Source organism: Equus asinus, unplaced genomic scaffold, assembly GCF_041296235.1.
Source record: "Equus asinus isolate D_3611 breed Donkey unplaced genomic scaffold, EquAss-T2T_v2 contig_193, whole genome shotgun sequence".
NCBI lineage: Eukaryota > Metazoa > Chordata > Mammalia > Perissodactyla > Equidae > Equus > Equus asinus.
Genome location: NW_027224842.1, coordinates 1,649,757 through 1,793,935, shown reverse-complemented (window position 1 = coordinate 1,793,935; position 144,179 = coordinate 1,649,757). Strand labels below are relative to the sequence as shown.

Below are 144,179 nucleotides of genomic sequence, written 5' to 3'. Positions count from 1 at the left end.
CAACAGAAAAAGCTGAACACTTTCTCTCTGAGATTAAGAACAAGACAAGGGCACCACTCTTGCCACTTCTACTTAACATAGGACTAAAATCCTAGCCAAACAATTAGGAAAGAAAAATAAATAAGAGGCATCTGAATAAGAAAGGATGAAGTAAAATTTTTTCTGTTTGTAGTTGACATGATCTTACATATAGTAAACCCTAAAGACTCCACAAAAAACTGTTAAAACCAATAAATGAATTCAATAAACTTGCAGGATATAAAATTAATATGCAAAAATAAGTTACATTTCTATACACTAACAATATACTACCTGAAAAAGAAATTAAGATCTCATTTACAATAGCATCAAAAAGAATAAAATATTTAGGAATAAATTTACTAAAGGAGGTGAAAATCTGTACACTGAAAACTATGAAATATTGATAAAAGAAACTGAAGAAGACTCAAATAAGCTGAAAGATATCTTGTGCTCAAGCATGGAAAGAATCGATGCTGTTATAATGTCCATTATACCCTAAATGGTCTACAGATTCAAAGCAATGCTTATCAACATCCGATGGCATTTTTCCAAGAAAATAGAAAAAAATCTTAAAATTTGCATGGAACCCATAAGACTCCAAATAGCTACAGCAATCTTGATCAAGAAGAACAAAGCCGATTCCAAGCTGGGTTACAAAGATATAGTAATCAAAACCATATGGTAATGGCATAAAAAAGACGTAGGACACTAAAAAAAGAAAAAAAGAGAACAGAAATAAACCTGACTAACATTTTTACAAAGGCACTAAGAAGGGGCTGGCTCCATGGCCGAGTCATTAAGCTTTGCCAGCTCAGGGTTCTGCCAGTTCGGATCCTGGTTGCAGACCTAGCACCACTCCTCAGGCCATGCTGAGGTGGCGGCCCACATAGCACAACCAGGGGACCTACAACTAGAGTACACAACTATGTACTGGGGGCTTTGGGGAGAAGAAAAAGAAGATTGGCCACAGATGTCAGCTCAGGTGCCAATCTTTGAAAAGAAAAAGGCACTAAGAATACACAGTGGGGAAGGGATTGTCACTTCAATAAATGATGTTGAGAAAACACAATATCTGCATGTAAAAGAATGAAATTAGACTCCATATTATACCATGTACAAAAATCAACTCAAAATGGATTAAAGACTTACAAGTAAGACTTGAAGCTAACAACTCTTAGATGAAAACAGAGAAAAACTCCTTGACATTGTTCTTGGCCATGACCTTGTGGTTTCGACACAAAAGTATAAGCAAAAACAGAAAAATATAAACAAATGGAACTACATCAAAGTGAAAAGTTTCTGCATGGCAAAAGAAACAATCAACAAATAAAAAAGTAATCTATTGAATGAGAGAAAATATTTGTGAACCATATATACCATAAGAGATTACTATCCAAAATATATAAGAAGCTCATACAACTCAAAAGTTAAGTAAATAAATAAATAACCTGATTAAAAAACACTCAAAAGACATAAATAGACATTTTTCCAAGGAAGATACACAAAAGGCGAACAGACATGTGAAAAGATGCTCAATTTCACCAATCATAGGGAAAATGAAAGTCCAAACCACAATTAGACATCACCTCAAATCTGCTAAGATGGCTACTATCAAAAAGTCCAAATACATCATATTGGTGAAGATCTAGAGAAACGTGACCACTTGAAGACTGTTGCTGGGGATGTAATTGATCAGCCGTTATGGGAAACACTATGAAGTTTCCTTAAAAAATTAAAAATGCAACTACTAGGGGCCAGCCCAGTGGTGCTGCAGTTAAGTTCACATGTTCTGCTTCAGCGGCTTGCGGTTTGCCAGATAGGATCCCAGTTGCGGACCTATACATTGCTTGTCAAGCCGTGCTGTGGCAGGCGTCCCACATATAAAGTAGAGGAAGATAGGTATGGATGTTAGCTCAGGGCCAGTCTTCCTCAGCAAAAAGAGGAAGATTGGCAGTAGTTAGCTCACGGGTAATATTCCTCAAAAGAAAAAAATCATTAAAACTCAAAAAAGTAGCACAAATCTCCCTGGTAATGGTAAATGTATAGCCATAGTTAAATCTGCAATATGGTAATGGTGGTGTATAACTCACAACTCGAGTTTACAAGGTAAAAAAGTCAACGTGGCAAAAATAACCAAAAATTCAATAATCTGTCATTAGTTACACAATACTAAAAAAATTTCAATTGTAGCAGCAAAAATCTAAAATTTGAGGAGGAGAAGAAACCAAAATATAAAGAATGTAAAATATATTGATGTTAAATTGTTAACAGTTCAAAACAGGATGTTATAAGTTTAAGGTATTTTATGTAAGCCTCATGGTAATCACAAAGAAAAATCTCATAGTAATTCTTCAAAAGAACATGATAAAAAGTCAAAGCATACAGTTACCAAAAACCTGAAAACACAAAAAAAGGACAGCAGGAAAAGGAAGAGAAACAAGGAACAATGGATATATAAAACAGCCAGAGAACAATTAATAAAATAGCAATAGTAAGTCCTACCTATATATAATTACTTAAAATTTAATCAAATTAAACTCTTCAATCAAAAGATAAAGAAAGGGTGAATGGATAAAAACAAGACCCAGTGATATGCTGCCTACAAAACACTCATCATAATTTTAAGGACACACATAGGCTGAGAGTGAAGGGATGAGAAAAGACATTTCAGCAAAAGTTAAACAAAAAAAGAAGTGGTGGCTATACTTATCACAGACAAAATAGACTTTAAACTAAACATGATCAAAAGAGATAAGATTATTACATAATGATAAAGGGATCAACACATCAAGAAGATAGAACAATTGTAAATATTTATGCACCCAAGATCTGAGTAGCTAAATATATAAAACAAAAACTAACAGACCTAAAAAGAGAAAGAAATAGCAATACAATAATTATTGGGGACTCTAATACCACATTCTCAACAGCAGATGGATCATTCAGACAGAATCAATAAGAAAACAGTAAATTTGAGCAACAGTATAGATCAAATGGACCTAACAAACATATAATGAACATTCTGTCCAGCAACAGCAGAATACACATTTTCTCAAGCTCACGTGAAATATTTTTCAACATATCATATGTTAGGCCACAAAATAAGTCATAGTAAATTTAGGAAGATTGCAATCATCCAACTATCTTCTCTGACCACAATGGCAAGAAACCAGCAATCAAAACAAGAGGAAAACTGGAAAATCCAAAATCCCATGGAAGTTAGATAACATTATCCTGAAGAACCAATGGATCAAAAAAGAAATCAAAGAGGAAATAAGAAAAGTTTCTTGAGACAAATGAAAATGGAAACACAACATACCAGAATTTATGGGAAGCAGCAAAAAGAGTTCTAAGAGGGAACTTCAAAGCAATGAGCCCCTACATTAAGAAGCAAGAAAGATCCCAAATAAATGACCTAATTCTACATCTTTAGGAACAAGAAAAAGAACAAATTGAGCCCAAAGTTAGCAGAAAAAAAGAAAATCATAAAGATTAGAGCAGAAATAAATTAAAGAGGACAGAAAAACAATACAAAAGATTAGCCAAACTGAGTTGATTCTTTAAAAAGATAAACAAGCTCTTAGCTAGATTAACCAAGGAGAAAAGAGAAAGAACCCAAATCAAGAAAATTATACATTAGAAAGGAGTTAGCCTAGATTCACCAAGAAAAAAAAGACTCAGATAATGAAAATCAGAATTAAAAGAGAAGACGTTACAACTGATACCACAGACATTCAAAGGATCAAAACAGGCTACTATGAATATCTATATGTCAACAAACTGGACAACCTAGAAGAAATAAAAAAAAATTCTTAGAAACATACAACTTACCAAGAACAAATCAGGAAGAATTAAAAAATATGAATAAACCAATTACTAGTGAGGACATTGAACCAGTAATCAAAAATCTCCCAGCAAAGAAAAGCCCAGGATCAGATAGTTTCACTGGTGAATGGTACCAAACTTTAAAAAAGTCCTTCTCAAATTCTTCCCCAAAACTGAAGAGAAGTAAACACTCTCAAACTCATTTTACAAGGTCAACATTAACCTGATACCAAAACCAGAAATAGATATTACTAGAAAAGAAAATTACAAGCCAATATCCTTGATGAATATCGATGCACGAATTATCAATACAATACTAGTAAACTGAATCCAGCAGCGCATTAAAAAGATCATTCACCGTGTTAAAGTTGGGTTTACCGCTGGGATGCAAGAGCGTTTCAACATATGCAAATCAATCAATGTGGTGCATCACATTAATAGAATGAAAGAAAAGAATCCTGTAATCATCTCAATAGACACAGAAAAAGCATTTGACAAAATTTAGCATCCATTCATAATAAAAACTCAACAATTTAAACATGGAACATATCTCAACATATTAAAGGCCATATATGACAAGTCCACAGCTAACATCATACTCAATAGCAAAAGGGTGAAAGATTTTTCTCTAAGATTAGAAACAGGACCAGAGTGCTCACTCTCACCACTCCTATTCAACAGAGTACTGGAAATCCTAGCTAGAGCAATCAGGCAAGAAGAAGACACAAAAATTATCAGAATTGGAAAGAATGAAATAAAATTGTTCCTAGTAGCAGATGACATGATTTTATATGGAGAATATTTTAAAGATCCAACCAAAAATCTGTTAAATCTAATCAATACATTGAGTAAAGTTATAGGATACAAAGTTAATATACAAAAAGCAGTAGCATTTCTTACACAAACAGTAAAATTTCTGAAAAAGAAACAAAGACATTGATCCAATTCACAATAGCATCAAAAACAATAAAATACTCAAGAACAAATTTAACTAAGGAGGTGAAAGATCTCTGCTGAAAACTACAAAACATTGATGAAGGAAATCAAAGAATGCAAGTGGAAAAGTATTCTGTGTTCATGAATCTGAAGAATTAATATTGTTAAAATGTCAATAGTATCAAAAGCTATCTATAGATTCAGTGGAATCACTATCAAGTTTCTAATGGCGATTTTTACAGAAATAGAAATAATACTCCTAAAGTTTACATGGAATGACCAAAGACCCCAAATAGCCAAAGAAATTCTGAGAAAGAAGAACAAAGCTGGAAGAATCTCAGTTCCAGATTTCAAGATATAGTATAAAGCTATCGTCACCAAAATATTACAATACTGGCATAAAAACAGATGAGTAGAAGAGCTTTGAGAGCCCAGAATACACCCAAGCTTGTGTGGTCAACTAATATCTGACAAGGGAGTTGAGAATGCTCCATGGTGAAAAGACAGTCTCCTCAATCAATGGTGCTGGGATGATTGCATATTCACATTTAAAAGAATGGAACTGAGGTCATGTCTTACACCACTTGCAAAAATTAACTTGAAATGGATTAGGCTTAAATGTAGGACCTGAAACAAGGAGATTCCTAGAAGAAAACTTAGGAATAAAGCTCCTTGACACGGATCTTGCAATAAACTTTTGTATATGGATTTTTTTGACGCATAAAGCACAGGAACAAAATAAAAAATAAACAAGTGGGACTGCATCAAACAAAAAAGCTTTTGCATGGCAAAAGAAACCATCAACCAAGTGAAAAGACAACACTTGGAATTGGAAAAAATATTTGCAAACCATGTATCTGATAAAGCATTAATATCCAAAACATAAAAACTCATACAACTCAGTGGCAACAAACAACGAAATTAAAAAGTGGGCAAGGGATCTGAATAAACATTTGTCCCAAGATATACGAAAGGCCAACGTACATAAAAATATGCTGAACCTCACTTGTTATTAGGAAAATGCAAAGGAAAATCACAAGGAGATATTATCTCATGCCTGTTAGAATGACCATGGTCAAAAAGACAACAGTTAAGAGATACTGACCTGGATGTGGAGAAAAAGGAATGCCTGTGCCCTGTTAGTGAGATTGTAAATTGGTACAGTCGCTGTGAAAAACAGTATGGAGGAGTCTCAAAAATTAAAAATAGAACTACATTATAATTCAGCAATTTCACTTTTGATAATATATCCAGAAGAATAAAAGCATAAACCCAAAGTTAAAATAATACTCCAAAGTAACCCCATTGTTAGCCTCCAATATGGTTCTTTTTGCTTATCATCACCTAGAATATCAATACAGATTACAAGATATCCTGCTAAAACTGTATGCTGCTTAGTTTCATATTTGGAGATGTCTTATAAATGTCATGGCAATAAAGTATTCTTTTATATTTTGATTTTAATACTCAACTTCAAGTCTGTGTTCTTCGTTTAGGTTCATTAATGCTGCTCTGTTTGTGATTATCAATTTTATAGAATATTCCATTGCACGTTTTGCACTATTCCTTGTATTAAACTAAAAAGTCGAATCTAGTACACAGGGCATCAAGTCTTGAGGCACATTTTTCCCCAAAATAGTTCTCTCCAATTTACACAAACTCCAGCAGTGTTAGAATTTTAATTGTTGCCAAAGTAATGTGTGGGCATACTTGAATCCCTCGTTTGTTCAATTTGCATCACCTTGACCTCTAGTGAGCTTGACATGCTTTTAAAATGTCTGGTAACATTTTGATCTTCCTCTTCTGTGAATTGCATGTTGGTATCCATTTCTCTTTTCCTATTTATTTAGGTATTCATCTTTTGCTATTGAATTTTTTGGAGTTTTAAAAGGCTTGTTCTTTATACCAATCCTTTTTCCATCACGTATGTTGTCTATATTTTCTTCTGATATGTCTTTTGTGTTTTGACTTTGAATATGTTGTCTTAGTTGTTATTGCTGCTGATTGCAATAATTATGTTAATATGCACTTAAATATTGAGGGAAAACCTCCTCATCTTCAGCTCTCTGCCGGCACCATGAAGCCCATCATAAACATCACTCGGCCTACCTGGGATGGACACCATGACCTGAAAAAGAGATGGTGGTGGGGAGGGGGTGAGACGGGAAATGGAGTCCAGTTGTGTTACTAAGCCCCGACTTCTGAACCAGTCTTCTCTGTAGGGATTTTAATTCAACTTGGCAGTTTGGGCTCATTCATGCCCCTCTTCTCACTGGTCACACTCTGGCATACTGCCGTATGAGGTTCACTCTGTGGTGGAAGTTCCTTCTTTAGGTTTAGAGTGACACTTCTTCCATCCTGGGAAAAAATGAAGCCTATTAAAGGAAAATGCCACAGATAAAATTATTTTTGTGGCAAAAAGAGGGGAGATCATGCATGCATGTATGAATACCTGCTAATGTACTCCATTCACGTGTGGAGATTCTGCCCAAATCTGAGCCCTTTTGTTGAACTAAGTGCTATGGACAGAATATCTGTATCCCCTCAAATGAATATGTTGAAATCCTAGCTGCCAATATAATACTTTTGTAGATGATTATGTCATAAGGAGGCAACTCTTAAAAGGGATTAATGTTGTTGTAAACGAGATGCCAGAAAGCTCCCTTACCCCTTCCACCATGTGAGGACACAACAAGACTATGGTCATCGATGAACCCTCACCAGACATCAGATCTGCAAGACCTGATCTTGTAGTTTTAGCACCCAAAACTGTGAGAAATAAATTTTTGTTTTTTAAGCCACCCAGTCTGTGAATTCTTGTTATAGCAGCTGAATGGACTTACACCAAGGAAAGTATCCTTTGAGAGGTTGGAAAAGATCACAGCCCCCAGTACAAGGTAGACGTGCAGACAGGGAAACTGCGGAATGCAGAAATTATGCAATGTCGACAATTTGCTGCTTTGGGGCCTACTGTAGAAACAGTTCAGAGCTGGGAATGTCTGGGTCATAAGGAGAAGGTCTCTCTGATCGCTCACCAGGGGAAGCTGGTGATAACGGCCCCAAATATGCCGGGACACTAGACAAGTTCTTTCCTATGCTAAGGAAGGAGAAGTCACCACAAACCTGGAAACTATTCAGTGTATACTCCAGCACAGCTCCAAATCCAAATCTTGTCTATGGTCTTGTTTCACTCTTCCTCAAAGCTTCTCTGAAGAACAAAAGGTTCCCTCAAGTTTTGAGGGGAGGGTGAAAGCAGGGTGGTAAGCATCTTATATAAGCTTCTCTCCCATAATCAACTTAAAAACTAGTCTCAGAAACACACCCAACCAGAGACAGTGGAGAAGGCGGACCCTAACCCCCCACACAGGCTCTCTGACCACACGTAGCAGCTTAACATCTGGTTGTCCTGGCCGCTCTCACATCACAGGACAAAGATAGTATGATAACAAGCAGGAGACACTGCTTCAAAGTCCATTCTGCAGACTGCAACTCGGTCTTCCTTATAATCTGGCTAAGGCATAATGGGAAGTGGGGGAGAAAGGTGATACATAGGTGGGGGGATGTTCCTGTTGTTGGATCTTTGCAAGCCAGCTGTTCCAGTCTGGTTCAAGCTCGCTATAAGCAGAGTATTCAGTCGGCAACCATATCCACCTGCACAATCATCTGGGCCACCCCTTGCCAGACCCCTTCCCTCCCATCCCCCAGGGACTTAGTGGAGGGCTCTCCCTTTTCCATACAAATGTGGCCCTCCTGGTTCAAGAAGTAATTGGCTGTGCCCCTCTTCCATGAAAAAATGAATTGTACACAGCAACTGCTCAGCCTTCTCTTGAAGGGTGTGAAAACACCACAGAGGACAAGTGAAGGAAACAGAGGGAGGCGTGAACTGTATGTGACTCCTTATGACAGGCCTGCTTCCCCTTGGCTGGCGAACTCTCCTATATGTGCTCCATTTAAAAATGATGTGATATGAAACATGGCAAACCACAGATAATCAATGTTAAAACTAATGCCAACAGTTCAAACATCCAATGAGGTAGCAGGATGTCAAACTAACATGCAACAGTCAGTAGCATTCATGTAACAAACAGTAGCCACAGCATATAATAGATGAATAGACCTTATTTACAATAGAAATAAGGAAAGATAAACTGAAAAAGCTACCAAGAAATGACCTGGACCTCTATACACAAAAGTACAAAATAACCTATAAATGCATAACAAACAGAGAGACAGGATGGTCCTCTCTGCTAAGTTCAACCATAAAACCTGGACAACCATAAAAGAAGAAATTTAGTGTGAACTCTGAAAGGTGGTAAGAAGAAGGCAAACTGACTTGGGACTTCAGGACTGGAGGAACAACACAGTGACAGGGTGTCTTACCCCCCAACTTTAGAAGGAGACCCAGATTCAGTAATCTCAGATCCTGATCTGCCAACAGAACTCAGCGCAGGTAGGCTTGTCCTCCTCCAGATGTAATGAGTCTCAGGAATTGTTCCAAATTAGCACAGCAACACTCCCAAGGGGGTCTTTGGAAAGTGTCACTAACAAAGGAAACAAAGAGAAGATTCTCATGCCCTGTCACCCATGAGACTTTCCTCCTTTCCCTGGAGGTACCAAGCCTGCTGGGCAGCAGCAAGAGGCACTTTGCCCACTGGAGGGGACAAAATGACTTGCTCCTAGGTTTTTAGGTTCTGTGGCTGCTCTGCAGATTAAGTTTGCGTGAGACAAATTAACAAAAGAAAATAAATTGATTACACAGTAATTTAACTATGGCTTGAATTTCATAAAATATAACACTCAAGAATGTAGCCAGATGACTCAGATTTTTTTCAATTTTTACCAATTTATTAAAGTAATGTTTCTCTAATAAACACTAACCGCCACTTGAGTGAGATTCATAATCATTCTTGTGATTGTGTTCACAAATTAGAGACAGTTTACTTACCCATACTGCTGTGAATAAAATCAATTTTGTCAGTGCTGTTGGCACGTCATAACTGAAAATTCTGTAAAGTTGAGATTTGGGCCTACAAAACGCTATTTAAGAGAGCAGGTGGGTCTTGACAGTAAAGACAGTACCAAAAGCTGCATTAAGAACTTCATCCAGGCAGTTTGCTGTGACAAAACTTCAATGCTATCATACATTGTCTGGGATTTCTTCAAGGTCCTTTTCATTCCTCTGAGAAATGATGATTCACTTCCATCCTGCTCTGTGTGCTGCCAGCACTTTTTCTTTAATTCACTGGAAGATCAAGACCCCTCTGAAATTTCTCCAGTCATAACTACATTTGAATGTAAAAGCAGCCCACTAAAAGGTGAGGCAAGACAAGTCACTATGATAACTCCAGCATGGGGTCCATCTTTTGTGACAGCTCCAGCTGGAAAGTGCACATGGATGTCTGTGTTGTTAAGATCAAAACTTCCAGAAGCACAGGGCAGATGGTATTTCTCGGCATTGCTGCAGAGCCTACTAATAGCAAGATGGGTGGACTCTTCTCATGATATCCCCTAGCTGAGCAGTTAGAGTTAAATGACCTTCACCATCCATTCAACTTGCCTCCACAAATATGATTTCTCCACCTAAGGGAGTCCAAGCCAAACTTATTGCCATTCCTGGTTGACTCAAATGCCCATTTTATCTATCTGGAGCCCAAAGATGTCTTTTGGAGCATAGAAATCAATCAAAATTGGCATTTCAGGTGGTAGGGCCAAGTAAGTGCTGTCATTGAGAGATTCAGATTTTGCGTCTTCTAAGATGTTTTCTCTGTAAATTTCTTTCTCATTCACATCAAAATGGTCCAACTTGACTTCCTTATATTGTTCTTTTCCCACCTTCACAGCAACAGCTGGGCAAATGGCCCCAAACCAGCTATCCAGAGAATGACCCCCTGCCTCTCTGGTACACCTGGTGAAGATGTGAAGAGGAGTAACCTGAGAGATCTGAATCTGCTGAGGACTCAGCCCATGCTGTTCCAGTTGCTTTGGGATCAAGTGCTTGCTGGCAATCTATGTTCTCTTGTGTATACCCTGGCACCTGAATGTCCTCATTCTGTCCAAGAAGACAGGTGGAGTAGTAGCAGTGGTATTGGCGATAGTCATTAAAATAACTTGGGAGAGGTTAAAGCCCACATTTAGAGAATGATTTGTGAAGCTATGGTTTTGTTCATGATCCAATACCTCAAGCAGAGCTGCTGCAGGATCACCTGGACACAATTTTTTCTAATTTGTGAACCTCATCTAATAGAAACACCAGATTGTTAACCTCAACGGTCTTCAAGTCATTGATTGTATGACCAGGTATACTGCCAACATAGGTGTGCCTGTGTCCTCCAATGTCAGACTATTCACGTTCTCATCCAAATACAATCTTGTGGAAATCTCGATCTAGAGTCTTGGCCACAGACTTTCCAACATTGTTTTACCAGCTCTAGGAGGGTCAGCAAAGCAAAGAGTGGGCCCTTCAGATTGGTTTTCAGCTGTTTGACAGCCTAATATTCCAAAATTCTGTCCTTCAATTTTTCAAGGCAAAATGCTTATTATCCAGAAGAATTTGGGCTTCTTGAATGTCTGGATGGTCGGTTGTACTTTTGTTCCAGAAAGTTCCACCATAAATTCTAAATAATTTCTAATCTGAACATATTCTGGCATTGCTTGAAGCATCTTTTTAGTCTTTTTCTCTTTTTGACACAGACCTAATGGGCTTCTTCTGACATATTGGATGCTCACTTTTTCTTCTAGCATGACAATATCATGATTATCTTCTTCCTCATGTTCATCTTTTAAAGTACCTAGGATGCGGGCCAGCCCGGTGGTGTAGCAGTTAAGTGCTCACGTTCCGCTTCAGCAGCACAGGGTTTGCAGGTTCGGATCCCAGGCATCGCTTGGCAAGCCATGCTGTGGTAGGCATCCCACATGTAAAGTGGAGGAAGATGGGCATGAAGGTTAGCTCAGGGCCAGTCTTCCTCAGCAAAAAGAGGACAATTGGCAGCAGATGTTAGCTCAGGACTCTTCTTCCTCAAAAAATAAAAAAAATAAATAAAGTACCTAGGATGTGTGAAATCCTATTGAGGCATATTCATATAATGCATTTATTATTATCTTTCTTGCTTTTTCTGTTTTATTATTATTATTATTATTATTATTATTTTTAGGAAGATTAGCCCTCATTAACATCTGCCACCAATCCTCCTCTTTTTGCTGAGGAAGACTGGCCCTGTGCTGACATCCATGCCCATCTTCCTCTACGTTATATGTGGGACTCCTGCCACAGCACGGCTTGATGAGCGGTGCATAGGTCTGCACCCAGGATCTGAACTGGTGAACCCCGGGCCACTGAAGGAGAACACGCAAACCTAACCACTGTGCAACCAGGCCGGCCCCAAGTTTTCTGTTTTTTTAAAGCAATTTCAATTCTTGCATTGGTTTCACAAGCAGTGGTATCATCATCTTGGACAGTTCCTCCAGAGTCACAGTATCTTAAATTTGGAGCATCATGAGTTTTACTTCCAGGAACCCTACTAAGTTCTCACAGTGAAGAACCATGAAGAAACTCTGATGTTTCTGGCACGGGAGGGTGGGGGAGAAAGGTTACCATTTTGAAAGGATTTTGAAATATCCCCTGAGTGTGATCCGTAATAGAAGCCTCCACAGCAGGGGAAAAGAGTACCAAGCCTTATCCCACGTGGGTGAAGGGCAATTAACCAACTGCAGCCCCCTTTAGCCTTCCTGTCTCATGTAAAGAGTTCAAAGAAAAGAAAAAAAAAAGCTTAGAAACACTTGTGAAGTTCACAACCCAGGGACACAGGCCCACTAAAAGATTTAATTATATCCCCTCCCTTAACACCTTCCTACCGTGTCCCCAGGGCTGCAGTATAGTGATGGGATCATAGCTGAAAGAGTTGCAAGGCATAGGCTCTGTTTAAGGAGGAGATTTAGGGGAACCTAAAGACACAGGAAACACAAAAACAAGGACACTAGAGGAAATTGAAGCCTCTGACATGCACAGCTACGGTAAATATTAAACACAGCCCAACACCTAGCCAGATGAGCATAAAACTTCACACTAAAGGTTTATTTATTTCAGTTCCTATTTCCTAATACAGCATGTCTGGCTTTCAACCAAAAATTACAAGGCATGCTAAAAGGCAAGAAAAAACAGTCTAAACAGACAAAGCAAGCATCAGATCCACATTCACATTGACACAGGTTTTGGAAGTATCACACATAGAATCCAAAATAACCATGATTAGTATGTTAAGGGCTCTGATGGAAAAAATAGACGGCACACAAGAACAGATGAGGAATGTCAACAGACAGAGGGAAATTCTAAGAAAGAATCAAAAAGGAATGTTAGAAACCAAAAACACTACAAGAAATGGAGAAGGCCTGTGATTGGCTCATCTGTAGATTGCATACGGCCAAGGAAGGAATATGTGAGTTTGAATATATGTCAATAGAAACTTTGCAAACTGAAATGCACAGAGAAAAAGAAAAAAAATTTTAAAGCCCAGACTATCCAAGAACTGTGAGACAGTTTCAAAATATGTCGCATGTGTAATTGGCATACCAGAAGGAGAAAAGAGAAAGAACAGAGTAGAAAAATATTTGAAGTAATAATGGCCAAGGATGTTCCAAAATTAATGACAGGTTAACCATAGATTGTAGAAGCTCAGAAAAGACCCCAACAAGATAAATACTAAAAAAGTCTATACTTGGACATATCGTCTTCAAACTGTAGGAAACCAAAAGATAAATCTTGAAAGAATCCAGAGGAAAATAAACACCCTACATCTAGAGGAACAAGGATGAGAATTGTGGGTTCTCATCATAAACCACGCAAGCAAGAAGAGAGTGGAGTGAAATATTTAAAGTGTTGAAAGAAGAAAAAACACCACCCACCTAGAATTTTATATCTAGTGAGATTATCATTCAAAAGTGAAGGAGAAATAAAACCTTTCTCAGACAAACAAAAACTGAGGGAATTCATCAGCAGCAGACCTGCTCTGCAATAAATATTTTTTAAAAGTTCCTCAGGGAGAAGGAAAATGATAACTTGGATCTTCATTAAAAAGAGGAAGAGAAGGAATAAATTAAGGTAAAATGAAACTTTTATTTTTCTTATTCTCAATTGAGCTAATAATAATAGTGACGATGTATTGGGTGATTATAGTATATGGATAAGTGAAAGGAATGAAAACAATGTTACAGAGGACTTACATTACTTATAAACGTATATTACAAACTCTACAGCAACCACTGAAATTTTTTTTAAAGAACAATTGATATAGTAAGAGATGAGAGAAAATGGAATCATAGAAAATGCTTGTCTAAAACCAGAAAACGCAGAAAAAGAGAAGAAAAAAGAATAGATATAATGAATAGTAAACAGTTATAGACATTGTAGATATGAGTCCTACCGTATTTTAAAAAAATCGCTAAATATAAATCGTGTAAATTCACCAATTAAAAAACAGAGACTGTCAGTGGATAAAAAAACAAGACCCAATTAAATGTTGTATACAAAATGCCCACTTTAAAAATAAAGATACAGATAGATTACAAATAAAGACAGAAAAAAATGTACCCTGCTAACACTAACCAAAAGAAAACAGGAGTAACTATATTAATTTCAGACAAAGCAGACTTCAGAACAAGGAAAACTATCAGGGATAAAGAGGGGTATTACATAACCATAAAGGGTCCATGCTCCAACAAGACACACAGTCCTCAACATGTATACATCGAACAACATAGTGTCAAAATATGAGGCAAAAACTGGTAGAACTGCAAAGAGAAATAGCTGAATCCATTGTTATGTTTGGAGATTTCACCCTCTCTCTCAGAAATGGACAGATTCAGCAGGCAGAAAATCAGTATAGATGCAGTTGACCTGAACAGCACCATCAGTCAACGTGGTCTAATTGACATTTTGTAGAGTACTTCATCCGATAATACTCATTCTTCTCAAACGCTCATGGAACATTCACCAAGATAGACCACGTTCTTGGCCACAAAACACACTTTAACAAAAATAAATAGAGATTGTACAAAGTATGTTTTCAGACCATAATGGAATTAAACTAGGAATCAATTACAGAAGGATAGCTGGAAATCCTAAAATGTTTGGAGATTAAACAACACGCTACTAAACACATTGGTCAAGGAAGAAGTCTCAAAGTATTTTAAACTAAATGAAAATTAAAATAGAACTTATTAAAATTTATAAGGTATAGCAAAAGCAGTACTTAGGGGGAAATTGATAGCATTGAATGCATCTATTTGAAAAGAAAGATTTGATATTTCTGAGGGACCTGATTTACTTACCTGATTGATGTCTCTCTCTTTCCGAAATATTGGGAAACATGGACTCCTCTTTAGGTAGCAGAGTGACAGAAGAAGGAGCCCCACCCCACACAGGAAGGCAGGGATGGGAATACCTAGGAACTCAAGCTGGAGCTCAGCCATGGTGCATTAACATTCCTCAGACAAAGAGGGTGATCTGCATCACCAGAAGTGCACTGCCACCTCAGGCAGCTGGGCGTTAAGAGTGCACATTCTAGACTAGAGTTCCAGGCCCACATCACAGAGCTTTAGCATAGACACCAAAGGTTCTTGAAGGTCGGGGAGGGGAAAACACAGAAGTGATGAACCCACAACCCTTCCCCCACCATCCAGGCCAGCAAATCAGTCCACCCCTCTGAGGCCCTTTAGATCCTTCCAACTTACCTTCCAACTCCACATGTTCACCATAGCATATATTTCACCTTGGTGAAATTTTCTATTTATTCTGTTACCCAGCTGTTACCTAAGAGCCTTTTATTGCTTGGTGATCTCCTTTTGGACCCCCACGTCATCTTTGAAAGTCGGTCCTGTGCCCAGGGATTTACATCCCCAAGATCTACTCGGCCTTCAACTAAAACTTCCCCTCATACATGATGTGTTTTTACCTGTATGAAACCACAAATACACTCAGCAGCAGCCCCACCTCCCGTTATCTCCTCAAAAGAATCCACTATCACCCAAAAGCATGAGAGAACAGAGTAGTCTGTATCAACCAACAGAAAGCATGAGAAAGAGGGCCACAAGGGCGTGGCACATCCGTGGACCCAGGGCAAACAACTTGAAAATGTTTGGTAGTTCTTCTTTTCCCCGAATCCCTCTTAGGCTAGTCAGCCTCTAAAGGTTCTCAAATCTGGCCCCCTCCACCCATACGGTGTCTCACCCTGCTGCTCCCTCTTTTTCTCTGCCAAAGCCCGTCCTCCCAGCAAAATTTTAAACTTTTCCATTATTTTACAGAGCAATTGTGCTGGACCATGACCTGCAGGGTCAAACTCATCTTGATTTAGGGACTAGGCTTCTCTTTAGCATAACTTCTAGTGAGCACAGTTGTAATCGTATTTGACAGTACCTTTAGATTTTTTTTGAATCACACCTATGGTTACTTCTTCCATGAAAGGTTTTATGATTTTTTTCCCCATCTACTTTCTAACTTTTCCCCAAAATTCCCATTGACATCTCTGTAGCTTTTTAAACAATAATGTCCTTTTTGTTGATGGTGTATATATGTTTATTTCATCTCCCCCCACACTAGCTAGTCATTTAATAGTTATAACTTTTACAGCTTCATTGTTCAGTGCTAAACTGCTGGAATGAAGCCCTGTGTCATGTCCTCCCTTTGCCTGCCCGCATTCCCTCGCTGAGTCTGATGAATCTATCTTGGCCGCAGACACCCAATCCTTTCCCTCCCATGTGAGAGGGTTTACCAGTAATGACAGCTCCTTTCTTTCCCTGTCTTCTCCCTCATCCACAGCTTCACCATCATCTCTACCCAAAAGGAAGGTACACTTCAAGCCCACCCCTCTCATGTACCCTCCCTCGACTGCAGGAGGTCTCTGTTCAAACAAATCCCTCTATGTATCTTTGCTTCTCTGGCATTGTTTTTTTTTTTATAGCAAGTCTGGTCCTGACTGCCCCTAAGGTCCCCAGGACTCATGATTGTCAAATCATCCTTTAAAGTCTGAGCAAGATCAGCTCCACCAACAATAGTTTCAGGTGGGGCCAGCCCCATGGTCAAGTGGTTAAGTTTGCACACTCCGCTTTGGTGGCCCAGCGTTTCACCGGTTTGGATCCCGGGCGCGGACATGGCTCATTCATGGACATCCATGTGTGCGTGTGTGTGTGTGTGCTGATATAGAGAGAAAGGGGAGGGAGGGAGCGGAGACAGAGAGAAAGTGGAGAGATATCGAAAATGGGTCAAAATACTAATGGGTACACCTGGATAAAGGGTATATGGTTGTTTACCATCCATGCAACTTTTCCACAAGTTTATCTTTAAATAAATACATTTTATAAATGGACCATTGGCTGTTGTCCCAAATTTTGCCTAACCTTTGAAATTTCTGGCTTTGATTCCCGCACCTGCCATCGCTAGCCTACCCAGACCCCAGAAGTGTGCAGTGGTGACTTTAAAACAGTTGTCGCAGGTTCTGTCCCAGGCAAGAAACCCTGGATCCTCTTTGCACATTTAAAGTGTGCTAACATTTCAACAGGGTTTCACAAAATACTGGAAAAGAGCATCCCCCCCAATTTTTTTTTAAAAAATTATACATAATATAAAACAAGAACCAAAGGAAAGAACAAAATATTCAACATGTGTACAGCATGAAACCCTTAATTTCTTCCTTATCTGGTGCCACTGGGTCGTCCGTCTTCTGGGGTTTTGTGGTGTGAGTTGGTTTGCCGGCACTGCCTCTGCTCTGCTAGTCAGTTACCACTCCTGCACCGGATTTCCGTCTTCAAAAATTGTGTTGACATCTTTTGTCATATCTTCTCCCCTTCTTGTCATCCTCAAGGGCCTTATTCTTTTTAAATCCTTTACTTGTTTTAGCAGCTTTATTGAAATATAGTTCACATACCATACAACTTCCCCATTTAAAGTGTACAATTCCATGATTTTTAGTGTATTCACAGATGGGTAACCATCACCACAGTCAATTTTAAAGCATTTTCATGACTTCAAAAAGAAACTTCATAACCTTTAGCTGTCATTCCCCTGTCCTCTCATCCCCCCAGCCCTAAGCAACCACTAGTCTACTTCCTCTCTCTCTAGATTTCCCTGTTGTGGACATTTCATATGAATGGAATCATATGAGGTTATTTGTGACTGGCCTCTTTCACTTCTGCATAATGTTGTCAGGGTTTGTGCATATTGTAGCATGTATCAGTACTTTTTATTGCCAAAAAATATTACATTGTGTGGATATACCGTAATTTATTTACCCATTCGTCAGTTGATGGACGTTTAGGTTGTTTCCGTCTTTTGACCGTTATGAATAATACTGCTATGGACATTTGTGTACAAGTTCTTGTGTGGACATATGTTTTCATTTCTCTTGAGTGTATAGCTAGAAGTGGAATTTCTAGGTAATATGGTAATTCTGTGTTTAACTTTTGAGGAACTGCCAGATGGTTTTCCAAAACAGCTGCACCATTTTTCATACCCACCAGCAGCATAGAAGGGTTTCAGTTTCTCGGCCTTCAAACACTTGCTATTATCTAACTTTTTGATTCTAGCCATCCTGTGTGTGAAGTGCTATCTCACAGTGGTTTTGATTTGCATTTCCCTGGTGACTAATGATGTGGAGCATCTTTTCATGTAATATTTTACTTTTGGGGAAGGAGAGGAGATAAAAAAGTGTTTGATCTCCTGTGTTTAACTCATCATACAGTAGCTCGTTTTAAATGTATTACAGGAAAGAAACTTTCTTCTAAATCTTTGAAAGCACTTGCATGGTGATGTGAAGTCCTTATCACATGTACAGTTTTCTCCTTCTGTGCTCTCTACGTGCTGCAGTCACTGTGTGACTGAGGGACTGCAACACCGTGCACTGCATTTGCTTAGGAAGATTCCTTTCTGCGTGGGGTGGAGGGAGGAGTTAACTCAGTGACTTCTCAGGCTTGACTACAGGGCTGAGCAGAACTGATGGCCAGAGCATCTGAAGCTCAGTGCGTTTCCTCCCCATGGCTCTGTCCATCTGTTTTGGGTCAGTGAGCTCCACAGGTAGTAAATGTCAAAGAAACGTGAGAGCTGTGACATGGGCACAAAGCATACACCTGAGAGACGGATGGCAGGATGTTCCCATGGGCTTTTTCCCCTTAACCGTACTGTAGGAGACGGGCCGTATCACACGTGCCAGATGATAACTGTGAAAGTGGGGTAAGGGGTACCTGGGAAGTCCCACTGCTCTTGTGCATGTTTAAACATTTCTGTAATAGAAAGCTTAAAATAATGAAAGAAGCTGGGTGTCTCCTAAAGAGAGGGAGGGGACGAGAGGATACCTGGCAAGGGGGCTCAGTCCGTCAAGACGAGGGTTTAGCTCTCTCAATAAGGACATTTCAGGAAGTGTAATCATTGAGGTTAGGAAGGAAACCTCTTTTCATATAACAGGAAAGAAGGAAAGGAGGAACGGGAAAAGGTTTTTGTGAAGGTTTATTGACGGAAAGTTCCTGTCTCCTGACTTCTAGTTCCTCTGTGATCAGTGGTCCAGCACATCTACTGAGCAAATGGAGACAGCCTAAATTTGAGGAAAGTGAAGGAGATTTGAAATAAATTTGAGTGTCCCTGGAGAGAGAATGGAATAAGGAAACAGCGACCTAAGCTCCATTTGTCTTGTTCTCATGTTAGTAAGCATGGGATAATTCTTTGTGGAATGAGTGAGTGATTTCCAGCTAGTGCTGGGGCTGAATTTACTGTGGCATCGGTAGACTCCATTGTGAGATTTAATCCAATAGTGATCAGTTAGTTATAGGAAGGCATTTCTGGGAAAGGCAGAGAGATGGGATTTTGCCAGACAGGCAGGATTAAAAGGGATTGGATGGGGCCCATTAGTAGCGGAGCTTTTTAAATGTTGGTTAGCTGACAGACCATCGAGTCTACCCCGGAGAGGGAGGAAATGTAAACAAGAGCTTGACCGACAGACAAGGAGTAAGTGGAAAAATGAAGGGCCTGGAGTTGAAAAGTTAACAAGGGGCATATGAATCAGAAAAATGAGAGACGAGGCCAAGGGGTGGAATGTCCGACTGTAATAATCTGGATGGCTGAAGTGTTCCTGGTGATAAGCTCTGCAGTGTGGCAGTAACTACACTGGAATGGAAGTAAAGGACCCTAAGATGAGATGATGTAGAAACTGAGAGGCTGGTCTTTGGCTGGTCTATCCACATCGATGGTAGAGCCCTCCATGGCCACCTCACCTCTTCAAGTCTCCTGCCCTGGGCCCCATCCCCCTCCCAGGACCTCCACAGAATCTGCATTCTTTCTTTGACCTCAAGTTTCAGACATTGTGGGTTCAATGGCATAACTCTGGACAAGAAGATACAAGTGTGGAGTGAGAGAGGCTGTAGTGGACACCGGTTTTGTTTTTGGTTTTTGTTTTAACACCTAGCATTCACAAGCCTTTCTGGGAAAACTACCTCCAGTGCCCTCTGGGATACTCACCCCATTTGTGTGGTGTGTGTGTGTGTGCGCGCGTGCGTGTTCAGTTTTGTTACAATAGTTACCATTATACTTGTATCTTTTCTAATGTCCTCAAATTCCTTTCCCTTACTCGGAGTCTTATTTCGTTTGTCACCTATATCTTGACCCCCTCTTATTACTTATAGAACAATCATTTTATTCTATTTTTCCCTTTTTCTCCTCCCTTCCATTTTTAAAATCATGTTGTTTTTAGAAAACAAAATTGGTATTTTATTTTTCCACCCTTGTAGCCATCTTTATTTTACTTAGACGTCTACAACTTAATGTATTTAACGCTCACCATCATAATGCTGTTTGAATTTTGCCCCAGTTGACACTCAGCCAATTTTTGAGTCCCAGTCTGTCTAAGTGGAGTTGCCTTTCCTCCAAACCCCTATTTTAAGGGTGGGTATGTGTGCAGTCCATGGTGAGACCCCCATATATCTGTAACCTGGTGCACAGTCTGGGACTCACCTCTGGTTCATGAGCTGCAGATGTTCTGGGGGAGACCAGCCATGGCTCCACCAAGACCGTGAATATCAGAGGCGGCACTTCCATCCTGATAGGTGAACTGTACACACTAAGGGCAAGATCTTGTATATTCCTATTAAGCATAGATGGAAGGAAGGCAGCAAGATCACCTTCCCCAAAGAGGGGGATGCCATGCCTGATGACCTCCCTGCAGATATTGTTTAGTATTCAAAGAACAGCCCAGTGCCTTTTTGGAATAAGGCATCAGTGTGCTGTGCAGTGCCTGGATCAGCCTCAAGGTGGTGATGCCTGGATCAGATTGAGGAGGGGGCAGGGGGAACAGGACAGGGTCACCATATGGATGATGAGGCATAAAGCTTTGTTCTACCAGCAAGGTCCTCCTTTCCCCTCTTCATTTTTTCTTCCCTCCTCGCTTACTCCAAGTCATCTTTTCCTCACTCTCCGCTTTATTTTATCCTGGGAGGTAGGTGGCTACCTGGTCAACATTGTTACTACTGGCAGCTGAGTGATGCTTTTGCTCTGCAACAAAATATCATTTGGCAGTCTGAAGAAATACCTACAGAGGGGAACCACTTCCCCCAGGTGCCTTTCCAGTAGGGAAACCTCAATGTAAAGTTTAAAGTATTCTTCCCTAACACATTAATATGACTCGCATGACAGATTCTTAAGCCGCGTCTGTGCTGTTCCTAGCCCCTCCCCCACCAGCCCAGGATCCACTGCAGCAATACCCTCCCCCACCCCCCAAATCCCATTCAGGGTTCACCCACCTGTGGGGTCCTCTGGTCACTGACCTCTAAATCATGATGAAGCCACTGTTTTTTCTTCATTGTTGTTTTATGAATTGCATACCTATTCTTGACCCTCTTCGGATAGAGAACACCTGTCTTCCCTACTCTCTGAAGGATGTAAAACATTCAGTGAGCGGAAGGTGTGAGCTGCTCTACACTTTCGTTAAGGCTAAGCGAAGAGGCAGGAGGCAGAGCCCACCTCCTCAAACTTCATCAGGGAGGAAATGGGCTTTTGGGGGCACGTGATATCTCTTTGTCAACAAGAGCTCCAGAGCACTGGTGACCTTTTAGAAGCCAGAGGAAGCAATCAGTAAGAGCTGAACTCACTCCTCCTTTTCCCTAAGCACAAGCCCTGAGTTACCTGAAACCCATGCCCCCAACACAGGACACAGAAAAGACATCACTATTATTAGAGAATCATTTATTGGGGAGAATTAATATTCTCCACAAGAAGGAATTATTTTGCGGTGGGAAATTTTCCGCTCTCGAAACGCTGGAAAAGCGTTTTCTGTTGACATAGAGACGGATCCCTAAACATAGTGCCTTTAGCAGTGGTGAGAACAGCTGGAGGCCCCTGGGCCGGCTTGACGCCTGCAGGTGGAGCTTGGATGGGGCACATGCTCCCTGCGGGGCACAGATAAGGGACGCTTCTGATCCAATAGCTGATCTTTAAACGCCATGACTTTCTGAGGGTGTCTGTTCTGGTCCCTGATCCGTCTAGAACATGTAGGATAATTCTGGCCAGCAAAGACAACTTCTTGGTGGCGGGACTTGGTGCTTGGCACTTTACAGGAGGGAGCCCTGTAGTTGGAAGGATGTCCCTGGACGGGCTCTGCCTGGGCCTGCTCTTCTGCCTTCTGGTCAGTTTTCACAAACTTCCTCAGGGAAGGAAGGGGCTCTTGAGGGCGGGTGACCTCTGCTGCACACCGCTGCCCCAGTTTCTCCACTGGGAACTTCCCAGGGACCGTCCTGGTCTTCTGAGCCGTGGTGGTCCCAGTAACGGCAGCTCTCCCTTTAACCATGCCTCTGCTCTGTGCAGATGATATGGGGCTGCCCTTTTCCTGGGGATGTTCTTGGTTTTTGCCTTTTGTCCCAGGACGAAGCCATTGAAAAATGTGGTTCATCTTTTTTCTGAACAGACTTTCAGGAGGCGGCTGTGCTTTCTGTGATGAGGTCTGGGAAGACTTGCTCCCAAGCGTCTCCTCTGATGCTGTGATCTGAGTAGGGAAACTCTTTCTTGTAGGTTGGGATGTCCCCAACCCTGCATCCCCTCCACCAAGCTCTTCTTTGTTGCTGCCCGGAGGGCTCACTCTCATTGTAGCTGGTGGGAATTTCTTATCCTCGTACCTCTTTCGGTCTTTCTTAGGGACCCAAGGCTCCTGCCGCTGCTGCCTGCTGATCCCAGTGTCCTCCAGATGGACATGCAGCACCTGGGAAGCTCCCATGTCCCCACTGGAGACACCGTGGGCATGAGTCAGTGAGGCCTTGTAAGTCAAGCTCTCTGAGGCAGGGGACCTGTCAGTGTGTTGGCCTTGGACCTGGCTCTGATTCCTCTTCTCTAGTTTCGACTTTAATTCCCTAAACAGATGTTCCTTAAGATCCGATGACTTCGGGTCTTGGGGAGCTTGTCTTTTTGGTGCAGGGCTTTCAATGGTCCCAGTAATTTCTATTTTACTGTGATTCTCACGTATCCTTTGGGAGCTTCCTGGCTTGCTGGTTGTCAACACATTAGCAGTTTTTGACTGCAGAGCGTTGAGCTCCTTGGCCCTGAATATGTCCCTGGCCGTGCTGTGCACGGAAAAGGGTTCCGACTTCATCTTTTTGCCCTGTCGCCCTTCTCTTCTATCACTGGGACTCACTCTCTCATCCTTTGTCTCATGTTTGGCACCAGCTTGCCTTGCAGGCAGCTCTGGGGGGCATCTGTTGCCTAGCTGAGTAAATTTCTGACTCGCTTTGCCTGTGATGCCACACGTGACAGGCAGATGAGTCTGCCTGGCACCCTTACTCCTCTGAACAACCTCTGCAATCTCTTGGTTGATACCAGAGGGTGATTGTCTCGGCACCCCTTGTCCTTGCCTGCCCATAGGTGAAGTAGCAGGGCAAAGACGATCCAGGACCAGGGCTGAATTTGTTGTTTCTGCTTTTTCTTGAAGAACAGATTTAGAGCTTCCTCTATGGGGCTCGAAGCCCTCGGATTTGGAGTCCACTTCCAAAGTTGGGTTATTTGAGGGGGGACAGTAGAAATAGGTCAAGGACTGGGATGCAGCATCTTCCAATTTAAACGCCTGTATGGATTCAAGGACCCTGCAGGGAAGGCCCCACTCCATTCTCATACGAAAGCTTTTAATATGGGTTTCCATCATCTGTTGCGCACTGGAATCAATGAAGCAAAGCTCCTGGAAGGTATTCAGGGAGGAGTCCCCACCCACTGAAGGAGGCAAACTCCTCTGTGTTATTTGGGTGCGGGATTTGTCAGAAAGCAGCAATGTCTGCTTGCTGGCATGCCATGAACTGCGCACCGTCCCAGGGAGCCGAGCCTCACTGATTTCCTCAAACTTCTTGCTCAAATGTGCTTTCAGGACATTTTCAAGTTGTTTCTGATCTAGACTTTCCTCCAAGGCCCTTGAATTTTTCCCTGACAGACTTGCCACGTGACTATTTAGGTCTTTCTCAGAGTCATATGCCGGATCCTTATCTGAAGAGCTCTCTGGGTCACTCAACAGATGAGCTTTTGGGCCGTTCTCTGGGCCATGCCCCTGATCCTTCCCCATCTCCTTCTCTACCTGAAGCAGTTCTGAACCCCTCTCATGGAAGCTTTTGGACTGGCTCAATCCAACATTTAGATCTTTGTTCACCGAGATCCGTGAGAGTCCACGATTGCTCTCTGCCTTAGCTATCTCTGAGAAATCTCTTGGAGGCATCATCAGTGACAGACACTCACAGATCCTGCGGGGCAGGCCCCACCGGTGTTGGATGAGCCTCTTTCGAAGGTGATGTTCCAGTTTCTTCCTCAGCTCATCACTGAGAGGCAACTCTACGGGAAGGATGGAGATGGAGGCATGGGCCTGGGAGGCCCGATGGTAAGGAAAGTTGGGAGCTGAAGAACAAAATTCTTCCTGAGATCTTTGGACTACAGAGGGGGAACCCCACAAACTTTCCTGTTGCTTCTGCAACACTTTCCATTCCAGCTGTTGAATTTCAGATGAGGTGAGAGACTCTGATTCATCCTGGGGTCTATGGTGACACACTCCACAGATCCTTATCTGGGGTAGAGGACCAGATGGTAGGATTGGGAGTGGGGATTTAAGGTGGGCCTGGGACTTGACCTGAGTGAGAGGTAGGGGCTGGGATTGGGGCAGGGTTTGAGGCAAGGGTTGGGGCTGGATCTCAGGCAAGGATGGAGGTGGGCGCTGGAGAGGTACTGGGGATTCTTGGCCCATGGAGGCATTTGAGATGGTATTGAAAAGGAAGATTGTGGTGCAGTCACTTGAGTCACGGATAGCAGAGGGCAAGGACTCGCTGTGCAGAGATGGGAGACCCCAGAAGAGCTGCATACATTTTTCCTGTAAATGGTCCTCCCAGATTTTAGGATATGGGGGCTGCTCATGCATGTGCAGCTCCTTTGGTTTGCCTGCACTGCTCCAAAAAGGAAGGGAGAATGCTGAGTCACACTCATCAGCATTTGACTCTAGCATTTTCCCCGAAGGATTTAGTTGGTAGTCTGGCCTAAGCTTTTTTGGAAAAGAACCCTTCTCCTTCTCCTTTTCCTTCCACATCAGGAAATCCCTCCTCTTTCGGACTTGTCTCTCCAGGAGTGCCAGGACATGAGGGCTGAGAAATGAGAGGTTACCAGGCTCTATAAGGTTAGCTGTAGGGTGTCTCTCCAGAGAGGACTCTGAAGAATGGAGGGCAAGAAACTCTCGATTAAAATCACATGGTGCCAAGGTGGAAGGTGCTAAGAACAAGTCTTTGGCAGAAGCTTGCCACCAGGATAATTCTGAAATTGACAGGCTTGAATGGTCAGTGCCTCTGACTGTTGGGACATAAGTGGACAACCCACCAGGGCTATCTGGAGATGAGTTCTCTGGAACAGACTTCAATAAGATGGAAACCGATTTAGATTGAGTCACAGTTAAAGGGTGGTCTGTCGGTGGTGAGACAGACAGCCTTGGTGGTGTGTGATGACAAGCCAGTGAATCAGTGGGATTGATTATCTGGGACAAATTTGGTAAGGGGTTAATATCTTGGGAAAGGGTGCGGTCAAGAGAGAAGATCGTATTCAGAGACAGAGTGGCCTCTGGTTGGAGAATAGGACCCGTTGCCTGGGTGTCATGTGGTGGCAGAGGGGGAAGGGCAAGGGGTTGGGGTGGGGAACGGTCTGCTGGGAATTTGGACTCCAAGGGAGGAAAAGGCTCTGGTGGCATAGAGTGACCCGGTGGTGAGGGTGAAAGAAAGTCAGCTAAGGGTGTCATTGGGTTAAGTGAGAGGACGGAGGGGGGCGGTGGGGAAGGGTCAGGTGGAGGGGATGGTGTTAGGTCTCCTGGAGGGACTTCTGAGAAGGCAGAGGACAGAGTGAATGATGACTCAGTCCCAGAAGCTGTGGAAGCCAGAGAGGACACAGAGGCGTTATCATCTTCCAGGTCCTCCAGGAGCCGATTGATCTCAGCAGTTGTGCTATTACACACCTCACAGGAGGGGTCTGGGCATAGTAGTTGACGAAAGCGGGTGGTATCGAGAGGCCGGCCTAGGGGCCTGCGGGAGACAGGAAGTAGAAAACTGTAGCCCGGACCAGAACAAGGAAAGGAGGACCTGCTGGCCTGTCAGGGGAGGGGCCACCTGAAGCCTGCTGCCCCTTCACAATGCCCCACGTCTATGACTTCACCATACACTCAGCAGCCCTCACCCCAAGGCCTTCATTCACATACCCACTCCTATGGCAAACCCCTCCCATGACTACTGCAGGCTGTACTGAATCCCTGGAATTGCAGAGAACATGTCAAAGAGGGATCAGGAAAGAAAAGACTAGTCACCTTTTCAGAATAGAAATTAGCCTCCTTTTCTCCTCTGTTTCCCTCTGGTAATTTCTCCAACCTGGGAAACCAGAAGAGTGAATTACATGTAATAAAGGCAGAAGCATAGGTGTTACACAGGAGTCCCTTTAGGGGAGACCCTTGGGATATTAACGGGCTGTTAACTCTGAAAGCCCCAAGAACCAGTAGATGTGGTCAAACGGTCAATGATAATATTAATAAGGTTCACATGTGTTTGTTGCTTCATTTATAAAGTACTGTCACATACATTATCCCATGGGATGTTCAAAACCACCATGTGAGGAGCATAGGTCAATGGTTACCTCGAGGAGTCTGATCATCCAGGAAGTCAACGTAGTTTCTACAAGGTCAGGAGACAGAAGTTCTGACTCTTGACGTCTCCCACGGCCACCCACTGGGCAACACCCATTGTCCAGGCCCATCACTGCTTCATGCCCAGAGCTGGGCAGAGCAGGAATCTGAGAAATGTCTCGGGTTCTGACTACCTTCCCATGAGCCTTTCCTCTGAGGCCTCTATCTTCTGAGAGGGACTCTATCTAGCGACTGACATCCTCAGAGACCATGGACCTGGGACCTCATGGAGAGGACAGGAAGGGTCACCCTTGGAGAGCTCAGGTGGGATAGGTGGAACCTTACCACTTGATGTTCCACCTCTTCTTCTCCTCTTGGCTCTGCCCTGACGCTGAGAACAAAAAGAAAAGAATGAGGAGCGAGGACTTAGTTGGCTTGCTCCTCTCTCTAGGAAACTCAGATATTCATCCAAGATTAATGTCACTCTCCATTTTTATTACTAGCACTTTGTGTTCTTTCCCTTTCTGAATTTCTAAAGGTGATAAGATACTTTCAATTTTTCCTTCTTTGAAAAACTCGAAGGAGGATTTTTGGCTAGAGTCCACACTTGATATTCTCAGTCAGAAGTCCTCTGCTCAAGGAAGGCATAGACTCTGAGGCCCACAGTCACATCTGTGCTTCCTCAGATAGGACCCTGTATCCTGGGACAGAGCTCACACTCCAGTGTCTGCTCAGAGGCTCAGCCCTGCTCTCCTGATCTGCCCAATACAAAGGACAGTTTGGTCAAATGACGCCCGACATGGGAACGTGACTCATGATCCAGTGTTGGGAACAGTGTTCTCCTACACAGATCCCAAACTCTCTAAATAACCTAATGCAGGGCCGTGAAATCAGTGATGGGATTTTATCCAGGAATCCTCCACCACACCCAGATGGTCTGTAGTTTTAAATGGGAAACAGTCCCAGCTGAACCCCTAGTCCTGCCTGGCCTATTCCCCTAGAAGGATGATGTTCTATCCTCTATTCAGACTTGCCATCTTAGGAGTCTCTCTGGACCAACTCATTTAAAAATGTGGGACTAGAAATGGAAACAACAATAAAAAATCCCTGTTGGTGGCTTGCCCAGGGATCCTTACCTTTTGGTAGATTTTGGTTTTCCAGAAGGTTGGTAAAGATGGAATCCCCACCAGGAAGCACAGGAACAGAAGAAGCAACCACAACCCACACACGATGGTGAGGTTGTGGTCACTATCTAAGAATGTTGAGCAGATGCTCAACAACAACTCAATATGGCTATTCAGAAATGAGAGAACATTCCATTGACTGAACTCCATTTTCTGAATCGCAAGACTGCCTGAGGCAACTGAGCTCTGAGAGTGTCCACACTTGCCTATAATCCCAGGCCTGCATCACAGAGCACTGAAGAGTCACAAAGGGTTTCAGAGGGTGGGGGAGGGGACATGAAGAGGGTGTGCCCATGGCCCCTTCCCCCCACCAGCCCAGCTGATCTCTCCATCCATCCTGGGCCCTCCAGGTCCCTCTGCCCTACCCTGCCATCCTATTTTCCAACTCTGTCCGTTCATCATATCATACAATTACATTAATGGAATTTTCTGCCTGTTCCACCTGTACTCCAGATATTACCTGGGCCCCCTTGACTGTTTGGAGAGCTTGACTTTGGTTTCACCAATTCCACTGCCTCGAAAGTCTGAAATGCTCCCTGGAATTTTTGCTAGTACCCAGACATTTACACTCAGAATCATATATGTCCTCAAATCGATCTTTCCTTTAGAATGTTTTTGCCTTACATGAACCCTGATATAGAACTTAAAGTTCTTTACTCATTTGGTTTTGTGAATGTTGAATAACAAATTTTAGTTTTTTGCTTCAGTCAGCCTTTACCGTCTTCAGCCAGTGGGGCTGGCTCAAATAATTGAAATGAATAATTCATTATTCAACATTCACAAGACTAAAATCAGTACGGGCATACCTCACTTAATGAAAGGGACATGTTTTGAGAAATGCATCATTAGGCACTTTCACTGTTGTGTGAACATCACACAGTGTACTTACACAAACCTAAGTGGTAGAGCCTACTACACACCCAGGCTATGTGGTGCTACCCGTATGGGACCACTCTCATGTATGTGGTCCATTAGTGACCGAAACATCGTTAATATTGTTACATGGTGCGTGACTGTGGTGGATGACAATGACAAAATGGAGTACCATTTTCAAGGCTTCTAAAATGGAGCTGGGAGGCCATTAAGGAAGTGGGGCTTATGCTTGTACACCACATCCACCACCAGACGTTAACTGAACTTTTGAGCTTTATCTGACAGCAGAGGTCACATCTTGAAGTATTTCCTCATTCCAAGAAGGGGCAGTCTGCCTAGGACCAACTATGTTCTGGCAAGTCAGCTCACCCCATGCCAGAACCAGTCATTAACTGTTCACTGTAGAGCTTTGTAAGCCTGTGTCCTTTCCTTTTATATACCCCTGCCTCCTTTGTCTTCCTAGGAGCACATTTGAGCTTCTACTCGAATCTACATCTCCTGAATTGCAATTTTTGAGACCCCAAATAAACTTTTTGGTTCTTTTGCAGTTTATGCCTCTTATTTGCTGACTTTACGTGGTGACAGAAGTGGGATCCCTAGCTACTGACCTTCAATTCTGGTGCCACTTCACAGACACAAGCAAGGTGCCTGCAAAGAATCTTTTGTGCTCTGTCGTCTCCTCCTGGTGGCTCTGGTTCCTGGTGGTAAGTCCTCCTGGGCCTGGACCACCCATTTTTGGTAGAGGTCCAGACTCTTTATGTAGGCGTCCTTTGATACTGGTTCTGGCCATCCTTCCATTGTCAGCTTTGTTAGAAACTTCTGTTTCTTTCACTCCTTTTCTGGGCCTTTGATCCTTTGGTAAGTTCATACAAATGAGAAGTCCATTTTCTAAGAGGACCACCGAAGAACAGCCCCACTCTGGGACTCCTGCTGGTTTTGTCTTTAAAGAATACAGACCTTCTACATGTAGATTTCTGTCCCACTGGGCTCAGATTACCCAGGGTGATTTAAAGCTTCGCTGGCCTAAATGGGGCTCCTTTGAAATACCTAAATTGGTTTATCTGTGCACTCAATTGGAAAAAGCCTATCAAACCAAACAAATAAAATGGGAAACTTTTTAAAATTGGTATCTTGAGGCCTCTAAATGAAACACTGAAAAGGACACTTCCTTGCAAGCCATAACAATGTCATAACTAAGAATTTCAAATGATTAAATGTAAATGCCATCGAGAAAAGAATATTAACTCCTCCTGTATTTGTCAGGGTTCTCTGGAGAACCAAGGAGATTATCTATATATATATAATATATATTAACATTGATATATAATAGAATATATAATCCATTGTATCTATATTTAAATTCATTTATTTAGTTCTATAAATTACATATATACACATAAAATTTATATATAAAAGAAACTTTGGCCTCGCCCCTAACTGCCTAAAAGAATTTAAGACAGAAGGCCTGTTCCAGGAAGGAGCTGTCAACGTAGGGAACTCTAGATGTGGTAGAGAAGAAGGTACCTAGCCGGGCCCATTTTACACAAGTTCTCTCTCATTTGTTTAGAGATGGCCCAGCAAACATTTGGTTTCCTGTCTCCTTGTGAATCGGCTTCCTCCTCTTTGAAGTCCCAAACCATGACCCCCAACCCCGCGACTTTGTAAAATATCTAAACCCTAACCATAGACCTGGCAGACACGCTGTAGACTGAGCAGCAGCATGAAGACCAGGGTCAACCTGATGACATTGTGGGTGGGACTACTGGCTGTTTGTCCACATCCTTGTCCTGGGTGCCCAGGAAGGCAGTCACCCAGCAACTTGCAGTGAGGTGTGGCGTGTGACTATGTTTCAGCCAATGCAATGGGAGTGGAAGTGGTGTGTGTCATTTCCAGGTTGGAACTTTTGAAAGCAGGTGTGTCTTCTCCGTGTTCCTTCTTTCTCCTTGTGCAGATTGGTTGCAGACAATGATACAGGCATCAGGAATGGCAGAGCCAAGAGACGGGAATTCATGGGTGACTGACACACCCTGTGGAAGAGAACCACCTGCCCAACACGAAACCCACCTTGGCCTGTAAGGTAATCACACATAAATTTCTACTCTCTGGTTATTCTTTTTCGGGATCTGCTTGTTATTTTCTTAACTATTATGGAAATATTTCAAATATGCAGAAGAGTACATAGTATGACCTCTATCTCCGGCCCCAATACCCAGAAAGAACAGACGTTAAATTCTGCCCTATTTGCTTCCGATGTTGCATTCATTTGCTGGGGCTGCCATGACAAAATACCACACGTAGGGTGGCTTAAACAATAGAAATTTATTTTCTCACGGTTCTGGAGGCTGAAGTTCAAGATCAAGGCGTTGGCCGGTATAGTCTCTTCTGAGGCCTCTCTCCCCGGCCGCTTCTCCCTGTGTCCTCAGACGGTCTTCCCTCTGTGTGTGTCTGAGTTCTAATCTTCTCTTCTTACGTGACTATCAGTCACATTGGATTGGAGCCTACCCATGTGACCTCACTTTACCTTAATTACCTCTTTAGAGGCCCTCTCTCCAAATACAGCCCTATTTTGAGGTCCTGGAGTTAGGACTTCAACATATGAATTTTCAGGGACATGATTCAGCCCACAACGATATCTCTGTTTTTAAGAAGCAAAATGTTGCCGTCACACCTAAAATTCACATTTCCATCCCGTTCTCCTCCCTCCCTCATCATAGGTATCAATATCCTAAAATTAATTACATTCTTTATGATTCCAAGAATATCCATGTGCATGGCTCCATTAACAAAAGATTACATTTTTATGCAGAGTCAAGACATACATGTGTATGTCTCCGTTAACAAATTCTTACATTGTTATGCACTTAAAAAATGTGCAGGAACAGCATCACACTGCACATGTCCTTCTTTGATTGGCTTTGGGCTATAAATGGGGAAGGAAAAACAGCAGCCGAGGGTAAGAGAATAAATAAACGGCTTATGCATAAAAACCCAAAAGGACAGATTTCCAAGAGCATCCAGGTTGGTGACCACGTGCAGGTTCTGGGAGAGTGGTTACCTGGAGAGGGCGTGGAAGCTCAGTGCCCTTTCCCCATGTCTTGCCCTATGCGTCTGTTCCATCGAGCTATTCCCGAGTCATATCCTTTTCTAATAAACAGGTAATCTAGTAAGTAAGAGGTTTCTTCTCTGAGTTCTGTGAGCCACCCTAGCAAATTCGTCGAACCGGAGTAGAGAGTCTTGGGAACCTCCTACTGACAGCCAGTTGCTCAGAAGCATAGGCGACAACCTAGACTTGCTGTTGGCACCTGCAGTGGGGGCAGTCTTGTGGGGCTGAACCCTTAACCTGTGGGGTGTGATGCTGTCTCTGGGTACATAGTGTCAGAATCGAGTTGAGTTGTAGGACACCCAGCTGGTGTCCCAAGAATTGCTTGTTGGTGGGGGGGACTCCCCCGACCCACAACCCCACACACATTGGAATTGGTACCAGAACCTAGGAACAAACTGTGAAAGATAAGCATCTTAGCTTGGGTTCCCATAACAAAATGCCATAGCGTGGGTGACTTAAACAACAGAAATTTATTTTCTCACCATTCTGGGGGCTGGAAGCCTGAGAGCAGGATGCCAGCATGGTCAGGTTCTGGCGAGGGCTCTCTCCTCAGCTTGCATAAGGTCCCCTTCTCACTGAGTCCTCAGATGGTGGGGTGTGTGTATGCGTGTGAAGAAACAGAAAGAGAGATCTCTTCCACTTCTGATGAGGCCGCAGTCCTATCTGATTTAGGTTCCACCATTATGACTTCATTTTCACCATAATTACTTCCTAAAGACCTTGTGTCTGGACATGGTCACAAGGGGGGGTCAGGGCTTCCATATATGAATGGTGGGGAGAGAGAATTCAGTCCATAGCAATAAATAAAGAGCAAATAAATAGAAACAAAGGTTTGGCATTTCTCTTTCTCATTTCCTTTCTTCCTGACTTTACTGTCTTGCTCTTTGTCTAGCTTCTTGAACAAGTAGCTCATTGGTTTCTAATTTTTCTTTTTAGATACATATGTTGAAGGTATCTTTCTTCTAAGTATTGTTTAATTCCATCCACCAGATTTTGTCATGTAGTGCTTTCAGCTATAAATATTTCCTGAGTTCCATATGAGATCCCTTTCAATGCAAGGTTCTATAAGTTCCCAGCCATTATTATTATTTTCTCATCTGTCGCTCCTTTTACAAGTATGAAATGTTCCTCCTTGTCACCATGTTGGTTTTGTCTGGAGCTTTACCTCCAGATTTCTATAGATATGCTTTTTTATTGACAGGTAAAGGACAAAATGAGGAAATATTTTTGCTATATATAAGCATGGTATCTGTCTACACTCCTGGGACAGTGTAGACTTCTAATCTGTCACTTATCCACCTTTGTGAAAAGGAATTCTAATATTGGCTCACTGAAGTCATTTTGGTCAACAGCACAGGAAATTGGTAATATGTATGTGTGGGGACCTGGAAATGGCCACCCCAAGATATGTCTCTTTGGCATCAGGATTATTTGAGGCTGATTGCTTTTGAGAAACTGGGACAGGGAAGGAGGAATGGAACTTGCCCTTTGTTAGGGCACATTTACATTTGTAAGGTAAATCTCTATCTGTAAAAGTTGCCTCCCTCTCTGTACCAGGAAGAAGAAAGGAGATGACCTTCTCTCTAAAAACTCTTAATCAATACCAAAGGCAAGGACTTAAATCTGCATTTTATTGTGCTAGTCTGGTAACCTCCTGTAACTGACTTTCCTCCCCCTCCCAATGTTGGCATTTCTTAAGGATTAAGCATCTTTCCTTAGGCTAGGAACTGATTGCTGAGCTCACCTGTGACCGCCCAGCTCCAGACAATCGACTTGAGTCCTGCTATGCCCACTGAGATAGCAGACCCACTACCTGCTGTGTCCATCAAGTGCCGACAGGGCAATCTTGTGACTATTGTGGGAGGGACATTTCAATCACATGTGAAACACCCCATTTGGCGGTATATAACCACTATGTGCACCCCACTTCTTTGGTGCCCTTTCTTCCTTCGGGAAGAAAGGCACCGGGCCACGGTTCCTCATAAAGCTTTGTCCAATTTTCTCTTGCTTTTCTGTCTCATGTGAATTTAATTCGTTCTCCAGCCAGACGAACCCACATTTGGGAAGAGGAAATGTCTTCCTCCCCTACATATGTTTTCATCAGTCAGATAGTCCATGTTGTGCTGTATTCACAACAAACTCCTAAGTCTCATCTAAAAATAACCAAGGTTTATTTCTCGAACATGCTCCATGTCATCAGGAGCTGGCTCTGTATTATCCTTGCTCAGTCTGGAGGATTGAGTAGATGGCAGCTAAAAGATGCTCGATCCAACTTCTTGCACAACTGCCAGGCAGGAAAAACACACTCCTACTGTTTGCCAAAGGTTTGTCTGGAAGAGACAGCCTCATTTTTGCTCAAGTTTCATTTGCCAAAGGCTCACAAAGTCACATTTGACTTTAAGGGGCCAAGAAGATACATCCCTTCTGTGTGCCAGAGAAGAGCCGACAATATTTGGTGAACGGCAGTAATAATAACTATACACTGTGCTCTATTGTGTCTTCCAAAGCTTATTTTTGCTTTTTGTTTGTTGATTTTTTCAAAAATTCCCTTCAGTTATGTGAGTTACCGTAAATCCTTCTAGTCAATTTCTTTAATAAGAAAACTGAAGTTAGCCAGAGTTAGCTTCTTTTGCTTAAAAAAAAAAACAACGGTCTAACGCATTAGACTTTGCGTTATAAATGTTACTGAGCAGCTTAGGAAAATGAACTTCAGTTTACACCTTGGGCTGGTCTTCAAGAAAGGGTACATACCGATTTTTGAAGGATAAGGTTTTAATAGGAAAAGAAGCAGGGCATGGCATGAGCCAATATTTAGATCCGAATAATTATTGGTGACTGCAGCATGTCAGGCAGGGAGCCAGCTGTTTTTGCATATGCTCTCTAAGTCAATTTTAATTCTTTATAAGAACAATATGAGGTGACTCTTACTATTCATCACTTATATATGCAGAAACTGAGGGTCAGGGAGGTGAAATGACCTGTGCAAAAGTCACTTAACTAGCAAATGATGGCTTTGTTTCAAGTCCATCATCTGATCAGGCAGAGGTGAAAGAGAAGAATGCAATGTGTGTTTTTGGGTAGTGGGTACTGTTCGGTTTGGCAGGACTGTGGGATACATGAAAGGCGGAGGGGCCCTTGAGTGCTAAGGCAGAGAGTTGGAGTCTATCAGGTAGGCAGTGAGAGGAAGGTTTCCGCATCAGAGAGGGCACTGGTGGAGCCATGCCTCAGAAACATTGATCTGCTATTGTCCTCTACGATGAAGAGAAATGAGGCACGCTGGAGGCCTGGAGACCAGTCGGAGGAGCATTGTAAAAACTCACATAGGCCTGAATGGGCATGGGTGTTGGCAATGGAAAAAGAAAAAAGTATTCTATCGAGTCTCCAGACGCCCAGGAAATTGCTGAACGAAGTCTGAGTTCTCCCTATGTAGATAGCTCATACTTTTCATTATCGATTTCTCAAGAACTTGCTCCCAGGAAAAACCCTGGATGGAGAACAAAACAGGTAAGTGCCCAAGTGAGAAATCTACAAAGCTCCTCTCCCCCAAAATCACCTCTTCCCCATCTGGCATGTCTGGTTCTGGCATGTCTTGCAGGTGGTCAGTCATGTCCATCACCTGGTTTCGGTGTGTGCGACACCTGTATCTGGTGTATCCGGCAGGTGTTTCTCACAAGACTTGTAGGTGGTTCAGACGTGTCCAGAAGGTGGTTCTCGCGTGTCGGGCACCTGGTTACAGTGTGCCTGGCATGTGGTTCAGGATTCTCCATCTAGTGGTTCAGGCTGGTCTAACAGGTGGTTCAGGTGTGTCCAGCCACTGTTTCAGCTGTTTCTGGAACCTGGTTCTGGCCTGTGCTGGACCTGTTTCTGGTGTATCCATCATATGGATCTGGCATGTCCAGCACAGTGTTTGGGCGTGTTCAGCAGGTGGCTTCAGCGTACTGGGCGCCTGGTTCCATCGTATCTGACCGTTGGTTCCGTGGTGTCTGGCAGGTAGTTCCTGTGTGTCTGGCATATGGTTCCAGTATGTTCTGAAGGTGGTTCCGGCGTGTCCGACTGGTGGCTACCATGTGTCCGGAACCTGATTCCTTTGTGTGTGGTTGGTGCGTTCACTGTGTCCAGGTGTTGGTTCCGGCGTGTTTGACAGTTGGTTCCCGCATGCCTGGCGGGGGATTCCAGGCTGTCTGGCAGGTTGCTCTGGCCTTTTCTGGAAATTGGTTCTGGCGTATCCAGGACCTGGTTCCGGTTTATCCAGCAGGTGATTTTGGCATGTCCGGCAGGTTGTGCTGGCGTGTTAGGCTGGTGGTTCCGGCTTGTCTGGCAGGTGTTTGTGGCATGGCCAGCACCTGGTTCTGGCGTATTCGGGAGGTGGTTTCAGTGTATCTGGCACATGGTCTCGGCATATCCAACAGGTGGTTGCGAAGTGTGTGACAGGTGGTTCCTGTGTGTCTGGCATGTGGTTCTGGTACGTTCGGAAGATGGTTCCAGCATGTCCTTTGGGTGCTTCTGACATGTCTGCAAGGTGGTTCTGGCGTGTCAGTGTCATGGTTCCAGTGTGTCCGGTGGGTGGTTCCAGGTGGTTCTGGCGTGTCTGGTGGGTGCTTCTGGTGTGTATGGCGGGTCATTCAGGCATGTCTGTATGGTGGTTCCAGAGTGTGCGGCAGGTGCTTCTGGCATGTCTGTTGGCTTTTTCCGGCTTCTAAGGGGCCTGGTTCCAGTGTATCCGGCAGGTGATTTTGGCTTGTCCAGAAGGTGGTTCCAGCGAGTGAAGCAGGTGGTTCAGGCGTGTCCAGCAGGTGGTTCATGTCTGTCAGTGATGTGGTTCCGGCATTTCCAGCACATGGTTCTGGCACTCTGAGAGATGGTTCTTTCATGCCCGTCATGTGATTCTGGAGTGTCCATCAAGTGGTTCTTGTGTATCCGGCAGGTGATTTTGGCGTTTGAGTCAGATGGTTCTGGTGTGTCCTGCAGGTGCTTCTGGCACGTTTTGGACCTGATTCTCACATCTGCGATGGGTGGTTCCACCGTTTCCAGATGATGCTTCTGAAGTGTCCAACAGTTGGTTCCAGCATTTAAGGCAGGTGGGTCACACAAGTCCCGCCCGAATCATTCGGCTGAGGCACGAATGATTGTCCTTCCACATGCTTAGGAGGAGAGAGACAATAGGATTTTAACCAACCACTCTTTGGAAGTTAAGAAAAACTCGCTTTCCACAGTGCTCTTACAGCATACTGGCAACCTCTCATGCCGCCCTTGTGCATGGGTGGAGAGAGTGTTCACAAAGCAGCTATGGAAGAAAGGCCAAGTTTGCTCAGCAGAGTCCTACATTGCCCTAAAATTGCAAGGCACAAAACACTGCCTCCAACCCTCAAGGGGAGATGAGCAATAATCCATCTTGCTTCCAGCTCTTTAGGAAGCTGAGAAAGAACTCACTTGCCACACTGTTCTTATAGTGTACCTTGAACATCTCATACAAAGGCACCTGAAATGCTGTTTATTTGGAGCCCTTAACTCATTGCTTTAGAACTTCTGCTTTTGGGGCATTTCCATCTTGCCAACCCGGCTCAGACAAAATGCCTACATCTTCTCCTTAAGCAAGGAGGCTGAGGCCCGAATGATTGTGCATCCACATGCTTAGGAGGAGAGAGACAATAGGCTTTTAACCAACCGCTTTTGTGCACTGGAGGAGAGAGTGTCAGAAAGCACCTATGGAAGAAAGGCCCCTTTGCTCTCAGCCGTGCCCTACATTGCTCTAGAGGTGGAAGGCACAAAGCACTGCCTCCATCCCTCAAGGGGAGACAAGACACAAACCATCTTGCTTCCAGCTCTTTAGGAAGCTGAGAAAGAAGTCGCCTTCCACAGTGCTCTTATAGCACATTGGGAACCTCTCATACACAGGCAGCTGAACGCCATTTCCTCCCAGCCCTTAACTCGCTGCTTTAGAACTTCTGCTTCTGCCACATTTCCCTCTTGCCAACCCGGCTCAGGGGTAATGGCTACATCTTCCCCTTAAGCAAGGGGGCCAAGGCCCGAATGATTGTGATTCCACAAGCTTAGGAGGATAGAGACAAGAGGCTTTTAACCAACTGTCCTTGTGCATTCATGGAGAGAGTGTCAGAAAGCCCCTATGTCAGAAAGGCCCATTTGCTCTCAACCATGCCCTATATTGCTCGAGAGGTGGATGGCACAAAGCACTGCCTCCATCCCTCAAGCGGAGACAAGCCACAAACTGTCTTGCTTCCAGCTCTTTAGGAAGCTGAGAAAGAACTCACCTGCTGGATATGCTTGAACCAGGCACCTTAGAGGCTGGAAAAACCCGACAGGCATGCCGAAAGCACCCGCCGAACACTCTGGAACCACCACACAGACATCCCATAATGACCCAGCAGACTCACCGGAAGCACCCACCGGACACACCAGATCCACCTGGAACCACCCACTGGACACACTGGAAACATGAGTCTGACACACCAGAACCAACTTCCAGACATGCTGGAAGCACCTAACGGACAGGCCGGAACCATCTTCTGAACCTACCAGAACCACATGCCACACACTTCGGAACCACCTGTTGGATATCCCAGAACCAAGTACCAGATACACTGAAACCACCTCCCAAATATGCCAGAACCAGGTGCCAGACACGCCACAAACACCTGCCACACAAGCTGGAACCACCATCCTAACACGCCAGAACAACCGGCTGGATACGCCAAAATCACCTGCCAGATACACCGGAACCAGGTCCTGGATACGCCAGTACCAATTTCTGGAAAAGGCTGGAAAATCTGCCAGACACGCCAGAATCACCCACCGGACATGTGGGAACTAATTGCAAGACAGGCCGGAACCAAAGCCAGGACACTCTGAAAGCATCAACCGGACAGGATGGAATCAGGTCCCAGACACACTGTTGCAACCTGCTGAACATGCCGGAACCACCTTTCGAATGTACCAGAACCATATGCCAGACACACAGGAACCACCTGCCAGACACCATGGAACCAACTGTGAGATACACCGGAACCAGGCTCCCAGTATGCTGAAGCCACCTACCGAATATGCCAGAACCATGTGCCAGACACGCTGGAACCATGTGACGGATACACCAGAAACAGGTCCAGCACAGGCCAGAACCAGGTGCCGGACACGCCTGAAACAGCTGCTGGACACACCTGAAACACCTGCTAGACCAGCTTGAAACACTTGACAGACAGTCTGGAACCACATGCTGGGCACACCAGAATCAGGTGCCCGACATGCCAGAACCACCTGCTGGACACGCCTGAAGCACCTGCCAGTCTTGTGAGAACCACCTGCCAAGAACTCCAGAAACAGGTGTTGTACACGCCAAAACCAGGTGCTGGACATGAATGAACCACCTTAAAGAAATGCCAGAACCAAGTCCCAGACACGAGTGAGTCACCTGCAAAACATGCCAGAACCAGGTGCCTGACATGCTGGAACCACCTGCCGCTCACGTCGAAATCACCTGCCAGATACGCCGGAACCATGTGCTGCACAGGCGGGAATCACGTACCAGACATGCCGGGACCACCTGTTGGATATGCCAGAACCAGGTGCCTGATTCACTGAAACTACCTGCCGGGCACACAAGAACCAGGTGTCAGACAGGCCTCGACAACCGACAGGGCACGTTGAAATCACCTGCATGATACCCCGTAACCATGTGCCAGAGAGAATGGGACCACCTGCCGGACACACCGGAGCCACCTTTCAGATATGCCAGAACCACATGTTGGACACGCCAGAACCATCTCCCGGACAGACCTGAACCACCTGCTGGACACGCCAAAATCACCTGCCTGATACGCTGGAACCAGGCACCTTGGATGCTGGAAAAACCTGGTAGACATGCCGTAACCACCCGCCACACACTCTGGAACCACCACACAGACATGCCAGAACGACCCGCCAGACACACTGGAAGCACCCACCAGACAAGCCAGAACCACCTGGAACCAAATGACGGACATGCTGGGACCATGACTCTGACACGCCAGAACCAACTCCCGCACATGCCTGAAGCACCCAACGGTCACGCCTGAGCCATCTTCCGAACGTACTAGAACCACATGCTAGACACTTCGGAACCACCTGCCAGACACTTCGGAACCACCTGTTGGATGTGCCGCACCCAGGTACCAGGTACTCTGAAACCACCTGCCATATACGCCAGAATCAGGTGCCAGACATGCCACAAACACCTGCCACGGAGGCCGGAACCATCAGCGTAACACATTGGAACAACCTGCTGGACACGCCAAAATCTCCTGCCGGATACACCAGAACCAGGTCCTGGGTACACCAGAAGCAATTTCTGGAAAAGGCGGGAACAACCTGCCGGACACACCGGAATCACCCCTGGACATGCGGGAACCAACGGCCAGACATGCTGGAACCAACACCTGGACACTCTGAAAGTACCAACCGCACACGATGGAATCAGGTCCTGGACACATGGTAGCCGCCAGACGGACATGCTGGAACCACATTCAGAGCGTACCGGAACCACATGCCAGACACGCAGGAACCACCTGCCAGAAACCATGGAACCCACTGTCAGATACGCCGGAACCAGGCACCCAGTACGCTGAAGCCACCTGCCGAATATGCCAGAACCATGTGCCAGCCACGCTGGAACCATGTGATGGATACACCAGAAACAGGTACAGCAGAGGCCAGAACCAGGTGCCTGAAATGCCAGAACCACCTGCTTGACACAGCTGAACCACCTGTCAGTCTTGTGAGAACCACTTGCCGGATACACCAGACGCAGGTGTCGCACATGCCAAAACCAGGTGCCGACATGACGGAACCACCTGCAAAACATGCCAGAACCAGGTGCTGGACATGCTGGAACCACCTGCCGGACACGTCGAAATCCCCTGCCGGATACGCCGGAACCACATGTCACATGTGCTGGAATCGCCTACCAGACATGCCGGGACCACCTGTTGGATACGCCGGAACCAGGTGCCTGATTCACTGAAACTACCTGCCGGACACGCCAGAATCAGGTGTCGGACACGCATGGAAAACACACAGGATATGTCGAAATCACCTGCATGATATCCCATAACAATGTGCCAGAAAATAAAGTACCTAGGATGTGTGAAATCCTATTGAGGCATATTCATATAATGCATTTATTATCATCTTTCTCACTTTTTCTGTTTTATTGTTATAATTTTTTTTTTGAGGAAGATTAGCCCTGACTAACATCTACCACCAATCCTCCTCTTTTTGCTGAGGAAGACTGGCCCTGTGCTAACATCCATGCCCACCTTCCTCTACATTATATGTGGGACTCCTGCCACAAAATGGCTTGATGAATGGTGCATAGGTCTGCACCCAGGATCTGAACCGGCAAACTCCAGGCCACTGAAGGAGAACACGCAAACCTAACCACTGTGCAACCAGGCCGGCCCCAAGTTTTCTGTTTTTTTAAAGCAATTTCAATTCTTGCATTTGTTTCACCAGCAGTGGTATCATCATCTTGGACAGTTTCCTCCAGAGTCACAGTATCTAAAATTTGGAGCATTTCTGTTGCTTGTTTGGATAAGTGATGTCAGAATGTCTAGTAAATCTTCCCTAGGAGAACTGTCTAAAAGACGTCTCAATTTAGCAACTGCAGGGACATGTATATTCAACATTTCAATCGATAGTAGTTCATTTTTGTAGAACTCTTCTGATAATTCTCCCAGCTTCTCTTTAGTTTTACAGGTGTTGAAAAATCCCTCAAGTCAGTCCAACAGTTCCACTTTAACAGCAGGATATGACTTCTCTTTTAAATCTGTACCATCTGCAAACAGCACAGGCGTGTGGTCAACAAAAGTGAGTGGGAATTGGGCTGGGTACTGCCCACAATCTGAACCATCAGTGCCGCGGCCCCAATCCTGTGCAGTGGTGGCAGATCCTGAGTATTGCTGGCCAGGTAGGTCATGCTGGGGATGAGACTTAGGATGGTGCTCTGCAGCCCTCGAGCAGGCAGCTCCACACCAGCTGCCAGTTGCAAGTCCAGTCCACACTGGGTGCACATGGGGGAGCTTGGAAGCAGGCAGCCATCTGGGTGAGCAGCAGCAGGAAGTGGCTGAAGGAAAATTATGGGAAGATGAAGGGAGAAAATGTATAATAAATAAAGCTTGCCTTGTTATGCAGATAAATCTCTCAGTTAAAAAAATTCTCTAGGGGTTGGCCTGATGGTTCACTGGTTAAGTGCGCACGTTCCGCTTCGGTGGCCTGGGGTTTGCCGGTTCTGATCCCGGGTGCAGACATGGCACTACTTGGCACGCCAGGCTGTGGCAGGTGTCCCACACATAAAGCAGAGGAAGATGGGCGTGGATGCTAGCTCAGGGCCAGTCTTCCTCAGCAAAAAGAGGAGGATTGGCAGCAGTTAGCTCAGGGCTAATCTTCCTAAAAAAAAAAAAAAATTCTGTAGGGGCTGGCCTGGTGGCACACGGGTTAAATTCACACATTCTGCTTTGATGGCCTGGGGTTCACCAGTTCAGATCCCAGGTGCGGACCTACACAACACTTATTGAGCCATGCTGTGGCAGGCATCCCACGTATAAAGTAGGGAGGATGAGCATGGATGTTAGCTCAGGGCCTATCTTTTTAAGCAAAAAGAGGAGGGTTGGTGGGGAATGTTAGCTCAGGGCTAATCTTCCTCAAAAAAAAAATTCTCTAAGAGTCATTCTCTTTCTGGTGCAGATGCTTTTACTAATGGAAATTTCCTTTAGAAACATAAATTTCCTTTCCAAAGAGGAAGTCTATCCTTCATTTAAAGCAGTCAAGGTGGAGATCAAGAGTTTTTCTTGCATCTGCTGGCTCTCGATTGCTTTTGGCTCCAAATAATTTGTATGTCAAAGTACCATACTTTGGGCATCTTCAGCATTCCTTCAAGAAGAAACAACTTGTTCTTGGAAGTCTCTGTCTCCTCCCCAACCCAGATGCACTCAAGCTGTTAGGGGCCAACAGCAAACAGGGTTCTGCCTCAAGAAGCTTTGGGGAAGCCTCTTCACCCTCAAAGGCCTGAGACACACGAGAGGGATAGATCACTGCAGGTTCTTCAGCCATTGAAAATAATATAAACAGTTCCATTCTCATAAATTTAACAACTTGAAAACAAGGAACAACTTACCAAAAATTTCAAACTAACAAAACTCAACCAAGATGATAGTATTTTCCTCAATCGGGCGCTGCTAGCCAAGCTTTTTGCCACAAAACTCAAGACTTGGATTCATGCGACACACCTGAAGAAAGCACAAACTCTGGGGGGAACTGCACATCATTTGGTGACTTAAAAATAAAGATTTCTCCAAATGGAAGCAGACAGTATCTGATGCGAAGGTTTCCAAGGTGTCTGGACCAGGTCTGTTGGAAGTTTGTCTGCCAAACCTTTGAGGATGACATGACACTTCAGATCATCTCCAATGCCTATGATCTTGATAACATGCAAACTTCAGGTAAAAAGTGCCAGAGAGTTCTCCCTCCTCTCCCTCCGTGTTCCTCAAATGTGGCCACAATAGGTTTCCAATCTGTGTGTTTTTCCTCCAACCTGGGACATGACTCCCAGAGAAGCTCCTTCCTGGCCTCGAGGGACGAGAGGCTACTGAAAGTGGAAAAATCTGACTGCAGATCAACAGTGCTTTCAGAGAAAGATGGCAATCAAAATGGGGACATGTGAAAGTTAATAAACGGAAACGTAGTTGAAATAGTGTTGGAAGGCTAATAGAGGGAGTTCTCATGCCCTATGTCAAAGGCGCAGTGCAACAGGAAGAATAAAGACTTTCTCTTCCTGACCAGTCAGAAACTAACCCAAGGAGAGACTGTCACAACTCTGCCGATGAAAAGCCACTGCCCTCAAGACTGTGTCCAATAGCCCCCACAGTTTTCCCCACTCTGAGATAAAAGAGCTTCTCCTCTCTTCCTTGCTGGGTGCTCCTGCATGGCTTGCCATGGTTGCACACTCCAAATGGCTATTCTTTGCTAATCCCAGATAAACCAATTTTTGCCAGAGAAATAACTGGCTGTCTATTTGTTTAAGGGCAAGACTTGTTAATAGGCAAGAGATGTAGAGAAAACATTTGATACAATCCAACTCCTGTTTGTCATAAAATTTTCTAGCAAGTTTGAAATAGATGGAAACTACTTTCACTTGTTGAAGGTCGTCTACAGAAAATGCACAGTTGACTTCATGCTTAACAGGGAAAGACTAAATGATTCTCCCCACAATAAGGAACACGGAAAGGAATACCACTTTCACTACTCTTATTCAACAAAATACTGAAGCTTCTGGCAATAACAGAAGTAAAGGAAATAAAAGCCATAGAGTTTAGAAAGGAAAAAATGTAACCATTCCTAGTTTCATTGTTGTCTGTGTAAAAAAACTCTGGGAATCTACAAAAAAAAAAAAATCAGAACTAATACATGAGTACAAAAAGTTCACCAAGTACAAAGTACAAGATCAACACACAAAAGACCATTTTATTTCTACAACTAATGATGAACCTGCAGATGATAAACTTGAAAATGCTGTATTATTTAGAACCACTCCGAAGAACATGAAATATTCAGGCATATATTCAGGAACATGTGTACAGGATCTGATGCTGAAAATTATAAAATACCGATTACAGTGATTAAAGAAGATGCAAATAAATTGAGAGCCTTACTATTGTCAAAGACAAATGCAGCAGAAATTAGTTAAAGTGGTGAAAGCAGATTTTATTCAGTAACAGCTGACAGAAGCTGAGCTGCGCTCAGATTTGTACGGAGGTGAATCTAGAATTTTAAAGACGGAATGAAGGAGCAGGGTTCAGGGGCTCAGTAGAGTCAAAGAAGTAAAAAAGTACAAAGGTTGGTCAGTGTAACTGTGATTAGACCCACTGTGTTCGTTACTTTGCAGTTATCAAAGTTAGGATTCTATCCTCACTCAGAAGTTGAGAGAAAGAGGCTCTATCTGTCTTAATGATCGTATTTCAAAGGAGTGGCTCTTAGGTCCTTTAGAGAATTGTGAGAGATACATATCTACAGTTGTAAGCCCTCTTTAGTAAATACTCTAAGAAGGGGGATCAGAGGCCTATAATTGGGTGTTGACTAAAATAAATAGCAAATTTTTCTGTCAGCTTTGAGCTCTCAGGAAGGCATTTTAATGGTGGGCTGGAGTCATTCCGGTTACACAGACTTATGCAGCTAGAAGCCACGCCAGAGTTTGGTTGAGTCTCCTCCTGGTGTGGGGGTTTGGAAGGAGTTGTTATGTGCTGAGAATTCTGCAGTCCTCACCATGTTACTGGATAGAATAATGAGGACAGGTCTCAATTATCCCCAAATTGATCTATAGGTCTAATATTATTCTAATAAAAATTCCACCACAGTTTGTAGACAGAGACACCTTTTTCTAAAATTTATATAGAAAGGCACATAGCTGAGAGTAGCTAAAACAATCATGACAGGAAGAATAATGCGGCAGTAAACACTTTAACAATATTTAGTATTGCCTTGTACATACTGTAATCACAGCATCATCATTTTCATTGTAGGACAGCTACATAAATCAATGGAACAGAGTAGAGAATCCAGAAATGGACCACAGAGTTATACCCTAGTGATCTCTGACACCAAGAGTGAACCTTAATGTAAATTATGGACTTTGAGTGATAATGATGTGCCTATGTATGTTCATCAATTGTGAAAAGTATACTACTCTGATGAGGGGTATTGACAACAGAAAGGTTATGCATATGTGGGGGCAGGGACTATATGAGAACACTGTGTATTTCATTAAATTTTGCTGTAAACGTAAAACTGCTCTAAAAAATAACATCCATTGATTTTTTAATAGGCAATGCAAGAATACCTTGTAGTGATTAAACTGGTCATTATTTTAGCTGTGATGGATACAGAAACTTGCACATCTGATAAAATTGTACAGAACTAAATACACAGGAACAAATTAGTACAAGTGAAACTGGAGAAATCTGAATAAGATAGTGGATTGCATCAATGCCAACAAGCTGGCTGTGGTATCGTCCTATAGTTTTGCAGAATGTTATCATTGTAAGGAACTCGGTAAAGTGTACACTGGAACTTTTGGAGTTATTCCTTACAGCAGTGTAGAATCTACAATGATCACACTATAAATTTCAATTAAAAATAGTTGGCAAATGGAAAGTCAGTCTATGTTTTAAGTTAGGAAGTTTCATTAAATGGTCAGTCCCATTATTTTATAAATTGAATACAATGCCAATAAAAATTTTAACGAGCTTTTCTGTTGAGTTAGATAAATGATCCTACATGGAAAAAATAAACGCATAAGCTAAGCTAGGAAAATATGGACCAGGAAGAACTCTGAGGGAGGAGCTGGTCTATCACACGTTAAAAATATTGCAGAGACTGTAATGCGACAGGAGAGGATTGTCGCATGCACAAGAAGAGGACAGAAGGGAAAGGGAGGGGAGAGGGTGGCAGAGGTCAGGGGAGTGGGGGAGGGGTGGCCTGATTGGAATTTGTTGACACGGGGAAGCTGGAGCTCACTAAGTAGAAGGCAGGCATCCTATGTGATGGTTTAGGGAGCACATGTGGCTTTCTCTGGCGGTCCTGTGTTGAAAGCAGAACGAGAGTTTTGGAAACTGGCAGTTACTGACCAAGTGCTGACTGTTCTGTGCTGAATGCTGCAGGGGCTGTGATTTGGCTTCTTGGGATGTTTGCTTCCCACGTTGGGGGGTCAGAGTTATACTGTCATATATGATCTGTCCTTTGTCCATTTGTATATTCAGTCTCAAAAAAACAGTTGGTGCACAAATTCATCAGTTAGCTCGTCATTAAAAAATAGTCTCTTGGAAAGTTAAACCTTCGAAAGTTAAAAAGATGAAAATGGTAAAAAGATGAAAGATGCCAAATAAGTTTTATAGATAAATATGAAGAAATTGAATAAGAATCTCAAAATAAAATGTCCAGCAGTTAAGTATATTTACTTGAGAATATATCATGCAAACTATGTTTCAGTAGAGTGTCATTTTTATTATCAGCATAGGAGAAAAGATGAGTTATGGAAGGGATTCTGCTCATGCTCAGTTATTTCCTTTACTTAACATTAAATCTTGAATAAAGTATAATGTCAAGCTGACTCATTTACTCCTTCATTTTAAAAGCTGAAGACTATTTCCTTGGTTTTTAAATAATGAGGTGTAAACGAGGGGGTGAGGTGTTGAAAATAACTTCCACTGAGATTGACAGTAGCAATTGCTCTTGATTTTTTTGAGAGTCGTGGGGTCACCCATCAAAGCAGGAATGCTATTTATGTTCAGAAATTAAGAATCTGAATTTTATTAGAAATTTTGACTTTTATGCACCCTCAAAAAGTAAACTTAGGAATTTATTTGAATTTTTAGCTCTGTTGAGGTATGAGTAATAGACAAAAAATGCACACGTTTTCTATATGTGTATTGATTAGTTTGGACATATGCATACACCCATCATATCATCCCCACAACCAAGTGCTGAACACATCCATGACCTCCAAAACTTTCCTTGTGATTTTTGTGTGTTTTTTTAAGCTTAGGAATTTCATGGATTTTAACCTAATGCTCAGATAAAAGAGGGAGAAGATGAGGTGTACGTTGTTTCATTGTGGTACCTTAAGACATAGACTTTCAACATACACATGACTTCTGAAAAGCAACATTTATTACTCTCACAATGAAATATTTTCTCCTATTTCCTTCAAATATATGGCCTTCTTATTCTACCCCCCACCCACTTCCTTTTTGAGTAGGGACTCAGGAGAAATTTCCAATGGTACTAACAAACAGGGTCCAAGGGGTGGCTGCCCCTCAGCCCTGCAGGCTTTTCCCTTGTGAGAAGCGACCACTTTGCACATGTGTGAGCCAGTGTGGAACAGGACAGAGTATGTCTGCAGACTGGTTCAGCCTGCTGAGCCCCTTTGCTGCTTCTAACCTATGGCCACGAAAAAGGCTAAATGGAGGGAAATTAAACTTTGATGTGTTGATGATTGAAAAGGAAAGTGCCTTGCTCTCTAAGGGATAAAGTCATTTGGAGGAAAATCAAATAACTATCATAGTTATTTTTTCCTATCTTATTTTTCCGCTGAAGCCACTAGATATTTCAATCTTTCTGACTTCCTAACAGAATCCAGTAGTACTTTCCTTTTCTAAGGCCAATGAACTGTTATGTAAGGGGCTTCTCTTGCTTTTTCCAAACCCTCCTGGGATTCTGTTTATCTACTGTTCGTTTTTCACCCCCTGCTTTTCAGATTGCTTTGTTCACTGTCCTTGTCAAATAAATGTGGCTCATTAAAATAACCAGCATTAATATGTATCTCTTTCACTGCAATTTATCTAATAAATATGCTGAAGATTTTCTGTATTCTGCATGTGAATCCTTTGTTGAATATTGGAACTGGGACAATCTCTTCGCATCCTGTGACTTGCAAATTCCCTCTTGTAATGTGTCTTATGATGAACCGAAAGCCTAAATTTTAGTGAATCCCAGTTTACCGATATTTCTTGTATGGAGAGTGTGTGTGTGTCTTCTTTGAGAAGTTTTTTCTACCCTGTGGTCCCGAGGATGTTTTCTTATGTTGTCTTCTAGAAGTTTCATTATTTTACCTTTCCCCTTTAGGTCAAAGTGTCCAGGAATTGAGTTTTGTGTGTTGTGAGGGTAGGGCTCAAGGTTTCCTTTACATCCATATGCCCGTCTCTACGAGTAATAACAGGCAGCATTGGGACAGGTGGACACAAGCCTGGGAGTTAGGGGTCCTGTATTCTCAGCCTTACCCTCCCTTTAAAGCACCCTCTGAACGTGGGCAGGTGACTTTCCCAGTTCTCCCTCCTCTCAGAATCCTTCCTTCCTCTCTTCCTCCTATCCTTCATTCCTCCCTCCCTCGCTCCCTCCATTCTTTCCTTCCTTCCTTCCATCTATCCACCCGAGCATCTGTCCAGGTATCAATCTGTCCAACTGTCCTCCTGCCTGTTCGCCGGTTTGTCCTTCTTCTCTCCTTCCATCCTCTTTCCTCCCATGTCTCAACTTCTCTTCCTTGTCTTTGTTCTTCCTGCTTTCCCTGTGACCCTCCATTTGTCCGCTCTTCCTCTGTCCATCCAGGTATCCCCTCTATCTGTGCCTCTACCTGTCTCTTTGTTGCGTCTCTCTCTTCTTCAAGCACACTGTCTCTCTTGGGTTCATCTCACTCACAGGCTCGAACATCCCGCTACTCACACAATCCCTCCTTCTGTCACTCACATTTATGGCTCACCTGTGAATGGTTGTCCTGGGACAGCCACTGTTGGAGTGCAGATGAGCCTGTGGGGCTTCACCCACTGTGTGGGGTCTCTGTGTCTCCCAGACGACAGCCCTTTCCACAGCTCCTGAGCCGGGCAGCACGTTCCTGCCTACTTCCTCATTGCTTGAGCAACCAGAAGCCACCACAGGCCTAGGGGGCCCCTCTTCCTTCCCCAGAGGAGCTCTCCAGCCCCACACCTCAACTGACCAATTCTTACTGGGCAGCTGGGAAGCCGAGGTGTGCAATTCTGCTTTGAGGGCAAGCATGCTGATCACAAGGATTATAGCAATATTTCAATCTGATGCAGCCCTCAGAGAGCCCCTGGTCTTGTGAAAGTCACAGAAAATTCTAATACAAGGTGGGATGTTTTGAGGAGAAGCACCTGGCATCCTTTGGGTTGGAAGAGCTCTCTGGAGGGAGTTTTGCCCAATTGGGGTCTTTAAGAAGGAGTAGGAGTTATATAGGGAAATAAGGTGTGGAGCGTGTTCCTGGCAGAGGAAATTGCATGAGCAATGGCCCTGTAGGCAAAAACAGCATAGTGTATGGGAGAAGTGACAGGAATTTTGTTTGCCTGAAGCACAAAGCCTAACTCAGAGTGAATGCATCAATGAGGCTGAAGAGTCAGCAGGAGCCAGATGTGCAAGGGCTTTGAGTGCCAGGTCAAGAAGTTTGAACTTAACCCTGAAGGCCTTAGGGAGCCACGGGTGATGCTAGAGCAGGAGTGTTCTAGTGAGATCTTCATTTCAGAAAAATGCTTCTAATGTTCAAGGCAGAGAACATCCTTTAGACAATGCATCCAGTGAGCATGTTAGGGTGTTGGTTCCGGTGAGAAAAGATAAGACCTACCTGGGACGTGAATGAACAGAAGGAATGCATTGAGGAGCAATCTGTAGGTGCAGTTGGTGTTACCGGCAGGGGAGGGAGGAGGAGCTGAGAGATATGCTGGCTTCAACTTGGATGAGCGCAGCATTGGGTGGTGGTTCCACTGGGAGCAAAGGCAACAGATGATACTGAGTTCAGGCTTCTGATCTGGTCTCAGCCCAGCTCTCAGTGATGGCCATCTCTCTCCCTCTCTTCTTGCAGCCAAGGGGCACGACCTGAACGCCCTCACACTCAACTCCACCATCTCCAACATCCAGTATTTGACAGACATGAGCAAGAGCTCAGCCACATTGAACTCCACTGAGAGAGTCCTGCAGCACCTGATGAGACCCTGGTGCCAGCAGCTCCCGGCAGGATGAGTCCCAGCCAGCCACACCCCACCTGCTGTCTCTCCTGCTCGTCCTTCTCCTGCCTCCTCCCCTGCTTGGATCCTTGTTCAAGAAGAGCAGCCTGGGCCCCTTGTCTTGGGCTGTAGACTGATCTCCCTCAGGGAAGTCCCTTTTCTGAGCATTTGAGAGTCATGAACACTTTCGGTGACCACCCCAGTTTTCACTCTTCCCACTGACTGCCAATTTGCTCCTCCCTCCCTCTGGCCCCCATTATCAGAGGATTCAGGACATCTCTCTAGAGTCCCCACATTCCTCTCTCCCCGGGCCTGCGGAGGAAGGGGCAGCCTCCAGCATGGAAGCTGTCTGCACCTACCACCCTGACCCCATGGCTCATGATGGAGAGTGTGACAGAGACCCCATGTGACAGAGAGCAGCATTCCTGGGTGCGGAACCAGCTGATCCACCCTGTCACCCCGAGGGGCCTCTACTCCCTGCTCAGGGACAGCCTTTTTGTCGGTGGTGAGTGTTCGTGCTGAGCTGGATTGACAGTGATCGTTACTTATGCCTGTTCTGCTTTATTTCATCTCTAACACGTCAGCCCAGGTTCTGAGTGGGGGACACAGAAACCGCATATGTAAAAAGTTTCAACTTACAAACGGAGACTATGTAAATGGATTTGTTGATCCCAATAAAAAAAAAATGTGAACTATCTCACTATTAATTTTTATATAGATTGCCTGGACAAATGGTAATATCTTGGTTATAATGGGTTTAAATATCCCATTAAAAATTAGTTTCACTTGTTTATTTTTACTTTTTTAAATGTGAGTATTTAAAAAAAGTTTAAATTTCATTAGATAGAGTGTGAAATTCTACTGTTGGACAGCACTGTTCAAGACGTGAAAATAAAGCCCAGAGAAAGTGGTTAGGGACAACTTTTCCAAGGAAAGGAGTCAATCTGACCCACGTGGCAAGATGCAGACAACAGTCTCATACACACATACATACACACACACACACTTAGAAAGCAAGACCAACATCATCATAGAGTTGAACCACTACTTCTCAAGTGGCAAGAGCTTGCAGTCCTACATTGCTCTAAGTGGACGAACCTCAGGAAAGGAGCCAGGAGTCAAGAAAATTTACCAACCAGGAAGATCTAAAACCAGAGAGTAAAGGTCAGGATCTTTGGTGAAGTTCCCAGCGGTGGATTCTGTTAGAGACTCAATACGTTAGCGAGAACTTTGCAAGAAGGGTTGTTACAGAACTCACCTATCCTTTCCTATGTAAAAGTACACAAGTTTCGTAAAGAATACTAGCTCCTGCCAATCAACGAAAAGATGGTAGAACACGAATATCGCCCTTGTAAATCACTCCTGGATTAGTGAGCCAGTCAGGGAACAGATGACAGTGCATTGCGCTGGACCTCATTAGGCTGATTCTGACTTCATGACCATGCTGTGGATTGTCTCATGCCAGGAACTCTAAAACATGCTGTCCCCACCACTCTTTTGCCACCAAGGTCCACCAACCAGACCTTGCTGACAAATGCCCTGGCTGGGCCCCTTCTGACCACACCTGGAGGACTCTCCACAAATCCTACTCCGTCACGGCGCTCTTCCACCTGCCACTGGCCAGGGAGGCATTTCCTCCAAGGCTGACACTCTGTGTGCCCAGCTCTGGGAATGACACGTCTCCCTCAAGTGAAGAAAAGGATCTGAGTTTAGAGCCTGTGGGCTGCAGCCATTAGGACAAGGCCTGGGGTTTGCTGTCAGACAGAAGAGAACCTGTGGTGGGTGTGGGTCCCAGGGTTCAAGAAGCCCCCGTGATTCCTGGATAGAATCCCAGAAGACGATGCAGGACGGAGGAGGGATGCTTGGGTGTGATTGTCCTTGGGAATGTCCATAGGGAGGCGGATTTGCCATTGGTAATGCCTTCAACAGGGTTGTTCATTCATCGATTCATCCTGTCTCAGGGAGTGCTGTCTACATCCTTCCAGCCCCTAGTCTCCCGTCTGGAGCAAACAGACAGCGTCAGAAGAACATTTACATTTCATTTGTAATGTATGCGTACAGGGCATGCAATGTGCTGGATGTTGCAAGTGTTTTGAAACATTAACTCCTTTAGCAGTCTCCATATCCTCACAAATTAGGTACGCTTATCCTTCTTGCCAACAACAGATGAAGAAACTGAGGCACCAATGAGGTAAGTACTTTGCCCTCTACCAATATCTAGGAAGTGATTGAGGTGGAATTTGAACATAAGATGTTGGCTCCATAGTCTCTGCTCTTAACCATGTTCTTTGCTCTGTAAGACTTCACACCATGAAGACGATGGCTCAGTGTATCCATTTTCTTGTTACACCCGGTAGCCCCACTCTTTGATCTCTGTCTGAAAAAGATGCTATTCGCATCAAAACTGTTGCACATACACAACCAAAATGACTTCTCCCCATATCCCATGTCCTGGAAAATACATAGAGAACATTTCAAAACATTTCTTGCCCAGGCTGGGAGTGCTTCTGGGAAATCCCACTGTTCCTGTAAGAAGCCAAGGGCAGGCTGGGAGCTGTGTCTTAGCGGAAAGGTGAGATCAGGAGATACTATGGGGTTACAAAATGGATGGGGGACCTCAGCAGGAATTGACTTCAGGATCTGGTGGTGTTTCAAGCTGGGTGCTAATTTTCTGGCTTTGGGTGTAGGGGCTGGTGCCGCATTCCAGGGAGAGGCCAGTCTCCCTGTGTTCTTGGGGAAACCAGACCCTTGAAAGCAAGGGAATGAGAATTTCCTTTCACGATGGACTTGGGAGGGGAAACATTCAGCCCAGAAGAGACAGTCATGATCCTGAGGAAACCAGAAGAAGCTGCCTCCTCGTCCGCCAAGCAGAAAGCCCTCCTTCATGGACTCACTTTATCCAGATGAGACCAAGAAGGAGGACATCATGAGATGCCCTTGCAGGTGGGAGACCTGTGACAGTGGAGCCTGTGCCTGGGAGGCTCTGAAAGGCATCATAGGGGTGACATTTGCTGTCAGCAGGGTGCCAGATGAGAGGCACGCCTGCTTGTGTCTGGGAACAGTTTGAGTGTCAGAGAGAAGGCACCGCTGGCGCAGAGGCTCACAGGAAGAAGTGGGTCTGACCAGACAATGTCCGAAAGAGGGCAGTGTAGCTGGAAGGAGCCTGAGAAGAGAGAGGAGGGTAGATGGGGACAGGCAGGGCCAGAGGGCAGGAACTGGCAGACTGTGCTTTTCCCGTCGCTCTCTGATGACACTGCTCTAAGACATTGCACCTAGAAAATACAAATCCTTAACATCTCACAAATTCTGTGTGCCAGGAATGGGGCACAGCTTAGCTGGGTGCCTCCGCCTCAAGGTCTCTGTGAAGCAGGGGCTGCGGCTATATTGCGGCTCGACTTGTGGAGGGTTTGCTCCCAAGTTCACTCACATGCATGCTGACGGGGTTTGTTTGGACTGAAAGTCTGAGTTCCTGCCTGTCTGTTGGCCAATCATTCCCTCCGTTCTCTCCTATGGAACATCTTCATAGGACAACTGAAAACATGCACACTTGCTCCCCCAGTTCCAGAGATATAAGATGCAGAGAGAGAGAGAGATGGAAACAGAAGGAGGGAAAGACGGAGGGGACTAAAGCCAATGAGTAAGAAGGAAGGGCCAGGCTTTTTGTTCTTAACCCTGGGTTGCAGGCCATCCCATCACCTTGGCTGCATTCTATTCAGAAGGCAGCTCCTGACCACTTGTGGTTCCACAAGGACGTGCACAGCAGAAGACAGTGAGCACCAGGAGCCATAGTGGAGGCTGCCCACTACATAGGCCGACACGAGGCACTTGGGTCTGATTCTAAGTCAAACAGGAGACCTTGCAAGGTTTCATGCCAGTGAATGGAAGTATCTGAATTTCCCCTAATTTCCACCTCTTAAAGGTGCAGACCTGGAAATGAGGCCCAGAGGGGCAGTGACTTTCTCACGGTCACAGAGCTGGAACCCAGTCCTGTTTTGAGGGGTACTCCACACTACATCCCACCCCTTCTTGTCATTCTTTCATCTCTAAGTGTGTGCATCAGACACATGCAAACCAGACCACAGGTGTTGTTGCTATTGTCTCTTCTACACCTGAGGACGTCCCGAGGGAGATATTTCTGGCCTCGTCCCCATTGTGCAGGTTGGGTGATTGAGGAGGCCCTGGGAGGCCCATTGGCATTTCCAGGACACAGAGCTTGTAGGAAAAAAGAGGTCGGAACTCAGCTGCATGTCCTCAAGCTGGAACCCTGGTTCCATCTCAAGGTCCTGTGTTGGGATCTGTGCTGGCTATTTGTGTACAGTTCTGGAGGTGACATGGGCAAGGAGGGTGAGCAGCCAAGATCCCAGAGAGGTTTTCGGTGGGTGTGATTGAAGAAGGCGCCCAGGTAAGGGAAACTTGAGGAAGTGACCTCACTTCCTTGGAGACAGACCCCAACAGAACTTAGCACACAGGTCTCCAGGCGCCCACATTCTAGACATAGCATCCTATTGAGCCCACTTGAGTGGCGACACTGAAGACAAGAGGATGTTCTCCTGCTGTCTCCCGAGTTGTGGAGGCTCTGGCTTCAGGAAAGCCAAGAAAAAGAGCCTTTTCAGTCACTATAGACACTGGCTTGGCCCTCACCTGCACCGCCTCTGTCCAACTGGCAGGAGGAGCACTCAGGTAACACAGGGAAAGCCAACCGGGTTAGGCCACAACTGGATGCCACCCGCACAACAATTTGAGCCTCCTTGTGTGTCGGAGGGGAGTGAGAGATGGACGGCGGTGCTGAGCGGGGACCCACCCTGGGCAGGAGCCATTTGCTCGGTGTTGGAAGCCTGGCAGTGTGTCGTGTCCCCAGCCTAGGTGGTGGCTAGCAGGATGGGAGAGTGGGTGCTGGGAACCAAGCTCCTCTACCCATAGGTTAGTCCCGAGCCATCCAGGTGTCATCTCATTCCCTCCCTGGCTGGAGGTCTATGCAGATGCTGCTCGGTACCTGATCTGTGCTGGGGTTTCCTCCTGTGGCCAAGTCGAGGCATGCCCCTCAGACCTCCCGGCCCGGCTCTCGGGCACTGTCTTTGCAGAGCTGCACGCAGGAGGTGGTGGAAGAGCTGACGGATGGCTTCGGGTACTCCATCTCCCTGGACAGGGACCAGCTGCACTGCGCCACCATCAATAACCAGGGCTGCTCTGAGGTGAGAGTGGGCACAGAGGGTTCTTCCCACCCAGGCCCCTGAGATGACCAGGGCCGGCCCAGAATCCAACCTCAAACTGCCGTTCTCCTGGGACCCTAACAGGGCTGTCCCCCATGAGTGTCCCACAGTCCCATTCCCAAAGGAATCTGGACTTCCGCTCCTCCCCACCAGCTGCATAGGAGGGTAGGAGGGCACTCTTTGCATTTTCCTAGGAAGATTAGAGAAAACGTTGATGTCGTTGTCACTTCCCAATAGGCCCTGAGTATCTTTGAATTTCGCCTTTTTTGGAAAATGAAACCTCGATAACAAGGGTCTCCAAACTCCCTTTAATGTAAAAGAAATAACCATCAGCGTGTTTGAAAGTCAAAGGGATTCTCAGAACGTGTCACTGCCCTGTACACTGTTTCCAGACCTGGGAGGGGTGAGGTGGCCACATAACATTTCCCTCCAGGTCAGGGTCTGATGAAGCCTCAGGCAGTTACAGGGGATGTCCCTCAGCCCTCACTTTGGGCGGTTCTCAGTTCTGAGCCACAGGACCTAGAGAAGCCACTTGGCATGCCTAAGCCTCTGTTCTCCTCTCTAGAGAGGGGTGTCTGTTGAGGATTCACTGGGCTGGTGCCCTGCACAGACGGAGGTCTGTTGTCCCTCAGCGAGCAAATGGCCTTGAGGGAGATCAATGTGGAATCCTTCGCAGGACCAAAGTCAGATTGTGCTTTGAGAGCCCAGAACTTTGCTGAGTTGGGACCCCTGTCTCTCCTGTCGCACACGTCTGGGAGGGGCTAGGAGTTCCTGGGTCAGCTGCAGACCCTGATAACGCTGGTGGTTGGCAGTGGTGACCCTGACTCTGTGTCCCTCCTCGTCCCACCCAGAGTGAAGATGAGTCCACTCCGTCTGTCACTGAGGCCTGCAGGATGCGTGCCCTCCGGGCAGGCATGATGCAGAGGCTCTCAGAGACTGTGCTGCCAGCCTTCCCCAGCAGAGTCCTCTGCAGTGTCATCACCTCCCTCTGCAGCTACTCAGGCTCCAGCACAGCCCACCAGGTGCTGGACCAGCTGTTTCCCAGGTGACTGCCCGCCTCCTCCTCAGCACAGTGGTGACTCTGCCCACTGCCAGCTGTGTGTCTTGCCTTGGGAATGTCACCGCATCTCTCTGAGCCTGAGTTGGCTCCTCTGAAACGTGGGGTGGGAGAGGATGAACTTGCTAGGCTTCTCCCAGGGATGAATGGGATCAGCCCTCCAGGTGCTGCCCTGGTGCCCGGCTCTGCAGAGAGGGTGGTGGGCCATGCTGTGGTTGCTGGTGGTGATTATTTCTCTGCCCCCCCACGGAAAGTAGTCTTCCTCTCCCTTCACTGGCTTGTGGCTTTTTGAGTTTGGAAAAGCACCTGGAGAGCACCCTGTCAAGGAGTTTGAGATGCCATCCAGCTGGTCCTGGTGCTTGTCCTTGGTGTAGCCACTTAGGGATCACTAGGGCCACAGAGGGGCCACAGGCCCACTCAGACACCCGGGGTGGTTCTGGTTGGAGGTCATTCAACAATGTCTATGAAGGACCTACTCTGAGCAGGACTTCTGGACACACTAAGTGTCACTCAGTGACTGAAGCAGACAGCCTCCCTGGCCCTCCCCTCTAATATGAGAGTCAGACAGTCACACTTGACATCATTCACAGGTCCCATCTACCCTCCATCCCGGGCGATGCCCTCATCCCCTTTGGGACACATGGAGGCAGCTTGGCCCATTGCGTGCGGGATGCTGGAGGACAGGACCACCTCCCAAAGTGAGTGGTCTTTGGGTCGAGAAGGAGGGCCTCCTGTCTCTAGCAAACAGGGTGTGGGGAGAGGATGGAGGCTGTGGCCGGGTCAGGCCTGGGAGAACCCTGCATCTCACCCATCTTTTGATCCCCATGGGAGGGCTGAGTTCTGGTGGCTTCCACTCCGGCAGGACTTGACTCAAAGAGAGCTGTGCATGGGTCCCAGGCCCCTTGAGAATTGGAAGGGAGGCTGGGCTGCGTTGTCCCCAAGAGACCCACTCCCAGCAGAGTCCCAGCCCCTCCTGCCTCCCTTTCTCCACATCCACACCTTGTGAGCACCACCGCCAGGTCCATAGTAGGAGGTGTGTGAGCAAGCTGCTCCCAAATCTGCTGGAGTCTTCATTCCAGTGGCCCACATTCATGCAGGGCTTGGGTGGGCTCTGTCCAGACCCTTGGGGAGGAGAGTATCGGTGGGAACAAGAGACTCTCACAGACTCTGTGTTCAGCCTGCTGGATGAGCAGGCCTGCCACAGCCAGGACAGCCAGCCAGGGCTCAGGGCTGGGATGGGGCCCTCCTCTGGAGGGGGAGGGTCTGGCAAAGGGGCGCAGATGCTAACAAGAGTGCCTTGGGAGGACGGTGTTTAAGGAAAGGCCAGGCCACTGACTCTCTGGCCCATCTGCCTCCACGCAGTGCTATCTATTTCCTGCTGGGAACCTGGCTGGGCCAAGGGCAGGATTGCAGGGAGCCCCTGCGGTTTCCCTCTTGGACCCTGCAGCTGGCCACTCTGCACGTCAGCTTTGGTGGCTCCCACGTGGAGGGCCATGCCTACCTTCTGCCAGGCCACCTGGAGCATCTCAAGGCCATTGAGGCCGAACGGAAAGGTGAGGGGACTGGAGTCTGGGAAGACTGTCTGTGTTGAGGTTCATGGGCTAGCGTTCCCTTAGAGGCAGTAGAGCCCTTCCTATCTTTGGAAAGGCACAGAAACTGTCAGGTGTGTGGGTGCAACTTTCTCTTTATCCTGCTCCAGAGCCAGCTCCAAAGCTCCTGCCACTTCCAGAGCCAGAGCCAGTGCCAGCCCCCGGGCTGGAGCCAGCTGCACCTCCAGTCTCACCACGTGTGGTAGAGCTGGAGCCAGCAGCCCCTGAGTCGGCCAGTCCAGGACCAGAGCAAGGGCCACCATTAGAGGCAGCCCCAGAGCCCAGCTGCCCCCGGGCCGTGACCACCGAGGACCAGCTGCGGGAGGAGAAGCTGAACATCTTGGACTTCCCTCCCCAGCTGGTGGCAGAGCAGCTGACGAGGATGGCTGCGGTGAGCAGAGGAGCTCACGGGGCGGGTGGCCCCTGCCTTCCCGGTGCCATGAGCCGCCCCACACCTGCCATTCCCTGCTCGGGATTCCGATGATCTGGGTCCAAATCCCTGCTCCCTCCCTTATCAACACTGTGACCTGGGCAGCTTTCTTTCTCCCCAAGCCTTCGCTGTCCCCTAGAGAACAGGGGACAGTAGAGATGGACACTCAGAGCACCTGCTGTACAGGGTGGCTGTGCCGGTGAATGAGGTGGGAGAGAGTGGAAGGTGGGCAGAGTCTGGCCCTTTGGTGGGGGATGGGCACTCACTGAAGTGCTGCCAGGTCCTTGGGTGGATCCCCCATCTGTGCAGGTGGCCCGGACAGCCTCAGCACTTAGCAGGAAGGTGATGTGTATTGACTCCAGTGGAGACAGTCAAACAAAGCCGGGGGTTGTCCCTGCCTCAGGGGGAATGTGCATGGGAATGGGGAGTGGGACCCGAGGGGCACTGGGATGGGTGGATGATGGCCCTTCTGGTGGGCATGTGTGGGCTGCCTTCTGGAGCTTGGAGGAAGTGAGACGGGGCTGGGAGCAAATGTCCCCTCCCTTCCCCACAGTACTGTGTCCGGGGTCATCCTGGACTGGGTGCATTCAGTGGACACAGACAAAACCCAGGGACTCCCACAAGCCTCAGGCCACATGCTCTGCTTCCTGAGCTCCAGTTCTGATCTCACCCTGCTGGGCCTATGGGGGACTGTGGACGCCGAGCTGGGGTGCGGCAGGACCGGGTGACACTCCGAATCTTCTGCAGGAGCTGTTCAAGACGTTGGTGCCCGCCCACTGCCTCGGCTCCATCTGGTCCGAGTGCGACAACAGGGAACGAGAGTACCTGGCACCCACTGTCCGTGACAGTGTGATGCACGACAACACCGTGGCCAATTGCATCCTCGTCACCTGCCTTGGGGACCCCAGCATGACAGCGCGGGACAGGGCCAGGGTGGTTGAGCTGTGGATCAGGGTGGCTGAGGTAAGCCTTGGCACGCTCTGTCTGGATGTGTGGGAATTGCCTCTTGTTTCTCAGCTCTCAGGATTGAAGTCTGGGGTCTTAGTCCCTGGACTGTCCCTTGACCCTCATGCCAGGGCCACGTTGACCTTGACTTGAGGTCCCAGTGGGGACAAGCTCACTTCCTCCCTTGTGTTGAGCTACAAATCCTTGTGCCTGGCAGTGTTACTCATCGGGTGGCAGGTGTGCCCTCCCTGGCTTCCCTGGGCATGTGTCTCCTCCAGGACAGGGGAAGTCCGTGAGGGGACAGAAACCAGAGGCAGCAGAGCTTCAGCTCCCCCTCACGGCTCCAACTCTTCGCTTCCCCAGGAGTGTCGAGGCCTCGGGAACTTCTGTTCCCTCCACACAATCCTTTCTGCCCTGCAGAGCCGTGCCATTGCCCATCTCCAAGACACCTGGGGACAAGTTTCCAGGTGGGTAGTGGGTGGTCTGCTCTCCAGCCAAGCACCATGAGGGTGAGGTGGCCCAGGCAGCCTGATTTGGGCCGGCATGTCCCCCAAAGTCAGCTGAGACCACCTGGGAGACAGCGAACGCCGGGCACAGGGACTGACCTGGGTGCTGGGTCTCTGAGTCTCTCAGCGCCCTTAAGCCAGCAGTTCCGTCCCAGGGATTCATTTCCTTCCAGACCAGATCCTGGCTTGAGCCCAGGTGGAGATTCTCAGGTGTTTCCTTTGCAGCAACAGAAGCCTCTATGCAGCTGAAACCAACACTGTTCCAAAGAGATCTGTTTGGGACATCTGGGAATGGAGGCCCCAAGGGACAAGAGGAGAGGCCCCTCCGCAGTCCCATGGGGACCTTAGAGCTCAGAACACCCCAGTGAAATCCCTCATCCAGGCCCCAGGCAGTTTGGATCTGCTGGGTTCTCAAACAAATGGGATTTGCCTTCAAGCATCCCACAGTTTTTCTTGCTTGCTTGCTTTCTTTCTTTCCCCACCCCGCAGGGAGAGTTCTCGAACCTGGAAGAAGTGGGTCAGGAGAGAGAAACGCGTGAGCAGGGAGCTGCTAGTGCAGGTAACCTGGAGGCTGGAGATCTGGAAGGAGGCCAGAAGGAGAGGGGAGGGGAGCATCCTGAGGGGATCCTAGGAGGTGAGGCTATGGCAAGGCTTGGCCCAGGCTGGGGGTCAGAGAGCCCTGTGAGGGTGGGGCAGGCCGGGGCCACTCGGCCAGGTCCCCCAAGACACCCTGCCCTCCCCCTCCCTGTCTGTTCAGCTGGGGTCTGGACGCACCCCTGGAGTCCAGAGGTCGGGGCCTTGGTCAGATTTGGAGCCAGGGCTGGGGTGAAGGCAGCGGGGACAGGGCCTGTAGCTGGCACGGGGAGCAGCCTCTCCCAGTGGGTCCTTGAGCCAGTCACTGCCCCTCTGGGGGCCTCCATCTCCTCCTCTGGGAAGTGGAGGGAACTGATCAGTGGTGCAGGCCTCCCAGCGAGGTGCTACCATCCAAGGGAGGACAGGAACGCAAGGAGATTTGTGCCGGCTCCTCCTCGAGAGGTGAGGGGAGAGCAGTGATGACACGCAGATGACTCTGAGTCCTCAGGAGACTCCTGGAAGCAGGTGACGTTCTCCTCACACTTTTCAGCTGAGGAAAGAGGGCCAGGGAGGCCTGGGCAGGCCCAAGGTCACACAGGGCTGAGTCCTGGAGCTGGGACTGGTCTAGAATCAGAGCACCCTGGAGGTGGGAGCAGCAGAGGCAGCAGGGGACTGGAGCCGATGGCCAGGGTCTGAGATCAGGGGCCTTGGGGGACATGCGGAGGGGAGTATGGGCGCACTGACCCTGTCCTCGGCCCCGACAGGAGGCGACCTCCGTGTTAAAGACTGCAGAGAGGGCCCGCCAGGGAGCCCAGGAGAGGCAGCGACAGCAGGTGAGGGTGACTGTGGGGGAGGGGCCTAGGAGTCAGAGGAGAGGGGGCTCCCCCTCCCAGCTGGAGACCTCCCTCAGGAGAGGGGCCTTCCTCCTCAGGCGAATCTGCTGTGGCTGCCAAGCATGACGGGCCTGCAGTGGCAGTGAGCAGGAGGAGGCCTGGAAGGGCTGGCAGCAGGGCAGATTTGGGGTGGGGAAGGGCAGGGGCCACTGCCCCTGGGAGGGGCCAACAGCCGGCCCTGGGACTTGACTGATGGAGTTTGGTGTTCCTGGCGCGGAGCGGGGGAGGGAATTGTGTGTGTTGGGGTGTCCCGAGGATCCTAGGCTGCTCTGTGTGGGAGCGTGGGGTGGGCAGCAGGCTGGGCTGAGGGGTTTCAGGGGAAGGTTCATGGGGGCACCTGAGAGCGGGAGCTCATCGCCATGCCCATCCCGATGGCGGCACAGGGTGTCGTCCCCTCCCTGGTGACGTTCTTCCATTCCCTGGAGCTGCTGGACGCTACGATGGAGGATTATGTGGAGGTGAGTGAGCCCGGAGGTGGGTCCGGGGGCTCAGGCTCCTGAGGGTGGGGAGGAGAGAGTCCTGTCCTGAGCCCTGAGCTCTCTGCGTTTGGCAAAGGTCCTCTCAGCAGGGCCTCCAGCCTCGTGTGGGAGTTGGGGTGTCAGGCCCATCTCCCCAGTGGGTGATGCAGGCTCTGCATAAGCCACCGTCCAGGTTCCCTGGGCTGATGAGGCTCAGAGCTGCCTGACTGTGTGGCCGCAGGAGGTGGTGTCTGAGCTGGACTCAGCGTCTCCCTCTGGCCCTGCCAGTGAGGGAAGAGAAGTCGGGCCCCTCCCAGTCAGGAAGCACATCAGAGGCTGAGCTGTCCCTTCCTGCCTGAGGCCTGAGTCTCCCCACGTGTCATCAGAGAGGGTTGGGTCACAAGGTCTGTTGCCTCAGTTGCTCTGCGCCCCCTGCTCTGGAGCCCAGAGACTGGCCCAGGTCCAAGTCCGGGCTCTGGATGGGCCTGCCCACTGGCAGTAGTGCAACATTGCAAGAGGTGTGGACGGGGGCTAGTGCTGGCCCCAGGGGGCTGTTTCTGATGGACTGCGGCTGTCTGCTTTCCAGGGCAATGTGCTCAACTGTCGGAAATGGAATGAGGTAAGCGGCTGCGGCCTCCCGGTGGGGAGGGTGGGGGTTGGAAATCAGAGACCCCCCCCCGCAGTGGGCAGGACCCCCTCTGGCCCAATCCCCAGGGTGGAACATTTATTTGCCCACTTCGATATACAGAGCTAGGGATCCTATGGCATTGGCGGGTGGGGGAAGGGCTGGCATCAAAGACTCCTTCCTGGAGGAGGAGCTATTTTGGGCCAAGTGTGAGAGCAGGCAAGCCCTGACTGGAATCGCAGGGAGGGAGGGCTCCCAAGTGGGCAAAGGCCCCAGACTGGCCCCTTGCCCCCTTCCTCACCCCCTCCACGAGCCCTGCAGGGTCCCCCACTCAGGCCCTGTGGGCATCCTGTGCTTGCTCTGTCCTAGCAATTCAAACTGATGGACGAGATCGAGCTGCTCCAGGAGGCTGCAAATCTGTACACCGTGCAGCCCGACGAGCACTTTGGGGCCTGGTTCCAGGCCGTGGAGCCCCTGAGCAAGGAGGAGAGGTGAGTCGGGTCAGGAGTTGGGGGAGGGCAGGGCAGCCTCTCTCTGCTGACCAGCTCCAGAGCCCATGGCCGTTGCTCCATGGTCAGCCCCTGATCTGACTGCATGGCGACCCCTGGGGCCCTTCGACCCCAGCTGCTGGCAGGCTCCAGGACGCACATGTGATGTGTGGCTCCTGAGAGCTCCCAGCTCCGCTCTGTCCCGTAGCTACAGCCTGTCCTGCCAGCTGGAGCCCCGATACCACTGGGTCAGAAAGATTCGACTCTTCTTCAAAGGCAAGAAGAACCGCTCAGGCCAGAGTGAGTGTCCAGACCGGCAGTGGCTGAAACCATGGGCTCAGGAAACATTCAGGCTGAGCGTGGGCCTGGGGAGGCAGACAGCTGGCCCTGGGTTCCAGCTCCACTGCTGAGCAGTCCCGTCCTGGGCGATTGCACTCACGTTTCTGGGACTGGTTTCCTCCTCTGTGAAGTGGGTGACGCTAAATATCAGCCCCTGTGTCAGGGACAGATGGGGTGCTGTTGGCTGACTGAGCACTGAGCACAGGGCTGGAGCACAGAGCGCAGTGGGGGCCGGGATGCGGTGTGCACTGTGGTTCCAGGGCAGGCCGCTCAGGAAATGCCTCTCTTTCTCCAGACACCAGACCCCCAACCAAGGGCCCAGTGGTGGTGGTCGATGACCCTCCTGAGACCAGCTGAGCTACAGCGGGGACACAGCGTTGATACTCAGGGTGCACAGGGCCACCTCCCCTGATTCTGATGAGGAGAACTTTGTGATCCGTTTCTTGGGGTCCCCTGTTGGCCACGAGGGAAGGCACCAACCCCTCTTCCCCCTCCCCCCTTTTGCCCAGCACCTATTTCCCTATTTGGCGGGGCCATATTTTGTTGTCAATGGTAAATGCTCCGTTTGAGTATTATATTAAATTGTTGCTTCTTTCTAATCCTGGGAGTGGAGGTGTGAGTCTTTCGCTCGCAGCGCTCATGGAAACCAGATCCAGAAACTCACATTCCTCCTCGAATTTAGAAATCTCCCAGAGTGAGCGGCTCAGTTTATGTGGAGAAGGGAGAAGTGCCAGTCCCCTCCCTGGCTACTGAAGGACGTGCCCAAGTGCCCCTCCCGCCGAGAACAGGATCATTGCAGTGTGGTTCACCCTGTCCAGGAGCAGAGAGGGCCCCTCCGACCTCTTGGGACTAAGCGGTTGGAGGCGTTTTCTCAGGCAGAGCCACAACCACTAAGCTGGGCGTGTCTGTCAAACTAGCACGTGCCTGTCCCTAGCACACGTCCTGCCCAGGACAGTGGCTGCCTTTCGACACTCTGCCGGAAGAGGGAACATTTTCCCGGTTTCTCTTGCACACAGATTAGGACCTTGTTTTCTGATTCAGTCTCCGCAATGGCTTCAGCTCTAAGTGGGGAAAATACCGTCAAAAGCTCAAAACGTGCACATAGAGAGGACGAGGCCAGAGGAAGGTCCTGTGGACATGGACCATGGGCAGGCAGGACTCTTCCTTCTCGGGCCCACTAGGGGCTCCCTGTTCACCTCTGACCTAGACTGGATCCCCCTGGGCTTCTGGTCCCTGACTCCGAATACCATTTCCTGCTTGTTGCCTATCCAAGGGGAAAGCTGTGGGATGCAGCTTTTAGGGCCTCAGCCAGGTCTCCCTCCAGAAACCTAGTGCTCCCAACAATCTGTTCCAGAAAATATAACCAGAGACAACACTTTCCAACTCATCTTATGAGCCCAGCAGTACCCTAAAAGCAAAACTAGAGTTTAAAAGTAGGGAAAACTTGAGAACAGCAAGTCTCAGAAATGAGCAATTACTGTCTTCTACAAATATTAGAAAACTGAAGCCAACAATGTAAAACAATCATACACCAGGACAAAGAGGAAATTTATTCAGGTATGCAAGGTTGTATCAGCATTCCAAAATCAAATCAATGTGCATCAATTCTGTGTTTGTGAGGCTGTATTCCTTTGAAGTCTTTGGAACTGTTGCTGTCTTTCAGACAAGTCTGAGTTTACATCAAAGGTCATCAACTAAAAACAACTACAGTATAAATCTTTTAACAAATGAATTTGAGAGTCATACCCACAAACAGAATATTCTTTATAAAGAGCATTCAAACTAGATCTATTTTTTCTTTTTTAAGATAATGACTAGCTGGCATTAAGGTTCAATCAGAAAAATACAACTCTGGGCAAAACTACTATTCCAATTCAAATAGACTTTGCTACTGTTAAAATTCCTATAGTATTTGGTGTTTGTTCTCAATAATCAGATATTATCTTGAATTTATATTCTTTTCAAGTGCCTAGATCTTGTTTCCACAATAAAATGGCATTCCACGGTTCAGAGTATGCTTTATATTATTCTCTTTCCCTTAGCACCAAACACATTGGTTTTTCTCACCTATAGAACAGTTGCCAACAACTTACCCAGAATCTGTTTTCCACAACATGGCACAAACTATCTTGTCAGCTTTCTCTTGAGTTCTCTGGACCCTGCATTTCAGTCAATTAAACTGTTACATGTTCTCCCACGCATTATTTGTTTTCTTTTATTTGCTCGGAATACCTTCCCACCGCATCTCTTCTTTGTAAATGATATCTGTCTATCGCTTGAGGGTCACTCCAAGGAAAGCTTCCTGCAGGTGTACCACCAAACTGGCAGTCGTCTTCCCCTTTGGAATTCTTACATCATTTTGTCACTTGCTCTGTCTTCCTTCTCCCTCTGCTTGTCCCTTCTTGGTCTTCTTTACAGGCTTCTTTTCCTCTATCCATTCCTCAATGCGCACTGAAATGTTAGACTTCCTCGGCATTCTGCCCTATGCCCTCTTCTCTTCTTGCTCTCCATACATTTCTTAAGCAATGTATTTCACTCCTGTGGCTCTAATGGTGACCAGTATGCTAATGAGCCTGGCCTAGAGAAGCTCTCTTGAGATTCTGACTAGCATATTTAACTATTCATTGGATATCTCTACCTGATTGTCTTTACAAGTATCTTAAGCTCAACATACGCACAACTGAATTCAAGACCTTTCCCCACCAAACCTATTCCTTCTTCAGAGAATTTCCTGTCTTAGAGATTGGAGCCACCATCTACCTAGTTGCTCAAACTAGAAACCGAGGAGTCATTCCTTCTATGCACTACCCCTCCTTGCTGACATCCACTGAGTTACTCGATCATGTTAAATCAGGCTCCTAAATATTTAAAAACTTTGTCCATCTCTCTCCATATAAATTGCCATTATTTCAGTCCAGGCCATAAGCACCTTTCCCCCAAAACACCATAAGGGCCTCCAGTCTTGGTCCTCCCCAGTGTAATTTCCACAATCCAGAGTAATCTTCTAAAATGTAGGGCAATTATGAGAACTTCCTGCTTAATATTCATCAATGGCTTCCCATAGAAGAAAAATGTCCAAATTCCTTAAACATAGCTTACAGAGCCCTCTGTAATAAGGGCTAACCTTGTCCCTGCCTATCTCTTCATTCTTCACTTAACATTCTAAACTTCAGGCATATGAAATTTCAGTTCTTCAAACTTGCCATGCATCACATCTCTGAGACTTTACATTCTGTATGCTGCCTTCTAACCCCACACCCCTGCTTTTTGCTCAGCAAACTCTATGTCAGTGTAAGAAGTCCTTCTTGTGGAAGCTCTCTTCACTTTGCATTCTTTTTTTTTTTTTTTTGGGGGGGTGAGGAAGATTGGCCCTGAGCCAATATCTGTTGCCAATCTTCCTCTTTTTGCTTGAAGAAGATTGCCACTGAGCTAACATCTGTGCCAGTCTTCCTGTATTTTGTATCTGGGATGCTGCCACACCATGGTTTGATGAGCAGTGTATAGGTCCATGCCTGGGATCCGAACTTGTGAACCCCAGGCCACCGAAGGGGAGTGTGCAAACTTAAGCATTATGCCACCTGGCCGGCCCCCAGGATGCATCCTTATCATAGCATCTACCCCTTCTCACAGCATCCACCTTACTACTGTAATTGCTTGTTTAACTATTATCATTCTTTTATTTGACAAATATTCACTGAGAGTCCGCTATGTCACTGGTACTGCATTCTCCTCTGCATATAGAATTTAGTCAATTCAGGGTATTGTGTAAGCACTTAAGGTATGTGGGAGACGGTCCAAGAAATGTCTCTTAATGACTTGCATTTCCATCTATTTCCCTACCAGTTTAAATTTCATAATCATTTCCGAGTTCTTTGAATTACCTAACACAGTGGATGGTAGATAAATATCTAATCTCATTAACTGTTGGATTTTAAACATATACAAACAATTTTTGCATTGTAAGAGGACTGCACCCAGCCATTACTTTCTACCTAGCAGAGTTTTTCTTTGATATCACTTTGGATATAATGGAGTGTAAACACTTAGGCAAATTTCTGCAGTGAAAAACGTGAGCCTCAGTATCAGAACAGTGTAATAATGCTGCCGCTTACTAGGCTGTGTCCATGGCCAAGAGCCTTAACCCCTCTGAGCCTCAGTTTCCTCATCTGAAAAAGTTAGTTACAAAGTCAAATGAGATATGAGAAAATAAAAGCATAGCACAAAATGTAAAGGGCTATCCAAATGCCATTATTACGATTGTTATTAGAGTGAACACAGATCAGGCCTCCCTGTCACTGGTCATCCCAGCTCTACAGGCAACGAGATTTCCAAATCTCATCCTTCACCTTCCCTTTATCATTTAAGAGGTAGGCTTCTGTACTTTAATAAACACATATTGATGGAAATGGTTAAAAAAAAAACACCCCACAACACCAGGAAAACCAAGCCAAAAAATTTAACAAGTAAATATTAAAGGGACAAGAGAGACAGAAGCACCAGCCTATGAAGTCTAGAATTTGGATATATGGACCAAAAAAAATCAGGCCACAATTACTTTTTTATTTTTATATTAACTAGAAGGGTAAGTGGCACAAAAGAGTAATGATCTGAATCACTTCTCAGTAAAATGGTAACCCACTGAGCTGCAAAGTCAGGAGATTGGGTTCAAGAACTAGTTTAGCTACGAACCTAACCACTAATCCCCAGGCAGTCTACCCACCCCACACTCTGGTCTTTCAGCTCCTGATCTCCTTGGCTCCTATCATCTTTTTTTCCACCCTATCTCAGCCACACACTCAGAAGGCCACAAATATCAAATGGCCACTCCATCGAGCCCAGCGATGCTACCATGCTCCTCTAGTATTACTATATACTGAATGTTTGTGTCTTCTCAAAATCCTTAGGCTGAAATCCTAACCCCCAACGTGATGGTGTTAGAAGGTGGGGCCTTTGGGAGGTGATTATGTGATGAGGGCAGAGCCCTCACGAATGGGATTAAGGCTCTTATTAAAAGAGACCCTGAGAGCTCCCTTGCCCCTTTTGGCCATCCATGGACCAGGAATTGGGCCCTCAGCAGACAGCAAATAGGCTGGCACCTTGATCTTGGACTTCCTAGCCTTTCGAACTGTGAGAAATAAATTTCTGTTGTTTAGGGGCCAGCCCCAGGGTTGAGTGGTTCGGTTCGTGTGCTCCACTTCAGTGGCCTGGGGTTTGCCAGTTTGGATCCGGGGTGTGGACCTATGATCAGGCCGTGCTGTGGCAGCATCCCACATAGAAGAACTAGAATGACCTACGACTAGCATATACAACTATGTCCTGGGGCTGTGGGGAGGAAAAAAGATAAAAGGAGGAAGACTGGCAACAGATGTTAGCTCAGGACCAATCTTCCTCACCAAAAAAGTATACTTAGAGAAAAAAAAATTCTTAAATTTCTGTTGTTTTATAAGCCTATGGTATTTTTATAACAGCGTCCCAGACTAAGACAAGTATGATTGCCTTCTGTCCTCCCAATGATTATTTTCTACTTTCCCTTTGCCCCTTAAACTGCCTACCCAAACATCCCTAGTCTCCTCTTACTGATCATGCTCATAATTCATTGAGAAAAAGTGAATCAATATCAGGCAGAAACTCTCTCACCTTCTAATCACTGAATCTACCCATCCACCTGCATCTCTACTTATACTCATTACCTTTCTTCCTATTACTGTAAATTTTATGTTCATATTTCTAAGCCAATACTTCATACAAGTTCTTTGGATCCTATTCCTTCTTGTTTCCTCAAAGACTTTACTCCTCTAATATACACATTCTCTGTTATACTATAATTTTTCCCCCTCTCTACTGGATCGTTCCCATCAGCCTTTTTATCCCCATCTTTAAGACCCTAATTTGACCCCACATATTCCTCTGTTACCTCCGTTTCTCAACTCTTCATAGTAAAGTATCTTGAGAAGTCTGTGCTATGTCCATTTCTTCACGTCACGTTTCGTCTTCATTGTGCTTGTCAGAGCACATCACCATATGTTGCCAAAATCCAATGGTCAGATCTCTTTATTTACGTGACTCTTCAGCATGTTTCAATACCATTGGCCATGCTTTGTTGTCTTGGCTTTTAAGTCATCATACTCTTCAGGTTTTCTTCACCAGATACTCCTTCTCCATCTCCTTTGGTTGCTTCTTTTCCTCGGCGTTACCTCTGATCATTGGAATACTCTACAAACACACTTTCTCTAGGTAGTTTTTCCTACATGCTGATGACTCTCAACTTTTATCTTTCGTCCCTTACACAGAACTCGACTCCCAAATTACTTTAGATTTCTAATAAGCACATCAAACTTAAGGTGAGCAAAACAAGAATATACCCCCCCACACACACACACACACTATTTCTTCCCTAGTCTTTTCCATTTGGTAAAGGGCACAACCATCCACTCAAGCTCAAGATGAAAATCAGGAGCTCCCCTTTTTTTTCTCACCTCTATATTTAAAACATCATCAAGTCTGTAGGCTCTGCCTCCAAATCTATCTCACAGTCATCTACTTCCTACCACTTTAGCCCAAGCTACTGTCCTTCCTTCCCTCCTGGATTACTGCAAGTGTCTTCTGCTACTAATCTGCTCCCCATCCCTATGACCCATTCACCACATGACAGGTGGAACAAACCTTTTCATAAAGTAATCAGATTACTCCCTTCCGAAACACTCTGTACTAGTTTCTCATCACACTTTACATACATTCCAAATGTATACCACGGGTATATTGCCATGGCTGATTCAGAGCACTACCTGATTTCGCCCCTCCCTATCTCTTCATGCTTATCCTGTACCGCTGTCTCTACATTCCAGCTACAGCGGTCTTTATGATGTTCCTTGAAAGAGTCAAGCTCTTTCATACCTTACGGCTTTTGCAATTGAAGTTCCCTTTACCTGAAATCCTCTGGCCCCAAATATTTCTGTGGCTGGCTTTTTTTAAAGATTTTTTAATTTTTTCCTTTTTCTCCCCAAAGCCCCCCGGTACATAGTTGTGTATTCTTCGTTGTGGGTTCTTCTAGTTGTGGCATGTGGGACGCTGCCTCAGCGTGGTCTGATGAGCAGTGCCATGTCCACGCCCAGGATTCGAACTAACGAAACACTGGGCCGCCTGCTGCGGAGTGCGCGAACTTAACCACTCGGCCACGGGGCCAGCCCCTGTGGCTGGCTTTTTTATATCACTGAGGCCAGCACAAATGTCAGCTCCTCAGAGAGGCCTTCCCTAACCAATCAATCTAAAGTAACCCCTCCCCTAGTCTTTCTCACTTCACACGGTTTTACTTCTTCACTGCACTCACCATTATCAACACTTCCTTGTTCATATATTACCTGTTTATTTTCTATCTTTGTTCACCAGAATTTAACCTCCATGAGAACAGGAATCTTACCAGTCTTCCTTACCGTTGTATTCACAACGCTTGGCAAAGCAGTAGATTCCTTAAAAAGATGTGACATATGCCCATCTCTGAGCAAGTCACTCAACTTCTCTGACTCATATTTGTGGGGCTACTATTGCTAGACTTAGCTCTGGGTGTCGGGATTACAAAGGTGAATAAGGCATGTCTCCTTGAGAATCTTATCCATTTATCTCTTCAACAAATATATACTGAATGCATATTTTACTATGTTCCAGGTCCTGTTCAATGTCATTATGTAGTTCCCTCTTCAGTAAAATGGAGTTTTGTTAACTAACTCTATCTCACAGAGTGTATAAACAGGATGAGTATGAAAATTATGCACAAAAAGAGGACTGCTATCAAAATGTTACCTTATATATTACTATCCCTGCACCTGCCTCTTTCTTTTTGTCTGGTAATGGGCAGGAGCTTATGACAAGAGAGAATCAACTGACAGAAACACAAGTATAAATTCTGGTACTCATAGAAAGTAACAAATATGAATAGCATTTCATAGGTTTTCATAATGTGCCAAACGACTAAGACGTTTGGCACATTAATGTTTTAGATGTGATAGTAATCTGTTAATTTTCTGCATTTGTATTGCACAAATAACAGTTCTATTTACCTCCCTGCGAAAAACCAGGGAGTAGGGTGTGGCCTCCCTCAGTGCCACCGGGCCAATCGCCCTCTCCATCACTGCGTCTGATCTGTCACAGACTACAGGGCACACTTGGAGGGCGTCAGGGGCCTGGCGTGGGCCTGCAGAGCTCTTGGGCGGCCTCCTAAATGATGCGCCTGACACACGGTGCATGTGCAACAGCTGTCCCATCCTCTAAACGCACTGAGCTACAGCGCGGTCCACTGTGAGAAAGCCAACACCGGGAGCGGGGCAGGGTGAAGGAGCACGGAGGAGCGCTCTCCCTGCATCAGCAGCCAATCCTGGGCCACGTCTCCAGTCACAGGCGCGCGTGAAGGCTCCTGTGCAGGTATTCACTATTTGTACAACAGGCTGCGCTGAATAAAATGGATTGTGCGGTCTGGACTGACAGACCCGCTTTTTTCTTACTTGTGAGTACCTGTAAGACGAGAGAGAGGAGGCAGCGAACAGGAGCAGCGATGCGAGGGACGCGAGGGCGTGAAGGACCGAGTCGGGGGAGAGGAGGGGTCCGCGGCTGTGCCCCGCGTCGTGGGGAGAAGACGGGCGCTCCCTCGAATGGAGGGGGAGCGGCGTTCCCGCGGCCGCCGGAAGGGACCAGCGCGGGGGACGAGGCGCTGGTGCCCCGGGGCCTGGAAAGGGGCAGTGTCGAGAAAAATGGACCCTACCTACAATTCCTTTAGCATCCCCCGCCGCCCCAGGAGCGGCCCTGGCACCCAGCAACCGCCGCGGAGACCGCGCGCCGCTCTGGCAGAAGCCGCCAGGAGCGGACCTCTGCGAGGGTCACGGGGCCAGGCTGAAGGCCGCGGGCGCGGCGGGGGCGGCGGGGCGGGGCGGGGCGGGTGGCGGCGGCGGGGCGGGGGCGGGGCCTGAGCGGGCGGGCCGGCCGGCGGGGCAGGGGGCAGGGGTCGGGGGTCGGGGGTCGGGGGCGGGGCCTGAGGGTGCAGGCCGGTGGGGGCGGGGCGGGGCTGGCGGCGGCGGCGCCTTCCAGTGGCTTGGCGGCCGCCTCGGCTTGCGGAGGCGTGGGTTCCAGGATCACCTGGGACCGCCTGATGTGTTTTCAGTCTTTTCTGACTATTGACCTACTGGGTTATACAAGTCCAGGGACAGAGTTGACGTCACAGAGCCCGTTAGCCAAAAAACAGCGCCAGGGGCTGCACGTGCCAGAAGTAATTTATCAAAACTCAGATCGTATTTCCCCTTAAATCAGCTTAAGTATAGTGCAATCGTAAAAGGGCATAGTCTGTGGGGTCATGACCGTCAGGGTTCAAAGTTCAGCGCTGCCACTTTTTAGCTATGGGACCACCGGCAATTACATGATCTCTTTGAGCTTCGGTTTTCTCACTGTAAAGGATGTGGTGGTGAGAATAAATGAATTGATACCTGGCAAGTGTCTGGAATAGGGCTTGGTACAAAGTAAACACAATATCCTGTTATCAGTATAGAACCTTTGGCTTTTCCCCCCTCACAAAATAACCTTCATAGGAAACAAATGAAAGCAGAACTGCTCTGGTTGAAGGTGGGCCCAGAAGCCTTGATTTCTCAATCCCAAAGGTTGTCTATAAGGTTCCTCTAATGGAATCTCCAAGCTTCCTAAAATATAGACAAAAACAACTATTATGGGAGAATATCCAAACTTCTTAGAAGGACAAACTGCTCTTTTGTATCTAATTTTTCTTGTGATAATCCGAACTTTTCCTCCTGCAGACAGTACTCCTTTTTGCCTCTGTGTTTTTTCTAGTTTGTCTATCGGCAGTGTTCTCTTTCTCCTTTTCCTATTTATCACTTAAGATCTGATTCAGATTACAACTCTTTCTTGGGTGACAATGAGAAATTCTCTTTTCATTGTAACCCCCTCCCACCTTCAGCATGGTGTAGACATCTCAGCAAAGATGGAAAGTTATTTTCCTCCTTGTTTTAGAAGAGTAGACAAAGTCTTTTGTGCTTATAGGGTTAAACGCTTTGTTCTCATGGTAGGGAAAGGGAAAGCAGGTAGATCCCCAAGGATACTGGGAGGAAGGACCTTTGAGAGAAGTCCGATGACCTCCAGGGCACGGCTCTGTGCCTCAGATGCAGTGGACTGCTGGAGGTGAAGTGCTTCCGGGTCCATCTAAAGAAGTGAAGGGCACATCAACAAATGGCGTTTTGGAATTCTCACCAGGTCAGAGGGCTCAGGCCAGATTTGAGTTAGTCAACTAACACTTGTGATGTTACTTGCTCCCAAAATGGCATGAAGCAATTCCCACCTGCTACGGAGAACTACAGAAATTATTCATATAGAAATACGTTCAGAAATGTTTAAAAAATAATGTCCTTCATTTATTTAAGGACAATGTGATGAACATCTAATAATGGATTAAACAACATCTAAAGAAACATCTGATATTTTTTCTCGTAAAAAATTAACAGCAACTTAAAAATAATTAAATTGTTTATATTAGCATCAATGCCATTGAAAGCAAAAAACTTCTGAGGAACAAGGAGAACCTTATTCATGACAGCAGTTTTCAATAAATTTAATATGATGAAAATAGTTTTTTTTTTTAAAGATTGGCACCTGAGCTAACAACTGTTGCCGATCTTTTTTTTTTTTTCCCCTGCTTTATCTCCCCAAATCCCCCCTGGTACATAGGTGTATATCTTAGTTGCAGGTCCTTCTAGTTGTGGAGTTTGAGACGCCGCCTCAATGTGGCCTGACGAGCAGTGCCATGTCTGCGCCCAGGATCCAAACCAGCGAAACCCTGGGCCACCGCAGCAGAGCACGCAAACTTAACCACTCAGCCACGGGGCCGGCCCCAAAAATAGTTTTTAAAATATCTTCTATATAAATGGTTCTGTACTTCTGAAAGCACTTCAATAAAAATAGAAATTTGGCTAATGATATATTTGGTATGAATTAAGTGCCAATCTTCTCTTCCAGTCTTACCTCTCACTAATTCTATCAACCTTAAGTGTCAATCATTTACTATATCCTAAGCTTTACTGTTTTTAAACTTTGCTAATATACTGGCCCTCCACCTACTTAACCCTTTCTTCACCTTACTCCCTAATATTAACCCACCAATGCAAACCATAGCCACCCTTGAAGGTCCAATTCAAGTGTCATCTCCTTTAAGAAGTTCCCCTCACTCAGACTCTGAATCCTTCCTTTGGATTACAGCTATTTGTACATATTTTATTTTCTTGTAAGGTTCTTGGAGGCAAGTATCATGTCTCATTCATATTTGTATTCCCCACAGGGTCAATCTCCCAACTAGAATACAAGTTCCACCAAACAGAGCCCTTGACTATCATGTTCATCACTGTATTCCCCAGCAACCATAATGCCTGGCACATAGTAGGCATGTTATGAGAATATTTCGAGTGAGTGAATGAATGGATTTTAAAACATAAGCTCCATGAAGGCAGGGATTTGTCTGTTTTATTCATTGCAAAGTGAATATTTGAATATTACCAGGTGAATAAATGATTTTTTTGGAAAGCTTAGCATTCATTATAGACAACAAAAATTCTTCAATCTATATATCTTCACGGAACTCAAATATAAAGTATTTATGTTACCTTTCACCCAACTAATTCAGTGGATGATATATCTTTCTGAAAATAAGACACCTCCCAAAACTGTAAGAGCAAAATTTAAAAGAATCATAAAATGGGTGTTTACATTAAGAGTAGTTTCAGTTTTCTTCTTTGCACTTTTCTGTGTTCTAAATTTTCTGCAATGGAAATATATTATTTTGTAATCAGAAAAAAATAATATTATTTTTAAAGAATGTAATGGATGAGATCATTTGCAAATCTATGGCTGAGGAAATTTTGAGGACACTCAAATCTCATCAGGGTTATTTGGAGTTAATACTTAAAGAGCTGAAACTTAGTCTGCTTAAAAAAAAAAAGAGCTTCTCAGAGGGAAGATGGATGACACCAGCCCTAGGAGAAAAGGGCACTGAAGAACAAGAATTTATTCTGTTTATCTAGCACCATCCTTGGAACTCTGACACCCCTGCTGTGGACTGAATTGTGTCGCAGCAAATTCTAACCTCCAGTGTGATGGTATTTAGAGGTAGGGCCTTTGGGAGGTGACTAGGTTTAGACGAGTCTTGAGGGTGGGGCTCTCATGATGGGATTAGTGTCTTATAAGAAGAGACCAGAGAGGCTGCACACTCTGCCCCAAACCCCTCTATTTCCCCACCATGTGAGGACACAGGGAGAGGAGGCTATCGGCAAGCCAGGAAGAGAGCCCTCATCAGAGCTTAATCGTGCTGGCACCCTCCTGTTGGACTTCAAGTGTCTAGAACTGTGAGAAAGTCAACGTCTGCTGTTTAAGCCCCTCCGTCTATGGTGTTTTGCTGTAGTAGCCCGCGCTGACTGAGACAGATGAAGCAGTCTAAGATCTGAACTCTTAAGTGGCAAGGAGTTTTCTGATACTGGAAGAGGATCTCCTGATTTGGTCAACAAACATTTATTAAATGCCTACTGTGTTCCATGCCCTGTGCAAAGTGCTGAGGATTCAAAGATGACCAAGGCAAGGCTCCCACCCCTAAGGGGCTGATTTAATAGGAGACAAACCTGTAAAAAAAAAAAGAAAAACTGAAAAAAGGTTCTAAGTCCTCTGACAGAAGTGTGTGTAGGGTACATACAGCCTTCTTTCAGGCACCCAGAGGTTAAAGTAACCCTTTCTATCTGTGGTTGGGGTGGAGTAAATTAGCTTGGTGGGAGTCAACACTCTGTATCAAGTTAACTCTGAGTTCACCAACCAAGTCAAGAACTGTGACTTAGGATGTGGTGATGAACCTGAGACTTCACACGGTGAGCCCTGCAGAGGCCAGTACTGGACAGAGTCACAGAGATTTAGACAGTGGCCATCCACCGAGGAGAGGGAGGAAAGAGCTTGCTGCCTGCTGTGCAAAATGGAACACGCTATCGGCAGGGGCTTAGTGGGCTCTTCAACTATTTCTTCACACTGAAGTTCCATTTCTGATACTTCTTTGGGGACTTGGATATTTATAATAACATTCTCATTTACTTATACTAACTGTACTTTGTATAAGTTAGTAAGTATTCAAAGCCTGGTACTTAAACTACTGGTGAAGGTGGGAACGAGCGCTAACTGCTGCGCCCTTCGGTCTCACGTGCCCTTTGCTGTCCAGGTCCTCATCGTCCCCCATGTCCCAGCCGAGGCCACCCCCTGGATTAGCTGGGGGCTCCTGCTGCGAGCTCCCTAGCACTCCTGTACTTCTTGCCTCACAGCACTTATCACACCATTCTTCAATCTCTTGTTTAATTGTCTCTCTCTTCTATCAGACTGTCAGATCCTTAAGGACACGAACAATATTAGTCTTAATAATGTGCCTGGGTCACCAAAGCCCTTTAGTAAGTATTTGTTGAATGGATCTAGTTTCAGAGTCTGTGAAAGTGGAGGACCAGATGAGCATTCGGTTTATGGTACCACCAAGGGGCACCTAACCAACGAAGTGCAGTTTGAAACATCTGTCTGAACTTCGGCATGAATTAACCCAGTCCAAACTGACAGCACAAACACTAAGGGAATATATTACCATGGAGTAACCAGTGTCAGGCTGACATAAAAATTAAGCCTGTTAAGGCTTCATATTGTGTTAGCTTAATAAGAATTAAGCTAGTTTTGGACAGGGGTGAAAGTCATGGTGGCAGTGGCTGGAATGGTAGTCTAATGACGAGAGGAGTGGACAGGCCATATGCAGATCAGCTTGGTGGGATCAGAAGATTCTAATTCATTCATTTAATACGTATTTAATATCTCCTTCAAGATTAGCTTCAACTTCAAGTTCTAGATTAAAGAGTTTAGATGGGAAGTGATAAGTAATAAACGCTTCAGGTATACAGCATGATAAAAGGTGTAAACTGTATTTAAACGTGATTATTCTAGCAACTAGGCAGGAGTTGACCTAGACTAAAGAGAAACTTACGGGTGATACACAAAAGCCAAGATGGTCTGTTGAATAAGTGGGATAAAATACGACCTATGCAGATAAGCCTTTCTTCTAATATCATCTCTGTTGTCATGTCACAACGTCTGAAATTCCTGCCACAGAAGTCAGTTTTTTGGTCAAAGGTACTATCTTTAGAAAGCCCTTGTTAACATGCAAGAACATGCTACTAAGTGATGGTAACACCCAATACAATGGTACCTCTGACTCCCAAATCTGATCTTTCCATCTTCATAGGAATGTGAATGTTTATTGACAGACACTTCTCAGCTTCCTCATAGCTGGGTGTGGTTATCACCAATAGAAGGTAAGAGAAGAGATGTGTCTAACTTCCTCACAACTTTCTTAAAAATAAATTGCTTGCCTTGGACTTTCTTTTTTCCTTCTTCCTGAAGGCTAGAAAGGAGACATGGGAGAGATCTACTTCCAACCTGTGTCCTAAGCTAGGGCGTGGCGGAACATCAAGACAGAAGGACACAAATCGGGGCTGGCCTGGTGACGCAGCGGTTAAGTTCGCACATTCCACTTTGGCGGCCCCAGGGTTCGCTGGTTCGGATCCTGGGTGCGGACATGGCACCACTTGGCAAGCCATGCTGTGGCAGGCGTCCCACATATAAAGTAGAGGAAGATGGGCACAGATGTTAGCTCAGGGCCAGCCTTCCTCAGCAAAAAGAGTAGGATTGGCAGCAGATGTTAGCTAATCTTCCTCCGAAAAAAAAAAGGACACAAATCTCAGTAGACCTCATGAGCAGAGTAACCCTGTCAGCATCGACCAGGCAGCCAGTTTCATGAGAGGTAAATAAATTTCCATTTTCTTTTAAGTACTGTATTTCTTGTTTCTTCATTATAGCAGCTTAACTTACCCTGATTAATATGATATTCTTGAGAGTGGCATAGATTTGAAAATTGGCTCTCTGTCACCTAGAGAACAGGAAGAGCCTGAAGACGTGGGTCACAAGAAACAACTAAGAAAGGGCTAGACCAGGGCACGTCTTAGCGGGAGGCAAACTCAGAGGGGCCACTGAAGTGGGGGACTCTGTGGAGCCAGGCAGGAAGTTGAATGAGGGCTTTTGTCATCCAAATAGGTGCAAGAGGAAGAGCCAATGAAGATACTTTGTGTACATAAAAATTTTGGTGGGGCCAATCAGTTACAATACTTCACAGAAAGGTAGTAAGAGGGGCAGAAATGGAGAAGAGGCAGATTAACAGGGAAAGCGAGGGGAGAAACTGATGAGAGATTACAATGTATTTAAAAAGAAAAGAGGATCCAAAAACAACTCAAGGCATGAGAGGCTAGGTGGCCACGCATCATAAAACTGTGGCGGCAACAGTCACTCAGAGCGAGCTGTTGGCCAGCAGAACGCCACACCGAACTCGGTCTTTCCCCTGTTAATCTGATATCGTGGTAGTACATTAAAGAGTATTTCTCCCCACACAGATTAAGATAATGATGGAGTGTTTGAAGCAAAAAGAAGAAGATAGAGAAATCAGGCTAGAAATGTAGAACATTACCACCTACATGGAAAGGGTAATGGCTGAAAATGCTGTTTAAAGAAATAACCACACTTTAAGTTCTGTTACATTTTAAGCTTAAATATTATATATTTCAATATCTATCTTGATAAAAGCAGCCTCTGGTACAGCTTTCTAATCATATATTTAGCATTCTCTCTTTTCACCTCTAAACTTCTTCAGAGGGCTCTCCTCGAACTTCTCCATCATTATTTTGATGTGCAGCTTTCTGGAGAAGCCTGGGGCCCAGCAAACCAATGAGGAGACTTCCAATTGGGGCTGTGATGAGGATGGACAAAAATGCCACTGTCAACACATCCATTCCATATTCTTCTAATTGTTTCTCTCCATGTGACCTTGCTGTGTCCAAGGCCACGGATCCTATTGCAGCCTGTAAAAGTTTAATGGTAAAGTTGGACACAGGCATATAAGACAGGCACATAGAAAAAAGGTGAATTATTTTATCATTTGCAAAAACAAACTGCTTGTTCTTTTGTTCAACTAAGAAAGTTCTTTCTTTCAAAGTGTACTGCAATTGGTTTTGGTATTCTGAAAATTCTCCTGCCCTGGCATGGGGAAGGGATGGTGATTCATATGTACTTAGTTGCAGAAGGCAGGGTTACAAAAATATCAGGCAAATATATTTCAAAACACAAGGTAAATACAGCCTCATGATATAATTGACTATAAGACGATTCTGTATACTAAATTCCTTATGAGTAAAGAAAGTCACTGGTCATCTCACTCTTTTATCTTCAGGAATCTGGAATTAAAAAAGAACAAGATGAAAAAGTGCAGTGAGCCCTGTGGCCGAGTGGTTAAGTTTGCATATTCCACTTCAGCGGCTGAGAGTTTTGCTAGTTTGGGGGTGGACATGGTACCGCTCATCAGGCCATGCTGAGGCGGCGTCCCACATAGCGCAACCAGTGGCACTCACAACTAGAATGCACAACTGTGTACTGAGGGGCTTTGGGGAGAAGAAGAAGAAGAAAAAAGAAGATTGGCAGCAGATGTTAGCTCAGATACCAATCTTTTAAAAAAAGTGTAGTGATACTTACTGGAAGATGGCAAAGTTTTAAATGAAAAAACATAAGAATATGTATTGCTATAGAGCTAAACTAATTGTTAAACATAAAGAAACCTGAAAGTGGTAGGCACTGTCAAAACTTGAAGGTAATCTTATTAGGTATTTGGTGAACTCTTTGCCTTAGGTCTTGGTGAAATGTTTTATTTAAAATTTGTCTACTGGGAAGTATTATGAAAACCTTCATTTTCTTTTAGAGGCAAAATGCCATATTAGTGCACTTGGGAAAATAATATATTAATCAATCTGGTTATTCCCTTATTCCACAAAACACAACAATGTTGTCCTCTAGGACAATGAATCAGAAGAGAGAATGCTGGTGTGGATGAGACACAATGGCAGAGACTACTAATTGCCCACAAATATCTGAATGCCCCTTTTCCCTTCTAAACTAGAACTCCTGAGTGTTAGCTGGTCACATTGCTGTCCAAACCAAGACTTTTTTTCATCCTTCTTTGCAACTAGATGAAGCTATATATCTAAGTTCTGGCCACTGAGAGGTGAGCAGAAGTGATAAATGCTACTTTTGGATTGTTCCCTGAAGAGAAATGGACACTTGCACATCATTCTTTTTCCCCTTCCCCCTGATGAGAAATGGTGAACTGATGGAAGGCACATGCTGAGGACAGTGTCACCCTGCCAGCTCTGGAGTGTCCATGCTGGACTGCTGGTGGGAGAGAAGGAAAAATCTATCTCACTTAGTCCCTGTATGTGAGGGCTCTTTGTTATTTCAGGTTCCTTGTACCATAACTAATTCAACATTTCAAGAATTCTTGGCAAGAACTGCACTCATTACAATGTATATTTCTCTTTCAGTTCTCCGTTGTGTGTGTATGTTTTGAGGTTTGTAGGTATGCTGATTTAAAATATATTGTGATTTAAAATATATTTCTTACAGCAGGTCATGGACCAAAAAGTTTGAAGAACACTAATATGGAAAAAAACATACAAGAAAGTCTTGTTTCTTAGGCAGTGGCAAAAGAAGAAAAAAGAAAATTCCATACAATACTTGCTTCACAGTACATACATTATTCACCACATCCAAGATAATTTCTCCTTATTATAAATTTGCTTTGACAGCAGGAAAGTGCTGTCTTTCAAATTTTAACCTTTAGAAACAAATCTTTCAAACCAAAGCTACTAGAGTAATTATTTTGATAGTTACCTAATAAAGTTACCAGAAGTAGTGTAGAAGCTGGAGACACTGAGGGAGAAACTATTCCACTTATTGTACCATATAAACCTCACAGTATTCTTAGCCATTATGTCCCAGACATCTTTCAAAGTCTGATGAAAAAAAAACTTCTCTGGGATAATGCCCAAACCTATAGCCACACCAAATCTGGCATATAGTTACAGAGCATACACAACCCTCAAAGTTTCCTAAATTAAAAATATCTGATTTTCATCTCACGAAATAGAAATTTACATATTTAAATAATTGCAAAATAATCAAGGATGCAACAGTTAAATCTTGTTTGCTATAATTAGTCTGAAAATATACAATACAATCAGGGCTATTTGCAACAAATGATAATCTATACAGTTCTAATTTAATTAGCAATTATAGGTATTCTACCAAATGCATGGTCAATAATTTCAAGCACCTGTTAGTGCCTTGTTAGAGTGCACAAATTTTGGGTCATGTGATTGAGACAACTGACAGGAAGTACAGCTAGTTTGAAAAATTTAATATTAACTAATAATCTAGGAAATCAATAAAGCATTTTCTGAGTTGTTTCTCAATAAATCTTTCTCCATTATATATAAAGACCGAGGTTGAGCATAACTGATCATCAATCATATTGACAGTGAAGTATTTCCAAACACTAACATGGGCCGCGCTATTTCTGTTTCACTCTCTTCTTAGAAGACATCAAAACGAAAAATCTCTAGGTGATTCAGAGAGCTCTGACTGATGAAAATTCAAACTCTTCCCTCCCTCTACTACTGCTTTCTAGTAACATAGGGATTTATTGGATTTTCAGTTGTACCCTGGAGATCTAAAGAAATTTAAATGAGCCATCATATTAAAGGAATCAGCATACCAAAAATAAAACTTTTAGAGTAGATTAGTAAAAATTCTTTTCATAAATCAAACTTTAGTTACTTTTGTTCACCAAATTTGGACAAGCCCTCTTATTCAAAATTTTAAGGGATCATATTGAAATAGGAGTTAAGATCCATCATTACCTGGACTGTGGCCTTTGGAAGCCATGCAAATGAAATAAATATCTTTTCCTTTATGTTAAAACCAGCAAAACACACCATCAGAAATGTAGTCAAAATTCGTATCAGTACTGCAATACCCAGGGTGGCAACACAAAGGCCTGTAAGAAATACTCAATTTTTAGACATAACGAAATACTGGGGAAGAAATGGAATCTCCTGATTATTGATTCAAAATTCTATCAACAGAAATAATCTAAAAACATTAAAAAATTAAAAAGACAAAAATGATTAGGCATAATTTGTCAAAACATCAATATTAAGGATCAATCAGACCATTTGTTTAAAAGAAGGTATTTGCCCTAAATTAAAGCCAGAAATTAACTAAATATATTTGAATTTCCACAAAGGAGATTTGAATGTTATTTATCTTATGCTTTATAGCAAGAACCACACTTTTTCCCATGTGTTTATTTAACAAGAATTTATTAAACTATAACTACGCATAACAGAATTTGGACTAGGTTCTGATACCCAAACACGCATAACGTACAGACTTTGCCTCCATGAACTCCAAAGTCAGAGGAAGACAGAAACATAAAGAACCAAAAGGTGAGTGCAGTGTAAATATACCGGTAAGAGGGCGCAGAAGAGAAAAAACTTAATATTTTCATCAAAGTGGTTGAGAATTCTTTACAGAGGATAAGACCAGAGGTGATATTCAAAATATTTATCAGCAAGTATGGAGGCAATCAGGCAGTCAGAAGAGAGCTGGCTGGGCACTGACCAGTCAGAATAGACACTGGCTTCTACACCTGTTTCCCCATACTGGTGTGTGCACTGACTGCCCATCACCCTGGCTGATGTGTACAGCTACTTCGTTCAGTCCTTCAGAATCCTTTGCTGATAAAGGTAAGTTCATTCTGATTTGCAAAATAAGAGATTGTGACTAGGGCAAGGCAAGCTACCGGACCTGAGAAAGGCAAAGCTAAGGTGAGTACTAGGTAATAGGGTGGTTTTTGAAAAAGTAACATTTGTTGAGTGCTTGCTCTGTGCTAGGTTCTGTATTAAGCTTTAAATGCATCTCTTTACTTAATCTTTACAACCTGTGGAGTAATTATTCTCACTTTACAGTTGAAAAAAAATGAAGATCAGAAAGGATAAATAACTTTCTCAAGTTCAAGAGGCTGGTAAAACACCAGACAGACATTGCTTGATGCTCTATTGTGAATCTGCAACATGGTTTCTTTATGAAAAGGTTCTGTGGCTCTTTATTGGAGGGTATTTTTCCCAGCGTGGTAGATTTTCAAAAGTATTTGTTGCCTTAAGTACAAGATACAAAAGGGACGATCCCATTCCCAGGAGGGAGCAGTCTGGGGAGGATGATGAGGAAGCCTTGGACACACTGAGCCTCAAGTTTTGTGGGATTTACAAGTGGTGATGTCCAAGCAGCAACTGGCTATGTTGAATTCGAGATAAAGATTTTGCAATTACATAGTTTATAATCGAAGCCACTGAGTGTAGCTGAGCTCAGAGAAATGATACCCAGCGTGAAGTGTAGAAATCTTTTGAAAGAACTTGGAGGAAGAGCAGCACTTAAGCCATATATAGTGTAAAGGAAGACTCAGAGGGCACTGGAAAATGTAAAAATTCAACGTAAAAAGTGTTGTAAAGAGGTCAATAGCGTCCAATGCTGCTGAGAGATCAAGTCAAGTCAAGACTAACACGTATTTCGTGTATCCAGCAATACGACCGTGGTGAGGGCGGGGCTGGTTGTGGAATGGGGCAGAAGCTGGGCTGAAATGTTCTGAGGGAGGGCATGAGAGTTGAAATGGAAAAGGGGGACACAGTTACCTCTTTAGAAAAGTTTGAAAAGAGGAAGAGAGAGAGAGAGTGGTAGGTGAGGGGGGAAGTGAAATGAAGAAGGGATATATATATATATATGTATATATATTTATTCAAATTTTGACTGTGGTAAAATACACGTAAAATTTACCATCTTAACAATTTTTAAGTGTACAGTTCAGCAGCATTAAGTTAAACACTCACATTTTTGTGCAACCAATCTCCAGAACATTTTCATCTTGCAAAGCTGAAACTCTACACCCATTAAACAGCAAGTCCCCATTTCCCCGCCTAAACCCTGGCAGCCACCGCTCTCCTTTCTGTCCTTATGAATTTGACTCCTCTGGATGCCTCACAGGAGTGGGATCATGCGGGATTTGTCTTTCTGTAACTGGCTTATCTTACCCAGTGTAATGTCCTCAGGTTCATCTATGTTGTCACATGCGTCAGAATAGAAAGATACTATTTTAAGATAGGAGAGATTAAAATCTGTTTCAATTCTGCAGAAGAGAAAGCTGTGACAAGGATATCTGAAGATGTGTCAGAAAAAGGGGAGACTCTGTGTGAGATCTAGAAGGAGGTGGCAGGGATGGGATCCCTAGTATGGACGGAATAATACTGTGATGCAAGAAAAGAAGGAAATAATGAGTACAGGTCTTTCTTGATGTACGATGGGGTTACATCCTGATAAACCAATCATAAGTTGAAAGTCAACTTTAAGTCAAAATATTGTAAGTCAAAAATACACTTTGGGCTGGCCTGGTGGCATAGTGGTTAAGTTCGCACCTGCCGCTTCAGCAGCCCAGGGTTCCCAGGCTTGGATCCCAGGTGTGGACCTAGCACCGCTCTCAAGTCATGCCGTGGCGGTATCCCACATACAAATTAGAAGAAGACTGGCACAGGTGTTAGCTCAGCGACAATCTTCCTCAAGCAAAAAGAGGAAGATTGGCAACAGATGTTAGCTCAGGGCCAATCTTCCTCACCAAAAGAAAGAAAGAAAGAAAGAAAAAGAAAAAAATGCATTTAATACACCTAACCTACCAAATATCATACCTTAGCCTAGCCTACCTTAAATGTACTAGGAACACTTACATTAGCCTACAGTTAGGCAATCATCCAATACAAAGCCTATTTGATAATAAAATGTTCACTATCTTATGTAATTTCTTGAATACTTACTGAAACTGAGAAACAGAAAGGGTAGAAGTGTATGGGTCGTTTGCCCTCATGATCCTGTGGTGACTAGAGCTGCAGCTCACTGGCGGCTGCCCAGCATCTCGAGAAAGGATCATATGGCATATCGCTAGCCGGGGAAAAGATCAAAATTCAAAATTCGAAGTATGGTTTCTAATGACTGCATATCACTTTCATACCATGGTAAAGTCAAAAAATCCTAAGTCAAACCATCGTCAGTCGGGGACCATCTGTATACGTGTACAAATTAATTTTTGAGTATGGTACTAAAAGTCAACAGTTTTAATATGATGGCTTTTGAATGTATGAATGAATAAAAGAATGAATGAACAAACATTTCTATCCCATGGATACATATTATAGAACTGCCTAATTATCTTTAAAATTCTGGCCCTTGATCAGGACAAGCCTAGATGAACATTCTTATCGTTGGAAAAAAATTTTAAGGCCTGCATTTTCTTGATAGTAGTTAAGAGCGACACTTTTCTTTACAAGCAACAATATTTAAGGCATAAAATTTACTGTCTTAGATTGACAAACATTCTTTTCTAACCAACTGCTTAAAAGATCAGTATTAACTTTTTATATAATTGTGACAATGGGAACCACCAAATATAAACCTACTACAGATACTACAACTGAATATAAAAAGTTGATTTTAGCAAAAACACTACTTTGAAATTCTCACCCACAGTTTCTGGTCTGAGAGATGCAATAGATACCTCTGCTCCAATCAGTCCAAAGAGAAGGGGCTGGAAGATATCCCAGGCCACTGCAATAATCTTTTCAACCTCTGCCTAAAAGAAACACACATACACATACAGGGATTTTTATTATGTGAAGTTAGAAGATCTAAGAATTTTACTAATTTGAAATCTGAGTCAATTTGACCTGAGATAGGCTTTATCTATGTGGCATCTATAAATAAGAAGGTAGCTAGAATACAGCAAAAAATTGCATAAAGATACTTCTAACAGTTAAGGTATTACATAAGGTGCGTTGGTGTTGGTTTGCAAAAGGATGTTAACTATAAAGAATCTCATCAAGTCATCTCAGGAGGACTTCGACTTCTGAATACATGATGTGTGTGTCCATAATACTTAGTATTACTTTATAGTTAATTTTCACTCAACAATATGATTAAAAGATCTTGTAATATTTATACATATATCTAGAAATGCACCTTATTGCTGCATAATAATGTATGATATGGAAGTACCATAGTTTATTCAACCATTTCTTTATTAATAGACCTTTAAGTTGTTTCCAATTTTATTTTATTATAAAAGAATACTGTTTATGACTATCTCAAATCATGCACAAAAATAAAATTCCGGTATAGTGAAGTGCTGTGCCAGTTATTAACTTACTGCCCCTCGGCTCCAAATCCTCCTTTCAATTGTTGCTCTGCAGAAGATGGAGCCAGGGGCTGGCCCAGTGGCCGAGTAGTTAAGTTCGCGCGCTCTGCTTTGGCGGCCGCGGGTTTCGCCAGTTCGATTTCTGGATGTGGACGTGGCGCTGCTCAACAAGCCATGCTGGGGTGGCATCCCGCATGCCACAACTGGAAGGACCCACAACTAAAAACACACAACTATGTACCGGGGGGCTTGGGAAAAATAAAATCTCAAAAAAAAAAAAAAAAAGAAGATGGAGCTGGACCCTTTTAAGTCTTTCCCCTTTGCTAGCTGGACCATATTAAATTTTGCCACTAGAGGGCGCCCAAGAGCTACTCCAAGAGGAAGGCGCTCGTCTGGTTCGGTGGCTCCTCCTAGCAGGATGCTTCCGCACCGGGTCCTGCGGCCCGGGTGGCTTCTCCAGAGCCAGGCTCCTAGGGTGTATGGCGGCCAGCAGCACTCAGCGGTCAGCAGCTGCCCCCAGCCTCCTCCTCGGGTGATTTCATAGCCAACTGCCCTGGGCAACATACCACCCCATACACCTTTAGAGGGTAGATTTCCAGCAACTTCTGCAGGCAGGGTACCATGGTGACTTCTCTGCCATCCAGTGAACCAAGGCTCTAACAAGGCTTGGGTTCTCAGCCCTGGGTGCCGAAGTAGGTGGGGTGGGGTGGGGAGGTGGAAGCGGATGCTGCATCTCAGCCCTAGGGGTTTATAGCTGCTATTCCTATATTCTTTAGGGGCCTCTTTACATCTTACAAGACAATCCCCAGTATGGTTAATAATAAGCTTTCCCTATTCCAGTTACTATATGGTTTCTCATTCCTTCTAAGACCCTAATTGATATAAGTACTAACTTTATGACACACAATACAAAAACCCTTGGAAAAGATTGACATAATTGACTAGAATAAAACGAAAATATTTTGTGGCAAAAGAAACCATAAAAAAGGATAGGTGACAAACCAGGGGAAAATATCTGTACCATGTGTAACAGAATAAGGAGCAATATCCAATCAATAAGAAAAAGACATAGAACCTAATCGAAAAATGGGCAAGGCATACACACAAGTAATTTGTACCAGAAGAAACACAAGGGCCAAAAAACATGAGATACTAAAACTCAGTAATCAGAGAAACACAAATTAAAATGATATACCATATATTTTTTTTGGGGGGGGAGCCATCATATTGGAAAAAAACACTAAAAAGTTTTAATAATGTCTAGTATTTATAAGACTGTAAGGAAACTCAGCAATTGGTAGGAGAGCAAATTGATAATGCTTTTTTTGTAGGGCAATTTAGCAGTACCCTTAACAGTGTCTAAGAATTTACATTTAACAGATTTTTTCAATCAACTAATAAGAATCTATGTTTTTGAACGACATTTTAACATTTTTTTACCATTTTTACACATCTAAGGATCTATACTTTCATTTACGTACTCAGCAGTTTGACAAAGGAGGATTACCTCGTTTCCCTATTTTCTTAATTTTTGTTATTTCTGGTATGTTTATTAAGGTGAAGATTCTATTTCCTCTTAGTTTATAAATGTTTAAAGACACCGTATATGAGGGGTTGGTTGATTTATTTATATAGTTCTATTCCTATATCATTATAAAGTTATGTTTTCACATCGTAAGGAATCAGATCATGACTGAGGTTCAAATTCTGCCACACACCAACTGCAAGCCACTCGCCTCTCAGCACCTAATTTTCCTCATTTGTAAAATGAGAGGTTTACATTAGATAACGTCCAAGATCCTTTATCACTTAATGACAGTGAATCGTCTGCCAAACTAAGGTCCAGATGCCACCCTTCTACATATCTTTAAATTTTACTTTTTAATTTAGTTTTTAGAGTATATCATAGCTAAAGTTCAGACTTTAGCTGATATCCATAGTTGTAAAGAACAAAAATCAACTCTATTAATTTTAGGTTACTTAGCCTTCTGTTGCCATGACTAATGGCTTAACAGAAGTCCTCGAAAGTATTTCATGTACTGAGAACTCCAATGAAAGCAGAGGCATATTGAGTTTTCTCTATCAAATTGTTTTTATTTCTAAACTTGGACAAAGGCCACAATTTGGTTTTTTTTTTTTTCTCGCTGAGGAAGATTCGCCCTGAGCCAACATCAGTTGCCAGTCTTCCTCTATTTTGTATGTGAGCTGCTGTCACAGCATGGCCACTGATAGACAAGTGGTGTACATCTGTGCCTGGGAACTGAACCCAGACCACCAAAGCGGAGCATGCTGAACTTAATCACTAGACCACCAGGGCTGGCCCCACGATTTGGTTTTTGATTGTAATACTGTAGACTAATTTAATATCAGACATGGCCCTATATATTGTAAAACTTAAAGATGAGAGAGGAGCCACAATGTACCTTCTTGTGGGTTTTTTTGTAACTTCAAAACTAAAATGAATCTGTTTATAAAGAAAATAGAGGGGCTGGCCCCGTGGTGTGGTAGTTAAGTTTGGCACACTCCACTTTGGTGGCCCAGGTTTGCAGGTTCAGATCCCAGGCGTGGACCTACACCATTCATCAGCCATGCTGTGGTGGTGACCCACATACAAAGTAGAGGAAGACTGGTGCAGATGTTAGCTCAGTGACAATCTTCCCCAAGCAAAAATAAAAAGAAGAAGATTGGCAATGGATATTAGCTCAGGGTGAATCTTCCTCAGGAAAAAAAAAAGAAAGAAAAAGGAGTCATCAAATAGGCTAAGTACAAAAGAAGACATGAGTTCAGAGGAATGAAGACTGTGGTGTCCACTGAAAGTTAAGGCCACTTTACCTATCTGTATGCACCATTAGTAAGAATCTTCAACAATGGAAATCACTTTCCATTATGGACAAAAAGAGAAAGTTAAGAGAAACAGAAGTTTCATCATGAGTTAAATATCTACTTAAGCTGACACTTCTCTTCTTAGAGAGAAGATTTCAAGATTCAGAAGATTGAAAATATATCAAGAAAAACATCCTGTAGCTGTTAAAGTCATCAGAAGAAGCACTGCATTTGAAAACAGATGAAAAATATAGATGAAAAAGGCCTTAAAAAAGTGAGTGCATTTGAATACAATAATGGCAAGATTATAAGGAAAACCAAGCAGGAAAGTATGAGATAATGTCAGAAAACTACAGGCGCAAACAAAATTTTATAAAATATTGTAGCTTGTCAAAGCATAATTCAACAACAATATAGCTACAGCACTGAGTTTACAAGTGTTTTATTTCCATTTTCCCACATAATAGCCACAATAATTCTTTAGTGATTATTATTATTTTTTTCAGTGTACAGTTGAGGAAACTGAGTATTAGAGAAGGTAAGTGACTTGCTTGGGATTACACATCTAGACAGTAGAATCTCTGGGACTGGAATCCCAATTTCCATAGATTAAATTTTATGCTCTTTTTATTACATTGTGCTGCTCAGAGATAGTCATAAAAATTATTAGTGTGTTCTGACTAAGCACTTTGCCTTATATAGATTATTTCACTTAATCCTCCACTCTATGAAGTTGTTGCTATTATCATTCCCCACTTGAGAGATATGGAAATCGAAGACTGAGAAGTCAGATACTTTGTACATGGGCATACAGCTACTCAGGTGTAGGGCTGAGCTTAATCCAGGAAGTCTGAGTGCTCAGACCCTATGCTACACCATGGAACAAGGAGGAAAAGCAGTCCAAAACCTGGACTCATTGATTTGGTGCCTCCAGAAGTAGGGACTTGCCTGAGTACTAAATTAGAAAAGATATGGAGAGTGTCTGCCATATAAGTGATTCAATGAAGGTTTTTTTACCCTGTCTTTAGGAAATCATTTTCATATACTCAAACAGTGTGTTTTCATCCTGGCTCTGCCACTTATTAGCTTGGTGACCTTAGGCACTCTATCTACTATCTCTAGGCCTTGGTATCCTCATTTGTAAAATGGGTCTCGTATCTACCTCTCAAGGTTATTGCAAAGAATAAATGAGATAACATAGGTAAGACTTCACTAGGAAAGGAATCTTTAAGAAAAAATAAACTGAGGAAAGGTCATAATAAGAGATTGATAGATCGGACCACGTGAAACTATAAGATATTTGTGTGTTAAAAATGAACAATAAAAAAAGGCACAAAGGGCTAATATCATATATATAATCAGTACATTCAACTTTAGGAGATAATGGACAAAAAACCTATCAAAGAAAAAGAAAAAATACAAATAGCTAAATATATGAAAAAGCATTCAATTTTATTGTTAAGCAAGGAGGCATAAAACAAAAAAAGATACCACTTTTGACTATCAGTAAGGATAAAAATTAAAAACAATAATATTCTAAGGCAGTGTTTCACAAAGTGTGGTCCCCAGGGAAGCAGCATCAGCATCACCTGGTAACTGATCAGAAGTACACATTCTCAGGCCCCACCGTAGTCTAACTAAATCAGAAATTCGGGGTGGGGTCCACAAGTCCAATTTAACAAGACTTCCAGGTGGTGCTAAAGTTGGATAAACATTATTCTAAGCTGATGACGATGTAATGATATAGGTACCTCACATATTACTGGTGGAAAAGTAAATGGATACAACTCTAGAAAGCAACCAGTTTGGTAATACGTGTCAAAAACCTAAAAATGTTCATGTTATTTGACCCAAAAAAATTAGCATTAAGAATCTGCCCTAAGGAAACGATATTGGATTTCAGCATAATTTAAAATAGCAGAGACTGGTTTTAAAAAGCTTATGGTGCATCCACGTGTGTGTGTGTGTGTGTGTGTGTGTGTGTGTGTAAAGAGACATACATAGGAGATTAACCAGAGGTAAATATGAAAAAAAAAGCTGTCAGTTCTCTCTCCGGGTTTTGGGATTACATTGATCTTCTATGTAATCAGCCAGGCTGCTGGCAATTCAGGCAAAGTTATGGCAAATGCAGAAAAACAGATGATTTGTTTGGTTTATAACGGTCTTTTCTACATGACTCACATCCTCGTTTTCTGAAGAATCGTGTAACCGGAACTGGCCGGGCCCCCTCCCTTGTCTTCTGCGCGAGTGGCTCACGTCCACTTGCGGTGGGCACCCGTCTTCCCCTCGACGTCTGTTGCTAAAACTACTCTTTTATGTTCTATTCCAAATGATATGGTTCCTTTTCACTGTTTATTTTTTATCCTATCATTTATTAATTTACAAACAATCTGAAATTGCAAAGTTTGGAAGTATAATGTTTTTAATACACTTGCTATATGTTATTCGAATAGATGTCGAAACATAAAAACGTGCCCTGCACAATGATGGTATATTCTGGTCACTTTGGAGTCGATAAACCTGAGTTAAATCCCAGTGCCACTTTCTAATTTTGTGACCTTGGACATGTTATTTAAGTCCTTCTGACTTACAGTCTCTATAAAATGTAAATGGTAATATTTTTTCAAAGGTTTTTTTGATGAGAATAAATGAGAATATCCCCTCACTGGCTAGCACAGGGCCATACGGAGTGGCAATAAAAATTGATTAATTCTCTTCCCTCTTTTCACCCATGACAGTATAATATAATGAGTTGGTTGTAATTTTTGAAGACTTTTAAACAAGTGACAACAGAAAGCATTTACCTATAAAATTCAATTTGAAGAAACTTACTACAAGCATATTTGAGAATTTTCCTGTTGAATAAATGAAAGGAAATAAACCAAAATAGTTTACAGAGCTGTTGGCTTTAGGTGGAGAAATTACAAATCATTTTTTCTTTCCTTTTATCTGACTTTTAAAAAATTTTTCAAAGTTCTACAATAAGCATATACCGCTTTCATACTCAGAAATCAAATAAACTTTATTCTAAACAATATTCTCTTTGGTAATTTATTTTTTTAAATGCTAAAAAAGGTTACCATTCAAAAGTGAAGGGACAGTTTGTAAAATGCTAATGTCAGGCAAGCTCCCAGATGCTCGACAAGGGTCACAGTGCACACACAGTGGCATGCCTTCACGGAGTGAAGACTGCGAGCTCTGTCCCGGACAAGGGGGCCAGAGTGCTCCGAGAGCAGTGCGCTGGTCAGCAGCCCAGGCAGGATGGAAGGCACTCAGCAGTGAGCGCTCAGCGAGGAGCCAGGGAGCTGAGATCAGACCCGAGACTGAACAGCAATGTGTGATCACCTGCCTCGGCCTGCAAGGAAAGTGAAGCCACGGAAAAGCAAATTTTGACAAGAGCAAATGTTTACAAGAGATGAGGGATGATAAGAGGACCCAATTTATACTGGGAAGTTTATGCTTTAGCTTTCCTCTTGTCAGATGTTAAGTTACGTGAAATCACAAAGGAGAATTTAATAATACGGGTGCTGCTAAGGAAAAAAAAGTAGACCTGAAATAAGCCTTACAGGCAAGCCTCCCCAGGAGGACGCAGCAGCCCTGGGCCCATGCAGTGCCTGCAGCAGGGCTCTGCAGAGCCTTGCTCCTTGCCTGCAAAGCCCAATCCACTGCGGCCTGCTTTCCTGGGGCCTCAGTCCCTTATCTACACAAGGCTCCAGGCAGCCCCACCAATCCACCCTCCTCTACAGCAAAGGGATGCCCAACTGCACATGTCTTGCCTCCCGAGAGTGAAAGCCTCCAACGGAGTGCCATGTGCCCACAGTGAAGCCCTGCCTCTACAGACCTCTGCAGAGACCGCTCACCTGCAGGGCACTGCACACCCAACCTCAGGACTGATAATCAACATATATTTTTCATGTAGTATTATTTTAAGCTGAATTATTTTCAACAGTTGTCTTTGGTTTTCCCAAATGATATATGTGTATTTAGTTTAGGTCACCCACATCTAATTTCTTCATGAAGCAGAATAGTATATGATCCTCTCAAGTTCAAATCCATAAAAATGTACCTTGAAATTAAATAAATGGCAACCAGCTAATTTCCATAATACACATAAAGGAAATGAATAATTTTAATGATCTTGAAAGTCAGTAAGAAAAACAGACAATCGTAAAAAATGGGCACAGGCTTTTGAATAAACTGGCTAGTAAATATATGACAAGATGATTAGCTCCACTTGTAAAGAAATACAAATCAGATCAATAATGAGAAACATTTTTCACCTGTCAGATTAGCAAAATATCTAAAGATTGAAAGTACACAGATCAGAAAAACAGATCCTTTCACAAACTGTTGGTGGGAATATAAATTGGTACTGCTGTTTAAGAGGGCAACTCAAGGGGCTGGCTGCATGGCTGAGTGGTTAAGTTCGTGCACTCTGCTTTGGCGGCCTGGGTTCACCAGTTTGGATCCTGGGCACAGACCTACTACACACCGCTTGTCAGGCCATGTTGTGGCGGCGTCCCACATAGAAGAACTAGAATGACCTACAACTAGGATATACAACTACGTACTGGGGCTTTGGGGAGGAAAAAAAGAGGAAGATTGGCAATAGCTGTTAGCTCAGGGCCAATCTTCCTCACCAAAAAATTTTTAAAAAGCATACGTTAAAAAAAGGGCAAATTGATACTATCAAAAGTATCAATGTGCATACTCTTTCATAGAGAAATCCTATTTCTAGAAATTAATCCTATAGATACACTCAAAGATATGCTATATTTTGTTGATTTTAAGAAACACACTTTTTCATTTCTGAAATTAGGAAGTGATGTCATAGTTTAATTGGCAGCATTCTTTTTCTCTCTTGGTGGCATGTAAAATAATGGTGCTTCTTAGACTTGATAGTGTCTTAGTGGTATATGCAAGGATATTTTATTGATGCACTTTTTGTCTTGGCAGAAAATTAGAAACAATTTAAATGTCTGTTAAATTAAATTTAGGCAGGAAACTGGTTAAATAAAGTACAGTACAGCTATACAATGCAATACTCTGCAACCCTTACAAAGAATAAGGGAGGCATCATGGAAATATGACCATGATACATTTTAAGTAAAAACATCAAGTTATAGATTGGTATGTAACAGGAAAAAAGGAAGTGTATGTGTGCATTTGGGCATACATTTGTATATGTACAGAAAATAGCTCTTATGATTAATTTTATTAACTTGATATTATGAAAGTATCTGGAAAAGAACTAATCTAATCAGAAAGTAGTCATGAGAAGAAGAACTTAAAATGAAATTCACCTTTTCACTGCTCCATCCCATGCCTGCAAGGAAAGCCATGAGCAACGTACACAGTCCTCCTGACCCAGGGAAACCAAGATACACACTGCTGAACACCGACAGCACAGACAGCCCCAAAACAAGGCATGCCCGCTTCCATACAAGTTTGTCCTTGAGGAGAAAAAACGTGGATTAGCTCAATTATTTCATAGAACTGATTTTTAATTATTGATTTTTCCATATTCAGGACTTAGTAGAAAATAAAAATGTCTGTATCTGTGCACATAAATGCATGACATAACATTTACTTTCTTTTCCTTAACAAAAGTAGAGTTAGCATGTGTACAAACGCAGCTTCCCCGTTCAGGAACCTCAGTGAGCCTCCTCTGAAGTCATTGACGCAGAAGTCCGCAGGGCTGAACGGAGCAGCAGAAAAGAGTGTGTGGGCTTTGGAAGTGGACAAATTAGGGTTAAAATGCAAGCTCTTTCCCACCATTGGCTATGCAGTGGCCATATTACTTAGCCTCTCCAAGCTTTGTTTCCTCCTCCTTGAAAGCAGTTACATCATGGGGTTTTTGTGAAGCTTAAAGATATGATATCTCTATTATTTTTAGGTTCTCTATTTACTCTTTAATGTGATGCTCTCCAGTTCTTCTTTCTAAATCTTTGAATACCAAGAAACTCTAGGTGGCTGTAGACTGAGAGGAGTCTGTGGTGTTGATTTTTAAAATCTAAGCAATGTGCTCCTCTCTTTCGTTACTTGTCCCTGTTCAGCCTTTAAACTTCTTGATTGCTTTAGAAGGCAGCAGGTCCTTAGAAGGGTTCGACTGGAAGCGCACAGGCCCTGGCAGTGGATGAACTGAGTTCATACCCAGCTCTACGGCGTTCTAGCTACGTGACCTTGTTTAAGTCATCTCTCCCTGAGCCTCAGCAGTGAAATGGTCATATTAAAGGTATTCTCTTCATGGGTTATTGTGTGGATTGCACTAGATCAGCGCTTCCCAACAGAACGATCAGTGATGCTGGAAATTTCTATGTCTGTACTGTCTCTGGAAATGTCCTGTGTCTGCTGGAGCTGCATGTAGATAGTCGCTGCCCTGATGAGCACAGCGGGACTTTACTCAACTCACCTGTCATTTTATACACAGTAAGCAACAAAATGTAAGCCATCATTTTTCTTTGCACTTTGTTGCATAATTAGAAAATCCTTGAATTTTCTTTTATGCATTCATAAAATCTTTTACAGACTATTTTACTTGGAGTTTTTTTGCAGCACAATAAAAATTCAAATCAACATACATTCTGATAATGCAAACATTAATTTTCTTAATTAAAGTTTTACTTCAGTTAAGATTTGAATTCCATTCAAAATGCTCTGAAATCTCAAAATAACACCAATTCTTTTAGAAAAGAAAAGATTTTTATATGTTTACCTATCAGAAGAGACTAAAGAGGGTAAAGGAAAACAAACAAGCCTTTGTTTCTCATTAAGAATCACTATGTACAGTAAAGAACTTCAATCTACTCGGTGAGAAAGAGACTATATTTTAATGAAATGTTAAGGTCTATCTATTTGATAGTATTAGAATCTAAGGTATTTTGACACTAAAACCGTGGGCCCAAAGAACCATTTTATATCTTGATTTAGTTGAGTATTATGAATAATAATAAAAATAAAAAATAAATTAATTAAAAAAATAAGACTTGCGGGGCTGGCTGGGTGGCGCAGTGGTTAAGCTCGCACGTTCCACTTCGGCGGCCCATGGTTGGCCAGTTCGGATCCCAGGTGCAACCTATGCACTGCTTGTCCAGCCATGCTGTGGCAGGCGTCCCACATATAAAGTAGAGGAAGATGGGTACGGATGTTAGCTCAGGGCCAGTGTTCCTCAGCAAAAAGAGGAGGATTGGCAGCAGATGTTAGCTCAGGGCTAATCTTTCCTCAAAAAAATGAAAATAAAAATAAGACTTGCATATCCTATTAGTTTGGAATTCATGTTATTTGTTTTACAGTGCAAGCTGAAGTGTACAGAATATAAATAGGAGAAGAAAATCCCAGGACTGCATTAACATCTTCAAGGTTTAGCTGTCTTCCTAAGCCTCACAGACAGCACTGACAGAGCAGCAAGCAGTTTTAAAATGGGGGTCATTTGCTAAATCACGTCCTTCACATGGCTCTGAGGGAGTGTTCCAGAATGTTTTCCCGTGACATTTTAGAGCACGACTTTCCCACAGATGGTTTCCTTTACCTGGTCACTGCTTGGGAAGTACTGAATAAAAAATCCAAGAAGAGCCCCAGCTGCCACACCAATTACTACCTCCAAAATGCCTCTGAGGACATTAAAAACCGTGGAACCTTAGACACACATAAAAAAAAATCTTCAGTCAGAACTCTAAATCCATAAATACAAAGACTTTACTTCAATCATCACACAAAGCATCTGATTACACAGAAGGAAAAGTTTACAGATATTTCCTGCTCTCCACAGTCTTAAATATATGTGACTTAAAGTGTCTAATAAAATGGGCCTATCTTATAAGAAAGGTATGCATTATTAGAGATAAACTTCAAAATAGGCATAAACTATGATTTGTGCACTTTTTTGTACATTTACTTCAAAAAACTTTACCTAAAGGGCCTAAGAAAATATGAAAGATAAAATTCATGATTCAGAGCTAATTGGTATGATATGCATAGGCTGGGTGAGTAGACTGATCTAGTTTTCAAACAGCCATTTAATAGCCTGATTTTTTTTTGTGTGAGGAAGGTTGACCCTGACCTAACATCCGTTGCCAATCTTCCTCTTTTTACTTGAGGAAGATTGTCGCCGAGCTAACATCTGTGCCAGTCTTCCTCTATTTTATGTGGGACACCGCCACAGCATGGCTTGAAGAGCAGCGCTATGTCCGTGCCTGGGATCTGAACCCACGAATCCTGGGCCACTAAGGCAGAGCACACGAACTTAAACCATTACCCCACAGGGCTGGCCCTACGAGCCTGATTTTAAAATAACAAATGTACACTGACTTTAGTAGGTTTGATATGTATAGAATACAGGAACTTAATTTGAGAATTAAAATCAAGAATCTTTTCTTACTATGATGAGTGTAAAGGACTCATTCCTTCTTGAATGTTTATTCTAAAAGCAAACTGAAAACAAATTATTTTTGAAATTGCTCTTAGAAGAATCTTTATTTCTTACTCAGCTTCTTTGAAATAATAGAGAGGTAAGTAGAACCAATATTTTCCCCCATATCATACAGAACTTAGGAAACTTTAATTAAAAAAACTTTGTGAACACATTGTGCAGAAAATTATATTAAAGTTGCTCAAAGGGGCCGGCCCAGTGGTGCAATGGTTAAGTTCACACATTACGCTTTGGCGGCTAGGGTTTGGCAGTTTGGATCCCGGGTGCAGACATGGCACCACTTGGCAAGCCATGCTGTGGTAGGCGTCCCACATATAAAGTAGAGGAAGATGGGCAAGGATGTTAGCTCAGGGCCAGCCTTCCTCAGCAAAAAAGGGGATTGGCAGCAGATGTTAGCTCAGGGCTAATCTTCCTCAAAAAAAAAAAAAAGTTGTTCAACACATAAAGCCCTTCTTCACACACTATTCTAAGAAAAAATGTACTAACTAGTTATTGTGGGTTTTTGTCATTGTGGTTTAGAGTACACAATATGTCACCCCAAATATGCCACTGGGGCATAAGGATTATTCTGAGTTGAAGGCAATTGAGAAGAAGCAGATATAAGAAAAGCTCTCTGCCCTCTCACTATTTGCCCAAAAGCAGGACATACATTCATAAAGGTGTCCCCTCTCCTTTTTACCAGGAAGGACAGAAGTTAATCACTGAGACAACTTGGGACACTTATGGGCCCTTATCAGCCCCAAGACAGCACCAGAGGAATTCACATCACAAACTTTGCTAAAACAAGCCCTTATCTACCGTTAGGTCCCCATATGTTTCTTTTCCCACAATTTGCTGCCTCTAGAAGCTCAAAGCTCCTTTATCTTGTGCTTCTCCACATAATGTTCTTTGCTAAAATGCTGAACAAGCCCAAATTCTGACCGCTCCTTTGACTTACTCATCTTTGAGGTCTTGTGTAAGCACAATGCACACGTTAATAAACTGTTTTTCTCTTGTTAGTCTGTCTCTTGTCAGTCTGATTACAGGGCCCCAGTCAACGAACCTGGTGTGGGAAATGGTTTTTCCTCCCCTACAGTTTCAATTATCTCTTGTATTTAAAAAAATGATTACCTCTGTAGTAGTTTTATTTAGCTAGGACAGCTCTCTATTAGGTAATAGTGTGACTGTCAAAAACATTTATCTGTGATAATAGTATACGTTGCAAGATATTACAGTAAATAATTTACTATAAATGTGTAGAAAGTAACTAACCACTTTCAGTCTCCCGTATAGTAAGATTGTTTAAAAGAAAAAAAGACTTCTTGGGCCCCACCTCTGAAAATTCTGATGCAGTAAGTCTGGCCGGGCCTGGGATCCACATTTTAAAGAGGCTCCAGGTAGCTCCTATCCAGATGGTCTAAGGACTGCATTTAGTAGGGCAGGGCAGAGGGTACAGAGTATTGTCAAGTAGGAAGGTTCTTCAGGCTAGCCCCACCCCCACCCCCACCCCTCAGATTATGAAAACCCCAGCAGCCGCTCCCCACGGCCCTCCCTACCCTGCTCCTGTGTGATTTTAATGCAAACTCTGTTGCTCTAAAGCTGTGGTTTCCATTCCCAAAGATTATGATTTAAGTGGCCTAAGGTAGGGCCCACATATGAGTATTTTTAAAAAGTTCCCAGGTAATTATAGTGTGCAGCTGAGGCTGAGAACTATTGTTTTAAAGGTGTATACCAGGAAGCAGGGAGAATGTACAATTGGACAGGTACAGTAGAGTTAAAATAGAGACAAGGGTGTAGATTCGACCTAATTGGTAATAGAGAATCCTTGCTGGTGCTTGAACAAGAAAGTAAGACTATCAAAACAATGCTTTGAGAAGATTAATTCACCAGTGATACACGGTGGGGACTAGACGTAAGGCAACTTCAGGGTGTGGGAAGAGGTGAAGTACTAGGTAATTGGCATACGTCAAATATAGTCATAAAATGGGAGGATAACCATGGGGCAGAGAGACTGAGAACACAAGACTTTCTAAGGTGTGTTCCCACTAAATAATCTGAAGCTAAACTTAGCCCACAATTACATTTTGTCAATAATATGAAATTGCAAATCTTATCTTCCAGTCTTGGAAACAGATTAAAAAGTGAACTTAAATGTGTGCTGTCCCAAAGGATAATAAAGGTGTTGAATAACAGTAGGGAAAAAATGCCTTAAGTTCCTGTTTTATTACTACTTAAAACAAAATATGTCTGTATCAGACAGTTATTAAGTATTAATAAGATACACATTAAAATAATTATTTCCCCTAAAATGTTAAAGACGAGAGAACAGAAACTGTCCCTCCCACTTGGACTACTTTGTCCTTTGTGCTCACTGAAACACCTGCTCACCCTCTGTGCGCAGTCTCGAAGGCTGACCCTCCCGGGTGGCTGCATGCAGAAGCTGTTCTCCTTCTTTCGACTTTGCTCTTTTGAAGCCCCCTCACGCACCTACCACAGTACTTGAGCATTTTATATTTAGAGGGTGAAGGGAGTAAAGACAAGAAGCCACTGGTTTCTCCTTAGGTATAGAACTAACTCTTGGAGTTGCTTTTTCTATTTTAATTTGCCTTAATCAATTATCAAGGAAATATGCCACACTCACAACATCATATCTATGTCGCTAGAGCATAAGAGAACAGCACACATGAACTGATCAGTTTACCTGTGGAAAAGGCCATGCCCAAGCACGTGTTGAAGCCAGTGATGGCCAGAATGTCATCAAAGCTGCCAGCAGCCATGAGTAAGGTCGGGACACCTTTTTCAACACCATAGCCCCCTTCCTGCAAAAGGAGCATTGAAGGCACCACCACAGCTGGAGACACAGCACCTAAGACAAAACTAAGCAGGCAGCACTTTAAATATTTATGATAGCATCTTCTTCATTATTACTATTATTAGTGAAATTATAATAACCTCCACTCTTTCAGAGGTTACACTTTAGACAATTACAGTCTTTCAAAGGCAGTGAAGTCCCAAACAGAAACACACGCACAGCTACAAGTTCTACAGAACACTTCTTCTGAGCGTGGCCATGGACAACTTGCGTTGGGACTACGCAGCCTGTCTGAAATCTGTATTTATGGCTGGTCTGGAAGACCTAATGGGGTGAGGCCCCAGGAATCTGCCTTCTATCTAAACAAAACATCCACGGCATGAGGTTTGAAAAACACGGCCATGGACTTTTTGGATTGGAATCCAGTGATGCGAGGCCTTCTATCAGGACCTGGCATGTAAAAATCAGACAACAGATTAGAAGAGGAAGGCCATAGTGACAGTAACAGTGACACTGATAACGGCAGCAGTAGGATAGCAGAAAGCATTTATGAAGCTCACTATGTACCTAACACCATTTTAAGCACTTCACATATATTAACTAATTTAATCCTCACAACCACCCTATGAGGTAGCTACAATCATTATCTTTGTTTTGCAAATGAGGAAATGGAGGCACAAAGAGATTAGGTAATTTGCCGAAGATCACATACTGGAAAGTCAGAGCCGAGATTTGAATCTAGGCAGTATAGCTCGAGAGTGTTAACCGTGAGAAGTAAGTAGTTCTTACTTCTTGCCTACTTATCAGCACCAAATTATTATTATTTTTTTTAAAGATTGGCACCTGTGCTAACATCTGTTGCCAATCTTTTCTTTTTTCTCCCCAAAGCCCCCCAGTACATAGTTGTAGACTGTAGTTGTGAGTGCCTCAGGCTGTGCTATATGGGACGCCAATGCCACCTCAACATGAGCCGTGGGGCTGACCCCAACACCAAATTCTTACCAAGTACTTTCATATTTATTTACTTCTTATGGCTCTTAAATCTTAGAAGTAGGAACCGGGGGCTGTCCCAGTGGCATAGTGGTTAAGTTCATGTGCTCTGCTTCGGCGGCCCAGAGTTTGCTGGTTCAGATCCTGGTGTGGACCTATATACTGCTCATCAAGCCATGCTGTGGTGGCATCCCACATAGAAGAACTAGAAGGATTTACAACTAGGATATACAACTATATACTGGGCCTTTGGGGAGAAAAAAAAAGAAAAGAGGAAGCTTGGGAACAGATGTTAGCTCAGGGCCAATCTTCCTCACCAAAAAAAAAAAGAAGAAGAAGAAGAAGAAGAAGAAAGAACTAACAGCAGGAGGAAAATACAGCAGAACAGATAATCATAAGAGCCTGGTGAAAGGAGGAGGAGGCCTGTGCTAGGTGTGGATCACCGTTGAGCATTCGTTATCCTTTGTATGGACTTTGAGGAGAGATCTGGCATCTCTCACTGGCATGGAATCAGGCATAATAAAAGTCTATTACTTCCTCAATAGTTTAAATTATTATAAAACTGTCAAAGTTAGCACCTACAAAGACATACACTATATTTTGAAGTTATAATGTTTATATGCTGGTATATTAATAGTCATAATATTATGCTGGAATATCTGTATTGTATTTTCTGATGTCCTTACGAAAATATTATGCATTCACTTGTATAGCGTCAGAGAAAGTCCTAAATGTCCGTGTGTATTTTCATACGACAAAGAAAAATCATTACCCCAGTATAAATCCCCATTGCCACGGCAAACCCATTAGGAAGTGGGCAAGAAGAGCAGATGAGCATGCCTCCACAAGACAGGGACCCATGGCTAATCTTACACAGACACCCTTCAGCTTCCTCAGGGCCTGAAATATAAAAATAGACATACGAAATAACCCTCTAAAGACACACAGAGAGAATGACATTAAATGCTTTTTCTTCAGTGTTCAGACTGTCTGGATCATCCATCATGAATTTTCCAGGTAATGAGTTTTATTTAACAAACATTTCAGTGTTCTAAGTGTTTTAGAGTTGGCTTATTAGTCCTCATAGCAACCTATGACACAGGGGATAATATTATCATCATTGTTTAGATTTTCTCATCCAAAAAGGCACAAGTTAAAGCTGTTCTCCAAGATCATGAAATTAGTGAGTGGTGGAGCTTGGTTTGAGCTCGGCCAGGCTGCTTTCAGAGTCTGTGCTCATAACCTCCACACTAGCTGATCTAACCGTCTCGGTGTTGGCCATATGTATAATTTGTGGCCCCAGAATGAACCTGATGTAAAGGCAATCCTCAAGAACATTCATTCCTGCTTTCAAAAGCAAACACGAAAAAAGCACACTTTGAGACTCATTCTGTATGCTAGGCAGTTTTCTGAGCCAGCATAGTTAGTCCTAAACACTCGTATAGGGCTTTCCACACCAAAAATATGATGTCTTCTCTCTCACAACCCTTATTTATAACTACGGCCTGTATCTCTGTCAGAGAAAAGGGGAGCCTTTATTCTTGGTGCTGTCCCTAGATAGACAGTAACTCCACCTTTCTCCAAGAGAGAGTATGGGAACATCTTTTGGGGACAGTCCTGTATGAAATAAATTTCATTCTGTCGTTCTGAATGCTGTGCAAAGTGTCCACATCCATTTCCTAAAGCTCAGTCATTCTAAATACTTGCAATATTGGAAGAACAAAATTCCAAGTCAATAATTAGAAATTTATACTTCAATACCTGTGGATCAAGCCCAAGGCCAGCACGAACCAATATGACAGATAGTGCTATGCTTCTCAAAGCGGAAGACCACTTGTGCTTGATCTGTACGTTATCATTGACGACAGGGATATTTCTGATGAGAAACCCAGCAAGCAGCATGCCTGGGATGGAGAAATCAAACAAATCTTTAGTTTTCAAATACAGAAAATATTTTCAGTACTTTAGATGTAGAAGAGACTATCCCAGGATTATAATCCCAGGAACCACTTCTTTTATGCTTAGTCCTTAGATGAAATTATGTCAAACTTTTAATGAAAAAAAAAATTACAGGAGCTAAGAAAAGGCTTTAATATGCAGATAAAAATGAAAGATTAGAATAATTAATAATTCATTAATAATTGAACCTGAAAGAGAGAAACAGGATGTAGTATTTGGGTAGAAAGTATGATCAAATTCTGAATATAAAATGTTTTAATACAAGGCCCAATTCAGTCATCTCTTTGTATGCAAACAGCAGAAAGATTCTAAAATTATTTACCATGCCAGATTACTTGAAATATCAATACCTATATGGGCTCTATTTTACCTATTTTCAAACCAGATAATTTAATAAAAAAACATATAACCTGCTTTGCAAAGGCTTAGAAGTGAGTTATCATGAAATAGACATTGTTCTGTCATGTCAGCTGGTGACTCTTCTTTCCTTCAGCCATTCAACATTTATCAAATGCCTTCGGTACTTTCGACACTATAGTAGGTATTAGAGATATTGCAATGAACAAAGGCTCAGTACTATCCCTCAACAAGCTTTCAGTCTATGGGGGCAACCTCAATTTTATGGAAGCATGAGGAGGCCTTATACAAGCTGAGACAAGGAAGGGTGAGTCAGCAGGGGCCAAAGAAGGGGAAGGGGAATGAAGAAGGGGCTGGAGAAGTTGAGAAGTTTCTGGGAGAAATAACAGTTTCTTCCAAGGTATGAAGGGAAAGTGTGACACATTCTGGGAACTGCAAGTAGTTGAGTGTGCCTGAGGAAGCCGGGTAGTTTGTCAGAGAATCCTGCCCTCCCTGATACCACATGCCCAGATAGGGGAAGGATTTCTCCTCAGAGACTGCAAGCCGTCCACACTCCGTTCTTCTCCAGCAGGACTCTTTTCTTACCACGTCCTTATATGGACCACACTTCAAAGGACTAAATAAATTTACTAACTTTGGGTTGTTTTATATGTAAGCTATGAGAATAGAGATGAATTACAAGTATAGCTTTTTGTGACTTGTTCCAGACACCATTAGGCAAGGAAGCATCTCTTCCAGGCATTTCTCATTGCTGCCATTTAATCTAGAAGAAGTTATGAATTCTGCAGTCATGATCTTTCTAGAATTTTTGAAAGTAAGAACCAGCCTACAATAGCTGTTTTTAAAAGAATAATAATATATTTGCTCATGATAAAATTAAACCATGACAGACAATGTAAAGTGACCAGTACATGTCCTACCCCAAGTGCAACTTTCCAGCTTCATTCCCCAAAGGTTTCCACTGTCCAGAGTTTTCTGTGCCCTTCCAGAAAGTTTCTCTATCTATTAAAGCATGCTTCTCTGTGTGTGTGTACGTGTGCTCTTTTGCACTGGACACAAATGAGAGCATGTTTAAATACCATTGTATAATCTGTTTCTTTTCCACTTAACAATATATCGTGGACATATTCCCAATGATGCACATATATATTTGCCTTGTTTTTTTTAATAGTTGGAATAGTTTCTCGTTGTGTGGAAGTACCATAATTTTTGGACTAAGTAAGGGACTTGAAGGAACTTTCCAGACTTTTCATTACAAACAGTGCTGAAATGAGCACAGTATTTATTAACTGCATGCCAGACCCTTACTCTACCCTGGTAATGCAGAGGCGAGCTACACCAACATGGGCCTTGTCCACATAGAGCTTACATATTTGTAGGTTTGTGCAAGTATATCCATAGGATAATTCTTAGCAGTGGAAATGTTAGGCTCCAGGGTACAGTGTATATCATTTTTATAGATATTAATGAATTACCAGCCAAAAATGCTGCACTAACCTTACATTTCATTAATTTGTCAACAGTTCTTTACTGAAACTTAAAATGTGAATCTAAACCAGCCCTAAATTGATTATAGCATACAACTACCTGAAATCAAAAGGAATAATAGTCTAATAAGAACTCACAAATATGTAGGAGTTTCTTTTGGAGTTTTGGAGGGGATGAAGGAGCATTTTTCATTTCTGAGATGAATGTACAAACAATTTCCCTGAGACAGTTCTGTTTGCCGATGGCCTCCGTTGATGTGGCCACCTGACTGTGATTAGGAAGGCGCCCCCTCTGGCCTCTGAGCCCCTGGGGGGGCCTTTCCCTTGGGTGTGGAGAAAAGAATACCTTCTTTGATAAGGAGTATTCTTCTTTCCTCCTTAATTTCTATTACGGAAATTTTTTAAAACATGCAAAAATTATCAATACATGGCCAATCTTATTTCATCTACTCTCAAGTTATTTTGAAGCAAATCATTATTGAAAAAAATTTCCAGCAACCCAGACCATCAGCAAAGGAAACAGTGTCCTAGGAAAGTTGTTTTCACATTCATTTTTGGAATAAAAAATGCTCCTTCATCCTCCATCTCTGGCAATTATTTCAATGAATTTTTAAAAATATGGAATAGGCAATCACCACACATGTCTGCCTTAACAAGTCTTCTTTATGGATTCAGATAATGTTTCAGTTTTAGATACTGGCCCTAATACGCTAAGAGCCAGTAAACTTCTGTCACAAGCGTACCACTATAGAAAGGGATGGTAAGACACATTACGTACGTGACTTTTAAGAATGATTTCAGTGACCTCAGGAGATTTCATGTAATCACAAAGCCCAAGGATTTATCATTTTGCAACATGTGTATTTTGCTTGTTGCAATAACAGGCATGGAGTGGAAAAGAGAAGGATGAGGTGTAAAGGGCCTTTTCATGGCGTCTAGAACAGTAGTCCTCAACTTAGGTTGCATATTAGAATCACCTGGGGAGCTTTTAAAAATTCTGATACCCAGGGCTACTCCATTCAATTAGTTCAGAATCTCTGGGGTGGGTCCCAGGCATCAGCTTTTTAAAAAATTTCCCAGATGATTCCTACGTGCAGCCAGGTTTGAAAACTTATGATTTTTCTGTGGAAAGTGTGGTCTTTGAGCTTATTAGAAAGGCAGAATCTCAGGCCTCACCCCAGACCTACTGAATTAGAGTCTGCATTTTAACAAGATCCAAGGTCATTCTCTGGATAATAAAGTGTGAGAAGCTCTGACTTAGATGCAGGGGTTAGTAAACATTTTCTGTAAAGGGCCATACAAGAAACACTGCAGGCTTTGTGGGCCACATGGTGTCTGTTATAAGTTCTCAGCCCTGCCACTGTAGTATAAAAGCAGCCACAGACAATATGTAAATGATTGAGCATGAGTGTGCTCCAATAAGATCTTATTTACAAGAAGAGATGGTTTGCCAACCCTTTATCATAGCACACAGGCATATTTAGAAACAGCCCCCCTTTTGTTTTTTGGTGAGGAAGATTTGCCCTGAGCTAACATCTGTGCCAAGCTTCCCCTATTTTGTATGTGGGACACCACCACAGCATAGCTGACAAGGGTGTAGTCCACAGCCAGGACCGGAACCCACGAACCTGGGCCACTGAAGCAGAGTGCACGGAACTCAACCACTACACCACCGGGCTGGCCTAGAAACAACCCATTGTCATAATAATTCAATTAAAAACTTTAACAAAAAGCACCCATGATAAACAATATGAATTAAGTGAAATAACTTGAATTTTACCTAAATTGAAAAATATATTGAGAAACAGTGTAGAGTAAGATGTAAATAATTCTACTTCTTTTTACATTTAGTTTCAATTGCTCACCACAAATTCACAAGAAAATAATTTTGGTCTATGTTAACCAATCCTGAGGTCCTCACTAATAGAAAAAAATTTTTACTTAGGAAATGTGTGTGTGTGGGGGGGTCTGGCCCTGTGGCTGAGTGGTTAAGTTCATGCACTCTGCTTTGGCAGCCCAGGGTCTCACTGGTTCGCATCCTGTGCACTGACCTAGCACCGCTCATCAGGCCATGCTGAGGTGGTGTCCCACATAGAGGAACTGGAAGAACCGACAACTGGAATATACAACTATGTACTGGGGGGCCTTGAGGAGAAGAAGAAATAAAAAAAAAAAGAAGATTGGCAACAGATGTTAGCCGAGGGCCAATCTTTTGAAATAAAAAAAGGAGATGTGTGCAAATATGCATGTGTAAAAGGTACATGGTTTTTAAATAAAACTTAATGATTTATAAATCTGTGAGAAAGGGACACAAAATGTCTTTTGTGGTATACTGAAAGTAGTACACTGAAATTTTGTAATATGGAATTTTTAAAAGAAACATTAAAGACATAATACCTAGTTTTAAGACTAATTTTTACGTGTCGTATCTGCACAGTTCTCATGGCCTCTGGAAGAATAGTTTTGTAATACATGTTGGAACTTCACTCGTTTGTCAATGATGTGAGTGACTGACAACATATTAAGCCCTGGGCTGCAGCATTTGCTGATTTCTGTATTACAGATACTTCTACCAGGGCTGATGTTAACCTACCAACCTGACGTCATTGAACGTGGAGCTGGGAACAGATGGGCAGTGACACACCGTGATATAGTATTTCCATAATCTCAAGAGGAGAGATAAGAGGAAAATGTAGTAAAATAATTAAGAAGTGATTGGTTTTGAGTATTGCTCTTGTGTTTAATGCAAGTTATTTAATTGTAAGTATATATAATTTAATTTTCAAATTGCTGTTTACCAACTGGCTCATAAAACTCATCACAATTTAACAATCAGCTTTAAGGGCCAGCACAGCAAATACAGAAATAGTTTATTCCTTTATTTCCCAAACTACTATTTTAAAAATATGATTTACTCTGAAGGACACAGGAAGTGTTTGGTACTTACCAAGAAGAGGAGGCAGTGGAGGCAACGTAGGTAACTTAATGAGCCCCAAAAGTTTCCCTCCAAAGATGGCACAATAGAACAGGATTATAATTCCAAATAGGTTTCCTCCAGGAAGACATTCACTGCCAGTAATTGACCACACTACAGCCCACAGAAGAACAAGGATGGTAACTGAAATAAACCAGGAAAACTTCTATCAATAAGTTGTCATATGTCGGTTTTGATATAATCTAAAAGTTTTTAAAAATAAATACTGAATACACATACAAATATTTACAACCATGTGTAAGTTTTGAAGAACACCAGTGATATGAACAATTGGGTAATTACCAACCATCTGAAGAAATAGGATACTACCAGTGCCTTGAAGGAACCTCTGTGTTCCTCTTAATCCCATCCCCCATCGCCTTCCACACTGCTACAACTACTACCTTGAACTTTTTTTCTTTTTACCATTCCCTTATTATTCTTTTTAATTTTACTATAAATATATCAGTAGTTAATAAAAAGAGAAACAATCACTATCTTTAACCTCTTCACAGGAGCATGAGAATACTTGAACAACCACACTCCCCTATTTTAGCTCTGCCTTGAATTAAACATTAGCATTGTTTCTCTTCTATGTTGACGTTTGTTTAGAATTACTCAGATACTTACCTTTTTGGGGGGGCCATCATTCATTGTGGCACCTCAAACCTTTCCTCTGGGACAATCATCTGGTTACCTGAAGTATTTGCTTTAGTAGAGGCATTTCTGTTAGAATGCAAAATATGTTTCCCTGTTTCAAAAACCTTGTGTTCTACAAAATCAGACACTGAAAACAAAAAGACTTATGGGAAAAACAGAGTTGGAGCAGACGACCCAAAACTCAAAACTCAAAACTTGTGACCAAAGCACTAAAAAACAGTAACAATTCTAATACAGTATCAGCACAGTTAAATCTCTACTGACATCGCATCTAAAGTCAGTCTCTTCTTTGCAGACTTAAACCCTGGAACCACACTTCCTTTTTCCCGAGATGTAGAATCTTGAGGGCATTTGCTTTAAATAGAGAGCAGCTCCATCAAAATCTTATGCAGATTGTAGCTTATTCATCAAACAAAGGTTTGTTTGTTTTTAACTGAGGGAAAAGTGTTGGCAGCTTCTTCACCTGTACTGTCAGCTTCTTCATCCACGTGTGGTTTCATTAGATAGCTTAACATTGTGGGAAGTTTAAAAAGTCTTTGAAGCCCCTAAACCAGCAACTAACTGCCCAAAAAGAATGCACTTTCACAGAGATTTCAGCTTTTTAAAAGGTCCTCAAGTTGATAAGGCTTTATCTTTAATTGTAAGAAAACATCTATCTGATTTTTGTTTTCAATTCACTTTGTATTCACTTGCTATTGCTTGATGATGAAAAATACTAAGGTGACAGGAAAAATTATGTACAAAAATGCAAATTCCATCTGGCACTCACACAATTCCCTATTTACCATCGCATAAGAGCTAATTGATGGTACAGAAACTCTCTGTAGCAAAGCATGTTATGTTTCTCATAAGGCTCTGTTGGTAGTAAAGTCTTAGTTTTGTCTGAAATTATCTTCATTTTCATTCTTAAGACAGAGTTTTTCTGCATATACAATTCTAGGTTGAGAGTTACTTTCTCTCAGGTCCTTGAAAATATTACTCTTTGGCTTTCTGGCTTTCATTGCTGCTTTTACGTCTAATTTCTGCTTTTTTAGGGAATTCTTTTTCTTTGGCTGTTTTTAAGATTTTTTCCTTTTCTTTGGTTTTCTGCAATTTCAGTTTGATGTATTTAGGTATGACTTCCTTTCGGTTTGCTTGGGATTTAAGTTTTTCACTAATTCTGGAAAATTCTCAGTCTTCATTTCTTCAAATATTTCCTCTTCTCCATTCTCTATTCTCTTTTTCTGGAACTAAGATCAGACAGTCATACTCTTCTCCATGTTGCTAGCCCTCATTTTCACATTTTCCATCTTTGTGTGAACTGCATTCTAGATAATCTCTTCAGATCTCTTACTAGTTCACCAATTCTCTTGTCACTTAACCCACTGCTTCATCTATCCACTGAGTTTTACATTTCAATTACTGTACTATATCTTTCATTTCTAGAAATTCGACTTGGTCGTTAGCAAAATGTTTGTTTATTTTTTAAAAATAGTTCCTTGTTTTGTACTTATATTTGCTATCTCCTCTTTAATTTCTTTACAGATACCAAAAATATTTTCTATTTTCTGATAATGCAAATTTTTGAAATCTCTGTTTCCTTGTGCATGTTGTGATCTTTTAAAATTTGTTGTGACAGTGACCTCTTCCTTGGAACTTTACCTTTGGGGATTGTTGGAGCCTTAGGTTGAATGTGAGTTTTCCTGGATCGGATCTGCATTTGCTTCTACCATGTGCTTAGAAGCTTCCAATCTGGGATCACTTTTAGATATATTTTCAGCTTGTGTTTTTTATGTGAATTTGGAGCACAGATCAGCATGGAGTTACACATTTTTAGTGGGACGCTCCTCTCCCCCAGCCAGCACCATAGTTGAGATAGGTGTGGGTGCAGGCCCCATCTGCAGCTGCCACGCTGGGCTCCAGCTTTGTGTGGGTGAGGGAGGATGAATGCTCCTGAGACTTCTGCCCACCTGGACCAGCTCCAGCGCAGCCCCCTATGCTCTCAGGGCCTCAGAATGACTCTCAAGCTCACAGGTGTTTTGCAGAAGCCTCCAGGGTGAAGGCCAGCTTGAGTGCATATTTATCTCCTCTGCTCAGTTTGGTTTTGGTGTCCAATGACTTCCTGTTTTCTTCACAGAAAAAAGGTACATTTAAAAAGACTTAAAATACTGTTTTCATCTTGGCATAAGTGAGAGAATTGTTCACTGAATCTTGTCTACCATACTGCTAGAGACTGAATCTAATGCCCCAGTTTTTACATCCTCACAGAATTCTTCCTGATTTTCTAGGCTTATGATGATGTTACAATGAAATAAATAACTTAAGGCCTTCAGTATTTTCCAGTTGGCTATAGGGGCTGAAATTTCTATACAGTATTGAAGGTATAATGGGAAAGTAGGAATTACCAGCTACTAAATTTTACTGTATCACAGCATGAACCTGATTTTATACTAAATTCAGCAAGGTAGTTTTCTACTTCAAGACCACTTTTAAAAAAAATCTCTAATTTTCCTTTCCTCTCCCATACTCAAAATTCAGTTCTAAATACACAGTAAATATATGTGTATAAGGTTTCTCTAAATCATCTTTAATTTAGTTAATAATTTACTTCTCATTTATGATTTTGGAAAATCATTTTTTCACATGTAAGATTGACTTCTTAAGACAAATACTTATGTATTCTGAATGGGCACAGGAAGGAGTATAGGAGAAAGCCCTCTTGTGAGCCTCAGGAACAGAAGTACAGAAAACAAGAGAAGAGGTGCTCACACACGTGAGTCCACTTCTCAGGCAGCTGATGGACAACGATTACAGAACTCAAAACAGTGAGTCTCCAGACCACATCGTTCATTTACACCTTTCCTATGTCAATCTGTATCAGTTTTCCTGTAAATGTTTTAACTAGAAATGTGCCATAATTTGAAGGGTAAAAGTTTAAAAAAATAATAAAAAGGACAGAAAAGGTATTAAATTATCTGTTGCCTTATGAACTAGTGTACATTTTGGAACCTGGTTTTCTCCATGTGTTTTAAATAAAGTTTGAGATTTTTTTCTCATGCTAGTTTAGAAAATTAACTAATTTCAGTAAAAACATATTCAGAGTCCAAAGTATAACATACCATTGTTCCAGTTGAGAATGGTAAAATGTCTTTCATTTTCATTTCGTGAGCTTCAGAGCGTACATACACACACAGGTACATTCACACACTTCTTTTTTGAACAAAAAACAGCATTACTGAATCTGAACATCCATTTATTAATCAAATTGATATCAGCTTAATGTTTGGCTGCCTCCAAAGACCAAATCCATTCCTAAAAGACAAATATACCCCAACTCTAACAATATCCAAAATTGTGCTGAGATAAATTCTCAAGGAAAAATCTTCCAAATATTTTGTTTTTTTAAAATTGAGATTCATAATAGTTTGCATCATTGTGAAATTTCAGTTGTACATTATTTCTTGTCTGTCACCACATAAGTGCTTCCCTTCATCTCGTGCCCACCCTCCAGCCCCCTTCCCCTGGTAACCACTGAACTATTTTCTTTGTCCGTGTGTTTGTTTATGTTCTGCATATAAGTGAAATCATATGGTGTTTGTCTTTCTTAGTCTGGCTTATTTCGCTTAGCAAATAATACCCTGCAGGTCCATCCATGTTGTTGCAAATGGGAAGATTTTGTCTTTTTATGGCTTAGTAGTATTCCATTGTATATATGTACCACATCTTCTTTATCCAGTCATTGGTCGTTGGGCACTTGGATTGTTTCCATGTTTGGCTATTGTGCATAGCGCTGCAATGAACACAGGGGTGCATATGTTACTTTGGATTGTTGATTTCAAGTTGTTTGGGTAGATACCCAGTAGTGGCATAGCTGGGTCACATGGTAGTTCTATTTTTAGTTTTTTGAGGAATCTCCATACTGTCTTGCATAGTGGCTGCACCAGTTTGCATTCCCGCCAGCAGTGGATGAGGGTTCCCTTTTCTCTACATCCTGTCCAACATTTGTTTTTGGTCTTGGCAATTACAGCCATTCTGACTGGTGTAAGGAGATATCTCATTGTAGTTTTGATTTGTATTTCCCTAACAATTAGTGATGTTGAGCGTCTTTTCACGTGCCTGTTGGCCATCTGTATATCTACCTTTGAAAATGTCTGTTCATATCCTCTGCCCACTTTTTGATCGGGTTGTTTTTTTTTTTTTGTTGAGGTGTGTGAGTTCTTTATGTACTTTGGATATCAACCCCTTGTTTGATAAATGATTTGCAAATATTTTCTCCTAGTTGGTGGGTTGTCTTTTCATTTTGTTGATGGTTTCCTTTGCTTTGTAGAAGCTTTTTAGTCTGATGTAGTCCCATTTGTTACCTTTTTCTTTTGTTCCCCTTACCCGAGTAGACACGGTATTCAAAAAGATGTGGCTAAGACCAAAGTCAAAGAGTGTACTGCCTGTTTTTTCTTGTAGGGGTTTTACGGTTTCAGTTCTTACATTCAAATCTTTAATCCATTTGGAGTTAATTTTTGTGTGTGGTGAAAGATAATGGTCTACTTTCATTCTCTTGCATGTAGCTGTCCAGTTTTCCCAACACCATTTATTGAAGAGACTTTCCTTTCTCCATTCTTTGCTCCTTTGTCAAAGATTAACTGTCCATAGATGTGTGGTTTTATTTCTGGGCTTTCAATTTTGATCCATTGATCTGTTTGTTTTGGTGCCACTACCACGCTGTTTTGATTACTGTAGCTTTGTAGTATGTTTTAAAGTCAGGGTTGTGATACCTCCAGCTTTGTTCTTTTTTCTCAGGATTGCTTTGGCTATTTGGGGTCTTTTGTTGTTTCATATAAATTTTTGAATTCTTTGTTCTATTTTTGTGAAGAATGTCATTGGGATTCTGATTGGGATTGCACTGAATCTGTAGATTGCTTTAGGTAGTATGGACATTTTGACTATGTTTCTTCTTCCAACCCATGTGCATGGAAAATCTTTCCATTTCTTTACATCTTCCTCAATTTCTTTCAGTAATGACTTATAGTTTTCAGTGTACACATCTTTCACCTACTTGGTTAAGTTTATTTCTAGGTATTTTATTCTTTTTCTTGCAGCTGTAAATGGGATTGTATTCTTGATTTCTTTTCCTGCTAGTTCATTGTTAGCGTATAGGAATGCAACTGATTTTTTAAAATTGATTTTGTACCCTGCAACTTTGCTGTAGTTGTTGATTATTTCTAGGAGTTTTCTGGTGGATTCTTTAGGGTTTTCTCTATATAGAATCACATCATCTACAAATAGTGAAAGTTTCACTTCTTCCTTTCCAATTTGGATTCCTTTTCTTTTTCTTGCCTAACTGCTCTGGCCAAAACCTCCAGTAATATGTGGAATAAGATTGGTGAGAGTGGGCACCATTGTCTCGTTCCTGTTCTCAGAGGAATGTCTTTCAGTTTTTCCCCATTGAGTATGATGTTGGCTGTGGGTTTGTCATATATGGCCTTTATTATGTTGAGGTACTTTCCTTTAATACCCATTTTATTGAGAGTTTTTATCATAAATGGATGTTGGCTCTTGTGAAATGCTTTCTCTGCATCTATTGAGATGATCATGTGATTTTTATTCCTCATTTTGTTAATGTGGTGTATCACACTGATTGATTCATGGATGTTGAAGCATCCCTGCGTCCCTGGAATGAATCCCACTTGATCATGGTGTATGATTCTTTTAATGTATTGCTGTATTCAGTTTGCCAATATTTTGTTGAGGATTTTTGCATCTAAGTTCATCAGTGATATTGGCATGTAGTTTTCCTTCTTCGTGTTGTCTTTGTCTGGTTTTGGTATCAGGGTAATGTTGGCCTCACAGAATGTGTTAGGAAATGTTCCCTCTTCTTCAATTTTTCAGAATAGTTTGAGGAGAATAGGTACTAAATCTTCTTTGAATGTTTGGTACAATTCTCCAGAGAAGCCATCTGGTCTTGGACTTTTGTTTTTTGGGAAGTTTATGATTACTCTTTCAAGCTCTGTACTTGTGATTGGTCTGTTCAGATTCTGTTTCTTATTGATTCAGTTTTGGGAGGTTATATGAGTATAGGAATCCATCCATTTCTTCTAGGTTATCAAATTTGTGGGCATACAGTTTTTCACAATAGTCTCTTATAATCCTTTGTATTTCTTCCGTATCTGTTGTAATTTCTCTTTCATTTCTAATTTTATTTATTTGAGCCTTCTCTCTTTTTTTCTTGTTGAGTCTGGCTAAGGTTCTGTCAATTTTGTTTATCTGCTCAAAGAACCAGCTGTTAGATTCATCAATCCTTTTTACTGCTTTTTTAGTCTATATTTCATTTATTTCTGCTTTGATGTTTATTATTTCCCTCCTTCTGCCGACTTTGGGCTTTATCTGTTCTTCTTTTTCTAGCTCTGTTAGCTGTATGTTAAGATTACTTATTTGAGATTTTTCTTGCTTGTTGAAGTGGGCCTGTGTTGCTATGAATTTCCCTCTCATGACTGCTTTTGCTGCATCCCATAAGAATTGGTATGTTGTATTTTCATTTTCATTTGTCTCCAGTTATTTTTTAATTTCCTCTTTGATTTCTTCAATGATCCAATGGTTGTTCAATAGCATGTCCACATATTTCCGACTTTCCCAGTTTTGTTCTTGTGGTTGATTTCTAGCTTCCTAGCATTGTGGTCAGAAAAGATGGTTGGGATGATTTCAATCTTCTTGAATTTATTGAGGCTGCCTTGCTATCCAACATATGGTCTATCTTTGAGAATGTTCCATGGGCACTTGAGAAGAACGTATATTCCGCTGTTTTTGGATGGAATGCTCTATATATGTCCATTAACTCCATCTGGTCAAGTGTTTCATTTAAATCTGCAATTTCCTTGTTGAATTTCTGTCTGGATGATCTGTCCCTTGAAGTAAGTGTGGTGCTGCGGTCCCCTACTGTGATTGTGTTGCTCTTAATTTCTCCCTGTAGGTCTGTTAATAATCGCTTTATGTACTTTGGTGACCCTGTGCTAGGTGCATATATATTAATAAGTGTTATGTCCTCTCGATGGAATTTCCCTTTTATCGTTAAATACTGCCCCTCCTTGTCTCTCATTGTCTTTTTTAACTTGAAGTCTGCCTTGTCTGATAAAAAGTATGGCAACCCCTGCTTTCTTTTGTTGGCCATTAGCTTGAAGTATTGTCTTCCATCCCTTCACTCTAAGCCTATGTTTGTCTTTGTAGCTGAGGTGCGTTTCCTGGAGGCAGCATATTGTTGGGTCTTGTTTTTTAATCCATCCAGCTACTCTATGTCTTTTGATTGGAGAGTTCAGTCTATTTACATTTAGAGAGATTATTGTTATATGAGGGCTTAATGCTGCCATTTTATCTCGTTTTCTAGTTGTTCTATGATTCCACTGTTTCTCTTCCTTTGCATTTCTGACTGCCATTTCATTTTGTTGGTTTTCCAAGAGGGATTTCTCAGTTCTCTCTCTTTGTGAATTGTGGTTTTGCTCTGATTTTTTTGTTTAGTGGTTACCGTGAGGATTGTATGAAAGATATTGGAGATGAGACAGTCCATTTTCTCATAGCCTCTTATCGCCATTAACCTAAGCAAGTTCTTTCCATTTCCTCTCCCTTTCTGGGTAATTGCTGTTACACAATGTTCTGTTTTTAATTTCCTGAGTTTGTGGCTAAGTTGAAGTGTTTATCATTGCTTCTGATGCTTTCTTTCCCTTTCTCTTTTAAGTTGTAATTGAGTCTTTACCTTCCTATTCTGGTAGAGAGCTGCAGGTTTCTGATCATGTCTGTCTATTTACCTTCTTGCTCAGAGCTTTGTAGACCTTCGCCTTTTTGTTGCCAGTGTGAGGGCATCTTTAATTATTTCTTGTAGGGGAGGTCTGGTGGCAGTGAACTCCCTCAGCTTTTGTTCATCCGGGAAAGCTTTCACTTCTCTATTGTATCTGAGGAAAAGTTTTGCTGGATAGAGTATTCTTGGCTGAAAGTTTTTGTCTTTCAGTATTTTGAATATATTATTCCATTCTCTCCTAGCCTGTGAGGTTTCTGCTGAGAAATCTGCTGAAAGCCTGACGGGGCTTCCTCTGTAGGTTATCTTCTTGTACCTTGCTGCTCCTAATATTCTTTGTTTATCCCAAACTTTTGCCGTTTTTACTATTATATGCCTTGGAGAGGGTCTTTTCACATTGATAAAGTTGCGCATACGATTAACTTCGTTTATCTGTAAATCTGAAACCATCCCCATGTTTGGGAAGTTCTCAGCAATTATTTCTTTGAATAAGCTCTCTGCTTCTTTCTCCCTCCCTTCTCCCTCTGGGATACCTATAATCCTTATGTTGCTTTACCTAATTGAGTCAGATATTTCTTGAAGAATTCCTTCATTTTGAAAAAATCTTACTTCTGTCTCCTCCTCCACCTGTAGAATTTTTACATTTTTATCCTCAAGAAGACTAATTCTTTCCTCCATAAGATCAATTCTGTTTCTTAATGATTCTAGATTATTATTTGTGTTTTTCATATCCAGAATTTCTGCTTGATTTTTTTTATAGTTTTAATCTCTTTGGTGAAGAGATCCATTTTGTTGCTGGGCTCCTTGAACTGTCTTTCTGTGTTTTCTTGTAAATCGTTGAGTTTCCTTATGATGGCTATTTTGAATTCTCGGTCATTTAGCTTGTATATTTCTGTATCTTCCATGTTGGTTTCTGGAGAATTGTCATTTTCCTCCTGGTCTGAATTGTTGCTGCAGTTTCTCATGGTGTTTGATGAACTAATCTTTTGTTGTGGCATTTGTGGTATTCTTAGGATGCAGATTCCCCCTGTTACCGCTAGCGGGGAGCAGGAGTAGTGTTTCTGGCCGTACCCCATCTGCTGGAAGCTGTGGGGGTATTATGGGTGCTTGCCCCAGCCTGGGATGCATTCAGGCACTTGTGTGGACTGTCCTTGTCAGGCGGGGCTTCCTCACTAGGCTAGGGCCACTCTTTGGTGCCTCAGGGGCACTCTGAGCTCCCCCTCTCCACCGGAAAGTGATCACCAGTGGGCTCAAAGCTTCCTCACCTATTCCCACAGCTGCCTGGGACATGTTCCCTCTTTGGGAGCACTCATGTGTGCCTGGAAGTGTTTGTCCCAGCACAAAAATCTGCTGAGGTCCCTTATGATCCACAGTCCATGGTGCTACTGAGCTTGGTGGGCAGGGCTTCCAGGCAGAGACCTGAGCTATGGCTGCTCCTTGACAGCCCTGGGGCATGGTGGGCTCCCCCTCCCCGCCAGGAAAGTAAGTGCATGTGGGTTCAAAGCTGCCACACCTATTCCCACAGTTGCCTGGACTGGTTACCTCTTTGGGAGCACAGCTGCACTGTGAGCATTCATGCACACCTGCGAAGTATTTGCCCCAGCTTGGAAATCTGCTGAGGTCCCTGTTTACGATCTGCAGTCCGTGGGGCTGCTGAGCTTGGTGGTCAGGGCTTCCCTGCTGGGACCTGGGCTATGGCTGCTCCTTTACCGCACAGGGGTGTGGTGGGCTCCCTCTCTCCGCTGGGAGATCAACCACGAGTGCAGGCTAAGGGTTACCGCCGCCTCCTCTTATGGTTGCCCTGCTGCGTGTTCCCACTTTCCAGGTGCTTGCACCAGGTTGGAGTGTTCGTGTTGCATGCACAGGGTTAGCGGGGAGAACAGGGTGTGCTCACCTGTCTCCATCACTTCCTGGGGGGCCAGTCCACCCACCCTCAGATTTATAGCTGCGTGTGTCTCTCAGGCATCCTGTTGTGCTGTGTGGGTTTCCTCTGTTGGTCAGTAAGTGTCCATTTAGTTATAACTCAAAAGGGAGAGCGAGGAAGGGACTAGCTCACTCAGCCATATTGCTGACGTCACTCCTCCCAAATGTTTTAAGTAATAGCAGCTCTATGGGAATAAATTGAATTGCAAACGAGGATTCTTCCTTATAAAATGATGTGACATTTGGAAGTGTAGCTGTGTTGGCTTAAACCTTAGTTGCATTACTTAACAGTAATAACAACCAACATTTATGTAATGCTTTTCTGTTTACAACTGATTTCTCAATCACTTTTCTCATTGGAGGTCTAACATAATCCTGTGAGATTACTCTGACGCAGAAGAGGAAAAGGTCCTTGATCTCTGCTCTTTTCCTCTTTCTGACAGCTGGAATGGTGGTGACCACAGTGCTCTTGGAAGCCCTCCATGTTGAAGATGGTGGAGCTTTTCAGCCTGGGCCCCTAGTGACTGTGTGGAATAAAGACACATACCATTGTGAATTGTTCACCCAGTAACTTTTTTTTTTCTTTTCAGAAGGGAAGCCCACCCGTTTCTACTCTCCCCTTTTTTTCTTTAAGATTTTATTTTTCCTTTTTCTCCCCAAAGCCTCCTGGTACATAGTTGTGTATTTTTAGTTGTAGGTCCTTCTAATTGTGGCATGTGGGACGCCGCTCAGTGTGGCTTGATGAGTGGTGCCATGTCTGCGCCCAGGATCTGAACTGGTGAAACCCTGGGCCACCAAAGTGGGGCTTGCCAACTTAACCTCTCGGCCATGGGGCCGACCCCTCTTTTTTTTTTAAATATGGTTTTAAGGTATCCTTTTTTTGGTGAGAAAGATTGGCCCTGAGCTACCATCTGTTGCCAATCTTCCTCTTTTTTCTTGTTTTTTTCCTCCTCAAAGCCCCAGTACGTAGTTGTATATCCTAGTTGAAGATCTTTCTAGTTCTGCTGTGTGGGACGCTGCCTCAGCATGGCTGGATGAGGGGTGCTACGTCTGCACCCACGATCCGAATGGTGAAACCCTGGGCTGCTGAAAGGGAGCATGTGAACTTAACCAGTACACCACCTGGCTGACCCCACCTAGTAGTTTTTATGTGTGAGAGAAATAAACTTCTTTTTGTCCTTTAAACCATATTATTTGAAATCTTTCATTATATGACAACTTCATCTTTTACCATCTTTCTGAATTCACCCGTACCATTTACATACCATTTGTTATCACTCTATCCAGTAAACCATGTGGAGGCAAGCAAATGTTTGTCTCAGTCTTTGCAAATGAGTTGATTCAGTTGGTGTTTCCTGCAGCCTTTTTTCACTGCTACTCAATAGGTTACTTCCTTCTGTTGGTTCATTTCCCTCTGTACCTTTGAGGTTCATAACTGTCTCCTCCTGTGTTTAAAGCAATTAAAAAAATACTTAAAACTGTATATTTGCTGTCCATTTTTATACTCACTGAGCCACCACATCACGAATAAAATTTCCATTATTAGAATTAAGGGTAACAGTTCATAGGGGAAATATACAGCTTCATTTCTAGCTAATCAGCTACTGCTTGGAACAAGAACTCTCTTAGGGGTGTTTACCACTGAGCCACTATTGTAGCATTATAAATGCCTGAGTCACATACAATGTCATTACATTTGCAATACTGTTTAAAAATTAGCCTATTTAAGATATGATTCAAAGCAATAGTTGGTAAATATATCAAAGTGGTTCAGAAAAAAAATAACTATCTGTGATGAAAAACAATTCACATTCATTCATCTACTTAAATTTAAGCAATAAAAACAGAGAGGGAAGAAACCAGAAGCATTCTAGGGTTTAGGCTGCGAACACAAAGCATTTCACAGGCTCTCTATTTCTGCAGTTTTATGTAGGGCTAGCTGCTAAAATGACTGGGAAAATTGGTAGTCACACCTACTGTACAAGCTTGGGGATTAAGAATGGGAGAATTGTTAACTGAGTGACAGAGAACAAAGAGGACACGTTGCTATCATAGATTTGGAAGTCCCTTCCTTAAGGAAATGGTTGAGACGGTCTACACTTGATCACAGATTTACCTGGGTTTCTTGATCCGTAGAGGCTATGTTATTCATCTCTGTGGATGGTGCCAAATCTTCATGTTCAATTGTCTTATCTTCATTCTCCATGATTGATAATTAAGAGTAAGATGATAGAGGGAAAAGGAACAAGATCTGTTCTGAAGGAGAAACAGTATAGATATAGAATAGCAATTTGGGATTTAAATAAATGAATCAGACAGCAATTTGAGCCATTTAAAGGAATGAATTGTACTTATTTTTCCCCTTAGAACTCTGAATGGCTAAGATATTTTAGATTATTCTTAACTTTCAATTGCTAATCTTTTCTTTGATTACAATATATTATCCTATTGCTTATCTACCTTTTTATCTCTCTTAAAAAAGCCCTTGTTGACCATCATATGTTCATGATTTCTCTCCCATCCTGTTTTTTGAGTTATACTTTACACATTCCAGGCAATATTACTGTTAAATTGTCCTCTGTAATGGGCCAACTTGATGAAGCAGGAAAGCTCCAGGTAATTTTCCAATGTTGATAGAGGAAATGAGTCACCAAAGAGAAATCTATGGACTCCATCATTTTCAGAGAAACCAGAGTCACTAATTCCTGCCCGGCTCTTATTTCTGAATTAAAGTAAAAAAATACAACATTGATTGAGTAGCCACAATGTCTTAGACACTATAAGTGCTATGGTAGTCTCCTGCTGGTTATTATGGGTAACTCAAAGATTGCCAAAACACATTCTTTGTTTTCCATAGGCTTATGGTATGCCAGGAAACATAAACTTATACCAAGTAACTAAAAACTTGTAGGGCAGACCTACAAGGTTGGCTTCGTAAACACCCACTTCAACCTTTTCTCCCCTGGCTGCCCAGGCTATAGAGGCTGAAAAGCCACATAATCCAATTCTTAGCCATGTTTGCAGCTAGAGGTAGCCATGTGTCCCAGCTCTATGTAATGAGACATAAGTGGGAGTCCCTGGGAAGGGCTTTCATTCCCAAATAATAAGGGAAGGACTTTTGAGAATCATACTGTTTACTTTTCACCTCTAACATTTCCCTTTCTCCTTCCTTGGATGTAGATACACTACCTGGGGGACAGCAGCCCTCTTTCCACCAAGAGAATAAAAAGCCTTATACCAAAGAGAGTACAGAAGTGGAGTGGGTTCCCTGATGACATCCTTGAGTTGCTGCATCAGTCTTGGGCTGCCAAGCTTTGAGGTAATGGTTTAAACCACTATTAGTCAAGTTTTCTTTTTACTAGTAACCAAAGTTATTCCTAATGCAACATGTATGATGAATATTATAGTAGAGGTACAAACTACAAACCTAGGTAGGACCAAAGGAAAAATTATGTAAGATAAGGGAAAATCTAATTCAACACATATTTAAGTGCCTAATATGTGCCAGGCACTATGCTAGGCCATAAAGACAAAGATTAATTAGACAGGACTCCTGCCTCAAGGAATCATTTTCTGTTTAACAAAGTGCCAAGATGTTTGAATTTAAAATTTCAAAGAAAATTATATCCTTTCCACCACGACCACCATCACCACCACCATTTTTCTTCCTTACAAAACACAGTGTTAGCCAGAAAGGCATCTCAAAGAACCTTCAGCTTGATTTTTATTATGTATAATAAACATATGCATATATGATGACATATTATATATATGTATATATAATTTTTTGAATTAAAAAACTTACTCCAAAATTTAGACTCATAATGAGAAAGAACAGCATTTTGACAGGAAAATGTTGGGCTCAGAAAACCCTTGTCTTAAGGGCATAGAAGCATGAAAGCCAGTGGGGTGTGAGGGAAACTTTGCTGCTCCCACTTTGCATGTAGGAGGAGGCTGAGAGTAACGGGGGAGGAGGGTAGAGATTTGGAATATCACGTCCAAAACCATGGGGCTTGGCCTTTACCCTCTGTAGAGAATGACCCTTCATCTCAGAGTAAGTGACCAGGTCTGCTGGCTCTGGAGTTGGACAAACCTGGGTCTGAAGTTCAGCTCCATCATATACCAAATCGCTTAGCCTCTTTCTAACTAATTCCTTATCTACAAAATGGAGACGAGTAGTTCCAACCATGCACACGATAAGCATCCAACAGTGTTGGTTATAAGCCACTCATATTCCTTCTCTCTAATTATCATAAATCTCTAAGAATCCTTCTGCTTTTCCTATTAACCTTGAAGAATTTATTACTTAAGCCCATTGATTTTCTTTGACCATATTTTTTACTTCTTTCTGTCAAGGCCAGCTTCTTGATTAGGTGGATGTAACACTCACCACTGTCATTTCTTCACCTTTTTCTTTAGTAGAATTACATAGAAACTCTTGGGCAGCGCCACTAGAACTACCTCCACCAAATTCTCAAAATCAGCCAATTATGCTACTTACGAAGAGTATTTTTAAACAGCCAACAAGTACAACTGATTATTTCTAGTAGAGATAAACTATTGACTAAAATGAAGCCTTTGAGAATTTATTTTATTAATGTTATTCTGGTCCTTTTTAACATAAATGATCAAAACTTGGTGTGTTGCACAGTATATGATATTTGTGGAAATACATAGTTTTGTGTTTCAAAAAAATTTCCCTATTCTCCCCTAAACTCCACCATGAATGCTAAACTACTTATCTGCAATCAGAGCAGTATTACAAAGAGGAAAGGTAAAATGAAATGCCAGTCTTTTAGTAAGTCCAGTAAAGCAACTTACAGCTGCTCAGCTTTGTTTATTCTCTGCTGTTTTCATTTCCAAAAGAACACGTAAGCTATCGTCAGAAACCCACTTAAATTTAGAAAAATCACAAAAATGTAACTTTTACTTAAAGCAACCGTGTTCATGGCATTTACTGTTCATAGTCATTGGATCTTAAAATTACAATAGTATATCACCTATTAAGAAAGCAGTTTTGGCAAAGAAATCAGAAAATATGCAGAAATGACTTTTTTTTAAAGACTGGCACCTGAGCTACCAACTGTTGCCAATCTTTTTTTTTTTTTTCTGCTTTTTAACTCCCCAGATTCCCCCCAGTATACAGTTGTATATTTTAGTTGTGGGTCCTTCTAGTTGCAGCATGTGGGACGCTGCCTCAGCGTGGCCTGATGAGCGGTGCCATGTCTGCACCCAGGATCTGAACCAGCGAAACCCTGGGCCGCCGAAGCAGAGCGTGTGAACTTAACCACTCGGCCACAGGGCTGGCCCCCAGAAATGACTTTTGAAGGGCCAAAAGAAATGTGATGAAATCCATTAAAAAGTAGAAAGTTTATACCCCTTACTCAGAGATAGGCTCTCCAGTCCTCATTCAGAGCCGATTAACTCTTATTTTGAAAACAACTCTAATGACTCTGCTCATCTGGTTTCCAAACCCTCAGAAGATAAGACGTTATAAATTAAAACAAACGAATGAAGAGATTGTAAAGAAGCAAACTGACAACAGCACGAGTGACAGCTGACAGTGAAAGAGATGGAAAAGAGCAATCTAGGTGTACAAAACGTGGGGATAAATGTCTTTTCCACAGGAGTATTTACAGTTTTGTCCTGCCAAGTGTCTCTTCCCCTCCTTTTTTGGCAACAGCACACTAATTTTCTCTTGTGGAATCCACAGCTCCCCTAGTCTCCATCCATGGTTCATGTGAGGCTCACGTCATCCTCACCTCCCCAACCCCCTACTGCACCAATGTTCCAGAGAGGGGGACAGGCCTAGACAATGAGGAGCTCCTTCCCTGGTCACACTGACTGTTCTAGGCATGAGCAAGTGACTCATACCTGGCTAATGAGAGTCAGCTTTATGGTGTTTCCTGGAATCACTGGGAAAGAGCTTGCTTTCTTTTAGAGTTGCTAAGCCCAGACTTGCTGTTGACAATCTTTGTGACATATAAGAAAAGCCTTCCAAAGAATGATCATAGAGCAAAGCAGATTCTGAATATGCAAAGAGAGAGAGAGAGAGAGAGCTCCAGATTAATACTCATATTGTTGGTACACCTAGAAGCAGCTCCTTTCAGTTAGGTGAGCCAATTAATTCCTCACCAGTTCGAGCTGGGTTCCTGTCACTTGCCACCAAATGCATCCTTCATAAGAACCTTCATACCTGAACTGCCCTGAAAGATCCCCAGTATTATAAGAGATGTTTAGAAAGGTGATTCTACATCTCCAAGAAAAAGAAAAGAAAAGAAAAGAAAATGATGTGGAGATATTTTCTGTTATTAAAGGCATTAAAATATATAATACAATTTAGAGATTTTCTTTAAAGAGAATGTTAAAATAAGCAAAAATCTGGTATTCAATAAAATAGGTGTCAGTTATCCAAAAAATAAATTTAAGTGAAATGCTCTTTCTTTAAACAATGTTGGTTAAATAAAATACTCTAGTTAATGGACCTTAATTATTTTTTCATTGTGTTCACGGAAGACTTTTGAAGTCCTCAGTCCCAGGGAAGTTTTAAGAGCTGTTAAGCATCTGAGATGCTGAGTATCTGGGATGGAAAAATGAAAAAGTGGGGAAATTCAGAGAAACTAGGTGGTTTCCAAGAAATTAAGAATCACAGGGTAATGGTATAAAAAAAGTTGGAAAGGTCTTTAGAAATATCCTAGTCTAATCTCTTTAACATTCAAATGAGAAAACTACTGCCTAGAGAAGCTAAGTAACTTTTTCAACTAATAGCCAATGTCAGCCAAGCCTCACAGTAAAACCGTGTAAAAACTTGTGAAATGAGTTGGTTCTTTAATCTGTATCATTGACTTCATGCATCTCTACCAAATCACTATATTATATTTTTACATTTTTGCTATAATATTTTATTTAAAATCCCACTCATATATACTCATAGTTAATTCTAAGTTTGAAAACACATTCCACAAGAAGTTTGAAAACATCTTCTACAAGCAAATACAAATATTTTTATTTTCTACCTTGTATTATGTTCAGCTTTACTCTTTCCCATTGTTAGAAATGTTAATAGAGTTTATTATGAATAAAAAATTGTACTAACCTAAATGGTTGTACAACATTGGTGACAAAATGAATGGAACAAGAACTTTTGTCCTATTCTCATGACAAATATTATTTACATATTCTCAATTAATAGTTAACTGGCTGACACCTTGCCACTTAACCATGTCTTAAGATTCTAAGAATTAAGGAGGTTTTCTTTTAAAAAAATCCAGTTAAGCTGAGAGGCTTTGAGAGATTTTTATCAGAAAATTACACTGAGAACTCGGAAGATATTTTAGATAAAAGCGCCTATACACAGAAACAAGTTTTTTTCTGCTTCTCCATCAAGGTAGTGCCTTATTCAGACTGATATCACAACCTGTACACTATATTAGGAAAAAAAACCTATCCTGCGTCAAATGGTGAAATTTTATAGATTTCATAAATTCAGTAAATAACATGAATTTAATCAAATTCTGTGACTCAAATACAGATTTCAATAGAAGAAGGAGGTTTGACCTGAGCCCAGGGACGTGGCTGCTAAGACCATCTGCCTGTCCACTTGCATGTAGGTCAGTAGGTCAGGTGTCACCTGCATACACACGCCAACGGCTGCTGACTCTCTAGCATTCTTAATATACAGAATTTCCTACAGGACTGACCCAAACACTTAGAAACAATCTTGGCTCAATTTGAGCTTTGCTTTCCAGTATTATGGATATATGCCACCAAAATCATAGAGCTGTGGACCTGAACAGTTTCCTTAGTCTTTCCTCCAAACCTGAGAGAAAACTGCACATCAAGAAGATGAGCAGTTCTGTATATGAGTATGGATGTAAATAGAGAAAAAAGGTCTGTTAATAGTAGTTGCCTTTGGGGTGGAAAATGGAATTGAAGAGGTTGAAATTTCATTTTCATTCTCTATATTTCTGTACTGTTAGGATTTTTACAAGAAGACTTTCTTACGCAATTTAAAATACATTGAAAAAATTTATGCAATTCTTAAAGCTTTAGAGAAAAGGAATACAGCTTTCCTTGGTAACACTATTTTTCAGAGATAGAATCTCGTCATTTGACTTTAGGTAACTTAATCCCACCCGCTACAATTTAAGGTCATTTTTGTTTTTGTGGTTAAGAAAATGGAGAACTGCCTAGAATCTTCTACAGCCGTTTTCAAATATTTCTTAAGCCAAAAATCTTTCACCAAATGAAACCTTTTCCTGAAACCCAACAAATGGGACAGAGAAAAGGTGGAGCTGAAGGAGCCTATCACTTGCCCTGCTCCTTCTGCCAAGTGAAGCACAATTAAAACCCTTTTGTAAACACGCTTTCACATAGAGGAGATGTTTGTTAAATCAGCCTTCTCTTTTTCAGGTTATCTTATTAATCTAAATGTTTAAAGGTGCTTTCTGCGGGCTGGCCTGGTGGCACAGTGGTTAAGTTCACACGTTCCACTTCGGTGGCCTAAAGTTCCCCAGTTCGGATCCCAGGTGCGGACCGACATGCCACTTGTCAAGCCATGCTGTGGCAGGCGTCCCACATATAAAGTAGAGGAAGATGGGCATGGATGTTAGCTCAGGGCCAGCCTTCCTCAGCAAAAAGAGGAGGACTGGAGGCAGATGTTAGCTCAGGGCTGATCTTCCTTAAAAAAAAAAAAAGTGCTTTCAGTAATATTTCAGAGGAAATAAAAGAACTATGATTTGCAAATGTCCAAAGGCTTACTGCTATCGACTGAATTACTGCTAAAAGATCATTACATGGATAAAGGCTGATTATTCCTGTTGTTTGTTGTCTGTGATATGGACTGTCCAACATTTACTGGGATGTTCTTATTGAGAATTTACATATATTGCTGGAGTACAATATGTGCTGTATTCGTACATTTGAAGGAGCATCTCCAGGACTGTTCATGAAGCCTTCTATAATGATTACAATGATAAACATCACCTACCTTCGGGGTTTATCCATTCACGTGTTGAAAGGGGGGGTTCTCAGTCTCACGCAGTACTTCTATATAGAACATACAGAAACCTTCCAGTTCCTGGGTCCTGCTAACCAACTCTGATCTAAGGCTCATTTTCCAAAAGGAGCACTGCCCAGCCGTGACGAATTCAGATCAAGTGAAGAGTAGGGCTTAAAATGTCCTTGATAAATAAGTACTGAAACGACTGAGAATGTTTTCCTGAACAAGAACGACCTCATCTGAAAGTGTTAGCGTGCCAACCACATGGGACCAAGTTATCAGAGAAAAACAACTGCTCTGCTGTTTGGTTAACTGATACAGACACGTAAAGTAAAACACTGTATAATGAGATATGAATGAAAGGAAATTATCCCTAGGTAAGAAAGGACCCAGTACTTGCTTTTCTCCTTTGTAATCTCTCTCCTCACCTAGGAAAAAAGCATTTAATTGAAAGTTTAAAATATTATTTCTAGGCCTACTACAATCAGAATCTCCAGAGACTGAACCCCCCAAGTGTGGCAGACAGGACTTACTAACTACCTAAAACCACTGCTCAGGCATGCCGGTGGGGCCCTCCTCCACCCCAAGGGGTAAATCACGACTGGGCTAAATCAATCTCTCTAACACCATTCCTCTCTGCCGGCTGGTGGTTCAGAGCTGAGCGTAATTCACTCTGTCCAATGAAGTTTGTGAGCAAGGCTATTGGAGGCCAGTGGGTAAGACTCCTAATAAAAAGACAGGGAAGCAAGAGAACCCTCTCCTCTTTGTGCCTTTAAATTGTGTGTGTGTGTGTGTGTGTGTGGAAATGGAGCTGTGGAGGGGCACTATGTTTCTTGGAACTCTAGCAGCCATCATTCACCCATGAAGAAAAAGGCAAGATTGGCTCATAGAAAGTGACCTAGAGCCTGATATCACTGGGGACCGAACAAACCCTGGACGCGCTTACCTTCAGACATCTTGTTGTGTGGGAAAAATTAAACCTGTATTTTTGAAAGTAATTTTGGCCAAATATCCTGTTACTTGCAGCCAAAAGCACCCTAACCAATCCAACAGGTGATTCTGACGCAGAGCCAGCTCTGAGAAGTTCTGATGAGGAGCAGTGATGAGGGACCTTTGGCTCACACATATCTATCTCCCTAGCTTCTTGACATGGTGCAAAATCTTCAGAGGACACACAACCAGAACACTGCCTTTGTATTGATATATCTCAACAAATAAACCGAAAATAACAATTTTAGTAGCTAAAGACCAATACCAAGGTTTTTAGGACCACCCTTTTAGTCAATAGAGATCATATACATTGTAAAGTTGTATATTTTCCCTCCCCATCCCTGAAGTTCATTTGTAATATTTGAATATCGAATTAAAAAAAATTGGGCTTATAAACATGTGATTGTTTTCTAAATTTCTACCCATGAAACAAACAAAACAGTAACACAACACCACTACCATCCCTGCCTGCACTTCCTTTTTGCTCTCTCTACTTGGTAAAATTCTATCAGTCATTCAACATTTAACTTACAAGTCACCTTCTCAATTAGTATTTCCTAACTCCACATAGACTAGCTCTGTCCCTCTTTCTTCTCTCTGAGGACTCACTCACTTATTTGACAAACATCTATTAAGCTCTTGCTATGTTCTAGTCCTTGTGCTGGGGATTCAAAAGTAAACAGTCTGACATAGTTCCTCTACTCAGAGGTTAAAACCTAATCAGAGAATGACAGATCATTCCTTAAGCAACCATAATAGAATGTAGTAAGTTTCAATTTGGGGCACATAAGACAGCAACCCCATCACTTCAAAATCAGTGACGTTCATCAGACTTTCACTGGATAAGATACCAAGATGACAGAGATGCAGTCTCTATTCTTTAAGGGAGGCACAGAGACTGATATGTGTTCATCAAACCAGTTTCCCCTGCTGCCTGCGCACACAGGTATTTGACATTTCCTAGCCTCTCTTGCAAGTCAGTGTGGCATGTTACTGAGCTCTGGCCACAGGACGTGGGCATGAACAATGTCTGCTACTTCTACTCTTCACTTGTAAGAAACCTCTCATGCAGTCTTCCACATACCCTCTCTTTTCCTGTCCATTGCCTGGAAACTAAGGACTCGACGGTCTTAGGGGATGGCACAGCCATAATATAAAAAGAGTGTGGGTTCCTGAATCACTGAGTAGAAGGCCACTAGCTGAACACCTGATTGAACTTTCCATGAGGGAGAAATAAGCTGCCTCTGTGTTGTTACTGAGATTTTGAGTTTATCTGTTATAGCAGCTAGTGTTACCTCAAGGTAATTTAATTGTGATGTGAGAAGTACAGTCACATAGTTAAACGGAGAAAGGAGGTATTGCCTACTTGGCTGGGGTCAAGCCTTGAAAGAGGACCCACTCTTGTGAAGAAAATAAAGACCAGTACAGGCAGAGAAACCACAGGATTAAAGGATGAGAGGTGAAAGAGAATGTGTCTGTAGGGAACTCTGTGTATATCTGCATCAACTACACCATAAACGGCAAGATGCGGAGTGGTTAGAGGACAATGGGATTAATCCTTACTGTAAATCCTGTGTCACTGCCTCCTAGTTGGGCCATTTGGGGCAAGTTACTTAACCAGTACAGATAAGTTTCTTCATCAGTAAAATGGTGAAAATGCCTATGTCACAGAAAATCTTAAAAAAGTACTAAGTACATCATGCAGTCCCAAAATAGTCCCCTCAATGCTTTCTCCTCCTTTTATAGGATTTTCCCTGAGAAGAAAGCATACATGTGCTGAAGGGACACTGGTAAATTCAAACCTTTCAGTCCTTCATGTAAACCACAGAAAAATAAAGGAATGGATTTCGAAAAAGGCAAAGAGCTTTTATGATATCAACAAGATATCTTTAATAACTTTATAAAGCTGTTAAAAACTCTTTAGAACTTATCATAATTGTGCTTTCTTTAACATGCAGGATACATGACTCTAAAAACACTGAGAACACCACCGCCTCACACAAGTGCATATACAGGCAGCTCCATTCCCCACATACTGTGTTCCTAGGCTTTGTGTGCAAAAGATGTAAACCCTTTCCCCTAGAGGAAACATCTGTTCTATCATTGGGGTCTGTGAGCAGCCTATCAATTATCAATAGGACTAGGAAACAGTTGGGCATGAACCAGATACTCAACAATTTCTTGTTACAGAATACATTCTGTAAATGTTTTAAATGAAGAAGGCATTTACATTATATTTGTACAGCAAGAGATGTCAGAGATAATCTAGTCTATGCGTAACAAACTCAAATACCTTCAGGGATAAACTCAATGTGGGGTCTGCAGCACCCGGTGAGGGCACAGCCCAGCTGAAGGCATCAGATCACTGCAGGCCCCTGGGCCTCATCTCATGTCTTCACTTCCCATCAAAAGAAACTGAAGAGATTAGGTTTAGATGACTCTTGGAGGCTACAGAGCAAACATATTAATGAGTCAGCGCAGAAAATAGAAACCACTCCAGGTATTTTAAGCAGAAAGAGATTCTACAGGGAATTGAGTGAACTGTTCAAAGGGCTAGAGAGCAGGGTCTACGCTGGGCCTCCAGGAAGGACTTCTAGAACACTAGTAACTGAACCACTGGGGAATGTACTATTTTTGCCTCAATCAGGAGACCCCACAGGGACTACAGCGTTCAAGAACAACACTGTAGCTGAGACCCAGAGAGGCTGGGATCTGGAAGCTGCCTGGACAGAGAACATAGAAGATGTTTCCCACCTCCCTCAACCACCTCCGGACAGCCAGAGAGCTGGTGCTTCAACACGACAACGCTGACCTGGCTGTCCCTGCTGCTGTAAGGCCCTCCCAACACCCACAGTTCTGGAGACTGGACACTCGCATCTCCTGCACCGTCCTTGTCAACAGAAATTCGCCAAAAATAGCAGGGAGATGCCTCTGCCTCATCCCTGCCTTCGAAATCTCAGGCAAGTCATCTACTTGCCAGACGCTAATTTTACATCCAGAACTCTACCTGCGAGGGAGTCTAGGAAATACTTTAGCTTTCCAGTTTCGCCTGTACAAAGAGGCATACAAGAAGCAAGCAGGAATGGATGTGAGGGCCAAACTTCCACATCCAGGATAGCAACTTTTGGTGTAGGCCTCAGGGCTCAGACCTACATCATCGACCTTTTCCCACTTATTCTACAATGCCTTCTAGGGAAATCCTAAAAAAAGGAAAAAATTAAAAAATAAAAATACAGGCAAAATATGCTGGAAAATATATTATGCGATTCAGTCACTTTGCTCACATCATTAGCATACCATGAATCCACTACCTAATTTTTTGTTAGGTATATTCTGATCCATTGGATTTTGAGTTACTGAATGGCAGAAACTTTATTTAATTCATATTTGTATCTCCTGTCCCCATGCCTGCGTGGCCCAGAGAAGACACACGGGTACTTGCTGAATTGAAACGTTACATTCTTGACTTGGAGAGAAACAGTAAACTAGAATTTCACGAGAGCACTTTGTAGCAGCAATAACTTCAGGCGGAGGCCCCATTAGAGAGATGGAGTGGGGTTGAAAAGGGCTTTTAGTCTTTCAGTGGAAACAGAGGTTGACTTGTCTCAGTAGGGTATCTGCCTCTCTCTATCCACTCATGTTATCCATTTCTTGACCGGAGGCTAAAGGAAATGCGGCTTCCTGCTGTTAATCTTCTAGGGCAACAAGTACACCAGCTTCTAGGGTGAGATAACAGGCTGCTGCCTGGGAAGTACAGTCACTTGACATGTTGATAGTTCTGAGAAATGCGTTCTCGGGCAATTTTGTTGTGCAAGCATCAGAGTGTACTGAAGCGGAACAAAATGTGTGACCCCAAAATGTGTTCTTTCAACATGAACATTATTTTAGGATTATTTGTAAGAAAAAAAAGACTCAGAGGTTTTTCTTGTTACCTTCACTTTAAGCGCCTAAAAGTGATACAAAAACCTGTCTCAGGAAGCGAGCTATGTCACCTTGGTGTGACAAGAACGAGGCAGTAGAGCGGGAGGAGCCTAGAAAAGCCTGTTTGCTGGGCTCCCCTCTGTCTTCTGTTTCTGCGTGGCCAAACACTTGTTTTCCAAATGTTTGCTCCTTTTCTCCTACCTGTGAACTGCCTTCCTACCCTCTGAAGCCCCTGGCTCTCCCCACCCCCAACATCTTTTGTCTTCAGCTGAGGATGGCATTTAAGGCGAGGGCCTCGGCCATTTTGGCAAGTTACTTGTTTTCCTGGGTTTCTCTCGTGTACACACGCTATTAGGCTTTCCTTCTCCCGTTAGAGTCTCTCGTGGCGATCTGATCATAGAGCGGCCAGAAGAGCCGGAAGGCAGAGGAGCATCTCTCCGCGCCCCGCAGCGCGCACGCAGCCCCGGCGGCAGAGCCCGCACCGCCGGCTGCAGGGCCGCTGACGCCCCCGCGGGAGGCCCGGGCAGCACGGCCGCCCCCAACTCGACAGTGGTGCCGGCTCCAGCGGCGGCGTCTGGGCGCAGCGGCACCTCGGCCCACAGGAGCCACACCCTCCGGTTGTTTTAAGAACTAAAATAAACGAGAGAAACCCACCGCAGCAACAACTAACAAGTGAGCGCGCACACAGCCACGCACCCCAGGGCCGCGCCCGCCTCCGCGCCCCCGGCCCGCAAGCCCTGAGGCCCCGCCGGTTCCGCTTACCCTGGCGTCTCGGGGGCCCAGCTCGCGGCCCGGGGGGGGACCCGGCTGCGCCGCGGCCCAGGGACGGCCGGGCGGGCGCCCGCACGCATCGCCCCAGGCGGCGCCCCGCCCTCTCGGCGCGGGAGACCCGGGCGGGCCCGCGGCCTCCACGGGTCCGGGGCTCGGCGGCGCGGCGCTGCCGGCCTTAGGCGCTGTGCGGGCGGGGAGCCGGCGGGAAGGGTCGGGCGAGGCCTCGCGGGGAGGGCGGGCCGGCAGCCCGCGGCGGGGAGCCCGGTTCCTGGGCCGGGCCGTCGCGCGCTCCGGGCGCACCGCGGCGCGTCTTCTCCGAGGCGCCGCGAGAACAGGACCCTTGCAGCGAGCGGCGTGGCGGGCGGCTCGTCCCCTCGGCCGCGTGTTGGCTCGAGCCTCCCGCTGGCCCGCGTGGATGCTGCGGTGCCGGCGGCAGCCCGCGTCCCTCCCCTCCCCTCCCCTCCCTTCCGCTTCGGGTCTGCCTTCCCTGATCGACCCCGCCACCCGAGTGTGAGCCTGGGCGCGCGCCCCTTCCGGGGCATTTCCATGTCCTTCAGAAATAAAGAATTTCTTACCTGTTTTTTACTCCTTTAAGCAACTGCCAGTTTTAATCACCGCTGTTCAGGCGAGACAGACAGTGTCCAGGACCGTCCCCAGCAGACAGGAGCCGCTCCTCCTCGTCTCTCAGGTGCTCCTTTGTGGACAGGATGGAGGAACCCAAGTCCCGTCCCATGACCTGGCTCAGGCCGTCTACAATGGTTATTTTCCTACACTGACTCTTCCTCCCTAAAGCTTGAAAGGCTTCTGGTGACATCCAGCTTCCTCTTACCACAGGAGTGAAATGTATTTTTCCTTTTCTTTCAGTCATATGCTCCTCATTGATCCATCAACCTGATTAATTAACCTTACTTTAGAGAACATGAACTTTTGGGCTCCAGTTTACTTTTATTGTTGACACTGTTTTATAGTTCACAGTTAGCTCTGAGAGAACTGACCCTGAGGGTCATGTGTTAATGTTAGAATCCACTGCAATTATTATAACAAAATGTTATCCTTTCATTGTCCATTAAAAATTTCCTTGTTAATATTAATTAACATTCTAAGAGAAAAGACTGCTCATTTATTATCTATATGTGCATCATACCATTTGGTCTTTTGAGGTAGCTACAAATAAAAAACAAACACAAAACGCTAAAACTAAAAGAACAAGAAAAAACTTCCTAGTACTCTCTCATACATGAATTTACTTGAACTTTTTCTTGGAACTTTTATTTTCTTTAGTTTTGTTTCCTGTTATATGATTCATTTATATTTATTTATCCAGAGACTATTTCTAAGTTTTATATCCTCCTGTCTGTTATCCTGGAATTTGGTGAAGAAATCTATACTTAATCTAAAAAATATCCCTCAAACTGATGATACTGCTGATGCAGATCAAGGCTGCCCGCTGGAGAGAAGCCCAAGGCGTCCTGGCCTACATACCCATCTACATCATCCTCCGGGAAGCACAGGACATCCTGACCTCATTGATCTGATTCTTACCCAAAGTTCTAGGACCACCCAATAACCAGACGCCACCTGCAAAGACACCATTTTAACATTTTTTTCATGATCTTTCCTTTGTCTTGTAAAGAAATAACTCACATACCTATGCCTTATAAATTTAGCCCTACCGTCAACCCATTGCAGCCCTTCACCGCCCCTGGGTCCTGTCCCCATGCTGCAGCTCTTCACCGCGCCTGGGTCCTGTCCCCATGCCTGCAGCTCTTCACCGCCCCTGGGTCCTGTCCCCATGCCTGCAGCCCTTCACCGCCCCTGGGTCCTGTCCCCATGCCTGCAGCCCTTCACCGCCCCTGGGTCCTGTCCCCATGCTGCAGCTCTTCACCGCCCCTGGGTCCTGTCCCCATGCTGCAGCTCTTCACTGCCCCTGGGTCCTGTCCCCATGCCTGCAGCTCTTCACTGTCCATGGGTCCTGTCCCCATGCTACTCCATGCTATTCTCTTAATAAAAGAGCACTTCTGCCAGACCTCGAGAGTCCAAGAAATCTTTCTTTTGACTCCTCGGCTCGCCAAGCCTGCATCACTGCGTTAGTTAACTATTATGTTTCTTAGGCTCATGTCAAATGTCATTGTTTATTTTAATAAAGATCTTTTAGTTAGACTAAGAAAATAGTACTTAATTCCAAGTGCTAACATCCATTAAGTATAAACACCTGATGATTATTTTTATTTTATATAACAGACCAACATATAGTTCTGAATAGTCTATAGTTCTTTTAACATAAGTTAGTGAAGCCAAACTCCTTCCTACCTTTGCTGTTCATTTATAACGGTGTAAAAATTTTAAATTAGTATCCACATACAGACCAATGCAGACCTGAACAAAAACATCTGAATATTGGGAAATAGAAATGAATACACTTTTCTTTTAAAAAACTTACTTTTTTCCTTCATATTTTAATTTTATATGCTTACAAATTGAGGCTTATTTTAAAAACTATTCTTTTGCAGTGATGTTATTAAGCTACAATGATTTCAAAAGAGATTAAAATATTTAAAGAATCAAATTCTTGTGAACAATGACATCCTTAAAAAGGGCTTGTTTTCATTAATATTCCATTAATAGGAAAGAGATGATGAGTGAGTTTTCTTCATAGCCGGGTTTACAGTGTATAGGAAGGGCCTGCCTTCCCAGCAAGGAGATCCTGAATCACAAGCTCCAGCCTCCATCAATGATGACAGGATTACCTGTGATGTAGGCAGACTGTAGTGATAAACACAAGGAGACCCAACAATTAGCCAGGTTTAACACAGGTTGTGTTTCTTCAATTTTTGTATGACTGAGATAACTAAACAATTTACTCTCCTGGTAACAGGAAACTTCACTTAACAAACAGAATTTAGGAAAATTAGAATTAAGTTTCGGGTGATTTAAAACTTCTGAGTGTTCTTGTGATCCAGAGCTAAGTGGCCTCTAGCTGGTGTTTGAGCATGTATCACATTCTACGCAGGGGCTATTAGGTATTTGGTCTCAGAATCAGAAAATTAAGCAGTTTGGTGATATATACCCATTCTCCAAATTAGGATAAAGTCGAGGCTAAAATAGTACACTTTAATTTTGAGACTCAGAACTATTCTAAACTAGCTGAGTTTTATGCCACTAATAAACTTTTGAACATAATCAAGTGTGTCAGTCATAAAGTGGTGGTGTCAATTTACAAATAGAATTGTTTTAAAAGATGGTGTATATTTAGTTGGTCAACATACACAGGTAATTCCACGAACTGGAGCATGCTAAATGTGTTTTTAAAATTTATGTGAATACTAATAATTATCTATTGAACTACAAAAAAATATTCTATACTAACTTCAGACATCTAAATCTGTGTAAAACTAAAGGAGTTAAAAATATTACTGTTTTTTCCCCACAGAATTTTTCATTTTCTAAAGAATTCAAGGTGAAGTGATCCTTGTGGTAGAGGTTTAACAGTCTTTTAACTTAAACATGGATAATAAAGACTCAAATTTGTGTTCTTAGTTTTAAACTCATCTAAAGCCTGAGACGATGGAAGAGGCAAGAAGGAAAGACATCATAATAGAAGAACAGAAATTTTTTTTTTTTAGGAAGAGTAGCCCTATGCTAAGATCTACTGCCAATCGTCCTCTTTTTTTTTTTTTTTTTTTTGCTGAGGAAGACTGGCCCTGAGCTAACATCCATGCCCATCTTCTTCTACTTTATATGTGGGATGCCTGCCATAGCATGGCTTGACAAGCGGTGCATAGGTCCACACCTGGGATCCAAACCAGTGAACCCCTAGCCACCAAAGTGCAGACTGCAAACTTAACTGCTGCGCCACCAGGCTGGCCCCAAGTTCAATATATGAAAACGGATCATATAAAGCAGATAAATCAGTTTATCAAGAAACAACCCCAATTCCCTCAAGTTTTTTTAAAAAGGCAAGTTCTCTGTTTTATATATGGACTCCTCTGGTCTCCTCTAAAAGGCCAATGGTCCTTTTGTTGCACATTTCAAGCCAGAACATTTCTAAATATTTGGTAACTTAAGTTCTGGCTAAACAAGGACAATTTAGCTTATCAGCAGTACCTCAAAATCAAGTGAGCTCTTCTGAAGATATAGATTCAGAGAAATCACAAAAGCCAATGTATGCTCCATTAATCAAATGCCTAGCAATTTCCCCAGCTATTAACAGCTGTTGTAATAGTTCTGACAAGTAGTAACTGCTCTGTCACTAAAACATTTCAACCCTTCTATCTGCCACATTCATCAACCACCTCATGTGCACCAAATCACTGTAAAGAGGAGCTAAGTGGCCAGTGACACACCTCTCTCCTGCCTGCTCCCTTTTCCTTCTTTCTGCTCACACGTTAGTTTCCAGGGCATGTAACATTTCAAGACATAACATAGGGGGATATTCTTGTGCTCTATTCCTTATAAATGTAGTTTCTGCCTTCACAGTTGTAAGCCATTTAAAAATATACAATAGCCATTAAGGAAGAAACTGGGGGGCTGGCCCGGTGGCGCAGTGGTTAAGTTCGCACATTCCGCTTCTCAGCGGCCCGGGATTCGCTGGTTTGAATCCTGGGTGTGGACATGGTACCGCTTGGCATGCCATGCTGTGGCAGGTGTCCCACATATATAAAGTAGAGGAAGATGGGCACGGATGTTAGCTCAGGGCCAGGCTTCCTCAGCAAAAAACAGAAGGACTGGCAGTAGTTAGCTCAGGGCTAATCTTCCTCAAAAAAAAAAAAAAAGGAAGAAACTGGTTACTAAATAGATGCAAAGTGGAAAGAGACAGAATTAGGAATTTCCATATATGATGACAAACAGTAAAAATTCATAGGAAAAGAGTCAGTGGGATTCTTCTAAATAAGTTTCCAGTAAAACTAAGAACACCAGATGCCAATTCTGTGTCTCCTGGACACAATTATATCTGGTTAACTCTCTCCCCATTTCACCTGAAGCTCTCATGATTTTGGAGGTTCGTTTGATTTACACTTAATCAAGGCTTCCCCAACTGTAATTTTTGAAAGTAACTGTTTCTCATAAAATTGAGTGATTTAATTTTTTTCCATCCTCCATTTTATTTGCTACAAGATTTGGTGACATATAAACTTGAATGAGGAAGAGTTAGTGGCTCAGATCAAAGTGGTCTTTCTTTGAGCAAATTAAATCAGAACTTATCCCTACCTCGTAAATGCAGCAACTTAACGATCATATGCTGTAACTCTGTAAAATGACATTACTTGATGAGCAAAAATAGCGGGCCAATGTGATTGAGAATAATGACCTCCCTGGGAAGAATAGCGCTTACTTCATCAGAAGCCAGGTACACGCAGAGCAGGGCTATTTCTTCTGCGGTTGCAAATCTTCCCGTCCTCTGTCTCTTCAGGAAGTCGCTCCGTGCCTGTGACCAGACACCACACCAGACATCAGTGGTGTGAGCTAAAGTATGAACTCACTGGCAGCTCCTTCAGGAGGCAAAGCAAGAGAGATCTACAGAGGCCACTGGCCTGCTGCCTCGATTATTCACGCATGATACATGAGAGTATCATTAATATTATTAACTGTGGGCCACGCAGGACTATGGTGACTCCTACGCTGCTCAAACTATTTGTGTTATACTAAAACCTACAGACACTGTGACAGATCAGGAAGTTAATCTTAAAGTAGAGGGTTTTTAAATTTTTCTGAAAATGTGGTGAAATATACATAATATAAAATTTATCATCTTAACCATTTTTAAGTGTACAGTTCAGTAGCATGAAGTGCATTCACACTGTTGTGCAACCAATCTCCAGAAGTCTCTTCATCTTGCAAAGCTGAAACTCTATGCCTACTAAACACTAACTCCCCAGGCCCCTCCCCCAGGCCCGGCTACTACCCTTCTACTTTCTGTCTCTATGCATTTGTCTACTCTGCGTAAGGAAGAGGGCATTTTTTTTAACTAAAAGATTTAAACACATTTAAAATAGGAGACATACCTCTTCAGGGTTTGGTCTGGCTTGTATTCTTTCTTGCAGAGATGGGGTATCAACGGTTCCTAAATCAAAGGGTGACATTCAGCTTGGTTACTTACTTAGACTGAAAAAGAAATTGGCAACTCAACTTTAAACTTCCTTTCCGTAGGATACAGGTACCAGAGAAATCCTGTCCATAACTTGGAACAGCAATTTCACCTCTTCTGCCTGCCCTTTTATTTCATAGGCTTATAACTTCTTTAACAGCATTTCCATGATTTTTAAAAGCACAGACTACAATTCACTATGACACTAGGCAGGGACTCTGAGTGAAACACCAGCATTTTAGTCGCATTACACTGACATGATACTTTATGGACTGTATGCAGTTTTACAGGTATTATCTCAGTAATCCTCACAACAACCCTGAGGGCTAGGTAATATCACACAATTCTTTACCAGTACAAGGACCCACATTGTCTCAATGATCTCAAAACCATTCTTTGCTGTCACGTTCACTCTGAATCCTCAGGGACAGCTCCATGCTTGTCACAGTCCTTGGTTCTAAATTTTCCTCATTATCTTGCCAGTTTTCATTGGCTTCAAATTCCTATTTTAACATTGTTTCATGTTTTTCATTGAAAAATATAATTTACAATATTTTACTTAAAAAAAGAAAAATAAGAATGACACTAAAATTTTTACAACCCCACTTAGTTCACCTTCCTACAGAGCAAGTTCCCCAGACTTTTTTTGTTAACGTATGTAACCTGTAAATTCTCAGGAAGCCTCTTTCTGACTGACAGTACTCCAGGAGGCCACACGGTCTTCCTACGGTCACGGAAAATGATCTGCAGTCATCCTTCAGGTCCATCTTTAGAGCGGGCTCCTCACAGCACTGCAGATTTGAGGTCTGCTCAGAAATAATTCCTTAATTTTATGACCATTTGCCATTTCTCTGGAGAGGCTGGGAAGCTTCAAAATTTGCACTTTCTGACACTTTTCTGTCTAAGAACCCTTTCTTTAGCTCCTTTCTCCTCTCACATTTTACTCGGAGGGGCGGCACTCTCCCCACTCTGGGAGGAAATTGCCTTCGCTACATTGCCTGGTTCATTAGAAACATTTTATACCTTCCATGTCACTGCAGCCAATAGTGCTGATAAAATTTCTGAAACCACATAACAAAGACCCCCTTGTATCCAGTTTCAGACAACATTTTTTTTTTTTAAAGATTTTATTTTTTTCCTTTTTCTCCCCAAAGCCCCCCGGTACATAGTTGTATATTCTTCGTTGTGGGTCCTTCTAGTTGTGGTATGTGGGACGCTGCCTCAGCGTGGTCTGATGAGCAGTGCCATGTCTGTGCCCAGGATTCGAACCAACGAAACACTGGGCCGCCTGCAGCGGAGCTCGCGAACTTAACCACTCGGCCACGGGGCCAGCCCCTCAGACAACATTTTGCTTACTTCTCTCATCAACAGCCTCCTTAAAGTCCAAAATTTCACCAGCAGTGTGCTCAAGATGCCTTGAGCTTCTCTAACACTCTCCTCAAAATCCTTACAGCTTCTACAGCTTCCTCCCACTGAGGAAAATGAGCGTCACATCTTACATGTGGCCAGTATGAATGGCCATTAAATGAGAGCTGTGGATCAAGCCTATGCCTTCTGCTTCATTCCACTGTCACCTGACTCTGCTGTGTCCATGGCACAGGCTGACACACCATGCTACTGTCTACCCAAGTCGTGCTGACCAGCTGTGACTCTACAGCCATCAGCACCATCCCACACACACTCATTCCCCATCATGTTTCCTTCTGGGACTGGCTCAGTGAGTCACAGCTAGTTCCTTGTCCCAGAGAATTTGATAACATATTTTCCAATCTTCTGAAAAGGCTAGCTGCTAAAACAATCACATTTTCCAAATCATTTTGCCATTTATTCCACCGGGTAAATGGTACCAAGAACAGCTAGGCTCAGGTATCACCAGTTTGTATGTTAAAACCAAGTGAAACTGTCTCTTCTGTATCCTCCTGTTTCTTAGTGTTACCGATGTTTACCTTTTTAGTCCAAGAAAAATTATACACAACACCTCCATAAGGGGAATGCTGTAGCTTGAAAGTGACAAGAAATTTTCACATATTGAGGTATATGGGGTAGCTATTTTGGTTTAAAACTGATTTGGCTTGAACTAAAGACACCTGACTTATAGCCTATCAAACATCTGCCTTAACCATTAAAGAGGGCATTATGCATTATCTCAAAGTAAAAGAAGGCACTCTTTGAAGATAAGGATGCACACTTCCCCTCCTGTGCCCACCAGTATCAGAACTCTTTAAAGATAGGTTCCCCTTCCTGACATCAGGGTCATGTTGACCTGCTTGCTAATTTGCAACTGAGTATCTCTCTGAAACTTTGATGAATATGTATCCTGGGTGTGTTTTATGGATGTTCTGTGTTCTAAAAAGGTATAAAACTGTACTGAAAACCATGCCTCTCTGGAACGCTTTCTTCCTTTGTAGAGACTGCCTGATTCAAGTAAAACGCACCTTATCTTTCTTATCTATAAAATGGTTATTAGTTATTCTGTGTCAACAAAAGGTATATAGTCGTCTTCCCTCTTTAATAAATCAGTGGTTTTCAACCTGAGGGGAGACCAGGCTGGATTACATCAGAATCTCCTGTGGGGCTGTCCAGCCTATTCCCCGTCAACTCCCCCCCAGATCCTAGCATACCCTCCAGGTCGTGAAAGGTCCCACAGGGAACTGCAATGCTTCCCCTCCTCAATCCCCACACCAGCTGTGAACTACTGAGAAAAACCTGGATCCTGGATGTTCATTTCATTTCTTTCCAGAGAGGAAGTTAGTAATTCTTCTTAGGTAGCCTATATTCATGTTGGTCAGTGGAACCAGGTGAAAGGGCATATCTAATTAATAGACACACCTACAGATATTAAGAAAATGAGAAGTCATTCCTAAGAAATAGGTTATTGAATGCTTTAGTTTGGACACATTGAATGTCCTTGCTACTAATAAGTTCTGCTTTTCTCCTTTCTTTTATGAGCGGTCAGCACATTTGGGTGAAGAGCCAAACAGTAAATATTCTTGGTGTTAAGAACCATTTGTTTTCAACTCTGCTGTTGTAGGATGAAAGCAGTCATTGCCAATACAAGAAGCAAACTGGGTGTGGATGTGTTCCAATAAAACTATATTTACAAAATAGGCGGTGGGCTGGATTTGGCCTGCAGGCCATAGTTTGCTGACTCACTTTGTATAGCATCAAGGAAGGTATTAATCCCTCCTTTTTATCCCTGGGCCAACCCAGGTGATTTCCACGGCAGAGCCCCTGTGTTCTGGGAGGCTCCTCTTACTTTCTTCCGCTGTCCTGTGAGCATGGGCTACTTTTCATCTTCCCCCCGACACAGTCATCCCTGGTCTGCTTCCAAAACAGTAAGCCCTGGTGACTCATGTCTCTTAACCCAGTGGTTTAGAATTGCCGCCACGTGCATGAGCAGCATGTAAACTGTTTGCCTCAGTGGCTTATTCCTGATGACTTAGGATCTCTCTCCCAACTGACTGTTAGACTGTTACCTTAACAGGATGGGACTCTTTCCCTTTTGAACTTGTCCCAATGACAGGCCACAGTAACAGGTAGTAAACAAGCTTATGGAGATCTCTCTCACAGTGGCAAGTGGGATGTCACAAAGGACAATTTCATAGCCCTGTGGAGCCTAACTCACCTGGACACAAACAGTTGCACCTGATCCCCTGCTGGATGAAGTCTGCAGCCACGGACTTTGTGAGGCCAATCAGGGCTGCCTTGGTTGTGCTGTAGACACATCTGTTCACAACTCCTGAGGATGAAGAGAAGGTTCGACAAGTGAAGGAATGAAAAACACAGTCTCCTCTAGAAAGGGAACACAAATTAGTGTCCCCAGTAACCAGTGTCATGCTTCCTCTCACCCCACTGTTTTTTAAAAATTGATATCAGGTTTTCTCCCTTAATAGGGTGAGTTTCTGAATTTAGGAAAATAGTATCATTATCGGCACAACTCAACTGAGACTCAGGTGTTGAGATGCTGCACTTAAATGACAAGTGGTTTTAGTTTTTCATCATCAGCTGGGAGAAACCTTAGGCAGATTCCAAAAGAAAATTAGGAGTGACATCGGCATCATGGTGGAGTGAGCTGTTCCCTTTGTCTCTCCCTCTTCGAACTACAACTAAATGGTCATTCATTGATCAGCAGAAGATACCCACACAGCACCTCAGGATGCCTGAGAGACCTGCGCAGCTATACATTTGAAGGGGGATGGACTACCCCTGGAGAGGTGGTGGAGATAGGTGAGTACTCTTCTGGTCCCCCAGCAGACCTGTACACGCATGCAGCTGCTCTCCCAGCTGGAGGCCCATAGTACTGCTGCAGCCCCAA

At 43.2% G+C, this 144,179-nt stretch overlaps 1 protein-coding gene, 1 long non-coding RNA gene and 1 pseudogene across 3 annotated transcripts; 2 read left to right on the top strand and 1 right to left on the bottom strand.

The window, feature by feature from the left end:
* The first annotated feature begins 29,523 nt into the window (after positions 1–29,523).
* LOC139043172 (uncharacterized) lies at positions 29,524–50,497 on the top strand. 2 transcript variants are annotated; one of them, XR_011500249.1, is made up of 3 exons: positions 29,524–29,676; positions 30,924–31,049; positions 50,479–50,497. It is a non-coding gene; the product is annotated as an uncharacterized lncRNA (long non-coding RNA). The 2 variants fall into 2 exon arrangements; XR_011500248.1 differs by lacking the exon at positions 50,479–50,497 and adding an exon at positions 37,044–37,920.
* Positions 50,498–61,471: 10,974 nt separating this feature from the next.
* Positions 61,472–64,330, top strand: LOC139043193 (ral guanine nucleotide dissociation stimulator-like). Its single transcript, XM_070503482.1, has 6 exons — positions 61,472–61,763; positions 62,207–62,281; positions 62,868–62,900; positions 63,276–63,397; positions 63,603–63,694; positions 64,029–64,330. The coding sequence occupies exons 2-6, from the start codon at positions 62,264–62,266 to the stop codon at positions 64,088–64,090; spliced, it is 327 nt and encodes a 108-aa protein (XP_070359583.1). The 5' UTR covers positions 61,472–61,763; positions 62,207–62,263; the 3' UTR covers positions 64,091–64,330.
* Positions 64,331–79,358: 15,028 nt separating this feature from the next.
* LOC139043189 (sodium/hydrogen exchanger 9B2-like) lies at positions 79,359–143,788 on the bottom strand (annotated as a pseudogene).
* Positions 143,789–144,179: the final 391 nt, after the last annotated feature.

Excerpts from the sequence above, each read along its gene's own strand:
- LOC139043193 (XM_070503482.1), top strand. Across the intron at positions 62,901-63,275 it reads ACTGTCGGAAATGGAATGAG|CAATTCAAACTGATGGACGA; the intron begins GTAAGCGGCTGC and ends GCTCTGTCCTAG. Across the intron at positions 63,695-64,028 it reads GAAGAACCGCTCAGGCCAGA|ACACCAGACCCCCAACCAAG; the intron begins GTGAGTGTCCAG and ends CTCTTTCTCCAG.